Source organism: Micropterus salmoides, unplaced genomic scaffold (genome assembly GCF_014851395.1).
Source record: "Micropterus salmoides isolate LMB-PRFRI ecotype aquatic unplaced genomic scaffold, ASM1485139v1 Ms_hic_scaffold_12, whole genome shotgun sequence".
Taxonomy (NCBI): domain Eukaryota; kingdom Metazoa; phylum Chordata; class Actinopteri; order Centrarchiformes; family Centrarchidae; genus Micropterus; species Micropterus salmoides.
The window spans coordinates 8,083,798-8,227,976 of NW_024040263.1; the positions used below are offsets into that span (position 1 = coordinate 8,083,798).

Below are 144,179 nucleotides of genomic sequence, written 5' to 3' on the forward strand. Positions count from 1 at the left end.
AATGTGAAGTCTTACCTGCAACCTGAGCCTCAGTAGTCACATTACTGGTCTAAAACCAGACTAATTTATACTGGATGCAGTTCAGATTAACTCAGGTCAAATTTGAGGTTGTGGGGTTTGTGAGAACAAAATGCCACTTTGAAATATAAGGTCAGATTTGAATGACCGTCAAAGTGCAATAGACCAGTTGAAAGTATCAGCAGTTGTCCTTAATAAGTGAAGTACCTAAAGAGTAAAAAGAGCAATAACAGAAACAGCTAATTATGTATTTACTGAGACAAATATGTAGATAAATCCAATGATGAGCCCTTCTTTTCCTGCTGTCACATCACCCTCAGGGACTATGGCTTTTTTGCAGCCACTTAATGGTTAAGCGTAAATCACATCAAGAGATTTGGAGTAGGATTTTGTCATTTATCCTTTCCCTCAAACAGATGTTTCTCAATAGAGGCCAAAGGGCAAGGCAAAGGCCACATAAACTTAGTCAAAGCAGAAGTTACAAGTGGAAAAAGCAGGTGATTGCAGAACACGTGGGACAGTGGGACAGGATACATTGTGTTCATTGTTCTCTGCCTTTTTTCTCTCTCTCTCTCTTTCAGATTGAGGAAAGGCTCATAAACTCAAGTGACCGCAGTGGAAAATGACACTTCTGTGTGAGAAATCTAGTTGGCTGCGGCATCCTTGTTGGAAACAAAAAAAAACAAGCAGTTTTTTCAAAGTTAAACATCAGCTCAGCTTTTTGTGTGTGTGTGTGCTTTACAAACAGTCACAACTTTCTGGATTTGTAGACTAAATGTTAATATTTTTTAGTAACACTAACGTTTTATTTTAAGACCTTCCCCAATTTAGCATTTATATAACATAGTATGTAAGCAGATTTCACTGTTTATTAATATATTTGTCAACAACAAGTCTTCCTGTGGACACCCATTAGTGAGGGCTGCATATAAACAGATAATGAGAGACAATATTGTAGTTGTAACAGTTGGAGAAGTTATAATTACTGACAAACATTATACATTATAGTCTAGATTCATAATCAGTTTTATTTGCCAGGTAGGCGTGCACATTCAAGGAATTTGACTGTGGATTATACATTGCTCATACAGTATACAGTACACACTCCATAAACCAAAGCAGCACCATTGTAGACAGATTGAGATTGCAATGAAATTAATAAATGAATGAATGAGTGTCTTAAAAATCATTTATTGAATGTGTGTATACTGCTTATGAATACTAAATAGGGGGACTTAAAGTAGAGCGTTAGTGGTAAAACTTTACAATAATGTATAACAGGGAATGTTAGTTGTTAAAATAAATAATGTAAATGGAAAGATGTTGTTGAAGTGTAAGTGTAAATATGAGTATTGATGCTTTTTTTAAATCTATTTTTTATATACAGGGAGAATGCACATTGATTGGCATCACTGTAAATGTGCCTAAAGGCTCATTTTCAATTGCTGTCCCTTAACCTAATGTTAAATTAGCCATTAGCAACTCCCCAGCCAAAGATATCCTGGGATAGGCTCACAAGCTGGTAACCTAAAACTGCTTATTACACGTTATGAGATTTTTTACCCCTGTTTTTTGTCACATAACAGTATTTCTGGTAAGCTTTTACAAAAGAGAATAACAATAATATATAAATAAACAAGTCAATATAGGATTGTCAGATTTGAATCAGTGTTTCTATTCAATTTAGGATGCAATATTTCTGTAGATGCTGCATTTTGCTTTTTGCTGTTCCACTTTCCGTTATGCTGAAAAATTGCTATGATGTGAATGTCATTTGAATGTATTAAAAAAAATATTCTAACATTGTCCCATGTTGTGTTGGTATTATTTGCTAATAGAAGGCAGATATTTACAGTTTGTATTGTATGTAGTAGTATTCATTCATTTTGGACGCAGAACAAAATCAAAATTTAACCAGCCACGATAATGACAAGAGTGACACCAAAAGCTATGGCTGTTAGGAGTGATACAAGATGGACAGAATGAAAGTGAAGACAGAAGAAACTAAATATTCCATCATTTTTTGCTTAGAAACCAAAATAACCTCATAAACATCCTATAACACCACTTAACCTTAAAACAATATATAAAGAACTTGATCTTCAACCTTTATTTACTGTCACTCACTAAAATATTCAGATAACTCACAGGTTTCATGTTCTCCTTTGACATGAGAAAAATATTATTAGGTCAGTTAGCATTTGTTAAGTCCCCCATACTGTACCTCTGCTGCTCCCCTAGTCTTTTACCGGCTGTTCTTTTACACCCCCCCCCCCCCGACTCGCTTTACTGTAAGTGCAAACATGAGCTCCAGGTGCAAACACATTTAGTTCAAAGTGACAGTGTTAAAAGATCTGAGCGCTGCCCACATTCCAGGGTCAGTAGCTGGCTCTCAAAATTTTGGAATCGGTGTTGTCTTGTAACAGATGTGTTGTAAGCTCATTATTGGTGCTAACTCAACCATAAACAGAGACTTTGATGGAGGATTAATCATATTTTTATGATGCTATTTGTTAAACATTCCCATCCATTTCATCCACTGCGGTTAAAGATAATACAGTTATCTGCTATTTAACACACAATAAAGTAGAATTAAATGCTGTGTGTGGTTTGAGCTCATCACTGAAGGACTCATATGGATCAGTCCTGTTTAATTTCACGAGCCATATAATATTTTTATAATTTCCTTCTACAGTGATGTGCTGCCCAGTGTTTGGGTCTGATCCAGCTGCTATATCTAGCTTGTTTCCATGGGCTTTCGCTCTTCGTTAAAGACAAGTGATAGCACCAGCCTATATCAATCTGCCCGCAGGATGCTTTAATCCACCATTAAGCAGATGAAATGTTGCACTGTGCCTGCAGTGCAGTAGTGACGGCAGGAGCGGATCTAAAATTTGTGCGGTCACCCCCCAAACCTGACCGCAGTCATGGACACCCTACACCAAATCATCCAGTGCAGCAGAACACAAACCTCTTCCTCCTCGGAACTGGATCCAAATGTCTCAGGTCTCAGTGCCCTCTATTTATACACTGTGTATATTTACAACAGTCCGGATGATTAGGATGCTAGTGCATAGTGAAGAAAATGTAGCGGCAATCTTCTTCAGCTATTCTAAGGAGACAAGTAGTTTATCAGGGGTGAACCACCTCTCTGATGTCATAGCTTGTTTTCAAAGAATCTGACAGGGCTACTTTTGTGATGTACTTCAAATAGCCTTCATTTCTCAGAGCAAGAATAGACTGATGAGTTTCAGAAGAAAGTTCTGTGTTTCTGTTCATTTTGAGCCTGTAATGGAACCCACAACTGCTGAAAGGGTTTTCGAATGATCAATTAGTCTTTTAAAGTGATAAACTTGGATTAGCAAACACAATATGCCATTGGAACACAGGGCTGAAGTTTGCTGAAAATTGGCCTCTGTACTCCTCTATAGATTTTCCATTACAAGTTAGCCAACAACAGTCATTTACAAGGAAGAAGGCACGGTTCACAATGAAGAGGACAAAATTAATCTCCTGTCATGAAACACAAAGCATAATGGTGAACTGCATCAAGAGTGGAATGAGCAAAATATGAGGTTATCTCCACAGTCAAGCACACATTGTGACATGATGGTCACACAAGTTTTCCTGTCCTCTAAAGAGAAACACGCTTTAACCCAATACAAGGAAATAATAAAACATAAATTGTTTGATGCAAGAAGATGAGATTTTGGTGTTTATTTACATAATGTGTCAAGACAGTGGGGGAGATCTGAACCCATGCAAATGTCCCTGATGTATCTGTGGTTGTGTTCATTCATTTGTAGTGTGTTTCAAATGTTATTTTCCAATGAGCACGCTGGGATTTATATAATCACTTATTGAACTGTATGTGGAAGTGGAACTCCACTAACAGTTATGCATCTGTTCGGTACAGTAGCTCTGATGCTGCACACCTTCACATGTAGATGACCTTCTGTATTGCCTCTAGGCACATAGACACGCACGCATGCACAGTGACAGATATACACATCTACAAGTTTCCTGCACAGCTGGACTGAGCTGTTCATCAGTTGAATGATTGGTTGAGATGTTCTTCAGTGAAATGTTATGGACATGCTCTGCATGTGAAGAATGATTACAAAATCTACTTTTGTTAAGGGAAAACCTCCATTAAAGCTTCCGTCAGTGTGCTAAATTGACCCTTCGCTAAGCCACGCCCAGAACACAAGTTGGCCAATCACAGCGCAGTATAGGACTCGCTCCAACTGAGGTCCGACACTTTTGTGGCTGCGCTCCATTGACTCCTATTCAAAAGGATCATTTTCAAGCCTCTTTTTTCTTCTTTTTGCTGTATTTTTCCAAGATATGGTGAAACGCTGTTCTTTGGGTCATGTGTAATAATTACACTCTACACAGAGAGGTTAAAAGGAGAAGTACGATTTATTCTCTTTTCAAAAAATAAAACAAATCCAGAAAAATGTAGGCTGTTTGTTGTTCCTAATGTAATATTAGTTAGCTAACGCTAGCTAACTTACTAATGAATGTAATGTTATAAAGCCCTACTGCTAATAGACAGTGGCAGCGCCATGATAAAAGTCAGACAGGTCCAACGGTTTGTCATTAACTAAGGGGGGCATGGCTTAGCGAAGGGTCAATTGTGGATTGTGGTATTGCCTATTCTTTTAAATAATTACATGAATATATTTAATTTTATTTTTATATGGTGTTTATTTTATTCTTGAGCTTTTAGTGTAATCTATATTATATCACATTTTCATATTAGATCATATTTACAACCTGTGATACACAAATGATGACAGATATGCAGTGTTTATACAAAATGTGTAGGATCTTAAGATTGCTGTGACTGTATAACTGAGTTTGTTTCCCCTTGGTTGGTTTGTTTTATATAATTTTTTTGTCATTTGAAGGCCGCATTAGCCTAGTCCGAGGGGACATGGCTTGGAACCGAGGGTCGGCGGTGTCGAGTCTAGCTATGACCACTCCCGAAAGTGCCCCTGAGCAAGGCCCTGAACCCCTAACTGCTTCACCCGGCGCTGCGAATAGCTGCTCACTGCTCCCAATTGAAATGGGTTAAATGTAGAGAACTAATACATCTCCCCTCTGGGATTGATAAATTATAAGAAAACAGAATCTAAGCCATGCTAGCAGGTCTGTGAGGTTGTACTTACTGCGGTGCTTTGAGCTAAAGTCTACCATCAGCATGCTAACGTGCGCGCAGTAATAATGCTAGTATGCTGATGTTTAGTATAGGTATAATGTAAACCAAGTTTTAGCTTTGTTTTTTGTCTCTACCAGCTCCTGAGGATATTTGGATGTAGCTCTTTATGCTGCACTATGTTCTCCAGCTAGTCGCTAATTTTGTCTATCTTCTGTTTGATCACCGAGGTTATCACAAATCATCCTGAGTGGCACATAAATGTCTGTACCAAATTGCACTGCAATCCATCCAAAAGTTCTATGTCTTTAGTCATGCTCTAGGGATGGCATTGTTGGTCAGTCTGGACCAAAGTGTAGGCCTGACTGACCAACAATGCCATCCCTAGAGCATGGCTAAAAGGACATACGGCCACATTATTGAGATGTTGACAACATTATAACAAATGTGTCATTAAAAAAAGAAAAAGAAAACACATCTTAACGTAAGTACTTTTTTTAAGGAAAACATCTTTCTAAACAGCAATACAAGAATAATGGCAGTCTGGATCTGAACGTGGCTTCATCTTGACAGACGTAACAACTGTACCGAGAGGAAAGTAAGCAAATCCTGTCTTCTTCCTGGGTGGTTGTTAGGGATACAGGGATGTGATCCACTTGGGCTTTGTTTTCCATCTATCATAAGGTCATTACTGCCTGCTGTCATCATTAGCTGTCCCCTGGATGAAGAGTTGATCCTGGGAAGCAGGGCCTGGCCTCGACCCAACACCTATCTCTGTTTACCTTAGACTCTCATTAAAGGCATGTCATGTATTTAATATCTAAATTGGACGATGGCAAACTAATGGCTTACGGAATGGCATGCTTCTGCTCAAGAACGGACGCATTTATAAGATGTTTTTCTTTCATTATCACTAATCTCCTAAAGCTGGAGAGGTAGTTCAATTTCTCATATGGCTCAGGAATTAATATTAGCAGTTTCTCTTGATAAAATACATTTGGATTCATGATCTAGATCTGATTTTTCAGTCCATGGGTCTTGACATTTTACAGTATACTTCTTCACCATGAGAAGAATGTGAGTAAAATCCAGGAGTAACAAAGTATAAAAAGCTTGGTGTGTTTGTTTCTATAGTTACACCCCATGGTGTGTGTCCCCTTTTTATTCTTGGCTTGTCAATTGAGGAGGGCGAGATTTATTTAGGGGAAGCAATGAAAAGGGTGATACAGAATGCCTGGATGCATATGGCATCTCTGCTATTTGGCCCACGCTTAAGGGAAGGTTGCAGAGTGGTTCACAGTGTTGTCCTAAAAGCATTATCATGTCCAATAAACAGAGAAACTTTTACAGAATAATATAATTTGATGAATTTACATGTGTATATCTATTAAAACAATTTAACTGGATATAAGATGCTGTCCTGTCATACTGGAAGATATTATCATTGCGCTTAAAATATTCAAAAAATGTCAACAGTTCCAATTAAAAGAACTGTGTGAAAATGTCCAAGCAATGCACACAGATCACTTCATCAAGTGTCAGGCCCAACTCAAAAGATGATCCATAAAAGGCTACTAGGTATTTTTATCTTAACATGACCTTGTGCACCATACTGAGTACACATTCTCACATTCTCACTGCATCCAGTATGACTGCTTGATTTCTCCGTGCTGTGCTTTGTCAGTACGACTTCAGAAAAAAGACATTTGATGTATTTTCTTTGTAAATTGGACTTATTGCTAAAAAAAAATGGCTTCTGTCACCAGAACCATGTTTCATATTTCACAAAATATAAGACCTGCCTTGCTAAAATATATTTAATTCAACCCTGTCAAAATAAAGGAGTGGATTTCCAAGACTGGATACTGCATGGCTGAAATCTTATATTAATTGATTGCCTTACTGCCAGTGACCAACATGGACTTCACACAGTATTAACAACTAAGACTAAGACTAAAGAACTCCCTTGACAAATATAGCTATATTTTGAGCTGTGTTGTGTTTCCTCTCCGTGTGTGAGGCCGTACACCTGTTTGCCAGCTGATGTCAAGTTATTGTCCCTCGGTGTGGGACTAATGGCCACTCCGGTGCCGAGGTGTCCCACTGACTCTCTGGCACTCTGCCTGAAGAGCAGAACACAAAAGCTTTTGGAGGATTGTTTCTCATAGGTCATGTACATTGTCTGACTATGTTGATGGTGATAATAAACATTGCATTTTTTTGTTTGTTTATTGAAGCCTGGGTATAAACTCAAATACATGCCAAATTTTTTTTGCATTTTTTGTATTTAAACCAGATTCTTGATTACATAGCCTAGAACAAACATGAAAAAAATTATCCACAATAATTCAGTTACATCACACGAGAGATGTAATAGGTTGAATTGTGTAGTGCAGAATGATTCCCCTCTACACAGGGCTAGTGCTGGGATGCCAGATTTGACCTTGACACGAAGACTTTGATGGTACAGTAATTAGTGATTGCTTACTTCATTCACATAGTTCCCACCCTTAAAGCCCTCCATCCCAATCCCACAGGTCAGTGATGATACATCAGAGCATTTAGTGACTTTTATACTACTTTTAGAAATACAAGAATCAACTTCATCACCAAATTGTTTATAATCCACAAGAAATAGTTTATTGCTTTATTTATTCAACTTAAATAAACAGCATTTACCTATTAGAGGGCACCAGTAACATGCACTCCGAAAATAATCCAAAAGTTTTTGTAGAATTACATTCTTATGTGCACATTCATTTTCAAAACTAAACCTAATTAGATTTATTCATGAATGAACGGTGGTGAATGAGAAAATACTATTAAAGTATAGCTATTTCTGAAATCTACTATACACAAATATGAATTGTCTGAATTAGGACTGATTGGTTTTGTACTGGATTTTATCCCCCACTTTTTTCAGTGAGAGGAGGGGAGAAGGGTGGGTGTTGGTTGGGGGAGCACTTTCGCAGTCTTGTCCAATGATCTATCTTAAATTAGCCATGGGGGCAGGAGGCTCCCTCCCTGTGCTGACAGAAGGAGGAGCTTGCGCCTGTCACTGTCTACTGTTTCATTATTACCTGCACAGCCCTCCAGCATTCACCACACTTGTGTCTCTGTGTGGCCACATTGAAACAGAGAGAGACACAGAGGACACACGCCAAGGCCCAAACCATCACAGAGAGTTTTCTTTTTTTAAATGCTTTTTAACCACTTTGGAGAGGAATCTGCCTGCTACTATTGACTTGTAAAATACATTGCAAGGCAACTAGCAGTGGATATGGCTGGTTGTCTGCAAAGTTCCCCACTTTCTCTAAAGTGGAAACTTTTGAGATGCCTGTTTGTAATGTTTTCTCTCAGCTTCTGTTTTGCCTCAGTAGATGCAGAACCATTTGACCCAGCTCACCTTTATCACCACAGATCTGGACCTAATGAAGACAACATCATCATTGCCAACAATGGGATCAGGGTCCCTTTTGGGAGGTCTGTGTTTCTGGACCCTGTGAATGATCTGGTAACAGAAGTGGAGCATGGTGACCGCTGCCACATCACAGTTTTAGACAATGACCCACTAGCCCAGAAACCTGGGATTCTGACCCCTAAAAAGTTCCCGTGTTCATTTGGACCAGATGAAGTGAAATACACTCATTTTGGATCTCGGAGCCCCAGCAAGGATCGTGTGAAGCTGCAGCTTCGTTATGACTCCCAGACGGACACATTAGTCATCCCTTTCATGCTGGAAGTGGAGGTGGTTTTCCAGCAGCTTGAGATCCTCACCAGGAATATGCCCCTTAATGTTGAAAAGCTTAGTGGTGACAGCAACCCTATTGACAGAAAGGGTCTGGAGTTTTCCTTTGAGGAAGGTGTCACGCATTGTAAGATAACCACTCTGGTCGGTGCTGGAGGTCTTCCCAGGTATGGCACTCTTTTAAATAACCCCTCAAATGGCCAAATGGTTGACTGTGATGAGTTTGTGAAACAGGGTATTCGCTACAAGCACACAGCTAAAACCAATTCACCAAACAGAGACTATATTCCAATGATGGTAGAGCTGCAGGATAATGAAGGCAACACCATAATGCAAGAGCATTTCCAAATGATGGTTAGAATCAGAGAGGGTGCAGAGAATACAGCTCCTAAACCTAGTTTTGTAGCCATGATGATGATGGAGGTTGATCAGTTTGTGTTGACAGCTATTACAAGTGACATGCTGGCTGCTGAAGATGTTGAATCTGACCCAGATGATTTAATCTTCAACATTACTACACCGCTGAACCCTCAGCAGGGTTACATCATCAGCACAGATGATCAGAACCTGCCAATCACCTCTTTCTATCAGAGGGACATCAAAGATCTTAAAATAGCTTATAAGCCACCCTCAGAGGACTCAGAAGTAGAGAGGATTTTCCAGCTAGAGCTTGAAATTGTAGACACTGATGGTGCTGTGTCTGATACATTTGCTTTTATGATTGTGGTGAAGCCTATGAATACCTTGGCTCCTGTAGCGACCAAAAATACAGGGCAACTATTGTTTGAAGGGCAGTCCCGAGCTCTCTCCAGCTCCCAGAATTTAGAGATTAGTGATGAGGATAACCTGGAAGATGTGAGAATAACTGTTGTTGATGGTCTAAAGCACGGAGACCTGACCGTGCTCGGCACGCACAGGAAATTCTTTACACCTGCCGATCTTGACGCCGGTATTGTGGTGTACCAGCATGACGGCAGCGATACCTATAGTGACAACATTATTTTTAGAATGACTGATGGCAGTAATGAAGTGGAGTTTTTGTTCCCCATCACTATTGCCCCTACTGATGATGAGCCGCCTATTATCAATGCTAACACCGGCCTTGTGCTATTTAAGAATGAAGTCATGCAAATTTCTCCCTTCATCCTGAGCGCCACAGATATTGATTCAGAAGATTCCACCATTAAGTTTTTCTTGGAAGCGCCCAATTCCACCGTAGGGGAGCTCCTGCTGAGGCAAGTGGAACCTCCAAATGACCCGTCTCTCTGGAAGTTCAGCGAGACAGATGAGATGTTTGAGCAGGTGGTGACTGAATGGTTTCAGCAGGATATTCTTGATGGAAAGTTGTTCTATCGTCACATCGGACCCCATAGCACCACAACTGTGATTGATCAGTTTGTGTTCCGGGTCCAAGATGATAATGACCCTCCTAATCAATCAGGTGAACACATGTTCACTATGAAAATCCATCCAGTCGATGACCTTGCCCCAGAGCTTTTTCCGGGCACCACCCTTCACATGACAGTCAAGGAGTATGAGCTGACACACTTCAAGAAGAAATTCTTGTGTTATAGTGATCTAGATTCAGATGACAGGGACCTGAAGTACACCATCATTAAGACCCCAACTGACACAGATGAGAACAATCCAGCCCCCTTAGGTGAAATCGTACTGACTGACAGCCCTGACACTGTAATTACAGAGTTCACACAGGCCCAGGTTAATCACCACAAAGTAGCTTACAAGCCTCCAGACCAGGAGCTGGGCATCACTCCAAAAGTGGCTCAATTCACATTCATTGTAGAAGACACTGCTGGTAACACAGCAGATGGACTATTCACCATTTTCCTACAGCCAGTTGATAATAAACCCCCAGTTATCACAAACACAGGGTTTACTGTTATGGAGAGAAGTGCATATATCATCACTACAAAAGAGCTGCATGCCACAGACACAGATACAGATGATGAAAATATTGTCTTCACCGTGACCCAGATTCCTGCACACGGGCAGCTGCAGTACTTGGGGATTGACATGTCAAATGGCGAAACATTCATACTTGAAGACATTGCAAATAGTCACCTAACGTACATCCACAGTGGAGACGAGTCCCTCAGTGATGTCATTAAGCTTGATGTAAGTGACAGTTTTCATGAGGTACCTATCACCATTAAGATCACCATTGAGCCAGTTGATGACGAGACACCAACGATCATGCTCCCAGCCGGTCTGCTCGGAGCATCTATCGATGTGCTGGAGAGCGGCGCTACAGAGATTACAACTAGTGTCATTCAGGGCCGTGATGAAGACACAGATGACCTTGTGCTCACTTTCATTGTTGAACAGCCTCCCAGGCTGGGTGAAATCCTGGTTAATGGTGCTCCCGCTGAAAGATTCACCCAGAGAGACATCATTAATGGAGCAGTGGTATATGCCCACACATCCGGTGAAATTGGACCGGTCAGAGAACATGACTCCTTCAACCTTACTCTGTCTGATATGTCAGATCAGTGGGTTGTTGGTGGCAACAAGGTCCAAGGTGTTACAGTTCACGTCACCATCCTTCCTGTTGATAGCATTCCCCCTATTGTCAGCGTTGGAGGGCAGTTTGTTGCAGTGGAAGGCGATAAGAATGTCATCACTCTGGAACACATCCAAGCCGAGGATATGGATACTGACAATGACGATATCCTGTGCACCATCATTGTCCAACCAACATCTGGTTATGTGGAGAATATCTCACCAGCTGCAGGCTCTGAGAAATCCAGAGCCGGGACAGCCATCACTGCCTTTAGCATTAAAGACATTGCCCTTGCCCATATATACTATGTCCAAAGCATCCACAAAGGGGTTGAACCAGTGGAAGATCGTTTCACCTTCCGTTGCTCAGATGGCATTAACTTCTCCGAACGCCACTTCTTCCCCATAGTCATCCTTCCAGCCAATGACGAGAAGCCTGAGATTTTCATCCGAGAGTTTGTGGTAATGGAGGGCATGAGTCTGGTAATTGACACACCAATTCTGAATGCTGCTGATGCTGATATCCCTGGGGATGAGCTGCACTTTGAGATCATCAAAAATCCTAAACATGGCACAATAGTTCAGCAGCTCAGCACTGGCACCATCCCTGTGGAAACCTTCAACTTGGAACAGATCAAAGAGGCATCCAACATTGTCTATGAACACGATGACTCAGAGACGAAGGAGGACAGCTTTGTAATCAGGCTCTCAGATGGGAAACATAAAGTGGAAAAAACTGTTCTTATCATGGTTATTCCTGTTGACGATGAGACACCAAGGATGGCTATAAATGATGGCCTTGATGTTGAGATTGGAGAGACAAAAGTCATCAGCAACAGGGTTTTAAAGGCCACAGATCTTGACTCTGAAGACAAAGAGTTAACATATGTTGTGCGTTACAGCCCAGGCCAGGGCTACCTTCAGCGAATCAGCAAGTTTGGTGACGTTTTAGGTAATATTACCCTCGGGATGAATTTCACACAGGACGAAATCGACAAACAGCTCATCCAGTATGTACACACAGGCCAGGAGGGAATCCGTGACCTGCTGAAATTTGATGTCACAGATGGCATCAATCCCCTTATTGACCGTTATTTTTACATCAATATTGGAAGCATTGACATGGTCTTTCCAGATGTTATCAACAAAGGTGTGACTCTAAAAGAAGGTGGGAAAGTAACTCTCACTACTGACCTCCTCAGCACCACTGACATTAACAGTCCTGATGAATACCTGAGCTTTAGCATCACAAGAGCACCTAGTAGAGGTCACTTAGAGAGCACTGACCACCCAGGTGTTCCCATTTCCACCTTCACCCAACTGCAGCTAGCGGGCAACAAGATCTACTACATCCACACCTCTGATGATGAAATGAAAATGGACAGCTTTGAGTTTGAGGTGACAGATGGTTACAATCCTGTCTTCCGTACCTTCAGAGTGTCCATTACTGATGTAGATAATAAGAAACCTGTCTTGACTATAAACAAATTGGTTTTGGAGGAGGGAGAAACCAAGCTCATCACACCATTTGAGTTGACAGCTGAGGATCGGGACACCCCAGACAAACTGTTGCGATTCATAGTCACCCAGGTACCAGTGCATGGGCAGCTGCTTTTCAACAACACAAAACCAATCACGACTTTTTCCAAGCAGGACCTAAACGAGAACCTTGTCAGCTATAAGCACGATGGCACTGAAACCAATGAAGACAGCTTCTCCTTCACTGTCACAGATGGCACTCATACTGACTTTTTTGTCTTTCCTGACACTGTGTATGAGACACGCAAGCCCCAGATGATGACCATCCACATCAACACTGTGGACAATGGTGTGCCCCAGATTGTGGTTAACAAAGCTGCCGCCTCACTCAAGGTCCTCCAAACAGGCCACCTGGGCTTCCTGATCACCAATAAGGCTCTTCGATCAGAGGACCGCGACAGTGAGCAGAGAGTGCTGAAATACACTGTGTCTGAGGCTCCTCTGCATGGCTTCATCATTAACACTGCCCAAGGCAATGACAGCATCAAGACATTCACACAAGGTAATGTTTCATCTCTTAATTTTCTTAGTTTTGAAAATTTAGGATGTACTAATAAATATTATTATATCATATCATATAATATAATAGATAATAATAATAATAACTGTAGATAATCTTTCTGTAATAGATATTTCTAACTGATACAATATTTTGTATAAAACAATCCTGAATGCTTCAAAAAATATGTCTGCTGTGGCCCATATCACTTTAATTGCAGCCTAAGGGCTGTAACAAAAACCTTGTAAAAGTGGCTTAGTCGTCACAGTTATCTCACGCTGTATCTCTATATTTACCAACAGCTGATATCGATGACATGAAGATCTGTTACGTCCTGTTGGATGGGAGCAACGCCACAAGTGATATCTTCTACTTCACAATTGAAGACAACGGTAGGAATCCTTTAACATTTCATACTTGTGTGCAATGACACCAAACTAGAGCCCATTACTGATGAATCATTTGGCCGAAGGCTGTCCTCAGACTTCATCTGTCTTTTAATGGCTTCTAAAAATTGAATTTTCCTGCTCTCTGTCAATCTCCTGAGTGTTTGCATCACAAAGACTTAAGGCAGTTGGCCATGACTGACACCCAGTATAGAGCAGCCATCTCTTTTCGCCCCACTGGAAAGAGCAGCAGGTTTAAAGGACAGGGGTCAAAGGGGACTTAAGCCAAACACTGACTGTGGGTTAAGTGAAAGAGGTGGGACTACCCCATGCTCCAAACTTTATTGTTAAAGAACAATAGCATAATTTTTTCCAGGGCACTTTTCAAATGTCCCCTTTCATCATGTGCTTGAAGTGACACTGTGAAATCTGTATAGATATGCATGATGAGCTATTCAGTTTATACTTTCTTTCTGGAATCAGTCGCACAAAAAACATGTTTCAGTTTGAACATTTCCCATCATTTCCTGCGTGATTGATGTAAACAACTTGTAAAAAGGAACAATATTTTGTGAATGTTATGATTGTAGGAATACTGGGCATTTCTCCATAAACCATTTAATGCTTGAAATGGCATTCAAATGAACAGATTCTGTTTTCTAGTGTCTATTTTATGCTTTACAGGCTAGCAACATCGAGGAGCCTCACTTTTAGAATGTTATTAATATCTACAGGTATAACGTGACAATCTGGTGATCTTCTCATCTTAAAATATCTTTGAACTTGTCCTGTTTATCTTAAAGAATTCTCTTAAATGAACCAGATATGCATGGTATAGACATAACGATACTGTATAAGCTCTGTGTCCTGTCACTCCTTACTCTTAGGTAGATTCACTTGAATGGCATTATAAATATAGCAAATTCAGAGCAATAAAATGCAACAGGTGGCCTTTGCTATTTTAGTATCAGCTATAAAATACAATGCAGCGGGGAAAGTTTAGTCTATAATTATGCTGGATTGAGGGCCGTGTTGGTGATAATATCACCATCACCATCAGGGCCATAGAGAAGGCAAGACTGGGATGATGTGTCATTTTGTCAAATTACTGCCTTTTTGTCAGCAAAGTGAAGCCTCTCATCAGCCCCGTCTGGATCCCAGTAATTAAGTTTTCCCCAGACTGTAAGTGAAGTAGGTATTCATTTATTTTTAATGAGGGTCAGTAGCGCTGACATTGATTGCAATAGATTAACACAGCCATTATTATTCTTTAATATATACTGTTCACCAGCATTGTTATTACTATGTCTTTATCGTACATTTGTGATCTATTAATCTTCCTGAAGTAAAGCTGGTTGGCACTTTTGTCTTTAAGTGGAGGTTTAACCACAGGAAGGAAACGCAAGGGCTTCAATTAGCTCAACAGCCCTTTTTCTGTTTGCTTTCATACATTGTTTAAGCTTCAGGCCAAGTCAGCTGAACCAGGTGCAATGGTGCAGGCAGGGACATAAAACAAAAACCATGTTTCTGCATGACCACGGTTCATATGTAAAGGCCAAAGACAGTGCCGCCTTGAGCTCACACCACAAAATACATGTAATATTCCACATAATAGAGAAACTAGTTAACATGTGCTCACCTATACACTCACCACCACACATATACACAGGCACAGACACAAACAAACACGCAGACACATCCAGAAAAAGATCAAATAACAGACAAAGGCAATTTAAGCCTACCGGTGAGTCACTAATGTGAAGTGTTGAAGAGGTGACTCCTGGGGGAGATGGCATTACCCTGGACATGTAGGGACATGCAGGTGAAGAGCATGCTGATGGTCAGCCCATCTGCTTTATAAATCTAATCAGGTGAACTGTTTGTGTGACAAGCAAAACTCTGGGTCATTAGAGATTTGCACCCAGGATTGTGCCCTGAAAGTTGTCTCTGCCAGAACACTTTGTTTTAATCATAAAATGAGAATTAATTGAACTGAATGGAAATTAATTACTTATTTTTCAAATTTAAGTTTGCTTCAACAACATAAAAGCTGATTACAATTTATACATTTGAAGTTTGGAATTAATCCAAATAATGTTTAATTCTTTGGTGATTTCTCTGTTGTTCTCTGATGTTTTTTGGAAATACACTAAGACATTAGTCTCACAAAGAAAGACAGAGACCGAAATGTAAACTAGTACTGGATCCAAACAAAGACTATCCTTATGAAATGACAATGGTTCACAGTGATCTTATGGGCTGTAAACCTCCCTCATAGACAGTAACGATTCTTTACCATGAGTTCAGCTTGATCATTCTGTTTCCTAGGCGAAGCTCTTTCAAAACTATTTACTTTAGCCAAGTAAGTTCTTATGTTTAACACAGCTTGAGTGTGACCCCACTATAGGAAATACCCCTCAGATGCACTGATGTCAGCAGCTGCTTAAGGGTCTTTGCAGCCTGAAAAAAGGTACCTGCCACTACATGCACTGCACTGATGCTTCTTCACAAGTGAAAAAAACACAGCAGTAGTACTAGCAGTTTGGCAAAGCCTCAAATGTTGCATGCTACATGTATGTTTCTGCAACTTTGTATATGTATTTGCAGATACATTAAGATACTAAGCAGAGGCTTGAAAGTGCTGTGTCTGAAGCAGCAATAGCATGTGTGGCCAGGCACAGCTGAAGTCGTGGCTGTCGTGGCTGTCGTAACTGTCTCAGTAAGAGGTCAGGAGTAGACATTCAGTTTCACACCAAGAGTCTCAGTGTGAACCTGCTGGTCAGTGGTTAAATTCCAGACTCTGAAAAGAAAGTTAGTGTAGCTCTATCAAGTCAGGACATATCAAGCAGACATTTTGGCTTATGACCTCTTTGCAGAAATGTGTTGGATGTGCACAAATCATTCATGTGAAACAGAAAAACAGTAAGTGAACCAGAAGAAGTTGTAATGAGAAATATGTTTGTTCACAGATTTGTAGGTTGAATACAAATAAATAAATCAATTTACTCAAATATTGTGCATTTGCAGTATTTGAGTCTACTTAAATAGAAAAAAAAATCTTGAAATCAACAGATCATATCTACATTTCTGTATACACTATAACAAGTTTGGTATGTCACTTTTAATGCTGGCTCCTAAATAAAGGCAATCATTTAGACTTTCTTAAGATGCTTATGCATGTGGCCCTTAATCATCTGCTGACCCACAAAGGCCCTCATCTCAGGAATCAAACTGCTTTGATTGATGATGGGACATTGATTAATGAGCTGAACAGGAGATTTAGCTTTTCTTCATTTTAACTAAATCATTTTATCTGACATTCTAACTGTGGTCATCCATTGTATTATTTAGAATAGCTGATGAATTTTCTAAAAACAGTAAGAAAAGCAAACACAAAGTGTCTTGTCATAGTGTGGCAGTGACCTCAAACACAAAATGTTTTGTTGGAAGGGCAATGACCTGCATACAAATGACTAGGTCAGAAACTCCCTACAGCTATTCAGTGTGGGATACTGAGGCAATAAATACTTGTTTGTACAAGTGGATACACAGCTTGCATATATCCTTGTCAATCAGGCATGGGCCCATTGTGCCACAGGTGGTCAAACGTGTTGAGACGTCTGCAGATTTCTTAGTCGTATGACTAGGGTAATATATTTATATCAAATATTTAAACTTTGGAGTACTGGTCTTCAGGAATGCTAGAATTTTAGTTGCAAGATAACTTCTGATTTCACAGTAGTACTTGTCAAACTCTTCCGATGACCAGATGAGAAGAAAAAAAAAACTCTACAGAGAGTCTCTACATTTAGATAAGTTGCCTCAGCCTCTGTGCTTTTTCCCAATAGCAACAATATAGTCTTCCAGCTCTGGAGGATCATAGACCCCAGTGGGTTGAGTGTTATGTGATCATTCAGAGCCGGGAGAGGAATGCATTTCTTTGGAGACTCCAGACTCCAGGGCCACAGACAGAGCAGGGCCTGGAAGTGAAGTGGTATCCCGAACAGACAGGTGTGTACGTGAGAGGGAAGGCTCCAGGGGGATCCCCTTTCAAAGCCCTCCGTCACCCCACTCCCAGCTCCACAGAAATACAACCCAAACTCAGATAGCCCGATAACCTGCAGACCTTCCCTGCGGAGGTGCCTGCTCTGGAGGGGTACTTCCACAGAGTGTGCAATAATACCATGAAAGGTAAACTTGACAAAAAAAGAGCAAGAACATGTGTATATGTTTGAATGTAATTTAATTAGTATATTTTCTGTTATACAGTAGGACTGGGTATTGATGGTCATGTTACACCCCGACTTCCTAACTGTGTTTTGGGATCTTACATGACACCCGTGTCAACAGTCAGCAGGAGATTTACTGGCTAAAGGTGCCACAGTCAGGGCCCCCTGTGACTAGAAGAAGCTGGGGCCTCTTAGTCCCCCCTCCACAACACCCCAGCCTGTTCTCACTCTCCTTCCTTCCTACTCCAAGATCCTTTCATGACCTTACTATTCTTTGTCCATCTTTTTTCCACTCAGGGTTCCCCCTATTCCTTTAAAATGACCCATTGTATCACCTTGTTCTCTGTCTTTCTTACTCTTTTTGACTATTTTCTTAAGCCTTGATTTATGGTGGTTAGATGGCTGCAGGGGTGGGGAGTTATGATGTATGGCTACAGCAGTTATTCTTATCTGTTCTCATATGGCAAAGCTGTTGCCGCCCCTAGCCAAGCTGTCATTGAGTTACCCGCACTCCTTTCCTGTGGCTCGAGGGATGGCAATGATTGTCTGTCGCTCCACCACCTTAGTCCAGACTGAAATATCTTGACATCGATGGTGACCAGAGGGTCTATTCTACTGATTTTGCCGATATCATGACTTTCTATCTTGCGCCACTATGAGGCTGACATTTGTGGTTCTGACTGAAATGCCTCCACAACTTTGTGTTAGGTGCTAATTTGCAGATGTAAGCACGCTAACACAATAAACTGATGACTAAAGATGTGATAATGTAATTATACATCTAACATCTGCACGTTAGTATTGTCAATGGGAGCATGTTAGCATGCTGGTGTTTACCTCAAAGCACTACTGTGCATAACTACAGCCTTGTCATGTTTTGTTTCTACGTAACTAAAACTTTCAAGCAGGCTACATAAGTTGACATCTGCGTGTGCTGCTATGGTACAAGATTGGACAATGTTTGTGCCTTATTATTGTCTTGTTTTCTTGCATCCTTATTCATTGTTCAAATAGTTACATAAATAATGACTATTGCCATTACCACGTTTGTCATGTTATTGGATTTCTCCAAAGTGTTGCAAGCATCTGTACCGTGCCAAGTGTGGTGACCAAGGGTCACATGGGATGTTGCACTCAGGCAATGTCAAATTATGATTTGCAACATCCTGCAGAGATCACGCCACTGTCCTGAACTGAAGTAGCATTCTGGCCGAAGTGATGTGTCAATTTACAGCATGTTACCGCTATCCGGAAGGAATGATAAGAGCTATTATTACATTTAAACTTGAGGCATTCGTAACATGAATTCTTAGGAACGCAGAGAGGAAGCTTTAGTTTTAACCATTTGTAAAAGCTCTTGCTACACTTATGAAGACGTTAAAGCATCAACATAAAGAAGAAAATTTGACATTCTGCATAAACTTTTCACATACTTTTAATATACACACATATGAGTTTATAAACAATACTTAAAAAGAGCGGTATTTAAATACAGAGCATAGCTTACTGGAACCTCCCCAGTATTTATATCAACAGGATGATTAATGAGGAAATGCAATAATGGTGGTGCTTGTCACTTGATGAGCATATTCTTAGAAGGTTGCTCTACCTTGCATCATGCTGGTGAACGTCAAAGCCTCATATTGACCTTCCTCTCCAATGATATCTCCGGCCTGACCCACTATCCCACTGCAACTATGTATGGTACAGCCAGCGCTGCTGTGTAAATATGAGATGATGAAGAATGTGCTGTCAGAGGATGCTGGTGCAGAGAAAATCTCAGGCTCTAATGTCCTATGCATTTTGACGTCATTTTGCTGAGGCAGGATATTGGATACTTTTTGAAGAGTACTCATTCACTGAGTCATTCTCGTATGTTGTACCTACTGTACATCCAAAATATTTTACAGTTTTACAGCTTTGTGCTCGCTGACTCTATTTTAGTTAAATACTGCACCAAAATACCCACATGTGCCACATTGTAAAAAGCCACTATGTGATTTATGCACTGAAATAAGCTTTTAATGAGGATCTGGAAGGCATCCAGTGGGTCTCACTCAGGTCCTAAATCAGCAAAACATTAACATACTTAATATTTATTCCCTGCCCTTGTCAGTGATTAGCATCAATCACACTGAAGCAAATTTATTAAATAGCTGCTAACAGGGACATTTAGAAACACGTGCTACGACTATAAAACTTTTCATCCCAGCAGAAATTATGATGATTGTCAGTTTGAAAAGCTAAGGGAAATGTGAGCTGAACCAGGCAGCTACTATATGTATTGGATTTGATAGCCTGTCTAATATAGTATGTGTGTAATAAAAATTGTAATAAATTAGACCATTAATCATGTCTTGTCAGAGCAGCTACTTTGACTTCTGTGCTTGAATAATTTTTTCTCACAAGTCTTCAATTTGTCATTTTCTATTTTGAGCAATGTTTTTAAAAAAGACATTTCTCTCTGAAGCACTCTGAACTGTTTCTCTGGGAAGCCTGGCATCTTGATCATTTCTTGATTTGTTGCGACTCATGCCTGTTCCAGCCTCAGTGTCTGACAACATGTACAATAGAAGTCAGACAAAGTGAGATTTCCCTCTCTTACACTGGTGTGAACAACGTGGAGGCAAGCAGGGAGGCATGCTGGCTGGCCCACCCAGACTGTGGCCCGCTGTCCCTCTCAGTTGTCCATCCCTCAGCGAACAAAGCCGACACAGGGAGGAAGGGGAACAAGGGGGGGGGGGGTCCAGGGTTGTGGAGTACAGCTGTCACTCTGCTCCACATAATCTGGGATTCTGGCGGGAGGGAAGGTTTCATGGGACAGAGAGAGAGACAGACAGACAGACAAAGACAGAGAGACGGAGTGAGATCTTTGCTTTGAAGCTCTTGAGCACAACCAAAAAAATATTCCACTTCTTAGAAAGGCTGAGGAGGCGCTAGGAAAAAGAGACACATATGAAAGTGACAATTTTAACAACACTGACAGTAGTTATTCTTGACAAAAGTAACCACCTGTACCGCTTAACAGCACCTGTTGACCACGCAGTGTAATAAACCTACTGAGTGAATGGGTCATGGAAAATGGCAGATTTTAGTTATTCACTGGTTCTTTGATAAAATGTGCAGCGGGCATTCATTTAATTCTGAAGGTTATTTGCCTGTCAACAAAAAAAGGAAACATAATTTGACATTGAAGGGTTATTACTGACCATGAAAATTGCAGTTTCAGTAACACAAAATGAGCAAACTATCAGCTGATGAAGCTTTGGAAGATTTCCAGTAAGAGACCTTGTGCTCATAACTGTCTCAAACAAAAAGGAAATTTAACTGTTAAAAAACAATAAAAAAATGTGCCTAAAAGTGTTGCCGTTAACGGTAATGTTGAATTTCATAAAATCAATGTTTGTTCACGCACCACAGGTGTTTGTTATTCAGCACAATATAGTTTATAGTCTGTGAAATACCTGTGCAAAGGCTGTGTTCTTGTCTCATTCATAAAAAACCCATTGTTTTACTCCTTGTAGCGATGCAGAAACCTAAAGCTGCCCGACTGCTCGATGCCAAAACAGAGGCAGCTTTTTGTCTCTGCCATGTTCATTTGATAATCCTCGATGATAGCCACTGACTAAGCTTCTCCTCATAGCAGTTCTAAATAGGGCCGGCTGCCAGGACACACTTTCTCCAGCACAGAAACAATCTGATTATTGAAGTTTGTCAACTTGGAACTTGGAACTTTACATCAGGCCTCAAGAAGGAGTTTTCTAGTTGAGATGAGGTTTGATTCCTTCTTGCTTTAGGAGTTTATACATATCCACCAGAATACAGTTACTGTGTATAGTTGTTTCTGCACAGAATACAACACAGTCACAGTGTATGTTTTCTAGATTTATGATTTTATGCATGTACTTTAGAAACACACAAAGAATTTGAGGCGAGCAAAAACAAACATGATACATGTTTCCTGTATTTTTAGCCATGACTGTTGGAAACCTGAGCATGGAGCATGGTCAAGGGTGGCTGTGCCCACTGCGCTCTGCTGCTCCATGTCGCCTGTTTTTAACAAAGCATGGGCTTGCATAGGTGTGGAGAACTTGCAATAATGTGTCTGTCTGTGTGTGGCACAGGTACTGCGATTATGTGATTATTAGTCTATATTGGGGAGCAGACAGAAAAGGGCCCTTATGTTTAGTGTCCCGTCTTTACATTTTCTGGGTAATTAATGCCAGTGGCGATGTTTTGAAGTACTATCATTGTCTTGTTGCATCCAGTTACATCAGAACACACGTCTGCGTTGTGGTCAGTGTGGTTCTCCACTGTTGTGACTCGGCCTGGTTTTGGCTTTAGTGTTGACATGTGGGTGTAAGGAAGCGGCCCCTTTCCCATCCTGAATACCCACACTCAATCCCCCAGTGTTTTCATTCTCCCCAGTCACACAGCATGAAGACTGCAGCCTCTTTCTTTCTCACTGAGGCAAAACTGAGCTCAATGCTGGTTTATTGTGTGGACAGGCAGAAGCTCCTTGCCATTGTTCTCTGTACACTTTTCTTTCACACTACTTTGACAGGTATAATGTTCTGTTCACCGTTGTGTGTTATCATTTCTGAGGTGTGTATCACATGTCAAACATTTTCCTATTTTTAAAAATAGAAATACTGTCCAACCAAACTGCTGATCCAAACCACTTTCCTCTGACCCCATGAAGTTCCCTCATTCCTCTAAGCGTCTTTAGCAGAGATAGGTCGACATGGGCGCCATCAGTGTGACCAACCGTGCAAGACTAAAGAGAGAAAGACCTCTCAAACTTCCCTGATCCAATGAACCCACTGAGCTTGACCCCTTTCACATCAAAAGTCACAGGTCACCTGCCTCGTCTCACTGAAAGATAAGACATTAGGACCTTTCTGCTGTTAAAAAAACCATTCAGATTATGTAGCAGAACCCATAATCTTAAATATCTCTGAAGCAGCCAGTATCAAGTCAATGACCAAAACTGAGCTGACAGTTTGAGGGATTACATAAATCATGAGATAGTATGGATTAAGGACAGGATTGGGTCTAAAGTTGTGGATCAGTGGCAGGTGACTGTGCTTTTGATGATTTGTGTAGAGCGTTTTGTTCAGATCTGCCTCTTTTATGATGATAAAGATGTACTACATCAAGGTCATAAATACTGCTTATGTGGCAAAACCAGACGTATGTCTTTGAGGTCACTAATGGGACAAAAAGAAACCTCACTGCTCTCTCTGCCCTAAAAATCCCCCTGCTCACACTTAAACTTGACAGAGCGTGGCCACGAAGGCAGAATAACAGGAGGCCAGTTCATTAAAGAAGTTATACTATGACAGAATTTTTCCATTAGCAGATCATGTAAATGTATGTTTGTACGTGCCCTATTGACGGTTGAGAATTTGAAAGGGCATTAGGTAGAGGTGGATAAGAATCAGAGGAAATAAGAAGTCAACTCTTCAAGTGAAGTGAGATTTAGGGAAGCCCTGGTATTAAGTTATCATGTTTCCCTTCCAAAATTAAAATGCCCCTTGGATTCCTTGTCTCCATGAGCCCAGAGCTGATTGCACTTTATATGCCTCAGTGGCTCCTAACATGAACAAAATAGGTTATTTCTTTATTGTATTGTGCAGCGGAGAAGGTCTTGCAAGTAAAGTACTGGTGCAATGAGCTTGTTTCTGTCTTTTAGGTGGAAACAAACTAAAGCCGCAGCCATTCCGGCTCAACTGGTCCTGGATCTCTTTGGAGAGGGAATACTATTTAGTGGATGAGGACGCCAAATTCCTGGAGGTGACGCTTAAACGCAGAGGCTACCTGGGGGAAACCTCCTTCGTCAGTAAGTGTGGACAGCCATTTGTGTCATAGGTATCATCAGAATTTCTGTAGCATTTCTGTTACCTGTCAGCAATTGATATGAAGGATGTTGACACTGAACAACATGACCTTATTACACTGACAATTTAACAAAGAATTATTTCCCCTTTAACTGTTTCCTTAGAACGTATTATGTTATTTATGTGCCATTTCAAAGGCCAGCCCTGCTATAAAAAAATCAGCATAACCTTCTCATTTAGGAATTATACGGATTCATCCAAAGCTGTCCCCACAGTTAAACTGAAGAAAACTTAAGGTGCAAATCTTTTGTGTTCTTGTTTGACCGGTGCTCCATTTCCTCTCTTGTCTAATTGAGAGCACATATAACCTTTCCCAGCAAAGGTCACAAGGAAATGTCAACATGCTGGTCTGGTTTAGCAGTTACACGTGCAGGCAACAGATTTTTAACAACACATTATAGCTAGCACTTCTGTCTTTGAAGATGCAAGAGGATTGTAAACGAACAAGCATGCCTATAAAAAAAACAGTACAGATTTTATCCAAGTATAAACCCAGGAAAAAATGTATGTTGACTTCTGTGGTTTTTAAGGTAGAAAACGTTCACCTTCCCTACAGCATGTGAATCATGATGTGCATTGTTTGAATACTGGGATTTGAAAACTGAAACACTGGCCTAAAATAGTGCTCTCACAACTTAGAGCTCAAACCATGTACAACCTTCGCCCTCAGGTATTGCCACCAAGGATGGAACAGCTGAGAAGGACAAAGACTTCCGTGGCAAAGCCCAGAAGCAGGTCCAGTTCAACCCCGGCCAGACTACAGCAACCTGGAAGGTGAAGATTTTCACAGACCAGGAGTTTGAGACCTCGGAGACCTTTCAGATACAGCTGTCAGACCCAGTCATGGCTGTGCTGGAGTTTCCTGACACCGCAACAGTGGAGATTGTTGATCCTGGAGATGGTAGGGATCTAATAATCACGTTATGTGAACAGCACCGTACCACCATAAATGCAATCGTTTTAATTAATATACTTAAATAGATGAGAGCATTTCTTACATGATTACTCATCAGCTGTGTTTCTCTTCCAAAACAGAATCGACTGTCTTCATTCCTCAGGCAGAGTACAAGATTGAGGAGGATGTTGGAGAGCTGTTAGTGCCGGTGCGGCGCTCTGGAGACGCCAGCCAGGAACTCATGGTTGTTTGTTACACTCAGCAAGGTGAGATGAACCTGTTTGTAATTATTATTGTCTTTTAAAAGAAAGGGTGGCAACTTGAGTATGAATAAGTATGAATTAAGTATGGAATTTCAAAAGTTTGGAGATTACATATGAATAATAAAACTTTAGGCCGAATAGTCGAATAATCTACTTTTATTTTTCCGATTTATTTTTACTGTTCTATTTATTGCAACTGAAACAACAAATCCTTCATGCTGCTAGCATCCCTACCACAGGGATATTGAGGTTTCACGACAACGTTTAATCTCCTGTCCTCTCTCTGTTCCAATAATTCCTCAGCCACGGCCACTGGCACCATACCCAGCACCGTGCTGTCCTACTCTGATTACATCACCCGACCTGAGGACCACACCAGTGTGCTGCGTTTTGACAAGGATGAACGAGAGAAAGTCTGTCGCATCATTATTATTGATGACTCCCTGTATGAGGAGGAAGAGAGCTTCAACGTGAGCCTCAGCATGCCCATGGGCGGCCAGGTGGGCGCCAATTTCCCGGACCGCCAAGGTCACTATATTGGCAGACAGCGATGATGGTGAGTGGAGTCGTTTTTTATCTGTAAAACTTATAAAGCAATAGTGTTAACTGAGCTTGTTCTGTTGAAGTAACACTTTTCTCACTCCTGCAAACTTGTGTGTGTCTGGTGAGTTTAGCAGACAGATAGAAGGATGTACTGCATATATACTGTTTATTGATAGAAGCAGTGCTGTTTAGACTACACACTGCCAACAAACCTACACATAATTTAAAACTGTACACCACTAATCCACCAAAGGTGCACAGGCGCCACAGTCAGGACAGTCGCCAAAATCATAGCCCTTGATACTGAACTTGCCTTAATAGCTTTACAGTACAATTGAGGTCCATTGCCCTTCCTGTGCCTGGTGTAACTGCTTTATTTACATATTCTGTCTGTCCGTGTCTGTCTGTCTGAGTGTTACAAAAACGGTGACAATAGACAGGTGTTGAGAGGGAGAATGGCGGCCTCAGTGAATGTTATGCTACACTGTAGCCTGTCTGAGAGATGAAAGGGCTTTAAACCTCAATGTGCTCCTCGAGAAACCCCCTGTCCTCATTGGCATTCAGGGGAGCTCAGGGGAAACAAAGGGCACCCCTTTGTCTGCAGGGAGCAAAAGGCAGGTGGTGGAGAGAGAGGGACTATTGTGCAGGGAGTCCAAATGACTGGCATGTTTTTACTCTTTCAGTTTGATGGTATTCGGGTCCACGTTGCCTGTTTCTGTTAAAGATATTAGGCTTTTCACCTTGAGAAGGAATATAAATAACAAAGTGGTAGCCCTCAAATTCTTAAAATCCTTGTCTTTCTTTTGCAAACAATAATATTAGACTCATTTGTCTTCCTTAGTGACAGACCTGCTCACAGAGCAAGCATCCCTCCCAACCAATTTGAAACAGGAGTACAATTGATCTTTATGTATAAATAATCTGCGTGCATTCCCAGACATGTGAAGAGACAAGAGAAGACTCCTCACTGCAAACCTCTATTGTGGTTCTACTTCTTGGTGGGTCCTGAAGTAACATCCCACCATAAATCTGGATCATTGTGTTTGTGTGTGTGTGTGTGTGTGTGTGTGTGTATATGTATGCTTGTGGGTGTAAAACCATCTGCCTGCCTGAGTAAACTTGTGGTTTGGACTCTCGCCAATATCGGGCCTCCATTGTTACTGTATTTGTCTGGCTCTTCCTCCCACTGATCTTTAAGGTTGCCATGTTGGCACCCCCCCCCCCCCCCCCCCCATCCTCCCTGGTACTAAATAGCTGGTTTGGAGGCCGAAAGGCATTGAAAGCATGCCAGAAATCCTTCCTTTAGCATCAGTTGTCTGTTGCAGCATCTGTCAACTTCTAAATAAACCCAAGATCTGCCAAATCGGCTCGAGCACCAGAAACTGAGAGCAACTTGATTGTGAAAACGGACTTGTTTTAGCCAATGGTCTTCATCATGTTCATCATCACCCAACACTTTCACAGAATGAAAATAATACATAAAAGACATCTGATCATTCTAAAGTCACATGATTGTATACCAAACTCTTATTGCCACAATGGTTTGATGACCCTAATGATGGCAAGGAACCAAAATGCTTCAGTTTTAAAATAAGGGTATGTATTATAGATTATAATACAAATGAATATCTTCTAATACACCTGGAATACAATTATTACTATAACTGTAAATTTGATGAAAAGAAACTGATATACAACACAATTTTTTAAAAATATACCGGGCGAATGTCCATGTTTTGGCCATATTTACAGTTTATATGTTCACTTTTATTGGTAGCTATCTTTAAAACATTATTTCTCTCCATACAACCACGTTCCAAATAACATAAAGCTTCCAAAACATTGAAATATTGATAAAAACAGTCAATATTCCTGTGACCTAAAGCACTCCCATGCTTAACAGGCCACAGAACATCCTATAGGGCTGAAAATCGATCACCTGCCCGATTTCAGGCAGATCCGGTACTACTTGGTTATACTAATTACTATTTACAAACCCTTTGTAAAGGGGACCCTATTTGAAAATAGTACTGTAAGTTACACTGCAAATGGCTCTGCTTGAACATTTTCTCTCTTTTTTGTCTTTTAGTTTATAGTCCAAAAAGAACTTAAGGCCCAAATTGGCACCTCTATCAGTTGATTTGTAAGAGCACTGGCTGGACAGAGTGTGATGAAAATATTCTTAATACATAAGTGAGGAGAGATGAATTGATAATGTGTTCAACAGGTTTGAATTCTTGCCCTCTGCCTTTGCAAAGTGTATGGTTGCCTCTCTGTCTCTGCCAAACCGTCGCCATACATCTTATCAGCTGCTCTGTCATCAGAAACTGCAAACATCCCTTCACTCGTCCACACACAAGCACACGCCTTATTCTTCAGGTGTAGCCTCGGCCCTTTGGCATTGAGTTCAGACAGAGCTGTCTGGATTTAGATAAGTGGGGGAGGAAGGTTGAAGGAGAACAGGATAAGAGGGATGACAGCTCTCTTCCTGTGCTGCGTCAAAAATGAGGTACTCAGCTATTTATGTCAATTTGTCCCTGAATCTGATCGCAAAGCTGCAAAATATGTTGTCTAAATATATTCAGAAATTAACCGCAAACATCCAAATGCCCATGCTTGATTGAAACCTTATGTTCGTCTGTCCTTCTAACAAGAGACCTTTGTTTCAACAAACAGCAAAACTGATTACTGAATACAATATCCAGATAATGGCAAAATGTCATGTTATTTCATGTTGCTGCTGGGAATTTAAACCATGTCTGAATCATTTCCTAATTGAACTCTGATTATTCCCAAATCCCACAGAGCCCTCGCTGTATTTTGGGGAACCTGAATATGTTGTGGATGAGAGTTCAGGCTACGTTGAGGTAAAGGTCTGGAGGACAGGGACTGACCTGTCCAAGACGGCCACTGTCACCGTCCGCTCCAGGAAGAGCGATCCTGTCTCTGCAGAAGGTAAAATCAGCACTTCAACAGAATCAACAGCATTTTTGATCTTGCATTACAGTGTTAGTTCATGGTTTCCTTTGTATCTGGCAGCTGGACTAGACTACGTCGGCATAAGCCGCAACCTAGACTTTGCTCCTGGAGTGACAATGCAGACATTTAGAGTGACCATTCTGGATGATCTGGGTCAGCCAGAACTGGAGGGGCCTGAGACCTTTGACCTTGTATTGCGGATGCCCATGAATGCTGTGCTGGGAGAACCAAGCAAGACCACGATCACAATCAATGATACATTCACTGACTGTGAGTGTCATGAACACATTCCAAAGCACATTATGAGTAGTATGTTCAAGCCTATTGTAACTTTACAGTATATATATATATATACACATTAGGGGTGGAGGAAAAAATCGATACAGCATAGTATCGTGATATTTGCCATGGCAATACTGTATCGTTACACGGATGCCAAGTATCGATATTTTATTATATAAATTGCAGATGGGAGTTTTAACTTATTGGTACTAGAATAATAAAATCTATTGCTTTTTTAGTCCACTAGAAAACTTGACAGGACCATATAGAGGACTGAAAAAGTGATATGAACAAAATGTACAAAATGTATCTTTTTAGATAAACAGATGTTGACAAAGTTTGACTTTAGGGACCTAATTGGAAATTGGAAAAAGGTAATAAATTGTATTTTATCTCAATATATTTAAAATTGCAATAAAATCAAATCGCAACATAAATATCGTGATAATATCGTATCATGGGGCCTCTGGTGATTCCCACCCCTAATATAAATATATATATATATATATCACATTTTTATCCCTCTATATAGCAGAAAACACACTATAATATAGTTGTTAGAGGAAATAAGTCCTTTGTAGGTAGGTTTAAAATATCCTGGTTGATGCCCTGGTATGGGTCTAAAGTGGTTTTTGTACATTTATAAATAACTCATTACATTGACTGTTTATAGACTTGCCTCTGATAAATACAGTACATTATTAAACATACACCCTTATATGTGTTTATGATATTACAGTGTGTTATAAGCCATTTGTTAAATGTTTATACCGTATACTAAAAAGGGGAGAACAGTTGACATAAATTAAACTCAAACACATTGAGACTTTTATAACAAATTAATTACTGTCTTCACAGTGCCGAAGGTTCAGTTTAAGGAAAGAAGCTACAAGGTGGATGAGTCTGATGGGGAGGTAACAGCCATAGTGTACCGCAGTGGAGACATTAACCTCATGTCCACAGTGCGCTGTTACACTCGCCAAGGCTCTGCTCAGGTCATGATGGACTACAGTGAAAGACCCAATACTGACGCGTCAGTCATCACTTTCTTACCAGGTGAGCCCTCCCCCTCCCCCTTAATCTCTCCTTTTCTCTGTATCCTGCAGCACCTATCTGAGTATATTAAACCTGTTTCTCCAGGTGAAACTGAGAAGACGTGTGTGGTAAGCCTGATGGATGACTCCGACCACGAAGAGGATGAAGAGTTCCGCCTCATCCTGGGAACTCCCAAGAGCAAGTCTCCATACGGAGCTTCTATCGGGGAACAGAAGGAAGCGCTGGTCACAGTCACAGATGTGAAAGACAGTACGTACTTTAATATTTTTTAATTACATAAAAAGCCAATATATTCAAAATAACCTAAAGAATTGCAGTAGCCTATAGATAAAATCAATGGGATTGAAAAATGTGTGTGGGTGAAAGAAATTGCTCTCGTCTTGCTTAAGAACTACTGCTGAGATGCCCTTGAGTTGCATCATAGAAACTATAAAGATAGATCTGACAAAGCTAAGTATTTTACTGCATCTCAAAAGATGGAATTGCCAACAACCGACTACAGCCAGGAGCATTTTTTGTTTTGTGTTCTTGTGAACTGTAAGTTTGAGAAAATGTCTTTGGTGTTTCGGCTCATGCGTAATTGTAATTTTCTTCCTGTTGTAGAGCCCATTATCCGTTTCTCTGAGATCAAGTACAGCATACGTGAACCTCAGGTCAAAGGTAACGTGGCTATAGTGAAGATTCCTATCCTGCGTGTCGGAGACACCTCTAAGGTGTCAGTGGTGAGAGTCCACACCAAGGACGGCTCTGCAACCTCCGGAGAAGACTACAACCCGCTGTCAGAGGGTAAGAACCTGGTTTAGTGGCTGCACAGTGACACAGTTGCTTGCAAAGTGCCTGTTGATATAAACTCATGTTGGAGATATGAATGATTTTGGTCATTGCTCACTTCACTGTCTCTGTGTCTAAGATGTTGAGTTCAAGGAGGGTGATAAGGAACACTTTGTGGAGATTGAGATCCTGTATGACGGTCAGCGAGAGATGAGAGAGGCCTTCACTGTACACATGAAGCCCGATGACAACATGGTGGCTGAAATACAGGTGATACAAAGGCCACACGGCATACGCACAAACAAATATAAACCAGTAGCAAGTCCTATATGTGCACACGTACAGTGCTGCATATCTACACACGTGAGCATGCGCCCTGTCATGTCAGCCTGTGTTAAAATAGCCAGGCAGCTGGCATTGCTGTCAGCACGCCTGAACCACAGGGTCTTATAAAAAGCCTTTCCCTCTGGAATGAGATGCTGAATGTCCCAGCAGAGCCAAACAGTAGACAAATCTATAAACAGAACTGCGACATTCAACCCATATGCTCTACATCAGGCATGTGCCGCTCACAAGACAAATTCAAATATGTTAGGTATCAATATTTAAGGAGGATAGAATGAAATCTGTTAAAGGTGAAGTATGTTGACAGTCAGCTAATGTTGCCTTTCCTCTTCTTGCCAGATGAACAAGGCCATCGTGTACATTGAAGAGATGGACAGCGTGGCAGATGTAACCTTCCCTGCCGTACCCCAGGTGGTTTCCCTGCTCATGTATGATGACACAGCTAAAACCAAAGAAAAGCCCCACCCGCCCAATGGATACCCCGTCGTGTGTGTGACGGTAAGTGTAATGCTTCTGCTGCTTTTGACAGCCACACACACCTCCAGATTTCTTAAAAATTTCAGTTGCCATCTGTCTTGTCATCTCTTGCAGGCTTGCAACCCTAAGTACCACGACTTTGACAAAACCGGTTCCATCTGCTCTGCGGAGAACATCAACGATACTCTCACACAATATCGCTGGCTGGTCAGCGCCCCCACGGGGTCAGATGGAGTGACTAGCCCCATGAGGGAGGTGGACACTAATACTTTCTTCACCAACACCAAGTCCATCACTTTGGATTCCATCTACTTCCAGGCCGGCTCAAGGGTTCAATGTGCCGCAAGAGCCTTCAATGCCAATGGAGATGCTGGCTTGGAGCTGTCCAGCCCCATTGTTGCGATTAGCAGAGAGGAGGGTGAGCGAAGAATTGATGGCACATGGGGGGCGGCCTAAAATGTATGCTCAGTATAAAGTTCATTGGTTTAACTGACATTTAACTCTTTGCAGGTTTGTGTCAGCCTCGTATCCCAGGTACCGTTGGAGCTGAACCTTTCTCTGCTAAGATCCGCTACACCGGTCCAGATGACCCAGACTTCCCCAACCTCATTAAACTGACTGTCAACATGCCTCACATGGATGGTGAGCAGTAAACATTTGTCGCAACCTTCGATATAGTCATTGTTTTTAGTATTCTAGACAAAGACTCAGAAAATTACCAAGCTTTTCACTTTCAATAGGCATGTTACCAGTGATCTCCACAAGACCTCTGTCCAACTTTGAGCTCACCCTGAGCCCAGATGGCACACGTGTGGGCAACCATCGCTGCTCCAACTTGCTGGACTTCAATGAGATCCAAACCGGCCACGGCTTCATCACCGATGCAACGAAGAACCCTGAAATCATTGGCGAGACCTCTCCCTACCAGTACAGTGCGATCATGCGCTCAGCCAACTCTCTGCGCTTCTACAGAAACCTTAACTTGGAGGCCTGCCTCTGGGAGTTCACCAGCTACTACGACATGTCAGAGCTGCTGAATGACTGTGGAGGCTCCATAGGCACTGATGGACAGGTGTGACAAACATAAAAGCAAAAAATACAGAGAATCAAACTTTCTTATGGCTCAGTCACACCAGCCTGTATTGATCAGTGGATTCACCCCCTAGCAACTCAGCTTACTAGATTACCAGTTAGTTAGCACGGATAGCTTTTACCCCCTGTTCAAAATCTCTTTATGAAATGAAATGACAGACAATCCAAATTTTAAAAAATGGGTGGATTAAACAAACCAGTACAGAGAAAATAAAAAGAAGCTCTGTGAGCTATTGTGATGGACAGCGCTAGCGTGTTCTTGGCCGGCTAGTTTGTATGTTAGCTTGCCAGCTGCAGTAGTTTTTCTAGCGCTGTGTAATCGACAAACCTGTAGAATCACACATTTTGCAACAGTGTGCAGATTAATTTTACTATGCCACTTTGATGTGACCAGGCCTTTAATCCTACAGGTAAACTTCCTACATTATGAATGACAATGTCTGATTTATCTCTTGTTTAGGTGCTGAACCTGGTCCAGTCCTACGTCACACTGCGTGCACCTCTGTTTGTGTCCTACGTCTTCCACTCTCCCGTGGCTGTGGGAGGCTGGCAGCACTTTGACCTGCAGTCAGAGCTTAAACTCACCTTTGTCTATGATACAGCTATTCTGTGGCAGGACGGCATTGGCAGCCCACCTGAAGCTGAGCTACAAGGTGTGTTCTCAGACCAGTGCTGTTCTCTGCTGGTACAGAAGGGGGAAAAAAATCTAATTCATTTGCAAAGTGCAGTAAAACTTTGTTTTCTCTTCTAACAGGAGCCATGTACCCAACCAGTATGCGTATAAATGAGGAGGGGCGTCTCGTGGTCAACTTCAAGACAGAGGCTCGCTTCAGGGGACAGTTTGTTATGTCTCATCCAGGTAAGAGAGTGGCGCCCACAAACTCACATGAATCCCATAAACCCAATCCAATGTGGTTGTTCTATAGAGCGGCCTCCTATTGGATTACCCCACGGTCCACATAATCTCTTCATCTATTTCTGGAGTTCCACATTAGGGGTCTTTCCTGTGTGAAAGTGGCAGAGATGATTTCAGCAAATGTCAAAATGACCCTGCAGAGTTTAGGGTTAGGAAGCAAGTGACACAAACAATGTAGTAGGTCACTATAAATAAAAAGGAAGACACATTTGCTAGGTCTAGTTTGGACAAAATGCAGCTTTAAACATTTATGACTGTACACATGTTTTTTAGGAACCAGCGTGTCATCCATGGTGATGTGTGCTGACCACCCAGGGCTGACCTTTACTCTCACCCTGGTCAGGACTGAGCCTACTTACAACCAGCCCATGCAGCAGTGGAGTTTTGTCTCAGACTTTGCTGTAAGGGGATTTGCAATCAAAGTTTGCCAGCTGTGGTGAAATGATTATAGATTTCATAGACAGTCTTGGCATTGTTTCCATGTTTCTGTGTGACATCTAGGTGCGAGACTACTCTGGGACCTATACAGTAAAGTTGATCGCCTGCAGTGCAGCACCCAATGGGGAGTTCAGTATCCCGCCTGTCTGCCACCCAAGAGAGCCACTTACGTTTGACATGGACATTCGCTTCCAGCAGGTTAGCTTGGATATCCTGACACAAATCCTCTGGCATTATTTAGTTCTGGAACATTATAGTCAGGTCTAAAGCCAAAACACATGTTTTTATTTAAGATTACACTGCAAAAGGAAAGTTTGAACAATCATTAACACTTTAATATAAGATTAATGAGGTTTACTTATTTCCAGGGCAGTTACATTTGTTAGGACAAGCTTAACATTTTAACCGGTTCAGGATCATTTTTCATGAAACATGCTGATGATGCCAAGGAGCCAGGTTCTATTAGCTCACCCTAATGGCAGCTTCTCAATACATTTCCAACAGAATAATTACATGTTAAGATGGGTGCTTTTTGCCATATCTGCCCAGAATCTGTTGCGTGCATGGTAACCCTTGTTTTGCATTCCAGGTGAGTGACCCAGTTGCAGCCGAGTTTAGCCTCAACACGCAGATGTTCCTGCTGTCCAAGAAGGAGTTGTGGTTGTCTGACGGCTCCATGGGCTTTGGAGAAGGGACTGATGCTGCTTTTTCAGAGGGTACTACAACACTGCCACCTAACGGGTTTTAGTAAACATTACAGCTGATGACAATTAACCATCTGAGAATCCCTTGTTGAAGTCCCACTTAGCATTTCATCTGTTCTTTGCTTCAGGCTCCACGATCTATGGTCGTGTGATGGTGGACCCAGTCCAAAACCTGGGTGACTCCTTCTACTGCAGCATTGAGAAAGTCTTCCTCTGCACTGGAGCGGATGGCTACGTTCCCAAGTACAACCCAACTAACAAGGAGTATGGCTGCCTGGCAGATGCTCCCTCTCTGCTTTACCGATTCAAGATCCTGGTAAGATACAATGAATCCACAAGAACAACACTTGGGTGGGTCTACAAAAGAAAGAGGCCATTTCTAATTTCTGCGTGTGTTGTTCTGCAGGACAAGGCACAGCCAGAGACTCAAGCTTCAGCATTTGGTGATATTGACTTTAAGGCCACACTTGCTCAAGACACACCTGGAGGTTTGCCTTTGGTCAGACAACCAGGATCAGATGGCTTCACACTCTCCTCATCTCCACTTTTCCAGGTCTGTATCATTCTCAAAATACAGTACATTTATGAATTGTGATAATTAGACTCAAACATGTTGTGTTTTTTCTGCAGGTGGCTGCTGGTCGGGAATGGTTCATCCACACTATTTACACGGTCCGCTCCAGAGAAAATGCCAATCGCAACATTGGCAAGCGCAGTGTGGAGTACCTGCATCACAGTGTGTCCTCTGTTGAGAAGCCCGAGACCTCCAACATGGCCAACCAACGCCAGCGCCGTGCTGCCCCTACTTTCTCTGACTCTGCTCTGACCCAGGACATCGGTGTTGAAAAGAACCGGGGAACCAACATCCAACACATCGCTCTGGACCGAACAGACCGCATGGTTGTGAGCCAGCGCCAGCCTTGGTCCCCTAACCGTGACCCCCTCCTGGAGCGCCCCCTGCTGGAGAGTTCTGGCAGAGAACCGGCTGACACCTCCACCGTGCCCATGTTAGTGGGCCTCGCAGGTCTGATCCTCCTTGTGTGCCTCATCGCCACCATTGTTCTTCTGCTGCTGCGGCGCAAGAAGAGGGAAAAGAAGACCCAGTTCCCTCCTTACACCACCTCCTCTTCTTCTGCCTACAATGGCTACAGCCAAAGCCCAGCGAGCATGTGGAGCAGCCCAGATAGCTCTGAGGTCTAGATTTAGACCACCCTCCACCATTGTGCCTTAAAAGCCCAACTCTTCTAGCACTGAGTCGCCCAGTACAACCTGTGGACAGCACAATATGTCAGTGTTGAGGCCTACACGTAGATAATGCACCAGAGTTTTCAGAGGCTTACTGATCTCTGATCATGGTTAGTTCTTGCTGTAATGTACTGTAGGTTTCTGCCTTTTTTGAATCATGGATGTACGTAGAAGCCTCTCAATGATTCACCTGCTTCATTGGTTGCAAAGTTGTAAAATATCCCGCTTTATCCAATGTTTGCAAATGCATGAAAATCCAAGTTTAGTAAATGTAATTATTTAACGTGAGTAAACGGCAACCGCTTTTAAAGTTTAATGACAGAAAATGTGTTATGTTCCTCCCTCAAAAATAACTAGTTTAAGTTTTTTTTATAACTGTAATTCACTGTGTTCCTTATTTTGTTCTGTGGAGAATAGAGCAAGATGGACTGAATGATAGTTGAAGCTGACCTTAATGAATGATTATGTGAGAAGTGATTTTTAGTATTGGTATTTCACTGTTGTGCTTTAAAAAGCCTGCAGTAACACCACCAATATAGTGTAATTACAGAAATTTACTTTTTTCCCCAGGTCAATGTGGCTGAAATCAGATGCAAAACTTCTGTGTACATAACAATGTAGGACTATGAAAAAAAAAAAAAGGTAGTATTACACCCTGGTGAAACTTGAACTATACGTCTTTCTGGTTTGTTGATCAAGTCCTGAGAAAAAACAAACAACTGCAGTATAATAGGAAAAAAAAAATAAAAAAAGTTATTTTACAGGTGACAGTATATTTTAATGTGCCAACTGTTAGTAGACTTTTATGGCTTATTAATTGTTTGTCAATTTCAAGAGTTTGGTTATATGTACACTTCAACTGCCAAATATAAATGTTCTTTTTTGAATCAGTGTTTTATTAACCAGAGTACACACATTTTTTAAAAAAAAGGGGGGGGGGGGCGTTTATTTGTGATGTTCAAAAGACATTTTCTACTTCACATAGGAACAAACGTATTCTTAAAAAAAAGGGTACATATTGTTTCGAGCAATGGAATGTGGTACAACCAACAGGCATAAATACATTTATTTCAATTTAGTACTAGTAAAAAATTAACTAGCAAACAAAAAACTAAACCAGCACAGCTGCAGTGTTTAGCTATGTGACAACAAGGCAGGCTTGTAAAAGATCCCTTCCTTAAAACTAATACCAAGAGATCAGTCCATCAGAGGGTTTCACACAGTACATTATCACAGCCTGCAAAACAGACAGACACTAGGACTAATGACACCAGAGCTGGCTGCCGCTTTCAAATTCTGACACTGTACGAAGTAGATTCACACTGCGATCAGCTTCACAACTTGAGCTTTTTCCTGCGTCCACGACCATCAGGGGTTCCCTCTGACTTTCGTTTCTGGGCCTACGTAAGAGGAGAAAACTATTATTAGGAAAGTTCACAAGTAGCAGCACAAAAGTCAATGTCTACCAGACAAAGACAGGGCTGAGTAGCAAAACCAAAACTTACACTGAATGCCTGGCCAGATTTGTAGTCTTTAATTTAGTATTTTATTTTGGCAAAATTGAAAAAGTTATTGTGAGTTTAGAAAAATGTAACACTTTTAGGAATGAAAACATATTTTCCCACAAATTTTCAATGTAATTATTGTTGTGAAACCACGTAAATCATATCAGCACTGGCATCAAAAAAATTAAAACAATACCCAGCCCTAGACAAATATTATTTTGAATTTGAACAACTCAGTTAGCATCAATAACAAAAGCGGTTTCTTTCTGTAACATGGGATGGATTTTTAACTTACTGAGCCACTCTTTGGGCCCCGTTTCTTTTTCTCAGCCTTCTCCCTCTCCTCCAGCTCCATGTTCTCTCTCTCTATCAGTGTAATCAAGGTGTTACATCGCCTCTGGAGCTCCTACACACACAACCAAAGTTTAACTTTCAGGAAACATTTGCACAAAAAAAAAACACAGGAGAAATAGTACACAGAAGCCAAAATGTACCATGGCAGTCCTGGATTTGAGGAACCAGTCGAAGCGGAACTGGGGTGAGTTGCGGATGCACTGACGCAGCTCGTCGTACACACTCTCCTTGTCGAAGCCCAGCTTGTGAAGCATACAGATAAGGAAGCGGTCCTCCTCCTCTGTGTAGTTTTTGCCTTTGTTGGTGCCATAGGAGATACGAAGCTGATGGAAGGGAGCCTTGTAGCGACCAATCTGGGCAAGGAGATGAGAAACATATTGAGGGACCATTAATTAAATCAGGAAGAGAAGACGATGTGATGAAGAGATAATTAAGCGATCAGATTTAGAGTGTAAACGTTTAACACACAGCTTAATGAGACAAAGCTAATTAGGTGATTTAAATGGGAAACGAATAGCCAAATGGTTGACAGCTACCTTTGAATCCAGTGCTTTCTTAATGCTAATTCTTCTCTGGATCCTGGCCTCTCCTCTCTCTATCTGGGCCATGATCTTCTCGATATCCTGCAGCTCATTACAGCGCTCCCAGAATACAGCTGGAGGGACAAACACAGACATAAATTCACCAAATATACAGAGAAGTGAAAAGTTTGTGTTGCCTGTGAAATAGAGGATAAATTACCAGAATATTCCATGACTTCTTCTGGAGTTTTTCCCTCAACCTCTCTGGCAATGTTTTCAATATCATCTCTTCCCCACTTCTCGTTGGCTTTGATGAACTGATTAAAGTCACGTTTGTTCCAAATAGTAAATCCCTGCAATGAAGGTACAGTTGATCAAAATATGCACAATCTATATCCAGACGCACGACATTTCATTTTGACATGCAGCTGTAAATTTGATTGCATTTTGTGAGAATAATCAGTACCTGCTGTAGCAGGTTCTCCTTCTCCTCCAGTTCCTCCTCTGTGAGAGCCTCAGCCTCATCAATCTTAGCCTGCTCTTCTTTCTGGAGCTGGGCCGAATTTGGCATGTCTGGATTACGGGGAACCTAAAGACACACATTCACAGACCAACTTAGAGGCGTTTCAAAAGACATTCCTACTTCAAGAAGATTTGGACAAATAATGTCAGGGCGAAATGTAGGCACAAAAGTCACTTTTCCGGGAAAGAATTCAGAAGATTCAGTATATCACAGGCAATCCAGATAAGCCACTCGGTGACCTGCTTTCGCAATTTCATTTATAGGTAGGTATATAACAGACCTGTATTTGAAGCCATATGCCTAGTGGAGTTTTTTTTATTTGAGCCATTTTGTAGTTCTAGAGCTGCCTGATGCTGAGAGCTAACCTACGTATGTAATGACAACTAAACACATCACATGAGGTGAGACAGGGAAAGACAGTAAGGTATGATGTGTAGTGAGCTGATGCTGCAAGAAATTACAAAACCTCAGAGGATCAAGGTGAAACGTAATAGCAAATAGAGGCCTATGGGCCAAATCTGGGGAAAGCAAATGTTTTCTCTTTCATTGTTTAAAACATTTGTACGATTTCCCATTAATCTACCATAGATAATAATGTAAATACAAGCCTTGTATAAATAATATAATAAAAAAAATATGGCCTATGGTGGCTTTGACGAGAGCGATATAGTGACCATTTCTGGTTAAACAAAAAGGATCTTACTAAAAAACGTCTATTTCATTATGTCATTAGATTCTTGTAGTAACAATCTGAGGCTGTTAGTGGCCATAAAAAAAGCCCTTTGGTGGATATACTTTGACGGGGCGCAACTGCCCCGGGGCGCAACTGCCCGCAAGGATTACGCAGCAGCCCTGTTTCACAACTGCTGACTGCAACTTGCTCACTCAATACTGAATCTATTTCTCATCTGAAAACATAATTGTACCTTGTAGCCAATGGTCTTTCTGTAGAACAGAATTTCCTTTTCTAGAAGCTCGAATAGACGTGGAGGGAAGAACTGGAAGTCCTGGACATTTGGCTGCTTGGGAGGACGGGGAGCCTGGGAAATGGAGTCAAACAAACAAATGTTATGCCATAAGCAGGATAACATGCCATCAATTATCAAGAACACTGTAATTACACATTCTGCTGCCTTATATGCTAAGGGTGTTTGTAGAGTGAGCAGTCCCTACCTTGGGTGCTTTGGGCTCACTGACTCGCAGAGCTTCTCTGAAATAGGCATCCACGGCATAATTGGCTTTCCTTTCTCTCTTGGGTGGCTCGATCCAGTTGGTAATGACCTGAATGAAGAAGCAAAAAGGCGAAACAGGGTAAAGACTCAAAAGGTTCATGTTGTTCATGTTAACGACTGAACACTGAAGTCTTTTTACCTTCTTCTTCTCTCTATAATCTTCTCCTTCAAATGTGTACACGCTGCTGTTCTCTGTGTCCATGGTGAAGTTTCTCAGAGTGCTCTCACCCAGTGAAGACAGCTTCTCCTTCATCTCCATAGTCTAGTAAATGACAAGATCAGACTGTTAATGTTAAGGCAAATATGACAACTAAATGCCAACAAAAGCATTGCGCGTGGATTTTCTCTGATGCACCCACACTCACCTTCCTTTCACCTCTCTCCAGGATCGCATCAATGTCATCGTCTGTGATTTCGCTCTCTTTGGAGGCAAACACATGTGTGGCACCGTGGCGGATGATGGACAGCATCTCATCCTTACCCAGCTTGTTTGCGCTCGGATCCACGAGTCTTCCTGTTAAAACAAACACAAGACGATTGAGTGGCTTACTCAAATCTCTAATTACATTTCTCTGAGATCCATTCTGTAAGTAAGACAGGGAAGATGAGTTACCTTGCTGGATGACAATGGAATCCAGGCGTAGTTTCATCTCGGCCCTCTCCACAATCCTCTCCTCCACTGTGTTTTCAGTGATGAAGCGAAAGACACGTACCTGCTTCTGCTGACCAATTCTGTGAGCTCGGTCCTGAAATTAAATGACAAAGCTAATAAAGCCCCCTGCATCTGAAATCAAAGTTATACGTTACCCTTACAACTGAATAAGGAACGCAAGCAGTTCAGTACTTTGGAGTACAAACCATGGCCTGAAGGTCGACTTGAGGGTTCCAGTCAGAGTCGTACAGGATGACTACATCCGCTGTAGCCAGGTTGATACCCAGTCCTCCAGCTCTGGTGCTCAACATGAAGATGAACTTGGAGCTGTTGGGCTCATTGTATGCGTTGATCGAGATCTGAAGAAAAGAAAAAGATACATGAAAATGAGATGTATTTTTTGACAAACTCATCTTATGGCTTCCTCCATGGTATTCAATTGACCTAAATTGCTCATTTGACATCTTCTTATTCAAGATGTGAGAACCACACCTGTCTCTCCTCGTGCGGAGTCTGGCCATCCAGGCGACAGTAGCCATAGTTCCTCCACATGCAGTAGTCCTCCAAGATGTCCAGCATCCTGGTCATCTGACTGAAGATGAGCACACGAGAACCTGGAAAGAATTCAGAAGTACTTTAACTGTTTGAAATAATCTATTAAATGAATACATAATGTTTAAACTAAACTAAGGCCTTATAATTGCGTATTTTAAGATTGTTGCGTTGGTACTTTTACTTAAGAATACTAGTAAAGAGAACTTCTTCCACCACTTATTAATGAGAAATACAGGTTGATATCTCAATATCCTACATTGTAACAATTCTGTAATTGAAATACTATATATAAAAAGATCATAACAATACATTCTCCTGAAATGAGAGCACAGACATCTACATACCTTGCTCCTTCATCTTGGGTAGCAGCTTGTCCAGCACCACCATCTTGCCGCTGTTCACCACCAGGTGGAGGTCAGTTGTGTAGGGGGGGCCAGGTTCGGCCCCGTCGAACAGGTACGGGTGGTTGCAGCATTTCCTCAGCTGCATGAGGACGTTCAGCAGACGCATCTTGTCCATCTTCCCCGCCGAGTTCAGAATGTCAATGTCCTTCATCAGAATCTTTGTGTACCTGATGGGTTGTGACACGAGTTGACATGTCAGTATCCAGGTCATTTCAAGCGGTGTGGAACAAAGTAGAAAAGCTTAGCCAAGGATGCTTACCACTCTCGCTGCATCTTACTCAGGCCCACGTACATCTTGATCTCTTTTTTCGGGAGCAGAGTCTTCTCTACGTCAGCTTTTATACGACGGAGCAAGAAAGGACGCAGAACCTACACAAAAAAAAAGAGGCAGGTCAAGCGTGCTTCAACCCAAATAATGAATATATATTTATATTACATATATTAAAAATCAAAGAGGATGAAAACGCATTACTGCCAGAAGGCTTATTTAAGTAAGACACCTTAAAGAGAACTTGAAATTTGACACGAGGGACATTTAATACATACGGTGTGAAGACGTTCGACCAACTTCTGATCACCCAAGCAGTTGTTTGTGTCAAACCAGGAATCAAAGTCCTTTGGGGAAAAAAATGTAATTAGTACCAGAATACAGAACACTAAATAACCTAACTACAAACACATCTTTACAACTAAGGACTCCAGCTTGTAGGTGGGTTTATCTCCTAGTGAAATTCCCTGTTGATCTTGTGCATTTCAAGGGGATTCTTACGTCTGCTGAGTTAAAGACGTCTGGCAGCAGGAAGTTCAGCAGAGCCCACAGCTCATGAAGGTTGTTTTGCAGGGGTGTTCCAGTCAGCAACAAACGATTGGTGGTCTTAAATTCTCGCACAATTTCTGACAGCTATGGGAAACAAAAAGGCATTTTCCCTCATTAGGCAACCTTGTAAAACAGTGGTTTTAAACGTATGTACATTTCCATTTTACTTCAGAAGCTGTCTGACCTTTGATTTCTCATTCTTGATCCTGTGGGCTTCGTCAATAACCAGGTATCTCCAGTTGAACTTCTTGAACACTGCCTTTTCAATGATGAGCATCTCGTAGGATGTGACACACACATCCCATTCTCCAGGCAGCAGCACATCTCTGATCAGGGCAGTCTGAGATTGAAGCAAGAACATTTACTTTAGTTTTTTTTCAACCAGCAATGCTTTGCTTAATTTCGGTCCAAAGGGTACAGCATGTTTGTCCCTGAAAGAATAAGTGCAGTTTTGGATAGACTAGACAGTATCTACCTCAAAAGTAATCTTGTACATGATGCTGCTGACAACTATAGTGTCCCCCCCACCACCCTCTCTTGCCTTCATACATACAGTACAGTCAGTGAAATCCATTTTAAATGCACAGTTTTGATGAGATATATACGATACATACATCCAATACTGACTATAGCCCAGAAGGAAAACAAATGAAATGATCTAAATATTGCTGAAAATCAAACTGGTGTAACTTAGAATAAATGGAATTTATCTAACTCTTGCATCAGTTATTCTGGCCTGTGTCCATATCATTAAACCCAAACCAGAAGTAATTTCATCGCTTCGAAATATTAAATCCTTGCCAGTATAGTATACTTTGAAAGAGCAAAGTGTACTATTACAGTCATCAGCCAAATTGGCAGTCAACGTACTGCACTGATGTGATAAAAAATGCTGATTCTGCACAAAAAACCTGACTTGCAAAGTGAAAACTAGGGCTACTATGCTAAGACGCTTGGCCAAACTAAATTTCCATTGTAAAACAAGCACATTAAAATCAAGCATATGGCAAGTGTTACCGAGTAAAATATCATTGAGTATTTACAGTTACATTTGGCTTGTCGCAATATTCTGACACAGCCTACCCTCTGATCTCTGTCTCCGATCAGGCAGACTGCACGGAGTGAAGGCACCCATCTCTTGAACTCATTCATCCAGTTGTAGAGGGTGGACTTGGGCACCAGCACCATGTGGGGACCAGGGATGTTTCTGTAGTGCTTCATGTAACCCAGCAGGGAAATCGTCTGTAAAGTCTTCCCCAAACCCTGAGAGGCAGCAGAGTGCGTGTGAGATGGAGCAGTACATGTGAATACAACACTACTGTAACACAAAAACATTTCCCACTCCTCTTAAAATGCAGAGGGAACAGTTTTGACTCTGAGAAAGTACTGACCATTTCATCAGCGAGTATGCCGTTGATGCCGTTCTCATATAAGGAGATGAGCCAGTTCAGACCGCGGACCTGATAGTCTCTCATTTTTCCCGTTTTGACGTCTAGATGAGAGACCAATAAAAAACCCTTAATCATCACTTCTGCTCATCAGATATAGTTGCCACGTGCCTTCCTCTCAAGCCTACTTAAAAACAGGTAATTGCTTACAGGAAGGAGAATCATCGAAGCGAGTGCAGACATTGGTAGTCTTCGTGCTCTCGCTCAGAAGCTCTTCATCCTCCTCTTGCTCTGTGCGCCGATGGCGATTGCTGTCAAACACAGAAAGGAAACAATATGTCATAATCACAATGGAAGTAAACTTTACTAAAATGAAATAAATCTGCTTTGTGTGGACATGGACTCACTCTCCCGCAGAAAGCAGGTTCTGTTTCTCATCTTTCTTAATGCGAGGGCGTCCTGGCTTCATCTTCAGGGGCGAGGTGGGGGTCTTCTGTGCGGCTGGTTGGATGAAATGAGCAAACAACTCTGTTTGCTTCAACAGGTATTCAAATCTGTTGGTCCGGTCTGTTTGCTACATACACAGGAAGACAGTCTTGTTAACTTATTTATTCAAGAACAGAGCAGCGAGCCGATAATTTAAGCTATAGAAAAAGTGTCCTTACCACTTTCTCTTCATACCCCGGATTAGAATCTTTATTTCTGGATGAGGAGGGGGATGCATCTTGTCCATCAGGCCCGGCATCTGAAGATGACTCTTTTCCAGCATCTGAAGAATCAGACTTCTCCTGAGGAGAAAACAAAGGCAAACAGAAATCAGTCTTGTTTAGTGGCTATCCTTTGATTTTTCCCCACAGCAGCAGATAGAAACAGACTAACAGTCCACCAGCTCTGTTCTGGGATGCTCTCTGGACAATACAGAGGAAATGGGAGAGGGTTCACATGATGGAATAACTATTGGCTATCATGGACGCCATCTCCCAACCTCCGCTACATCAAACTTTAGACACGCTGGCTAGCTCGTTCACCTTGCTGAGTGTTAAGGAACACTACTGAAAGTCTTTTGTCTCTGTTGCTGAAAGCCAAAACACTGTCAATCACAGTACTCATTTCACTCTGTTTTTGCTGCATTTCACGCGGCTAACACTGCTTTTGGCAGAGACCACACACACTTCACCCATCACCCAATTTGATTCCCTCAAATGCAATTTTTATTTTAAATGCATTCTTTGTTTATTTGTTGTTAATCACTACTTTCTACTACTGTCGCAATCCATGTTATGTTACTATTATCATGTACAGTATTTAGTAGCCTATTTGTTATTTTAATACTTTTTCTATGTAAAGTATGTGATCATAAAGCAGTACTGTAGCTTTTTAAGGTTACTTATTTAAACTAGGCATCCGTTTTTGTACTTCTGCTGCTGTTTTACCTAGGTGGGATCAATAACGTTTATTTCATTTGATGTTATTGTAACTGTTGGGCTGCACACATGAAAACCCCCTTTCATTTTTTAGGATTTTAAATCAAAAATCGAAACAGCGAGCAGGCGAATCGATGTTGCAGGCAGGCAGCGCTACAGCAGCATCCATCGTCGCATACAAAAGCCGCTGTCCCACTGAAAACAAAGACGCGGACGGGACAGCTGAGCGGGGTGCTGTTCTTTACCAGTTTCCACGAGGTTTATCAAAAACCGGTCACAGTTACAAGTAACTCACCGAGCGAATCTGGCCTGGGAGTAAACAAAAAGCACGCTGGGACTTGGTGGTTGGCTAGCGGGGCTAAGCTAGTCGTATGAGCGCTTATGAGCCCGGCTGGCCTTGTTGCTGCTCTGTGCTGTAACGCTAGCTTCAGTCCCGAGTGAATGGGACCGAGCTGCTGTTGTCGTGAGCTAATGATAGCGCCGCCGCGGCTAGCTAACTAGCTCAAACAGCCCGCATTAACATTGACAAAGTGAAAGTTTAACGTGAATATGAGGGACATGTAGGTAAAAGGTGGTGGTTTTCAGAGCCTGACACTTGTGTGGCAGGTTTGTGAAAGATGTATGTGGTGCTGAGAGGAGACAAAACCCATTTAAACCCATCTTAACATTAACATTACCTCCGCTCCTCCGGCTTCTTCAAGTTCAGTCTGCTCTTCCCGCTGTTCCTCGCAGTTTGCGCTTTCGGACATTTTTGTCGAATTTCTTCCTCAATCCGGATATATCGTCCGTTGTTTTGGTGCCTTGTGTGATCCCGTACAAGAGCCGTTTAAGATTTTCCGAACTTTCTCTCGTGAAATGACAACTATCCTGTTGTTTATAATGAAAGACACACCGGTTGGTCACAAGCAGCACGTTCGCGCTAGGAAGATTTTTCTCGAGCACCCGCGTTCACTGCGCTCTATCGCGAGACTTTGTCATGCTGGATTCACTGACAGTTTCGTAATTAGGTTAAAATAGCGGGGTTTTGTTTTTGTTTTTTTCTTCAGTTTGTTCAGTTGATTGTGATTAGCGTTGGCTTTTTGCTACCAGTATGTGTAGTTAGTCAATTTGTCTGAATGAAACCATTTTTATAGCGCAACCTACAGCAAGTAAATAATAACATCAGTGGAAAATGCAGCAATAACACAAATTGTCAAGTATGTCAAAACCAGTTCCAAATCCTTGGTGGGATGCTTGCTGGACCACATTAAACCATACCACATAATCAGTCTAAAAGTAAAAAATATCAGTGCATAAATCCTAAAATTACTTAATTATTTCACTGTGGAGATCATTTTATTGCATGCAAGAACCAAATTCTTTCTCCTATTCTTGCACAATAAATGTGCTCTATTGATTGAGTTTGTTACATTTGCCAGGAAGATAATTATTTCACTAGTTTAAAGTCTGAATTTGGGCTTTGTTTAAAAAGTGACATTGTTAGTATTTACATATTATACTTTACTGTATAGTTAATTTGGGTAAAATGTATGTATGTAAACATTTTAAAGTTGTGTTTCCTGTGCATCCAAAATAAACTGCTGCGATATGTATATTAATTATTTTCCACAGGGAGTGATTCCCTATTTGTACCCCAGTGATTACAAGAGTTTAGTCCACAATAACGTTTTTAGTTTTTATAGTTTTTAGAAATTTAAATAGTAATAATCCTTTCTACCTATTCTGTAAAAGCCTTTTGGGGGGCGTTGTCCCTAAAGTGATTATGATGGCAAGTCCAAATCTGTGACCGAGAGGCTGATTTAAATCATCTTTGCAGTTAATAAAATGAAATAAACTTGGAAAAAGAATCTCCTTTTTTGGTTATTTGTCCTGCTGTACAACATACCATGTCCACACTGCACACTTTCATCCATTCTTTCTTTCACATGCTGAATGTGTTATACACAATAAAGATGTATACCACATCATATTATTGTAGTTGTTTAATTTATTTGAATAATATTTCATACTAAACACGTGGGCCTACTTTATACTTTACTGTGTCTCTGCACCATTGGCTTTGCAATTTAAAAAGAAAAGAAAATACACAATTGTCATTAATGCGTTTAAGGAAAAGATAGAATCTCTTTTACCAGGACATTAATTTTCAGCCAAAAACCAACTTCATCCGAGGCCTCCAGATGATATGGACGAGGAGTATTTGAATGCAGCACACAAAATGGACAGAAACGGCTCAGGAGTGCCCACATTTCTTAATTAGAATTCGACTACATTTGAAAATTGTCGTCTAAAACGTTCAAAAAGATCGTTCACGGAGAACAGCTGCTTTCATTACTCAAAATTCAACAGCTGCGCAACAGGCAATTTATAGACGACAATTGCTTCACACAAGGGTCCTACCAACATCTCTGTCCATAGGAATGACGTCGGTGAAGTGTTAATCAGCTGATTCTGAGCGATCAAATGAACCAAAATAACACGGTTTTACCTGTTAAAAGACGTTCAACATCTACAGACAATTGACGATTTTCTGGTCGGACACGGTTGACATGCTTTATTTGGGTAAGCACAGACCGTAAAGCATATTATCGCACTGTTACAGGGGCGGTATTTATGCTAAGTCAGTGGAACCTAACGTTACTCAGCTAACGTCAGGCCTGTTTGGTTGCTTTGTTCGTTTTTTCGTTGTTTATGAATGTTAGTTACAACTGTTGCTATGGAGCTGGAGATGTGGCTCAAGCGGTTTAGCTGTATTTAGCACAAGAGATATGTTGTAAATGTCGGACGTGTACATTTATCCGTTAAAGTTAACGTTAGAGCTAGCGTTAGCAAGCTAGCCAGGTATCCACAGAACAAGCACTGCAGCGGCTGGTCGCTGTTCTCGTGATGTGGTGAGATAAGAGGGGAGAAAATCCCATGTAGTGCTATTAAATACGTGTAACATAGTCATGCTTTGCTGTTGTTACGGCAGATGACAAATGGACGAATCAGTATGTTGCACTGAGGAAATAATAATAAACGGATTGCCAAAAGTGAGACAACAATTCTGTGACAGATGCACTGAAATCACCTTTACTCTGGTTTAGACCTGTTCACATCTCTAATATTTAGGGAAATATTTTCTCTAAAGTTATTTCTGTGTCATAAACAGCATATCCTGCTTTACAGTTTTCCATTAATGCATTTAAATTAATACTGAAAACATTAGTCGATTTATCAACAGAAAATGAATCTACAACAATTTATAAAATAATTTAGTTAATTGTGTTTCAAGAAAAAAAATGTTCAGGATTTGCTGCTCTTCTGTATTGTCTTTTATTTGGGTTGTGGACTGCTAGTTAGATTGAATCAACAATTTGAAGACATTACTTTAAGCTTGTTGTGTATTTTCCACTATTTTCTGACATTTTTTGGTCACATTGATTTATCAATAAAATAATAAACAAAAATAAGTAGTTCTAATTAGTTCCCAGTTTAAATTCAGTAGTCAAAGCATTTTATCCTGTCTGCTTTACTGCATAGCTGTAAAAAAAAAAATATTATATTATATATATAATATTTGTGTAATGTCAAATGGTGTAAAGCACATTTTTTGCCTCAATAGTTAAAATTAAGTGTACATTCTAGTTTACATTCCAGTTGCAGCACATTAAAGGATAACATCAGTACGTTTAAACCTGGGCCCTATTTTCGCATATTTTGGTGTTGAATGACTAGTTAGTATTTACTAGTCCAAAAAGTTTTGGAATTGGTGCAGTAGATCCGTGAGCTGTAAACAGGCTGCAGTGGCTGCAACGTATTCCTTCGGTGACAATTGTGCCTGTCAAAAATACGTCCACAAAAACTTCTTCTTTTTGACTCTGACAGGCTCATACTGGAAAGGATCCCTACGAGTGTCTCTCCGTGACACCCTTTGTTTTTAACAGGAAACAGAAATCTCGCTCAAGGACAATTCTTGCGCTGAAATATGCATGTACACAACAAACTCCTCTCTCTTGTTTCCACTGGCGTGTCCTGCAACAACTCGCCTCTCAGAGCAAGAATTGTCCTTAAGTGAGACTGTAGTTTCTTGTTAAAAACAAAGGGTGTCACTGGGAGTCACTTTAATGTGTTGACTCCGATGGTTGGGGTAGAAAAGACTTTATGCACCACTGGGCTTACAACAACCAGAGTAGGAAAAGCACAGGTGTTTAAAATAACATTAATTATAGCTCTATTGTGTTCAAGTATCCCAATGTGACAGTGAACCAGCTTATACAATACTAGGACCCTGCAACAAAATGAATTATTATTATTATTGTTATTTATTTTTGCAATTTATTATTTTGCTTTTCTTCTTTTAATTAAGTAAAACAAAAATACAAACATTATTTTACCATTTAGTATGATTGCAGATGTAGGTGTGACCTTCCTTTTTTTCTTTTCTTTTAACCATCTACAGACCGTCATCATGGACAAGATTTTGGAGGGCCTCGTGAGCTCCGATCACTCAATTCCAGTGAAGAGGGCCATTGTGAAGAAGGTAGTAGAAGCCGCGGAGAAGGAAGTGACTGAAGAGCAGTGTCAATCGCTGTTTACTCTTACCACCCGCCTCATCTTGCTCGGCGAAGATGCCTTTCAGAAGCAGATCGGCTTCCAGGTTTTGGATGCCTACGCACGTTACCACCGCCCAGAGTTTGAGCACTTCTTCAGTAAAGACTTTGTCCTCAGTCTTCTCCAGCAGGGCTATTTCCATCTGGACCGCAAAGACCCAGCCATTATAGACTACATTCACTGCTGCCTGCGGCTGCTCATCAGCTGCCCATCTGTGCTGGAGATCTTCAGCGTGATCCAGGTGGAGGTTTTAAGGATGGTGTGTGAACGTCCAGAGCCGGCTCTCTGTGCCCGCCTGAACACTTTGCTGTCAGACTTTGTGCAGTGCATCCCGAGGGATAAGTCGGGCGTCTTGTTCTGCCAGCAGCTGGTGAGGACCATCAGTTACTTCCACTGCTTTGCCAGCCAAGAGCGGGAGCTGAGAGAGTATGTAGGTCAGGTGACCAAGGTTAGCACACTACTGCAAAACATCTGGAAGGCGGACCCGGCCACACTGCTTCCCTCACTACAGGAAGTCTTTGCCATTATCTCTTCCACAGGTGAGACTTGTGCCTTGCTTCTAAAATAGTTATAATACATGGGACTGCAGTTTAGAGGAATAAGAATAAGCATCTTACTTCATTCTTGGGCAAAAACTACTTTTGTTTTTCTATAGGGTGAGTTTTTGGACACTTGGATTTGTAATAGATGTCCTAAAGAAGCTTAAAATACTGCCAGTAATGATAACAGTATATTTGAATTTGGAATATAATTTGAATTTGGTATTTAAATCTCTGGCATTAATACCAGTTTTTTTTTTAGCGCATTATTGAGCATGGGAGAACTGTTACCTTGTTTCATTTTGGTTTTTCACTTTGATCCCTTGGCTTACTGCTCTCATTTGTATGGCTGTTCATCCAACTATATTCTGTGTTATTGGCACAGTGATCATTTTCATGTTGGAGGTAGTGGCATCATTTTACACAGTTGTCAGTATTTGGAGCAGTTCCCTTCAAATCCAATGATTCACAGAGTGCATTTTCCTCAAGGGCAAATACTGAAAAAAAAATTTTGTGAAGATGTAGTTGAGAGCAGAACATTTCTGCTGAAGTCAAAGCTTCAGTCCTTTTGTTGATGGTAAATTTTAGGGATGTCCTGAGCCTACTGTGTAGTGTTGCGAGTGACTGAATTGTGGAGCTGCACAAAATAAACAAACAGCACACAGCAGTTTCAATTGAATAAACACAGTGACAGCATGCGTCAGTGAGCGATGCGAGCAGAGGCACTTTGGTTTAAAAGGTCAAACTGACTTTTTCAGGTAAACTGTGCTTGTAAAGTGCTGCTGTTTTAACTTTTTCCTAAATGTTCATGCTTGAGAAGATGCTTTCAAAATCCACAGATCCACACACACTCCTCTTAATAGATATTACCCAAACACTAGGACAATATACACAATATAAAAGGAAACCATCAAAGGAAAGCTGTTATTCATGATATATTTAGCTAATAAAGCAATGTAGTTATGATATAAATGGATAAAGAAATAAATGTTGTACTCATGTATTTACTCAAATTCAGCAGATACTCAATATTACAGAATATATTGAGTATCAAAACTGGTTCGGGAGCTATAAACTTGATTTGCACATACCGCACATGCAAAGTGCCTTTGCCATAAGATGGACAAAACAACAGGACAAACAGAATGTAACCGAACAGCTTGCAATAAATACAGGCTTTTGTGAAGCTTTTAAATTGACAGTGTTGTCTAATTTGGGAGGCCTTTGTTTGTGATGGTCATGTTGCACTGCATTATATGGTGCTCCAAATGTTGACAAAAATTTACAACACAAGGATGTAGAATGAGTCCCTTCATGTTACACAAACAGAACTTAACAGATTAAATACATGCACTTCTAACCCAGGCCTGGGGTTAATGTAAACAGCTGCAACAGGATGCTCATGATAATATGTTTTTTATCTTCTTCTGTGTATTTACTCTGATTTAATTTTGCAGACCCCTCATTTGACCCATCCATTGCTCTGGCCAGCCTGGTGCAGCACATCCCCGTCCAGATGATCACGGTGCTTATCAAGAGTCTCACCACAGACCACAATGTCAAAGACGCAAACATGACTAAAGCGCTCTGCAGGTAACCTCACACATCTAGTCATCCGAGTTGATTGGCTTTCGCAATGTGTTATTTTAAATGATTTGTTATGTATACAATTTATGATACACATGTTGTACGTGAATTGCGCAGTTTTTCTCGACACTTTTTGATATATTGTGGAGCAGTCTGTGTGTTATCATAATGTTACTGCATTTATACGCATTATTTTAACCCCACATACTCTTCTTCTCTCTATCTAGGATGATTGATTGGCTTTCTTGGCCTCTGGCCCAACATGTCGATACCTGGGTCATTGCTTTACTGAAAGGACTTGCTGCAGTTCAGAAGTTCACTATCCTCATAGACGTCACTCTGCTTAAAATTGAACTGGTTTGTAGTGAGAACTTTATTATGGATGTCAGGAAGACTTGTATGTATGTTTTAATGCTATACAGATGTTAAGCTGCAGTGATAATTAAGCTATTCCCCATTTTACATAAATGTATATATGGCTTAAAGATGTATTTTTTTTTTTTAACCTATAGGTATTCAGTCGTCTGTGGTACCCCATTGTGCGGCAGGGGGCGCTAGCTGTGCTTTCCCATATGCTGCTGAGTTTCCAGCACTCTCCTGAGGCCTTCCATTTGGTAAGGAATCTCCTGTCTCCTCACAGCCCATTTCCCTCTCATATGGCCACTTTGTTGTTTTTCTCATTTTCTTCTTTTTTGGCTAAAACTACTTCAAAGCTGCGCAGACTTTTTTTTCCCAGAACCCCAGGCTTGGCATTGCTCTCCCACTAATGATGTGTGAAACCCTTAAATGCTGAGAAATGGCACTTAAGTTAGCCAATTTCATTTGTATCTAAAAACGTGAATAGTCTCAAAAATACCCTCTGCAGGGTTCCTCATATGCAGCTATGCTCTAGCTTGACTGTGCTGCAAATTTGTATGATTAATATTAGCAGTACCTTCCAGGATTTCCAGCACATCTGTGTCCTCAACATTATTCTCGTGTCTGTGTTCCTCACTGTTCCAGGTTGTTCCACATGTGGTGCATCTAGTCCAGTCTTTGAGGACAGATGGTCTCCCCACCAGTAAAGCTTTTTTGCTGCAGTTCACTGAGCTCATACACTGCATGATGTACCAATACTCTGGCTTCCCTGACCTCTATGACCACATACTAGAGGCCATCAAGGTAAAAGAGTGGACAACACCTTATACTGGTTTTATATAAATATAGGTATTTAAGAAACCGTTTATCACCTCTTACACCAGAAGTAAGTTGTTTTTACATTACATAAGAAATCGCTTGAAGAGCTTTTATTCTGCATGTAAACTTCTTAGATGGGTTCTGTATCTAATCATTTCAAGATGTCTTCTCAGGATCTCCCAAAACCTGGAGAAGAGAAGATCAAGTTGGTGTTGAATCAAAGTGCCTGGACATCCCAGTCCAACTCATTTGCCTCAGGTCTTCAGAGGCAAGTTGGGAAGTCTGAAACGGGCAAGACTGGCCTGGTCAACCTGGGGAACACGTGCTACATGAACAGCATCATTCAGACCCTCTTTATGGCCACAGAGTGAGTTGTGTATGCAAACACATACACACTTTTAAAAAATATCTTTATATTTTTTAAAATATATTTGTATACTGAAACTTAAGGAATAAACATGGACGGTCTGAGTGTAGTTAACTTTGCTGTTTGTTTTTCAGTTTCAGACGGCATGTTTTATCATTACATCTAAATGGTTCCAACACATTAATGAAAAAGCTCCAGCTGCTCTTTGCTTTCCTTGCACACACTCAGGTTAGTGTTGTCCTGTGTAATAGACTATTGAATATTATTAGTATACTGATGACAACAGCACTTGATTGCTATCTGTGTGTGGTGCATGTCTGTTTCCTGCAGAGGGCAGCATATGCTCCCAGAAACTTCTTGGACGCGTCTCGGCCGCCCTGGTTCAATGCCGGCTCTCAGCAGGACTGCTCTGAGTACCTCAGATTCCTTCTAGACAGGTAAAGTCGCACTCCAAGCAGATTGGATGAATCAACAGTAATAATAGGATTGTGTCAGGTTAGTGTGACTGTTGCGGAGCCTCAGTGATTACAGGCTGGCTGCTCTCAGACATCCAATAGTCTGCAGCTTGGCTACAACACACAAGCTACCAAACTAACATGAAACTGACAGTGTCCTAGATCCAGTGGGCTCTTGTAACCTAGGCCTCATTGGCAACATTATACACATAAATTACAGACGGTAAGTACTGTATGAGCATAAAATAAATGGACTGATCTGGGCCGGAGGTATGGCCCCATTAGATTCTGTGATCTAATTGGGAGGTCAAGCCTTCAGAGTTAACGTTGTGAAATGCACTCTTACATAGATGACGCATTTTTACTACTATTCATTTACTGTAATTACAGAATCATTAACAGTGCAGTAGAAATGTGACTCAGGTAAATGTCATGTATTTTCCCAGTGTGGGATCAAATCAATCATAAGGAAACATCATAACTTACCTTTCTCTGGACGAACACATGCACATGCAAGCGGTGGATCAACTGTGAATGGAGTAGCAATATAGACCTAAGCATACAAACTAGGCTGAATTTAGACTAAATCAGGTCTGTCTCTCAAACAAATTAACCAAAGGACGCCTCTTGGTATCGCAAATGTTCAGCATCGACTGCAAGTCAGACACAGACATCGAAGCTTTGCATCGAAGGGTACAGCAAATAAACATAGTGAGGACCTAACTGGGAGAATAGCTCCTAGTTTCAGTGATATTTCAGGCTCACTGTAGCCAGATTGGCCAACGCAGCATGATGTTGTGTTGCATTTCTCCAAAAGTTGATTCTATTTCAACTTTTCCACTGCAAGGTCGCTGCCTTTTTTCTGTTTTTTATTTATTTATTTATTTTTAATATCCCCTCTGGCCCCCACTGCCGCAGCCTAAGCCAACTAAAATGATTGGGAGCCCCTGCGTTTTCACCGCAGCACCTGATTTGGTCTGGATTCTAAATCATCATCATGCCCCATCTACTTCTTACCCCTAAATTAGGAAAGACTACTTGGCTGAGTCCGAGCCCCTTAATGGCTAGGGCCCCAAACAGCCTGTCTTGCTATATAATCTAACAGTGTTAAATTGAAATACGGAATTGCTTTCCTTTATTATCCCCCGACGACCAATAACAAATAATAAAAATCAGGCATCAAATAATACAACGTTACTGTGTTATTTGTATGTCACTGAATGCAAAATGGAATAAATGTTAATAAAGTGTCATAAATAAAATAAAGCTAGAAAGAACACAATACATATAAAGCATTGTGAGTATTGAGTATAGCATGACTGGGGCAGATGGTACAGTAAACTGTACTTTCTTTAGAACTAAATTATGTGAATGTTGTTTAGAAAGAATAGACATGAGACACACACAGCAGTGGCACAAATTCAAAGCTATTAAAATCTATTTCTCCTCTAATGTTGACTGTCTCCGTCTGCTGATCTCAAGGTTACATGAAGAAGAGAAAACACTTCAGGTCCTGGAATCAGCTAAGCCAAAGGTTGCCTCCCCCATTGATACAAGCAGCAAAGACCCAAAAGGTCAGATTTGTCCAGAGGAGGGAGAAGAGTCATCTTTGACTCCAGCAGAAACCAAACCTGGGGCTGACGGAAGGACGTTGATAGAAACGATGTTTGGTGGGAAGCTGATCACAGGTATTCGCTGTATGCAGTGTAACTGCATCTCTGAGAAAGAGGAGCGTTTTACAGACCTCTCTTTGGCCTTCTGTCCTTCTGTCAGCCAACCTGAGGGGCCCTCAGAGGAGCCCAAGGTCCTCTGTCAGGGATCGGTCAACGGCGGCAGTGAAACTCCTGAGCCAAGCTTGGCCAAAGCCCCGGCTAGCAATGTTCATTTTGTGCCAGTGACAAATGAGCCTCCTCTCTCTGTGCCTGACCTGGTGAACTATTTCCTGGCTCCAGAGATCCTGGACGAAGAGAATGCCTATTACTGTGAGAAGTGTAGCTCCCTCCAGCGGGCAGAGAGGACCATGAAAGTGGTCTCAGCACCTGAATACTTAATCCTCACCCTGCTGAGATTCTCCTATGATGCCAAATGCCATGTTCGGAGGAAGATTCTGGACAATGTCACTATCCCGCCACTCATGAGACTTCCTGTGCATGTCGCTTCAATGCCTGCACAATGTTCCTCTTCTACCTCTTCCCCTCTGCAAGTGGATTCTCCTGAGAGCAGTGAGAATTTGGCCAAGAAGCTCAAACCGTCTCAGAAAGACGAGGAGGACGAGGAGAGGCTAAATGGAGCAGAGCAGATCAACAGAGGAGGAGAGATGTCAGTACAGTCGGTGCCCTATGTCCTCAGCTCAGTGGTGATGCATTCTGGTATATCGTCTGAGAGTGGCCACTACTATTCCTATGGTCGTAACATTAATGGAGCAGATGGAACACAGCATCCAGCCAATCACTATGCCCTCAAGGAGGATTTGGGGAATGGCCATGCTGAGTGTAGCCTCTCCACCTGCTCAGCTCTCTCAATTTCACCTGAACGAGGAGACACACTACCTAATAGTGGCCAGGAGGCAAGGGATTGGCTGCTGTTCAACGACAGCAGAGTGACATTCTCGTCCTTCCAATCAGTGCAAAACATTACTAATCGATTCCCCAAGGACACTGCATATGTGCTCATGTACAGGAAACAGGAGCTACCAGGGCAGAGTGTAAATGGGGGACTAATGGCAAATGGAATGAGACTGAGTGCTGAGCCTCCTCTGCAGAAAGAACTACTGGATGCTATTATCAAGGACAACAAGCTGTATTTACAGGTATGTGGGGGTGAAAAAAAAAAACATACTTCTGCACATTCAGACATTATGTGACCAATTTAAACCATCAGGGCCTATAAATTATTCCAATAAATTCACACCAAATGCGAAGTGATTAAGCATTAGAGCGAGTGTTTAATCTGCTGCTAAGAGGTTCATTAGATATTTGACTGACATACTGCTTATTGTTAATGCTTTACATGCATTTGACGCATAACACCATTACCACTAACCCCGCTAAGTGTGAGGTTATTATGAAAGCTGAGAACTGTACAAGATTCTCTCAGGTGGAAAGAAGCTGAGGGAAAACAGACCGTACTTTTACAGATACCCAAGAGCCTGCAGAATATAGGATTTTTATTTTTTATTTTTTTGACTGAACTTGAAGCCAAATCTGAACTGTCCTGTTATAAGACGGGAGGTGTAATTTCACGAGTCATTGAACTGTGCTGTGTTTGATGTTCCAGCGCACTTGTTTAAGTGACTAAAGTAAATCACCTCTAGAGGGTGCTGTAATAATGTTAAGTGAAAACACTGATACGCTGTCAGTCACATGGGACTACAGCAATGCTAAATTAACTCTTTGGCATAGCATAGCTTAGTTATATGTTTAGGTTCTGTTTTAAAATGAAAAATTATCTAACATGGAAAAAATTCTCTTTCCTCTATGCTGTCAATAGGAACAGGAGCTCAATGCTCGGACCCAGGCTCTCCAGGCCCCTTCATCCTCCTGCTCATTCAGGCCTAACGGTTCAGATGACAATAACCCACCAGGGAGCTGCGGCCCATCTGGCGGAGGAGGAGGAGGAGGGGGAGGAGGCTTCAATACCATTAGTAGACTGGTCTTCTGAAACCCAGATGAACTGGCGCTAGGGGAGTTCTGAACTGATCATACGGGAGTCTGAACTGTCACACCATAGATGTGCATATAACCTAATAAAAAGAGCACTGAAATGATACACACACACACACACACACACACACACACACACACACACACACACACACACACACAGAGCATCTGCACTGATTCTGATCTTAGATGTGATTTAGTTAAAAGTCTTGAAGTTTTGACTAAAATAGTTTTTATACCACTGTTTCAGTCATTATTTAATCATTTTTATTTATTTTGATTATTTTTTGTGATATCAAGCGTTGTAATCTTTTATTAATCCTCCAAATTTCAGAACTTGAGGTAGATAATACACATTGGTGCAAAATGTACTTTCTCCCTTTAATTGAAATGGCTAAATAAAATTTGACATTATAGAAGTAACTTCATTAAGCATTAGTCTCCTAATAAATGATAAATATGTCAAACTGGTTCCGTTTAGAACATGTTCATATTATCTGGCTAGTCGGAGTGTTTATAATGTTACCTCACACGCAAACATATCCAAATACATGCATGTGCAATGCACAATACAGAAGAAAACATTCAAGTGAAAAGTAAACTCTTTTTTGATTTGACATAGTTCTGAACACAGCTCGACCTTTGTTTACTCTTCTGATTTGCATGCAGCTTTTCTTCACGAGCTGTGGCGTTTGATTTTCAAGATATTTGAACCCTTTTTGGTGTGTGCTTTGGTGGTTTTATAGGTTTCATATCTCATGCAATAAATGTACATATGATTTAAACTATCATTCTGAACAACCATGGAATACAAAACTATATGTGGAAAATGTAAAACTATTTGTGGGAAATTTCCAAGGTAAAGGCATTTTCAGTATGAGTATTTAATGCTGTTCTCCCATTACTAGGTAGTGTGATCTAAAAAGAGCTAAACTGCAGACTGCTTGTTTAAACACATTTGACAGCAGTTAACTGTTTGATGGCATATTTTAATGTATTCCTCAGATTCGGTCATTCAGGGAGACCTTTGTGTTCATGCTGATTTTATGTGCCTTTTGATATTTAATGCAGATTCTTGAAGAGGAATTTGTCAGGACATACAACTTCATCTGTAGTGTGGTAATGTCCATAAAGGCTTCACCTTTCCCTACAGTAAGAACAAATCAGTATTTGGCTGTATTGTCTTCCTTAACTAGGCAAGTTGTGTATGGTAAAGTTATTTAAAGTGGTATGTTGGCAAAGAGGTGGCTAGATGTTGGGGGCTAAACTCTAAATGCAATGGTTAATACATGATGATATAATTTTTTTTTTTTTAAATAAAAGCTAAGATGAACTCAATTCATGATGGCAGGATGAAGCAAATGGTTTCTGGAAACTTTAAATCAGTTTCTGTGGAAATGAGCCAAACACCAAAGTTATGAGTGTTGTTGTTATGCTCAAGCATACCTCAATGTCTGCATCACCTTTCCACTGCAGAGAATGCATTCACCACTTGCAGCCATCTCCAGTACTATATCTTCATATATCTTGACTTGAATAGATCACCTACCTTACATCATTTATATTCTGTCTTGCAGTATATACAGTGTGGTAATCTGGATTTTGAGCTGCAAATTATAATTTCTTTTATTTCAATTAAAGGCTTGGAAAGAAAAATGCTTAATGTTATTGATACTGCAAACCTTAAGCATCCTTCTCAAAAAGTCTTTAGTACCCAAGTGACTTTGTTGATTAAAAAAAAATACAGAACTGGACATTGTTGCATAATTCATCAAAACAAGCACATGTATCATGCCATTTTTTGCTTTGATTGCAAAATATTTTTGCAAAAATACCACTCTGTATAGACACAGCAGTCATCCAATAAGGAACTGGGAAATCACATTTAGTCACATACTCCCACAGTCATGGGACACATGGCATAAAATGTAATAGCATTATTTCCAAAGTTGCCATTTATTGCTAATTAGCAATTTGTAAGGTAAAAACACTGCAGTAGTAAAAAGCTTTCAGAGGGCATTTAGAAAGAAAACTCAATGATTCTCAATTATTAATCAACCAAACCATTACACTTTTCTCCTCACTTTTGTTGAAATGTCAACTCTTGGGAATGGCATGCTATTATCTCTTCTCTGTAAATTTCATAGTGGGTGTTCATAATATTTGATAATAAATAATCTTTATATATGTTTTAGGTTTTTACAGTTGCATACAGTATATACATGTATTCATTTGGCATGCAGTGACAGTAAATTAGATCTGGTCTGTTCATCTAGTGTGGGTACAAATGAGTTATCCACTGTGGTATGTTTAGTTGAACACGTGGATGCTGTGGGGCCCACATAAACTACAGATGCATGCACCTGTAAAGCACAGCAACAAAAGACAACATTAAAGACACTGCTTCACAGACACGCTATGCCACTAAGACATACCAATTAAATGAACCCTGATGCGTCACGGCAACAACATGGCACACAAGGTGTTTGATGTTGTAACACTCAGACTGTAGTGCTAAATATATAGCATCAAAAGAATTCATTAACAGGAATTGGCGTGTTGTGTCTACAGCCTTTAATTGCTCACTATTTCTCCATCAATACGGAGGCTGTTGAAAGAGGTAATGTGCCTGTAAAATGGCAAAGTCATTAATCATAGACCAACAGGGAACATCCTTTGGGGGAAATGTTTACCATTACAATAGCATTCCATTAAGATTCCTCAAATACCATGTTAAGTCCATGGGAAACACATCCTTGCCAGTGGATTAGACCTGTTTAGATGCTCTGTTGAGTCCAGTATATTGATCAGATATGGTAAACCACCGATCTATCTTAGTATGCACTTCAAATAAATAATTATTTGGTGACTTTGGTATATATAGCCTTATCTTGATATAGGTTTTTTGTTTCAAGGCCATGTTAACAAGTGAAGAGGCACAAAATATTTGAAACTGTAATAAATGAATAAAAATGAATTTCTAATGATGCCAGAGATAAATGCCAAAATAGTACACCTTATAGGTCAATGAGTTCACTGTCCTTTTTCTGTCCTACTAACATTACATGGTTTTTATGGCGAGTTTTCTTTAGGGAATAAACACGCATTATGGACAGTGTTGTTTAGACGTGAAACGATATATTGGGACCTTTCGGTTCACACTGAGGTGGTGGGTCGTTTCATTGTCTTTTCCTCAATTGTCTGGGGGCACTTTTTGTATCCATCCAGGGGTGCATATAGCTCTATTACATCATGTTTAATCAATCAGCCTCCCTGCAGTCATTTGTTGTTTTTTGGGACGGAACACAAACGATTGTTGAACTACATGTCCCATGGTTGAAGCTCTACAATTTTCCCTGCACGCCGCCGCCTCCCCATTTCGTCCTCCAAAACTAGTTTTAAAGCGAGCAGAGCTACACGAATGGAACACCCGGTTGTAACCTTCAAAATAAATTTCGCAACCTGTAAAAGGCACGTGTTGTGTGTCGTAAACGTGAATATTACTTTGAGGGAAGATGGTACAATCCACACATAAAATACTCTATATATTCTTTTAAAAATATTCAACAACAAAATCTGAAATTGCAAGTGTACACACAACTTAATTTAGCATGTCCGTTTCAGCCATTAACATTGGCACGGGAGATAAACTATACGAAAGCCCAAATGTAACGTTCCGCACAAACCGAACATTTATTTTGAAAGCACAATCTCTAAACATCCGGTCTGTGTCCGTTACGTCTGTTAGCTTGACGCCGCGATGTTCCAGAGGAGGGTGAGTTGAGGGAAAGACGGAGCCACCCTGTCAATCATAATTAAGAAACCATGGGAGTAAACTGGTAGGGAAGATCGGCGGAAACACTGTGTTTACGGTGAAGATTGTTTTAATTTGCGCAGAAACGACAACAATGCACCGGTACACTGTGGGATATTTACATCTGGTCTCGCCAACTGGGAATCGCTCCACTTTGACGGGAATTAGCATGAAGCGTTACATATAACAACATAAACTTAGCGACTTTCAGTTGCCTGCGCCTGTTTTTTGTGCTCACGGCGTTCCAGTTTGAACAAAACACACAAGTCACCGTTGATATTTGTACAAAAGGCGGTGCCGCGGAGGTTTATATGAACTCCAAGCTCAGGATATACCCGTTTATTTGACTACAACTCGTGGAAAATCTGGTCTGGGCATTTCAGAGAACTGCCTTGTCGGTCGGTGAGTCGACTTTCGAAGAAGGAGTGACTGTATTTATCGCTCTCAATAATACAACATTTTAACTTTTAATATTCCATCTTCACCATTTGGGCTTTGTGTCAACGTTTTTTGTTCTTTCCAGGTACAAGAAGACACTCCCCAAAACAAACGAAGGCGAACAGAAATCTCCGCTCAAACTCCAGGGAGAGCTAGAAAGGAGCAGATATGAGTGGGGGAGATGTGGTGTGCTCAGGGTGGCTAAGAAAGTCTCCTCCTGAAAAAAAGTTGAGACGTTACGTAAGTGCACTTTATATCCTATTTGTTACACCGTAATAAAGTAACCCGTTGACACAAAAAGTGCCAGCTTTTTCCCTGGACGCTATTTCATGTGCACAGTCGGGCGCAGTGACAGCCATGTGTAGGCCTCATCTCCTGTGCACTTCAACAAACAAGTTTTCTGAACCTGAAACGGCGTGTGACTTCTCTTAGCTCACTTAACTCGCAGTCCTTTACAGTAAGAGTAACATTACCATGAGTTAGCAGATAGGAGGCTTTTGTTTGGTTTGGCAAGAATACCTCAGAGTATGATCCCATTCTTGCAGATTTTCACAAGTGTTCACAGAGGGTTGTCAAATGTGCATAATGAAGCGTTAGAGTGGTTATTTGAAGGAACTAACTGTGAATGTTTACCACCCTACACTGGCTGATCACTCATACACTTTCCCGGTCATGCTACTTGCACACCTCTTGAGGACAACATGTCTCTTGCTTCTCCATTCATTTCTCACACTGGCATTGAATTGTCACAGTTTCGTGTGTGTTTCTCTCTGCTTATTTGTTGTGCGCCTGGAAAAACTTGTAGCCCACAACAGTGCTGATGCAAAAGCAAATAACCTCCCTAGCACACTTTGCCATTATGTATCAAGCTTTCCTTGTGGATATCTCTGTTATTGATGTTTGAATTACAGTACCCGCAACTTGAGAGGAGGGATGTTTTCGCACAAACCACAGGTCCAATGAAGGGTGTTTTTTCTGAAAGCAATAAAACTAGGATCTGGCCACAAAGGCAGGATTTGTTTCAGGGCGTTCTCACATTCATAACAGAATAGTGTCCAATTTGATGAGGAGGAAGTAAAAATCTTAGTTCACTGCCTAATTGTGAGCATTTTTCTTGTGTTAGTGTATGCCTTTGTGAGTGTTCATCACTCACAGCTTCATAACACTGACCAGAGATGACGTCTTATTTACCAGCTGTAGAAAGAATTTGTGTAGAACCATTTGTGGTGTCAGAGGTCACCCTGATGTTTTTAGGACATTGTCACACTTTCAAGTTGATTGAGAAAGAAAATGTGTTTTTTCTCAATCCACTTTTAAAAATTAATTGTTCTTAAAGGGGATATGGCAACTATCTGCTCCAGTTTTATAACTGTTTTCTGGACACAGTAGCATAGAATAGCCAGGAAGCCATCTCACAGCATGCAATAAGGAGCATGGGAACTGCTCTTATGATGTTTTTTTTTAAAGACGATTTTGAGTGGTATACCGCTGGCAATATGTTAAACAAAAGTATCATGGGAAACAACTTTCCTACTTTTTGGGGGTTTTAGGGCACCATCACCACCCCATTTCCCTTTTTTGACTAGATTTTTTGTTAGGTTTATCATTGTTATCAGGTCACAATTATTTATAAAGAAGAACCATATCAAAATGTTTTATTTATGTTATGGGCTGTGTATAGAATCTTAAGATAAGCCGATATATCATCAGATATACTCTCAAATGTCAATATTGGTATTGCCCTCAGAAATCCTGTATCAGTTGGGCTATACTCTATGTAATGCAATGCAGCCTAGGATATTTTGTGATTTGCATAATGGGCCCAACTTACATTTTCTTACTGTAGCTTTCTGTGTTGTTATTATTGTTCTTTCCTCTTCCATTTTAAGGCCTTGCAGTATATAAAAGCAGTATATAAAATCACAACATTTTTATTCAAATTTAAAAATGTTTTTTCCCCCAAATGCCTAGCATTTAATGAAATTTAAAAACACTGATTACCAGAAAAGTGGGTGGTTACAGCAAGGTTCCCCTCCCTGTGAAAGGTCTAGTAGTGCTTGGTCACATGAGGCTGTGTAATCCATGGAAATGCTGACTATCCTTTTTTTGGCAGAAGCCAAATTGTTCAACTGTTGTTCAACCTATCTGGGAACTCAACACGAACTGTTAAATGGCCAAAATAAAATAGAGATCATGCGGCAGTTAATGAAGCATTGTGTGTTTAGGCTAGCTAGGATTATTGTGATCATTTTAGGGCTTTATCAGGAATTGTTTTGGTATTTGAATAATCAGGTGACTTTTTTTCACTTGATGGATATATTTTCTTTTTTGCATTTGAAAAACATTTGTCAAAACATTGACTAGAACAAGCCGTCAGTTAACTACTTTTAAATTACCGTCCTTGGATTACACAACATAAATGTGTGTCATGATGGGTGGCAATCACGTTGGCAAAGTTAGGATGGCTTGTGATTATTATCGCTCTGAATGTCAACCATAGTAAAATCTTGTGGCTTTGTTAGATGATGCTGTCACTGGTACAGAGACTGAATCTGTGGCTCTCAATAATGTCTCTTGAGACCAAGAGCACTATAGTCTCCTAGCCTACCAGTTCATTAACTGCATTCACCTGGGATCACATGCATTTTAGATTACCAGTGAGCCTTATCAGAAAATTAATACAACCCTTTAGCCATGTCTGTCTTAGGGAGGAGAAGGCAGACACAAGTTAAAACTATATAATAATTTCACTGTCACCCGTCATTAGCTTTAGAGTACTGTCTCATCTACCTGGAAGATAAGCAACAGCAATTCTTGCCACATTTTTGATAGCTTTTTCTCCACCTCAGCTTTCAATTAAAACCATAGAATTTGCTTGTTTCATGAACATTGAGGGTCTGCTCAGAAAGTGGTGACCAAGCTGGTTTAAATGTATTATCAATTACTGCAGAAAGAATTAGAAAACCATTAACATTGCCAGATAATATATGTTAATCATTGGTGCTAACCAGCTGCCTCAACTAAATAAATGCAGTAAACCATTTATGCATTTGTTTCCCACCAAATACTTTTATCAACCCTAACCTGATTGGGGTTTCAACCAATTTGAATCCAGGCTTCCATGTTAATTGTTAAACAGTTGTTTATGTTATTCAAACAGATAATATATAAAAATCATGTTACAAGAAACTTTCTCAGAACCACTGCATTTGTTTCTCAAACAAGTACTCTTGTTTGGTTAAAGTAAACTTTTGATGGTAGGTTAAATGACTGAATTGGAAAAAAAGCAACAAATTGAATAGAACACATTACAACATAACATTACAATAGTATGTGAACATGCCACCACCTTCAGCTCTTTTATTAGCTCAATCTCCAGACTGAGCAGTGGTAGAATAGAAGTTGGGGCCCCTGCTTACCTGATTAACCACTCAGGTCAAAGTTTGCCTCTGAGGCTCTGCTGCTGATTGGTGGAGCTCAAAGGTGAAAGCAGTTCAGCAGGCCTGCCTGCATCTGAGCAGCCCCAAGCATCATGGCCTTGACACCTGCTTGAATATGTTGCCAATGAAGTAAGTGTGAGGAGGCAGTACACAAAATCTCTAGATCACTTTAACCCAATGTTGAACAACCAGGTGACGTTTTATTGTTGGACCAATAGAATGACACCTCCTGCTGCTCCATTGATAGATGTCCATGAAACAAAACATACATTAACAGTTCATTATGGCTGTCTGATTTCTATACATTTTATAGCAACCTTGTGACATAACACAGCAGACAATGTAATTTAACATTATGCGTCAAAACAATATGGACATTTTCTTTATCTAATTTTCATTTCAATTTGGCAAAAACGTTTATTTTTTCTCTTTCCATCACTTATGAGCAATAGATTGAAATGTGTTATTCTTTTGTCTCTTAAACAACCCAAATCGACATTTAATGAACAGAACGTATACAGTATTTTACAATGCAGCCTTAGTAGTGGATTTATACATGCTTGCAATCTGAATTCGCTGAGAAAGAGTCAACACTTCCTGACCATTAATGTCTCACTCAGGGGTTGTATGAAGGTATCTGACCACAATTGCTTTTGTGGGACTTTTTTCAGCCAGAGTTTGTCATAACTGTATCCTCTGTGGTTTTCCATTTCATTGACACGGCATTTTCCATCTGGTTCTCCTTTTTCCTCTTTCATTTTCTCTTTCTCTTACCTTTTCAATCTGGGAATTTCTGTCGAGGTCTACTTCTCAAAAAAAATCTTCTTCAGAAGGAACAGCTTGAGGAATGGTATCTTCATGACATCTGCAGTGTGTTATCAGAGCGACCCATGGAGATGCAGGGATGAGGTTGCTAGGTTGTTTTCAGCACCATTCTGTTAAGAGACAGTCTGCATGTGACAGTGTTTTTGCCACATTATATAAAAAAAAGAGATTATGTGTAATTTAGAAGAGAACTGAAGTGGGATTAACAGTCAAGCAGATTCTGACTGGGAATCACGCAGATACTTACTTACAGATTTTAGCAAAATAGCGTTTGTTGCCCACCCCTAATGTTAGTATTGGTAAGTCTGTTCATATTCCTTTTAATTATGGCCATGAAGAAACAAAATTCTGCACAGTTTTTTTTTCTTTTTTTTTTTGATGAGAAACTCTGGGCTGCTTTTCTCTGTTTCTGGGCCTAAGCTTAATCATTCTTGTGTATTTGGTATCAGTGATTGTCTTTGACTGGCTCTATGACTTGGGAATGTTAGTATAATTGCACATATAATTTGTACTTTGGACAAAAACATATTTAATTAGTAGCCCCTCTACAAGTTGCCTGTATATCTGAATGTGAATATGACTGTGTCAGCCCTGTGACAGACTGTTCACCCCCCCCATTTGTCGCCCCGGGGACAGGCTCCAGCCATCCCTGCCACCTTCCACAGGATAAGTGGTATAGATACAGCACATGTGCAGGGACAGGTGGGACTGGGTTACCATAATGGATGGGTGGTACTAACATAATGTCTCATCCCAAGCATCAAATAAAACGTAACCAAACCATACAAACCAGTCATGGTCATTTTTCTAGCCGATATAGGCTGAACATATGGATGTTTCTTGTTATAATAACAAACCAACTTATCATGTTGCCCATATGTTGATTTTGTGAAATAAAGAGAGTTTTTGTGAGATAACAAGATTAATTGATATGTTATGATAATGAGAAAAGTTTCGTGTAAAAAAACCCTAATTTGGTTTCTAGTAATAACCAAAAAGTAGGTCATAATAATGTGCAAAATACCTTGTTGTAATGTGAAAAGGATCTTGTATAAACAAGAAAAGTGTCCTTGTTATAACAAGAAACTGAGTGAATACTTTTTTTTTTATCATGGTGGCAGCAATATGCCGTATACAATATCTGTATGTTTTCAAGTGTTCCCCAGCTGTTTTCAAGAATTGTTGCTTAAATATTGCAATACCCATTTGTCATAGGGAAATGCCTCTATTTCCCACATTTATTCTCTCTTAATTCATTACAAAGAAATGTGTTACACAATTACGCCTAGTGCTTATGTTTGAATAACTAGTATACATAATCTTTGAGTTAATCAGATAGGCCAGTGCATAGTTGTCGGGAAAAGTAAAAGTATTTTCAGTACATCACAAAGCTATATGGGTCATTATAATCTGTATAGTCCACTGGCATGTACCCACTCAACATAGATAAAGATTTTGTTATACACTTTGTCCAGCCCTTAATAGGGCCTCAGTGCTGAGCATAAGGTTGCTGGGTAGACCAGAAAAAGGAAAATATTGAACCCCTAGGTCCCACTCTGATGGCTGTAAAAGGAGACAGAGAAGATACTCCTATCTTCTCTGACAATTGAAATCAAATTGTCATTTGCAAAGAAAAGAGAAATATGTATGCAACAAACGAAAACAAAGGCATAACTCTATGATTAAGTAGAGGATTCATTAAATCTGCTTAGTAAGTGGAACCAAGAACAAACACTCAACTTTCTGTTAAACCCCCTTCCCACATGCTTGAAGAAACAAACAAACAAGCTACACGAAGGGCATGCAACAGAGGCATACTTGTGCAGCATTAGCCTCTTAGGCTAACAAAGAAAAATTACTGGACTGTGTCCTGGCTGCCACAACAATAGCTCTCCATTCGAAGCGAGCAGACTACTGTTGTGTGATCTGCCACGGCTAGAAAATGGATTGCATGTGCCATTAATTATTTAATGTCCATTACAAACAAATAACCATTAAATATTCATATCTGTGCTACTACAATAGTTATCCTTACCCGGCCGCTGTTGTCATTGTTATACATAGGCGTATCAGTTGCAACGTAGCCACATCAGTATGGTTTCAAAGTTAGGCTATAGGTATATGTAAAAGTCTGATCAGTTAAACCAAGATAAAATTATCATTTTATGCAGAGCTTTGATTGAACTCACTGAGGTTTTTTATTTTATTTTCCAGTTGACATTTATTCGAGAGCCGGTCTGGTGCTAAGGCCTTTGTTTCAAAACACAATAGAAGGGAAGATTGTCTCCATTTTCTTCTGGATATTTATAGAGTGTAGTAAGCCTGAAATCATGTTATTGCATCACAAAGTAAAATTCAGGCACAAAAACAAAACAGCAAAAGGCATCTGAAAGTTGGCAGTGCATAGCATAGCCAGACTTGAAATATCCTGTGAATTTCTCCATTTTCACCATTAAAACACAGTATAGCGTTGAAGATGATACACAAGCTTTAAAATTATGATTAAAACCAGAGTTTAATTTGAATTTGTAGACGGAATTCAAAAGATATAATAAAATAAAACCTTGTTAGTACTCACAACCTAATTGCATTCTTTACAATACATCACCCAAGGAAGAGCCATGTGAAGTAATTTGTCCAGTCATCATAGTGATCCAGTTGGTTGCGTCACTCTATTAGTTTGTTCACGGAGCTCTGTGAGGTTTTATGAAGTTTGGAAACGGAACAGAGGACATAAAATACCGCGATACACAGTTTTATGCATCTGGCCTCTGGTGTCTTTGTGTCCATGTGGTCGCCAGATCGCGGCCTTGCAGCATTTGTAAGTACCATCTGGCAGGATCTGGTTGTCTGCGTCAGAACAGCATAGATGGTATGGAAGGCACAATGAGTATAATCAACTAACCTTGAGTCCAGGTCCAGCTTCTGTCTCAACTTTCACTTATACTGTTCCTTTCACAGTAGAACGTCACTGGTTTGTCATGTAAACTAGATAACCTTCCATGCAAATTTGTCCAGTGCGGTAAACCACAGTTTCAAAATAAAGTTGAAACTGCCATCTTAATTGCTTCTCTATCAAGAGCTTTACCATGGTGTAAACTGTGGTCTGTGTTTTGAAACAGTGAAGTTAGCCCAATGATCACAATGTAATTTACTGTGTTGTTTGTGAATTTATTGTTAGCTAAAAGTTGATGGTGCAGGACATAATGGGGGAGGAATCATTAAGATACTGGCCACGGTGTGTAAATGTTCAACAAGCAATGATTATATTGTTGGTTGAAATATGTTTGCAGGCATACGTCTACATCATAATGAAGTCAGTAACATTTTCAGGAGGTAAGAAAAATGTATTTCAATAATGTGCTGTCATTTCTGAGTCCAAGTTGGGGGAGTGGCACTATGTGCAGGTTATTCACAATTCCCCCCCAAAATGTTTGAATTGTGTTATTGTGTCCTGCTTTGAACTTAATTTGTTGCCTTTGTGGAGCACTGACATTGTTGGATTGAATTGGTAGGTCAAGGCTGACACAGAGCATTTTGTAAACAGATGTGTCTCTTTTTGCCTGCTGCAGCTGTTTACTGGCTTATGTGCCAAGTCCACCAGCAGCTCACAGAGTGACTGTAGAGAACTGGTTCTCATTTAGGCTGGGTTTTGCTGTTTGAAACTTGTGAACAGATTCTGGGTTGTGTTTTCTGTTGGAATGTGATTCTGTTGAGTTGTAAAATGATCCTTTTGTGCTATTTGTCACTGTGCCAAGTCGAACAGTTTAAAGTGCAGCTATTATTAAAGGCAGATGGCATAAACCTCTCAACCGTTTGGCAAGGATGATTGTATGGTACACATCATTATCTAACTATTATGATTTAATCAGGACATACATTAATGTGACATAGATTCAAATGATTTATTTATTAAGTATTTTCTTAAATCAAACGTCTTGCATACTTGCATTACATTGTTTCTCATGTTTCAACTGTTCAGCTAATGACACCAGGCAGTAAAAATAGTATGTGTCATAGGACTGCTTTCTATTTCAAGAGCGTAGTTGTAGTCTGTTCTGGACATAGAACAGGGCTAGTAGGAGAACACAGATGGCCAAAGATGGTCTACACTAACCAGAGAAAAAGGCTGTGGGGTCTCTGTTCCCATCAGATTTGTGTGTGTGTGTGTGCGCGCGCGCCTTTTGAGGGGGAAAAAAAGGACAAACAGAAGTTGGGCCAAATTTATGATAATACGCATTCCCTGAATTCTTGCAAAGCTAGGGGGAAACATCTTCAGGACTAATGGTGTAGGACTATAAATATGTATGCAGTGATGTGCAGGCTGGGATATACCACAATGGCAATCAATAACCTTGCCATCATTAGGAGAGTAAAGAGAAAGCAAACGGGATGAGAAAGACCGGAGTGCTTCTCAAAGCAACACCATTAGGCAGCCTCCAGTGAGAGCAGCTCTCTGTTCTCTCTCTCTTTCTTTCCGTTCCCAGTGCTTCTTGGCAGGCACAGGAAGCAGGAATGTGAGGTTGCTCTGTGCTCCTCTTTGCTGGGTCTGTAGGGGTGTGAGCGTCTGGTCCTGGGCTGCTGCTGGCTGTTCAGCTTAGGCAAGGATAGGCTGGACTGCGCTGCACTACACTACACTGCAATGCAATGCACTGGCCGATTGTTGTTTCTGCAGCACCGGGAGGGAAGAGGAGCCGCTCCCTGGCGCCCCAGCAAGGCATGGCCGCCTCTTCCTGTGTGAGGCGCTGATGGCTACCAGATGGCGGGTGAAGAGAGAGGAGGAGGGGTCCTATACTCTCTCCCTCTTTCGCTCCATCTTTCCTTTGTGCCGGCGTATTGTTATTCTTCTGCTTGTATCCTCTACTTTTCCCCTTCAAAATTCTCTTCTTCTTTTTCTGCCCCTTCTGCTCCAACAGTTAATTGTTCTCTTATGAATGAGGATGAAAAGGAGAGTGATGGTGAACCTGTTTTTGCTGGCATCCAGGCTATATACCATGCATTGTGTTTCTCAAGGTGTTACATACCCTGAGACACAAAGATGTCACTATGACTCATTTGTGATCAATGACTCACTGAAGAATCATATACTTTGAAAGCCTCTTCATGACGCACACGCTCTTTAAAAGTCCATAAGTAACATTTTTAACATTAAGCTTTATTGTCACTGTAGCTGCAATCACCACAGAAGTCTGGACACATCTGTTAAGCAGGAGCTGAGGTGTACACGTGGTGCTTGATGGGCTTCAGCAAGAACTCTGAGCTCTGAACAATGAGAACTGAGCTGGGTCACCAGTTGACTCACTCGGAAGGCGGCTCCTCACCAACAGGAGGCCCTCTAAACTCACTGCACATAAAGACCATAACTACCTCTTAAGTTGAGTCTCCAGGGCACGTACATGGTCAAAAAGGACTCAACACACCTGCTTAATGAAAATGGCTCTCATAGCCTTGTTTGGAGGTTGACCTATTTTTACATGCAGCCTATCAACCCATCAGATACAGTGCATTTCATTATTTATTATTAAATTGCATCTTTTTACCAGAAGACCAGCATGCTGAATTTTAGAGCTACAATGATTATTTGATAAGTTGTCACCTATTAAATTAATAGCTATATTGATAATCGATTTGAGTAAATGTTTAAGAAAATTCTCTCATTCCAGCTTCTTAAATGCGTATATTTTCCAGTTTTCTGTGACAGTAAACTGAATATCTTTGGGTTTTGGACAAAACAAGATATTTGAGGATGTCATCTTGGGCTTTCGGAAACATTAAAACACAATTTTCTGACGTTTTTATAGACATCGACACATGTCATATGACGTGACATTTTTATATAATATGTTACAAGACGTGGACACAGCTAATATTTTACAAGCATGGACCAAGTAAAGTGACAGTGAACACACCAGTGCAGATGTCATTCGTTAGCTACCACCTTGGTTTCGTTTTCATAGGCTTCATCATTAACAAGCCTCCTCCACATGCGGTGCACCTGCTACTGTAAACTGAATTGCGGGTGGTAAATTTGAGAAGAATTCTGTGTCTTTTTGGCAACTTTATAAAACGTGCTGCTGATGGAGTCAACAGCAGACACATGGAGAGAGAAACTGAAAGAGGCTGGGCAAGATGGTGTGTTTGCAGCAAGGGAAAGGGAGCCAATTAAATTAGTGAGTAAACACTAAAATAAGGTGGAGAATGAAGAATTAAAATGGCAAAATAAGAAATGAGCTACCAGAAACGGAAAATATATCCTCTCTCACTGACCAAGTTTTATTCAGTAAAGTTATGTCAAATATTTTCATTATTGACTGATATGATGATTATATTCTCAATTAATCCATTAATTGTTTGATAAATAAAATGTTAGAAAAGAGTTTGGCTGCCCCTGACTAAAGATTTTCTTAGTCGACTAGTAATTAGTTCAATTGTTAGTTTAAGCCATTGTTCAACTATTTGTCGCGTGTTTGTGATATCAATTTAATTATTATATTAGAATCAGAAAATGGTTTGAGTTCTGTGTTGCAACAACTCCCGAATGGAGTTTGAGGTTGTTTTTTTGTCTAACTGACCAATAAAAACTTCACTAAGACTCTTCTCATCAACGGTTTAGTCAACTATTAAGTGGCAGCTCTTGAAAATAGTCAAATGTCATTCAGTTTCCCAGTATCCAAGGTGACATCTTCAGCTATCCAGTCCAAAATCCAAACACATTTAGTTTGTTATTATAGATAAGAAAACCAGGAAATATTAAGATTTGGAACCAAAACAAAGCTGTAACCTGGAGCTATTGATTGATTTTCAAAATAGTTAATAGCGATTCTGTTGACTGACGACTTAATTAATTGACTATTGGCTTCAGCTCTAAAATAAACTGCTGTTGTTGTGTAGTGTTGTCTGGACCTGTCAATCAATATGAAAAGGATAGCTAGCTGTAATTCTGTGTTTTGCTGGTGGTGCTTCCTTTCTTATTTACACATGGATCACAGATTGCATCTTTTTTAAGTCAGCAGTGACACTTAACATCACAAGTTACATTTTGACTTGATGATATCAGTCTAACATTGCCTCAGGACTGTAAATAATATAATAATAATAATAATAATGATAATAATAATCATCATGTAATTTATGATCAAGTTAGTCTGACAAAGAGTGGCTGTTGCTGCCATATGTCTTGTGACCCTTTTAAAAAACTTCCTTTTTGTGGGGCAGTGTAATATTTAGATGGGAAATGTTTAGAAATGTTAGAGATTTTAACAAGACCTTTTACACTGTGTCAAAATGACTAGTTGTGCACCTAAAAATGAAATAGCAGCTGCAAGATGCCGGAAGGTCTTACAGATGATTCGACATGTGCTGCCTGCTTGCAGATTCTCCAGGCTAGTTTTTAAAACTAAAAACTTCAGCCTTTCTCATGGAGGTTTTGTTGTATTTCCCTGCCTAATTTGAGCTCTGTGGATGATTGGTGTGACCAGGTTTCAGGGCTGCTTTTGAAGGTAGAAATATGTGCGACTTTCTGTTCACATTTAACTCAAAGGTTCACCTGTCATTTCCCACACACACACATACACACAAACACACACACACACGCACAGATGCAGCTGGCACTCTAGTTATGTGGTGCTGTGTGATCTGACCCTAGCCGCTGTGTCTGCAGCCTCTTAATATAGCCCACTGCTGTCATGGTAGCTTTTGCCCCTCTTCCCTTGCTCTGTGCTGTGTGTGTAGCAGTACATGCGCCTGTTTATCCCGGTCTGGACAGGACAGGCTAAGTTAGACAGGGGGGGTGTTGAGGTCTCAGCTTGGAGACTAGATGCGAAATATCGCTACTGACCTGTGTATTTTCTCAAGTTACTGTGACTCGGACAGCCCCTCAATAAAACAGTTGCTGTCTGTATATAATCGGCCTTAATTTGTCTTTTTTATGTGGTTTTCAAACATCAGTGTCTTTGCATGTTTTAGAGAAGGAATCCTCAGTAACCGTAATGGATGAAGAAAGATGGATGGCTCTTTGCTCTTCACCACTGGTCCTGTTGTGGCCACTGTCCCTGATTGCATTAGAGTTACTATAGTGCTGCCTGATATCTTTGGCCTGGCTTCTAGCCAGAGGACGTGGTTAAACTCGCACACATGTACTCAAACACGCACACGCACACGCACAGTGAGAGAGACACAGAGATGCAGCAGAGACCCCTGCTCTCAGAGAGCATTCGTGTCCAGGCTGATTGGAAGCTGAGAGTCTGGAGGACCTCCTCCCCATGTACACCTACCGTCTTGGCATTTCTCTGAACTTTCCCTGGCAGTGCACTCTTCTTTTTACTTTTATGTGTCTTAGAAACCTGCGGAATACCTTGCTCAACCTTGTCTCAGCCCATGGCATTTGGATAACTTCTGTTTGAAATCCAAGCAGAGCTCAAGGTTGGTGATTGTATTACTTGACTTTAAACTATTACTGTTTTTTCCCCCGTTAGAATACAGACAACAAGTCATGTTTGTCAATACAAGAGGAAATATAAATAGTAAAATTCACAATTGTAGAAAACGTTATGGTCTGTATAATATTCTTCTGTGTGGACTGATGTCCTGGTGCAGTTCTAACTAACACTATGCAATGTTGCAAAGGGAATTTCAAACACAAGCCTTTTATGATCAGCAAGTTCTCTTACAGGTGATAGGTTTAACAGATACATTTGTAATTTAGCCACATGAATGATACCTCTCAACATCTGTGTTATATGTAATTATTTACTAATTTGTAATTCATACTGTTTGGTAGTGGTATTGAAATAGGAAGCTCTGCTTCTATCTTAAATCGTAAAGTCTAGACATCTTAAATCAAACCCTGTGTTCCATGGCAATGATCTACTGTGACTATTTATTTCTGAACTGTTATTATGTATACATTTGTCTGACCTGTTTGACTGTGTACAGGCCAATAGGAGCTGAAAGGAGAGTTGTTTAAGCCCCCCTTGTCAGCGGTCAACGAACAGCGTGATCATGTGAACCAAGTCTGCCATGCCAAAGGAATGTGTTGAATTCTAACGATGCAGCTTTGACAAGTGCATGTGACTCATGTGACTGCAAGAGCTTAGATTGGTGAGGGCAGGAGAGGCAAACGCAAATTGGATGAAACAGCAGAGGAGAGAGCGAGAGAGAGCAGGTAATCAAAAGAAAGAATGCAGTGGGTAAAAGTCTGAAGGTTGTGGAGGAGCGAAGCATGCAACATTTTGACCTCCTGCTTATCTAGGGAAAAAAATATTAAAACTGAAAGACCAAACAACAAGGAGATGCTGTGGGAAAGTTATAAAGTTGTGTTTTGGGTAGCAGCATATATCCTGAAGTCAGATGAGCCAGTTTTTATCTCTAGTACAGCTTTGGTTCTCATGGCTGAGAGTGGGCTGCCATCTGCTCTCGTAAACCTTCTTCAGAGTATGATGATTGAATAAGGGTAATTACATTACAACAAGTACATTTGAATCTGGGATCATTTTCAGCATATATTTACTTTTGTTATATTAAGGCATGTGGTGTTAATGTATAAGTCAGAGTAACACAGAGTTTCTGTCATTACTGAAGCATTTAAGCATAAAGGCAGCCAGGTACGTGTTCCTTCCATAAGTAGCTTGCGCCCTTTTACCTATAAATCAATAGGCGCATCAGAATGCTCTTTTGTCATTTTCATGCATCATTGTGACAGGAATTCCATTTGATCTTATTGTGAAGTGGGCAAGATAACTGTTTTTAAACAGCAAAAAATGAGACCCCCTTTACACTTTGTATTAAAATGCATTTTGGGTGATCAAATTACAATTGGATAGTGCTTGACCACATGAAAATACAGGTGTAAATGCACTCAAGACGCATTGAGAACAGATTGTGATCCAATCGGCTAAAACTCCTCCCGCTTTTGTCAGGGACACATTGTGACCATATTGAACACAAGTGTAAATACAATTGTGTTGTCAGTCCACATACAACAAGTGGGCAGAAATACATGCTTTACAATGGTGAATGGAACATATCCGTAATTGTTGAGTTAAACTCAATCAGACAGGTAGCGCAAGGAAACAATGCCAGACGCAACTGAAGTTTCACTTTCCGGCTGAGGAAAACATGGGTGTGTAATCCATGGAGGAAATCAGATCATGGTGGAATGAGATGGGTCAGAAAGTTATTATACTATGTATAGTACAGCAAACAAGAGGAGGACTTGACGTTCGGTTGTTGAGTTGAGAAAGAGCGATCGGAACTCATTGTGCACACTGGAGACACATTAAAACCAGGTGTAAATGTAATTAGGTAAAAATTATATCTAGATACAATCTGGATATGAGACACATTTTATTGCCAAGTGTAGAGGGGGTTAGAGAGGTCATTGGTGTGTTTACAAATTGTACAAAAACTGGACTGGAGGGTACTCTGTACGGTAATAGGTAATGATTGGCGACCTGGATTTTGCCCTTGCCATCACAAGCCAACGTGAGTGCATTTTCACTACGCTGGAGAAGTAATAACTGAGAATTACAAGAATGTGAAAAAGATACCTAAATTATAGAGAAAATGTTTACTGTTGACTGATTTATACTTTGGTGACCTTCCATATGCTCCATTTTTATTCCTGCCATGAAGACCCCTATGTTTGAACCTGGCCTGTGTTGTATTGCTGTGTAATGCAATCCTTATCATTAACAGGGTTTTTACAGAGTCCTTTATTCCCCTGATCAGATTAAAAGCCCAGTCAGATTACGTCATGTACAGATCTTGTTAGGAATGAAGGACCATTTGGAAACAAATATCATTTTGTGTTAAGGTGGTGAAGTTAACCCATAGTACTTTGTTCAGCAGATGAAAGTCTCTTGTTTCTGGGCACTGATAGTTTTTTTTATTTATTATTTCTTGGCTTTAATTGAACCCCTATATTAAGTTCAATAATGTAGTTCCAGATCTCTCTTGTCTAACTGTGTGTTTTGTTAAACAATTTAAACCAACATTAGCTGTTTTCTTTGTTATGTGCCATTCTCATAGGCACCAGCTTTGTTTGAGTGATGTGTTGAGTGGGTTGCTCTTGTTGGCTTTTTTGACCATTTAATCAACATTATCACCCAAAAATATATTGTGGAACTTCGGTTTGTGTGTGTTGTTTGAGATCTCATCATGATGAAGGAAGGCTAGTTCTTCAGTTGTTTTGAGTTTTCTGATGTATGAACAGAGGGATGCTGTGGTCAGGCCTTTGTGGGAGGTGTGAGCATTGTGGTTGATTAAAGAGGTTGGAAGAGTTTATTTTAAAGTAGATGGTCCCTTAAAAGCAGTTAATGGATAAATATGTGGGTCAAAACCTGCCTTTTGGTCTCTCTGCAGGCAACAGTGAAAGCATTAGATGGCCATAAAACTTAAAATGCATGGATGTATAAATGTGTCCACTGGGCACTACAGAATGGGTTGAATAACAGAATGGTTCCATAGACTGAAAAGGTTTGGAAATGAAACCTTGTGAGAGAAGCTGTGTGCACAGGAGATGGTGAGTTCAGGTGAGTTGAGTACGAATGAGCGGAAGCTGTTAGAACAAATCTCCAGGCATGCAAGCACACACCCACAAAAGCCAGCCCACAGCTAAGAGAGAGGACATAAAACGCTGACATTGTTTTGGGGCCATTTGCGTAATAGCAGAGTTGGGGAAATATTTTGCATTGTTACATTTGCTGCCTTATTGGTGGCTTAAAATGGATGTGTATGAGGGATTCCACACACTTCACTATAATGTGAATCACTGTTTGGGAATCGCATGAACACACACGCAGCACACAAACTCTGAGGTATGTGTTCACACCACGCGCATTCCCTTTCAACTGAAAGTGAACCAGTATCATCTGAATGTGACAGCAGAGTGTGGAGGTGTGTACCAGTTTCAGGTGACTGGCTGAAAAATGGAGGTGTGTCTTTAACTTAACAAGCCTAGGCATGCTCAACAGCTCAGCCCGTAGAACAGGACACCAAACATGGTAAATGCAAGTACTAAGAATAGGCATGTTGTATTTCTGATCTAAGAAAGACAGCTTATCAAAATAGAATTTGCAGCAGCACCTGAAGTCATGACAGCATTCACTAATTCCCTGTCTTTTGGGCTTCCTGTTATTTCATTTTATGGACGGGAATAACTGTGAACCTAAATTGTACTTGAATCTTATTTCATCAAATGTTTTGCTGTGTAACCAGGCACCATGTTTTTTGAATCCAACACATAAGTGCACAGCAGAGTCCATTTCCTTATCTCTGAGTATGGCATCGCAAGCCATTTCCTAGTGGATGGACTCCAGCAAGAGGGGCTAATTAGATCATGTCTAAGGCAACCTCTCACTGGCCACTAAATGTGATTTGGAACAATTTTCATCGGGCTGATTGGATTAGACTGGTGCTGCTCACTGCATGGATAAGGACTGGGTTAGAGACTCACACAGAGTGGACTAACACAGTATTAACAAGGTACATACCATACAGCTTTTAAAAAAATTTAATCAATCAAAAGCCTTTAAAATAGCCTTTAATATATAGAAACTACACTTTCTGTTGCTTTAGTGGTGTATACTGCATATAAAGAAAATGAATATGAATATGTTCTCATTTAACAAATAAGCCAAACACACATTCACAAACTGATGCTTTTCAAGCCTGACTATGGAGAAGTCATCCATCTCACTATGCAGTGGTCCCCCCCTACAGGAAGCAGTGGGACCATCATGAGTCGGCTGCCCAACCCACAACCCACTGTAGTATGAAAACCTCTGCTTCATTGAGAGCTGTGAGGCTGTGCCCCTGCAGGCTCTTATTGAAACATTACATTTAAAAATATCTCAGAAGGTCCACAATATTAATCCATAATATTATAGATGGAGCTTTTTCTACTGACTTGTGCATGTGCAGGAGCACATCAAATGCCACGAATAGAAGTCAAAGTGGGACACTTCACTTTTTGGCACGTGGGCACAGCTTGTTGAATAGTGGTTGGTATTTTTGGTTCTGCCCACCTATCTTGGGCCGGCGTATTGTAGGTGTACTGTAGTGTAGAAGCACTGTGCAATGGGGGTTGGGGTGGGCAATTGTTGCCAGGGGAGGTGGTGTGTTATTTTCAGTCCATTGTGTCTACTTCCTGTGGGTCAGGGGTTATTGGAGCAGGGTGTTGCAGACTTTATGGAGTAAAGAGGAGGGGAGGGAAGTCAGCAGTGTAGGCAGGAAAGTGGCCAGGCTCACTCGACAACAGTGACTGGTCAGCAGCTTGCTTACCTTATTTCTCTCGCAATGTTTCTAGTTTTTATCCGTGCAAAGCTTGGACTCTTCGGAACCAGGTAAGGAGACATTAATTCCATTTTAATAACCAGTGAGCTTGTCATTTAGCTTTTTGTTTAGACCATTTGAGTACTGTTGTTATCAGCGTTATACAAATATTGGTAGCTTGTAACGCTCAGCATAAGGTCAGAGACGGACTTGACTATGAAACGATTATTCTTCAGTATTCATCAGTATGGAGATGTTTGTTTGGATGACAGGAAGTGGATGGAAGCTTAAAGACTCATGCATAACCTGAATGCCACTGTAATGGTGGAGTTGTTTGGAGGATTGCTGTACTTTGATTCACTGTTACAGCACGATTAATCCTTAAATATCTGCAATCATAAAATAACAGCCTTAAACCGAATGGTTACAATGAAGTGTCTGAATGACTGTCACAAAAACAAGTGCTGCAAAGGATAATCAGACAGGCCCTCACAAAAAATGGCCATGATTGTGGCCACGTCCAACAAGTGCATGAGAAGAACTTGAACTTTGTTTGCAATATTGCTTTTCAGTCACAAATCTTGAAGCCACTGTTTCCTTAAAGAGCGAGCAAAGTTCATTTTCTAAGTATAATTACATTCTCTTTTCTCCGCGCCTTTGTTCTGCAATCAGGTGTCACTTTGTTTTGATGATTTACAGCAGGTTCAGTGCTGGGTTGTTCATATATTTTATTGACTATTGTAATTTTCCTGCACCTGACCGTGTGGAGACATTTATTACTACTTTTAAAGACAATCAAAGCCCCTTTACCAGCTTGTCTACAGCTCTTATATAGCCGTTGGAGTGCTACCTAATTAACTCCATTCCGTTGCACATATTATTATTTTTGTTTATTAGCCAAACTTATCATAACAGTAGACATTGATCCCTACAGTATTTTCCATGATACCTCCGGTTTCCCACAAATGATTATGACGAACACGTAGCACACAAGATACAATTTCTTTCAAATTATGGCCGGACCATACATCAAAAAACAGGTGAGGCAGTGCAAAACAGCTGTCTTATGTAGACTCTTGCAGTGGTATCTCTGGCTTGGTCATTTTTTCCGATGAACACAATTAGCAGTGTTTGCAGGCAGGAGGCCAGTGAGGGATTCTTTTTATACAGGGGGATAGCTGCAAACAAGGGCATGCTTGTTGTTTTAGTGGAGCTAGAATAATGCTGGTGCATGTATACAATATACTGTATGTATGCAGTAGGTTGTTTAGTATAATTTTATTTTTCCGTATTTCCGCATTTATTTGATAGATACAGTAGAGAGAGACAGGAAAGGCAGGGGGGTGATGGAGGGGAGGATGGGCCTAGGCCGGATTCGAACTTGCGCCGCTGCGGTAAGGATATGTTGTACGTGCTCTAACAGATGAGCTACCAGGGCGCCCCATGCTTAGTATCATTTCTGATAGAGTGCCAATCAATCTCTCCGTCACACATAAACATCAAATAGGGATTCTCAACCCCTTTCCCCAACACACGTCAAATAATTTGCAAAGACTTGTATATGAGCAAATGTATAATGTGAGCACATTCTCAACTTTGTTTATTGAATTTTCACAGTACAGATGTGATCCCCTCTTTACTTTGTCCACTCAAAGTATAGATTTTAACAGTATTTCAACCTAGCATGTGCATTATTCCCTTTAGTGAGTTCTGAGCCTCCAAAGGAAACGCTTTCACTTCACTAATCACTGTCTAGTGACCTTGTTTAGGGGGTCTGAATCCAATCCCCAGTTTTCTTACGAGACATTAGCCGTTGCAGCAAATGTTAATATAGAAGAGGTTCTAAAGTTAGCTCCTGACCGACCCCCAAACACAACCACAGTGACAAAAGGAGGCAAAACAGGATATCTTTTTGCCCAGAGTGTGTGTTGGGAACAGATGACCAGGAAGATAAAAAGCGCAAACAAAGTGGAAACTTCCACTAAGGGATGTTATTTTGCCTTGTGTGTGTTTTTTCTCTCCTTTTCTCTGTTTCACAAAGCCCTGTGTTTCCTGGAAAACACAGTAAGAGGTAGTAGGTTTAGTTTGGATGAACAAGCTAACACTGTGAGTGCTGAACAGTTTCCTACATTATATGCAACTACTGACGCTTCTGTGCTTCCTCAGTCATACATGATTTGAGATGGTGTTAATGTTTAAACCTGCTCCCAGTGAGTTAATGCTTTACCCTGTGAGCAAGGGTTTAAGTCAGAACACTACCTGTCTGAAAACTGTGTGGTGAGGCCAGGGGGAAGCTGCGGCGGCGGCGGCAGCTCATAGCTGTTGGAGGTGGCAGATGTCACCAAAAATGAACTTGAAAAAGCTGATTGAATCTTTCCTGTCTTCTGACAATAAAAACAAGACCCACCGCTGCACTTGGCCACAGTGCAGACCTACCCATCAGTCACGCTCATGTTCTCCTCTGCTACATCTTCCCCACCTTCTCCCTCTCACTCCGTCTCTCTCTTGGTCTTTCTCTCCCCCTGTCTGTGGATACTCTAATGAATGATATGGAATGATTACTTGACTGAGAGTTCCTGTCCCCGCCCTACGAGAAAGAGTTAGTACAGCAGCGACAGCAATTACACAGTTGACTATCCAAGACATTGGAGTATCACTGGTACCGGTACTGGTCCTGGGCTTTATGGAGTATCTAGGTACAAAAGACCACAGAATTGGTTGATACTTGCTGTTGAAAACCTTGGTAAGCATTGCTGCTTCTTCTGCATATATATTTTTGTCAAAGTTTGGTGGAAAAGGCTGAAGTTTGATAAATGTTCAAAGTTTAAACCTTGTTAAATTATTCCAGAATTTGCTGCTGTGCATTAGATTTCTGATCTCAGCCAGAATATTTGGTTTTTGATGTAAAACAGTTTGGAAAGTCATGACATTGTCTTGTTGTTATGTCACCTGTAAAAGCCCATAAATTAAGAACACCTGTTTGCCTTGCAGACGGTCTTTCATGAGAATATTGGTCTTTGTGTGCGCTGTTTGCAAAGATAGCAGTATGACTACCAAGGTCTGTGTTCTTTGGACAGTTACCGAAGATTGTTAGGGCTGAGGTCAGATTGCGCCTGCCTGGGTGAGAATTTCACAGCTGCACATGAAAGAGGAGCGACTGTGCAATGGTAGATTGAGGGAGAAAGGGAGGGATTGTGTACATGATGAAGGAAGAGAACTGGCTTGTTTTGATCGAAGGTGCTCCTTTTGGATCAATACACTGCTGATGAACATGCATATAGGATGTGATATATTCTAAACTCTTAGGATGAGCTCTATAGTGGCTGAAAGTTGTTGTTCATAAAAGTTGCTTTCACTTTCTGACTTTGAAGCATTTGGTAATATCAGATAGTGTTAACAGAACTGGGCATAAACCAGGCTATTTTTATCGCCCGCATGCATTACACAGCAGATGTCAGTTTGCCACTTTATTTCTAGCATAGTAGGAATGCACAGGTGTTACCTCCATAGTATATGCCCAGCTGCATAAAACAGCTGCTCTGTTTTTTGGTATGGAGCCTACTTGTTTGGCATTGTAGCCTGTACAGAGGCTGGTGCTGGCTCGCATTGCTACACCAGTGTCTGTACCAAACCCCATTAACTTGCTGTCTGGATGTGGAATAATTCAATATTATTTTTAATTGTTTCATGTAATCATATCTTAGGGACTCACATTCTTATTTTGTGGTTCACAGCTTTTGTTTAAATTAATAACAAGTTTAATGTTTCCACAGTTCATGTAATTACAAAACAGGCATTTTTTAAATGTAAGATTATAATCTTTTAAAACACTAAAAAGCCATTTTGACTCCATGGATGAACATGAGCAATACTCACCTCTTACATCTGTTATCTACATCAAGATAATGCTGATAATTATTGCTACATTAATTTTGTCCATGTTATCCACCCCTATTCTGCTCTGTTATTAAGTAGTTTGTTTTTCAGGACTAAAATTTCCCAGCCGCCATAGAATGATCAAAATTATTAGAAATGATTGCTGCTAACATTCTTCAAAATCGTTACATGTGTGTTACCTATAGTCTTCTTGTGATAATATATAATGTGCGAAACATAAACTAGAACATGAATAAATAAGAGCAGATGTAGTGTATATGGCCTCGGTGTATTAACGCTGTGGTAGTCATTCACGGTCTTATGAAAATGGATGTCTAGTTTCAGAGGAGTTCTGGATCTTGAGCTTTGGTTCTTCTGGAAGAATTGAGAATTGAGATTCTCACTGTTGTGTCTCTGACCTGTGTGGGAAGATGGGGCGCTTGCACACAAAGCAAGGATGTGATGTTTCAGTTTAACAAAGATTTGTTCTTGTTTTCTCTCCGAGAGGAGAGAAACAAAGAGGTTGACTCTCACGTGGGAGCAGCGCTATGCTGTAGACACGGATGGTAATTGATAAGTTCAGAACCAGTTGGGAGTTACAGTTTTTGCTGTGTTTGTTTCTAAGATGGACATGTAAGGGTTCAATAGGACACACACAAGAACACCTAAGTGAGTGTTGCTGTTACTTCAGTCTTGTTGCCTGGGTGGTCCTATCTTTAGCTTGTTCTCACTTTGTTCCTGGATTCAGTATGATTCTACAGGACTGCTTTTACAATAGTTCGCCGTTGCCCCAGGTGTGGTAAAGCATTATTTATTTTATAAGCAAATTTAATTCGAATTTATAATTTGTTGGAAAAGAAAATCTAATTATTTTGATTTTATAGAATAATTGCTCACCTACATCCTCTGTTGTTAAGAACTTAAGGCTGCCATGATTGGGGTTAGAAAGTAGTTAAGTTTGTTGTGGATAAATGTGCAGCTTGCAAAGCTCTCATGCCTGGCTGAGTCTCTAGAGCGCTGCCCGGCAACGTCACTGAAGAGTGAAGTGTGTGCACTTTGTTATTACAGAACATCATCATTGCCTCCTACATGCAGTTGATAAGTCACTGAAATGTTAAAATAACTACATCAAACCTGCATGCAAAGAAAGACTACAAAGCAGAGAGACTGGATTGCAAAGGAGTGTCTCATTATGATGTAAAAGCTTTGTTACATTTTTATGCGCTGTAAGCCCTTCTTATTCCTTGACTTAAAAGACCTCCAGTCCCTGACTAGCTATCTTTGCAGCATTAGCAGAAGTGTCTGGGGTAAGTGGGCTGCCAAGGGAGAGCCTTTGTGAAGCAGGCATGTAGAGGAAGCTGTCCGTGCTGTGGCATCTCTGACCTTTTTTTTTTTATAGAGAGTGCAGATGGGACACAGAATCATAAAGTCTTCACAGGAAGCAGAGGAAGGCTCCGATCCAGAGAAGAGGATGGAGCCCTCAGACGCAACAATAGATAGAGAAATGCAAGGAGAAAGGGATTTGTCAATGATTATGAGCTCTGCACAGACCTTCGATTAGTGATGGAAATAAAAAGGAATATTTCACTGCTATAATCTTGGGACTGCATTGCTAGAACCATTACGACAAGCAATGTTAGCGGTGAGAGGAGGTTTTAAATGAAATGATGTCTTTACTTTCTTAATGTGATGTATTTCCTCTAGAAACATAATATTGGTTAGGTCATAATGCAGTGAAAGATCATTCTTAATCAGTGACATTTAGGGAGAGAAAGGCAGTTGGACAGTCATAATAATTGAGGGTAAGGATAGGCCTTCATATGCTTTACAGATTGTAAAGCAGCCTTGAGGCACACTTGATTTGACCTTTTTTTTCACTTCTAAATGAGCTTTTTTATACTGTGTAATTTGGTTAAACTGGACCTGTGTACCGTGTGATCTCTCACGTTGCTTTGTGCCCTTCAATCTAAAAGCTGTTTCAGACAGGTTCACAGCATCTTTGTGGTTTTGCATAATAATTGATAGTAATGAAGGCCAAACTTCTATAAACAACACTCAGGCTGTAACAAAAGTGAAATAACTTTGTAAAAGAAGCTGTTCTTCTGATATGTGTTGGGGTTTACTCCCATTTCATTTTTTAAACTTAAACTTTTCCCCCTATCCCCAACCCCCACCACCCCACAACCTGATTTAGCAGTTGTAGTTTTAGAGGGTCTGGGACGACCTGATTACATAAAACAGGATATCAGAGGAGGGAGAGGTCACAAACTACAGTCCCTCACACACACTGCAGCACATGATAAAGTCAGAAGGCGCAAACAACAACAAAACGACACTCTTACGCTTACTCATTTTCAGTAACAGAAATACTACAAGACACAGAATTAAATCAGCTCCTGTGGATATACAGCTTGCAAGGTAGGCTCACTTGTTTTTCACACAGGATCTGAAATGATTCTGTCATGGATAACCTGCAGACATTTATGGGAATGTTGAATAGCCTTTTGTTTATTTGATCTCTGTCTTGGAGATCACGGTGAGTGTTTGTGTTAGATGGTTGGCCCTGCAAGATAGCTGGAAAACTTTCACCTGCAAATAACATGTGTGCTCGTGTCTCTCTGTGCAACATTTTTCCTACGTAAAGGAAAGAATAATCCTATCGCACCATGCCGTGGGATCACGGCAAAGTGCTCATTAGTTCACCAAAACTTTTAGGGCCTGTAATGTCAATTCTCATTTGATTCCAGTTACACAATAAGAACATTGTATCTTTAAAAAGCTGATGTTACCGGGATATGAAACTGAATGGCACTAGCGTCCAGTCACAGGTAAACATGAAGACACCTGGAATTAGTTCTAAGTTTATGTGCGTATGGATGGATCAACATGCTTGTTAAGGTGGTGTTAGCTAGACAGCGAGTAGAATATCGGGCTTCCCTCCTGCTATGGATGTACATGTCAGGTCGACCAATGCGTCAAGTTTATCTAAAAAGACAAATGAGGTCAGAAACTGCCGGTAGAATTGGCTGAGTATTAACCAGTGTCCAAGATCAGGCATGCACATTTTTCATGGAAGTCCCCTCTCCTTCCAGCAGGCGGAGGGCTGATGACGTTGGCCGAACAGCCCACTTAGCCAAAGGCCATGCACTCTTACTTGTACATTAACTGCCCTCTCTGGTGCTCAAGGATGTAAAAATAGCTGTTTAGCAAGAATCCCAGTCATGTCCCGCTAACAAAGACTGATTTATACAAGTTGCAGCACTAAGCATAGAGGAGCTTTTGTCCCTCCCCTCCTTCTCCTTCTGCAGACCTCGTCACCAAAGCCATGAGCGCCAAAACCTCTGACGCTCTTGACACTCCTCTCTTAGAACAGCCTTTGTTCATCATAGTCCTACGGTCCTGATAGTGAGGCTTAGGGAAGCACTGTGGTCTGCAAGATTGCGTATTTGTTTACAGCGTTTGTGTCAGATTGCAGTGTCATGGAAATATTTAGTTGTTTTGTTCCTTTTCTGCGTCAGCAAATGCATTTATTTAATATTCAAGTATTTGCTCCAAAAATTTTAAATGTCACATGCAGCCTCTGAAATTCATTCCCTGATTTTTGTCCATCCCAAACCCTTTACATGCCCAACCATAACACAACTGCCCGCATTTTATAGCACAGAAGGAATGATGGATTGACTTTGATTCTAGGCCTTGATTGTTGTGGAAACTGTTACTCGCTAAAAAAAAGTAAATCATGATTTGAAACAAAAAAATCAAGTGTTCATGTTTTGGTGTTTCTGTAGTGACTTTTTCACTGGCTCATCCTTACTAACATTTCTGTGTTCTTTATGCATATTAACACTTTAAAACTATTTGTTCAGGTGCGTGACCTTCTTCAAAGTTTACAGCTGGAGCCATTTTAACATTGTGGACTCTTGCAGCCTCTGGTAGTCTTGTATGGCACATACCAATTTGTTCTGTTATCACCAAATTTTGACCTTCTATCCCTCGCCTTCACCCTGTGCTCATCCAGCGCCCCGTCTCTCCCTCGCTCTATCCCTTGCACTGTGTTTTTCTGAGGAACAAACAGAGAAGCTGTCCTAGTCAGGATGAGTCAGTGCAGCTGGGGTGCAGGTCATTTACCCACAGCCCACTCAGACGGGACAGATGGCCCGGCCACTGTCATGCTGCTAAGTGCTAACTATGCACCCAGACTCTGTGAGCTAAGCTAATGCTAACACATGGGTGAAATGGAGAAAGCTTGGCTAATGCCATTGAACCGTGGATCCATTGTATGTAGAGATGTATAAGTTAAATCCGTTATGTCAACCAAGTTATTGGGATGCGTGGCCTCTTGAGTGCCTTGTGCTGCTGAGGTCTAATAAAGTCCAATAAAATAGAATAATTAAAAACAAATCTTGCAGTAATACTCAGCACAGGCTTTCACAGAGTGTTCGTCTAATGTACCGCCTATTTTCCTAGATAAGCATTTAACTTTGTAAAGCGTCTAATGTTCAGACAAAATGAATATTGTGGATACTGTGGATTTTACTAAATATGAGTATTGTATGGATTGTGTACAGACTAATGATATTAAGATTGTCTCTTTGTATTTCTCTTCTGGCAGCACTATTGGACAGCCATACACAGGTTCTCCACACAAAGTTTTAGTTTCGTATCATGGCGTACAGAGTTTTAAGTAATTTAACTGTATTATTTTAGATTCTGGGCTTTTAATGGAAGTAGTAACTTCTTATTGCCAAAAACAGGTAGATTGGAAGTAGGGTTGTGCGGTTTCACAAAAAATCATATCCCAATATAGGTCATTTCATATCCTAATAACAATATATATCCTGACATTAGAACATTTTTTGTATATTCAATGAAATATGGCATTTCCAACTGTAACTTGGGATATTTCTCTGCATTATAAAGGTGGGTTAAGCGATTCTGGAGAAATACAACACCATGACAAATACCATGATAGAGTGAACAACAACACAGCAATTAATGTAACTAATGTTAGGTTGTGGATTAGCAAACTGACGCTACTTGCTGCTACAAAGCTAACATGAGAGGACGAGATGGTCCCAGAGCTGCACAGCAGCTCCAGACAGTGACACTCACAACTCTCCTGCTACTACAGCTAGCATCACAACAACAGCATGTCTTGGTAACTATAAAGTAAGCTGAATGTCCGTGGCCAAGACATTTAAGGTTACCTGACTGACACGCACATCATGGTTGGCACTGCCGGATAGTGCTGTGTGCTGTTGATCAGCCTGCAAATCACCCACCAAAACAAGCAGTGGAGGGAGGCTTCGGCAGACTACGTTGGATGTAGCGTGTGGGAGAAGTAGATAAACAAAAGCAAGACAAGCGATCAAATGCCATAGTGAAGTGGATAGCTACACACTGCATGTATTGGGGAAGATGTTGGTCTTAGGAACGTTTTTAAAATCACAACGTGGTCGCTTGGCCCCACAGGGTTGCTTTTTGCTCCAGTGGTCAGACAGGGAGACAGCGCTCCATGAGTAAACAGCAGGCGCTCTATGGATAGTAACCAGGGCAACGGCTTCTGTGCGCTACACAGCTGTAGCCTATTTAACTAAGTTAAAATTATAGGCTACATAACTTTACTGAGAGTTGAGCGGGAAATTGCTTATGCAGTATATTTAAAACATTACACCTTTGCTGTTTCACAGTGAGAGTAAGTCTAAAGCTGATGATACGCGGGGCAACTTTTTGAGCAATGTTGCTGCGCAATCTTGCTGTTGGCAAGTCTGAATATGTTTTGAACGGATAGCGGTGGTGCAGGGAGGGTGGCGGAGTGGCTGGAGAAGGGGATTACGGTAGTAATCTTTACTCATTACCATTGACAGTAACATTGCCCAGCCCATTGCTCTAAAAGTTGCTCCGTGTATCATCAGCTTAAGACTACAAATCTCAATTGTTGGCAATTTAGTGTCCTTTTAACTTCCCTACAATTGGTCTTTGGTCCATTGCATTTAATGTGAAATGCACACATTTTGTTCCTGCATTAAAACCAACTTGCATACATGAGCCAGCTGAAACACAAATGACATCGCCACTGTTAAAGAAATAGCACACCTGTACATGTCTTGTGTAATGTCCCAAATGCTGCTGCTGCAGGAATACAGAAACCCACATGCCTGCCTCAGTATCCTTTACCATTAGAGATATGGAGGATGAGTTTAAGTATGCAGTCTAACAGCCTGTGATGACGGTACATTCGCATTGGCAATTAGTGCACTTAAAGGCTTTTTAGGGTACATTAAGTTATCTAAACCATGAAGCACAATTAGCCTTTTAAGCGCAGTAAAACTGGAGTTGGTGCAGCTTGAGTGGTGTTGGCAGGATGTTTCAGCAACTAGTTTAACATATTTAGACTAATATATTAGATCAAACTGTTGTAATGGGTGACTGATTTGGCCCCACACTTTTATTTTTAGCTGCTGCAGGCTAAAACATAGAGCTCATTTCCACTACTTTTTGTTCATATCTTACTGCATTTGGGAGTCTTGCCATGTCTTTCATTCATCAACACACAGCAGTGTCATGTTGTGTCATTCCTTTCCTTACTTCTCCTGGATTTTGTCATTGCATGGTCGCAAGCTTGAGATTCCCAAAAACTGATATGGGATTGCTATGGCTCATTTAATTCTTTATAACTGGCAACACGAATAAGATACTGAAATGTTGCTAAAGCTGTGGAGCTGTAATAGATGAGATTTGTCTAAGAATGGAAAGCACTGATGTCAGTCAGTGTCTATAATGAATAGTTCAACACTCATTCTCACTCACATGTTCATTATACTTATCTTTGATGCTAAGAGTTGGATAAGAGATTAATACCATGACAATTTGCAACAGTATTTAAGAGGCGTTTTGTACAGGACCATTTCCTGGCTGGCTGCTGGCTGTAGAGACATGAGTGATATCAACTTCTCATCAAACCTGTGTCAAGAAAGTAGATAAGCACATTTCCCTATTCCGTTTAGAGACATTTTGATGGTCCTTATTTCCTTTATTCGTGTTGTTTTGGAATAAGTGATGGGACAGCTGGGCCTTCTGGATTGTAAAAAATGTTTGTTTGTGCTCATCTATTCTCAAAGACTGACTGGCCAACCTTAAAAGGGAAAAGCTGTATAATATAAGATGTCCTCACAGTACACACTGTGTTGTGGTTCATTACTAGTGGGTGACTGGCTCCAGATTCTTCTCATGCTTACTTACTGCCAAAGTACCAGAAGCTTTAGAGTGATAACATGTCTAACAAAACCACTGTCCAGTAGAAAACTTGACAAACCCATGCTATATATTTATGGCAGGATATCTAGCAAATCAGGTCTGCATTCTCACGTGACATGAGAGCGACAGTTGTTGGTGGTAACGCACCTCTGTGCAGGTTTGCCAACCACCGCAGAAGAAGAGAGTGATTAGAAAACATGGAGGAGAGTGACATTGAAATACAGTTTGTTTGTGTGGAAGATCTAAATAAAGGAACAAAATAATCAAAAGTGATGAAGTGTATGGTACGGTATGGTTATTTTTAATTGAATTTACAAAACAATTACTGCATCATTTTGGCCATATTGCCCACCCCTAATGTCCTGTAGATGCAGAGGTGGGTGCTGGATGATGCAGCTAATCTCTTCTCTAACTTCTCCTTTCTCTATTATTTTCTCTCTGAAACCTCTGCATCTTTGTGCGTATTTTCTGCGTCGTTACATTCTTTACCTAGTTCTCTCCCTCACCTTTGCCACGCTCCAATGATATTGGGTCAGGAGGCCTCTGACGGCAGCGTGACTCCACTCAGTTGGCATCTCCTTCCAACCCTCCCACCCTCTCTTCCCATGTCATTGTCTTAGTCAGACCCTCAATGCCCTCTCTGTCTGGACCCCAGAGGCTATAGGACCTGGGTAGGCGAATAGAGGGTCTCTTCCTGTGTCTCACCCAATCAGAAGACACTAGGACACTCTGAGAAAAGTGGGAGGGGCATAGAGAGTGGCTGGCGGGGACAGCTGCCATGCTAGGGGAGCCATCCCCATCCCAGTCCAGTATCGTCCCATGCTGTCCCATTCCCAACCCGGGGGCATTGAACACTAGACTCCTACAAGATGAAGTGGGCTCTGTGATTGTTGAATGAGCTGAATGATTCAGAATCTGTTGATGTTTGAAGGAAGACTGGAATGGATGTGTATGACTATGTACCCTGCAGTCATTAAGGACTGCAATGTGGCTCAGACCATTTGGAATTTATCCATTAATTCAAGACAACACTGGCTACAATGGAATATACAAAACAAAAAGCAGGACTAGATGCCCCATCATGTTCTTCATGAGCCTTAACAGGAGGTAGGTAATGGTCGAACCACTCAGTGTTTGGCAAAGTTCATTTGGTCATACTGTTCCTGTGTGTGTTTGTGGCACTGGGTTCAAAGTACCCTGGTATGCTTTGGGTTCTGCCATTCATCGTGTTTACGCACACTTAATTCAGTTCAGTTTTATTTATATAGTGCGAAATCATAACAGAATTTATCTCACAGCACTTTTCACATAGAGCTGGTCTAGACCATACCCTTTGTAAAATTATTTACAGCAACCCAAAAATCCCACCTCAGCAAGCCCTTGGCGACAGTGGTAAGGAAAAACTCCCTTTTAACAGGCAGAAACCTCCAGGCAGATCCTGGCTCTCAGTGGGTGGCCATCTGCCTCACTGTATGTATGTACCGATGTATAGAATTCATATGATATATGTGGATTGATTCTGTTGGCATATGTTTTGGGTTGTAATAAAATAATACAGTTCTGGTGGAAATTGGTGCAGTTGATGTGTTTCTTTCAGCCCATTCATTCATAAGGCCATGTAAACAAGTTTACTTAATCTAGTCAAGAGAAACCTGGTTAACATGGTTACATTTCTGCTGAAGAAACCTGACGCCTTGGCAATGTAAGAAGGTTTCTAACAAGTCTGGCACAAGAGTATGCATGCATGTGAAAATTTCTCACAGGAAAAGCATTGCTGTGAGGGCAAACAAAGGGATTAAAGGCAAGAGGATTGTTAACTTGCACCAGTGTATTGTTGTATCCAACATTAAGTAAAGCTTAAGTCCAACTACAAGTGAAACACATACTAAAATAAATGTGTCTATCTAAGTCAGTTTCCTCAGCTGAACATTCTCACATTAGGAAAAATCTGTGTTGTCCCACTACAAGTGTTTTCCCACTGTTCTGTCAGTCCAAATGCTCTTGCAAAAAAAGAGAGAGAACACGTCAGGCTGCATATCACTAATACACTTTAAATCACCCCGTATGGTTCAAAAATATTGTGGGAGGTAGAGGAGAAATCGAATTACTGACCAGCTGCACATTCAAATGATTTATACAGTAACCAGGTTATTGCAATGCATGTAGATGTGTTCTCAGACTTAACCTGATTTCTCCCACTTTCCTGATGCCTTGTGTGCATATAAACGCAGTAAGTCTGTATGCATGTCACTGAAACACATCCACTTGCATCAGGCGAGAGTAGCTCTCTATGTCTATATAGCTGTGTTGGCCTGGCCATAAGGGAAGAAAAGCGTTGTTTTATGCCGTTTCTTACTCTGTGCAGAGGTCTGGTGTGGATGGTACAAGTCAGTGGTATAAAACGTGCAAGTGTGTATAATTATGCATGAGGAAAGCTGTGTGAAAATCCACAGATGGAGGAGAGATGCTAAAGCTATCCCACAGCTTGTCATCCCAGAACTACTACTGTCTGTAACCTTGTTCATGTAGCAGTGCAGGAACAGTTCTCTCCATGGCTGCTCCTCTTTGAATTGCAAACCACTGCTTTTAACTGTGACTGTAACATCCTATCACCCGGGGATTTCAATTTTGATTTTGATCTTCAACATTTTAGTTGTTAGTTTCCATAGTTTTAAAGATTTTGGATTAAGTTATAATATTAAAAATAATTTAACGTTGAATACATTTCACTAAATACACAGCTGTTGAAATATTCTGTTATTTCCCTGATGTACTAATTCTGGCCCATTACATATTTTGTTAATTTTATATATTTATTTGAACTTTTTTGTTTGCTACATTTGTCTTTTATTTGTAGTACTCCCCATGATAATTGCTCCCTTTTTAGGTAATTGTTGTGATTTTAAATACTTGAGGTAATTCATTTTTGGGATTTACTAGATTCAGAGTGTTTTTCATACAACCTTCTTTCTATTGTTTAGAGGCATGTTTTTATGATCTCTGGGTATCAGTGTAATCAAGGGCTGTTTATGGAGCAGTTTGATTTTTAATGGTACGGAAACTGGGAGATTTTATCTCTAGATAGAACTAGATTGACCTGTTGTTTTCTCATGAATTTTAAAGGGAACTCCTACCAAACTGAAGAAGTCTCTTTCAAGTCTCTGACAAAACATCTTCTAGTATCTTCAACCAATTCCAGTTGCCCTTGACATTAACCTTCTTTGGATACTCCTACTACTGAATGTTAAGCTGGTTTGTTAAACAGGTCTCACTTGCCTCTGTCTTGAGCATGTACAACTTAGTCAGTTGTCAACACTCTCACCCTGGGCGGGCCTGGCCTCACTGTAACCTAAGCTCTTGGTCCTTCTGTTCTCGGCAGGGTAACTTGACCTAAGATTGCTTTGTCATGTGCCAGAGAGAGAGGTTCCCACTCCACACCCACCATCTTTGTCTCCGACCAGCACAACGCCGACACATCAGTGTTGTTTTTGCACATTCACAACATTTAGCTTTTACGGTTAGATTTGGTATTTAAATGGGCCAGCCTCAAAGGATGGAGGTTTAATAGGTTTAAGCCTCATTTGGTCTATGTGGGTGTGCTGGTGATTATATAATGACGTCCTTTGAACTACAGTGTGTGAAACATGTGCTGCATGTGTGAGCACAATATGTCAGTGTGGGATATAAATAGTATTTTATTTTTGTATGTAAAAGTATCTGCTATTCCATGTTTTAAGGTTCTTGTCCATGAGATCCATGCATGTCCGTGTGCCTGTAGTTTAAAATTTAGGGGCTTTGAATGTCTGCTTGTTTCTTCATTCTGTTTGTGGAGGGAAAGGTCTGATGCTCTTCATGCTGTCTCAGTCCGGGACTTGGCCCACTAACAAAGGACACCCTGTAGATGGAAAAACAGCTAAGGGATGAAAAGACCCAAGGCCACAGCATTGTTAATACGGTCAAAGTCTTACCCAACAACAACAACAACAACAACAAAGCGTTAAGTTTGCATTCTTTACACTCTGTTGGTATGTTTCCTGATCCGTCTGATCTCAGTGGTGGTTGTTTGTCTACCGGGTTGTGTCTATAATTTCGAATTCACATTTCAGACAGCACTGGGAAAGTTCCTGGTATTTGGTACTACAGTATTCCCATGCATACTTGTCCTAGCTTAAGCAATAAAAGGAAGTGAATCTCTTTCAGAGAAAGTCCTTATGTTATGTTAAATCCAGCCATTGCTAAGACTGGTTTACATTTGCAAGTCTGTCTAGTATTTTTTGAAGAGCCTATTTTGAGCCCTAAAACAAAGCATTCAGTCTCACTGCCATGACTCTGCAAAATCAAGAGTTCATGACCTTCTTGAGTCTGCATTTAAATGAATCACTGCTGGATGTGTTCTCTAAATAAAACTACAAACACCATGAGGTGATAAAATACAATCTAGAAACAGCACAGTGTTAGTGCCAAAGTGATTCTGCTTCTGGCTTCCTTTGTATTTATTTTTAAGGCCTGAAGAGACTTTTCACTTGCACCGATGTCTGCTATGCATGATATGTAAACAAGTTCTGAAGTTGTATGTTTGGACAGTAAAATAGATTTGTTGAATTACAGTGGTACAGGGGATACAGTGGTGCAGGAGGGCATTTCTTCAACACAGCCTCAATAATCTATTATTTATATATTAAATTGTCCCAGATAAAAAGGGATGCAAGTGGTCTCTTATTGTCCATCTCATTAATGTACTTGATGTACAAAATTGTGCTTTTATATATGTACACTGAATCATAAGTCATAAATCTCATCTGCTCTCTTTTTTTTTTCTCTGCCTGAATTTAAACTCCTCTGTCTGCTTTGTGGTGCCTTTTTCTCACAGACAACAAATCCCATTTGAAAGAAAATACCTAATTGCCTGTTTCTTTTTGTAGATTTGACTATTCACCCCAATCAGGGTGCTAGACCAAACTATGTGGCTTTTGTCCTGGTTATCCCAGACACATATTTCTGGTTGCGGGCCTCTTCCCTCTGGCTCCAGAGTATTCTGCAGTGAGGGCAGTGCAGCTGGTGTAGAATGCACACAGAGACGCTATGCTAGGACACATTGGCTAAACTAGAAAAATAAAGCATTTGGCCAGCCTGTGGTCAGTTGAGAATGGAGCAAGTCATTGTGAGAACACACATATAACCTTTGGCCTCATTTCTGTTCTCACCCTGCAGGCATGGAAGAAGCGGTGGTTTGTTCTTCGCAGTGGCCGTCTGACAGGCGACCCAGACGTGTTGGAGTACTACAAGAATGACCATGCCAAGAAGCCCATCCGCGTGATTGATCTCAACTTGTGTGAGCAGGTATGGTTCCTCATTACTACCAGCCTGCATAAGAGAACCCAGTTCCATGATTCTACATGGTGATTACATAGGATTAATTCCTGAATAAGTCCGATTTTAACATATCACACTTTATGCCCCTCATGTAATCATGCTTTTACATTTGGGGTGTTTGCAGTGATAAATGATAACCATAGACTGTATATAAGAAGTGGAAAAAGTCATCGTGACGTCACCCATTGGTTTGCTTGATTGACAGGTTGCCATGGTAACGATTTCTATATCATAGATCATCCCGCCCTGAAGCATACTTTGCTTTATGGTCTATTTTTTATCTAAATGGGACCACAATTTAAATGAACATCATGTTGTATTGAAGAAGACATGAAACTAGCGATTGAGACCATAAACTCATTAGGAAAGTGTTTACTGAGATAATAAATCCGGTGAGAAGTAGGGTCATTTTACCATTATTTCTAATGGAACCAGACTTCTTTTTGCAACCGGAAGAGTCGCCCCCTGCTGGCCGTTCAATAGAAGGACTTCCGCATTGGATTCACGTCTCAGACCGGAAGCTTCCTGCTTGATAACACAACTTTTCATTAAAAGCTACTTAGTAGGGCTGCATCTAATGATTATTTCCTCTTTAATTGTTTGGTGAATAAAAAGTCAGAAAATAGTGAAAATGCTTTTCAGGCCAGCAGTCCAAAATGATATTCAGTTTGCTATCATATAATGCAAAGAGTTTAAGTAAATTCTTATAATTCAGGAACTGGAACTAAGGATTTTTTTTGCCCTTTTGCTTGAAAATTATCTAAATGATAATTCACTTATCAGAATAGTTGCAGGTTAATTTTCAGCTCTCCTACTTATCTACTCATGCCATTTTCCTTGTGGCTCACTGTAAATAAAAATAAGTAATCTATTTGTCCATGATGGAGGCCATATTAAACTAAGACTTGTTTGTTGGCCCTTCAGGTGGACGCTGGGCTGACTTTTAACAAGAAGGACTTGGAGCACAGCTTCATATTCGACATCAAGACCATTGACCGCGTCTTCTATCTGGTGGCTGACACCGAAGAGGAGATGAATAAGTGGGTTCGCTGCATCTGCGACATCTGTGGTTTTAACCCCACTGATGACGGTAAGGATTGGCGTTTATTAGTTTGATACGCATCACTCTAAGGCAGAGACCAGTTTTACCTGATCAGGTTGGGTTTACACAAAGGGAAAGGTTTTCACTCACATACACTGCATTTGACATTTTGCGCCATTTGTTCAGATATCTCAGGAAATCTGCTTTTAATTGCTTTGAGTTGAATGGATATTTCTCTATAGAACCTGAATCAAGCTGACTAGTAGTGGTAGAAGGGGTGGAATATATCTCAAAAGATAAACTGCTTGAAAAACCTTTACTCAGCTACCATTGTCTCAAAGGCTGAAGTCTGTGGCACTCTTGCTAGATTGGGACCAGAAATATCATTTTGTTGTTGACTAATGTATTGTTAAAATTTTAAATATTAGTAACATCAGTTGAAAGACAGTTTACAGCCACAACAAAGTCATTAAGATATTTGCACTTGGGAGGTGATCTGATTATAAGAGACATCTGTCCACTGATAATTCCCCCGATACACTCTTAGATATACTGTAAAAGTTGAAGTATTTTACATTTAGTCACTATCATAGTTACCAGCACTATGTAGTAGAAATTCCTATTCACAAACTATTGTGTGCATGCATCACGGTGTACCATGATGTAATTTCTAGGCACCTCATTACCATTATGATGCGTATTTTTCTCACTGTGTGACTACTTGGTACTTTTAAAGCAAAATATTTGTTACAATCCAGCTAAGTAGGTAGTAATGAAATGCAGATATTTAATGTTACTTCATATAAGCGTAGCTAACCTTACATAGCATTAATACATTATCACAGCATTATTACTGACCTCTGCTATTTTCATTTCTGATGCTGCTGTTTTTTTTAGTATAGAGTCAGATAGGGGGTGAACTACGCACTTTACAATGTTCCAGCTACACCATGTGCACGCTGCCTAAATATATCTGTTCCCTTTTTTGTCTCATCTAGGGTATTTACATGTGTGTGTAAAGTTTAGTAGCGACAGTCTTTCATTTAACAACTGCCTGTCTTTGCTGAACAGGGAGAACACGTCTCTGCTATGTGCACAGCGACAGTCCGGAGCTGCTTTTCCGAGTCTCGCCTTTTTTCGTTCAGTCAACATTACATTATCAATTAACCTCTAGATAATCGATTATTGACATTTGTCAATCAATTCAGAATCGTCCAAGTCTGCATTATTTTCCACACCCCTCGACCACATCTATCTATAATGTATTTACTCAATAAAGGAAAAGCTGAATTCCTGTGTAGCAGCTTTAAATCAGAGTGCACTCCATCACCTGCAGTGAGCAAATATATTGCCAGAATTGAAAAACACAACATTAGCTCACAAGCTAGTAACTGTATATTTGATTGGCCTCTCAGATATCTTCCTCGTTCTCTCTGAGGGAGTTAGGTGAACCAGCTGAATGTGCCAGAAGGCCTCTATTCAGCATAGTTCTCAGCTGAGGTCTAATGATCCATGTGTTGATCCATGTGTTGTGTTGAGGCTCATGTTACCCTTGTTCCCCAGTACTGGATAATCAAAGCATTGTGTGCCTATCTGTCTCACTGCCTCTCTTTCATTCTTTCCCTCTTATCTGGTTCTCATTCTCTCTCGTTTGCTCTCTTGTTTTCCTCCCTGCCTCTCCGTCTTTGAGCCCAATTTCAAGCTTTGCTATTTGCATCTCAGTCTTTCATAGTTTCTCCCCCTCCTTAACTAAATGTGTCAGCATTTTAGTGTGATGAGAATTGGCATTGAAGTTGCTTTAATTCACTGTCTGACGTATCGCGCCACTTCGTTTCTTTTAGAAGAATGTCCTTCTCAAACCTGGCAAGTGAGTCACTGATTATGCTGCTCCAAGGCCGTCCTCTCCACAGTATTGTGACTTTGCCTACACCTCTGTTACATAGCTAGCGTTGCAGGGCAACCCTGATAACAACATTCATGGCACCTCTTCTTCAGAATCATTGGAACTGGCTATTAAAACCGTGATGTGCAAACAAACCGTAAGCCCATTAAAGGAGAATCTGGGTCTAAAGACAAATATCATTGCAGATAGCCTTTCTCAGAGTTTGTATTGCAAAAGAAAGTCCCTGGCTCTCGTTTTTGCACTTGCTTGCACTTCTCTGCATGTGAGACCCAACTCCCACTCTCTTCTGTCGTGTGTGGCCACGCTAGAGTGCTTCATGACTGGGCAGATACTAGAGGAGGGGAACATTAGGAGGGCTGGGGAACGAAGGCTCTGAGAGACGGTGTAGGAGGTACAGATTGCAGAGAGTATGAGCAGAGGGGATTTTCCCTTTTCCTGTGTGTGAATCAGCACTTAAAGCTTCAACAAACAAATGAGGGGAAAAGGGAAGAAGATAGAAGAGGAGGAGAGCGGAGTAAATCAGGCACTATCATGAGAGAAATGTACTTTTAAAAGAAGAGAAAGAAGGGACCTTGTATGAGATAAAACCATGTCAGTTATAGAAGAGAGTGGGAGGAGAGCTGTGAAAAAGTAGAAAAAAAGTAGAAAGATGTGGAATGAAAACATAGATCCATTTCATCAGGCATACGCATTATCCATCTTGGCTCTTAGTGCAGTGTAACAATCAGCTCGAGCAGAAGGGTTTCAAAAGGACTCTAATATTTGAAAACTCAGTGTGACAAAGCAGAGACCTTGAGGAAATGCTGTCTGAGAAGGAGTGTGTGGGTTTCTGACGGCAAACACTTGTAAGCTTTTAAGTGGGTTTCACTTGTGTATGTGTTGGACATGAAAAGAAGGATGAAAATACTAATTCATGTGAATGGCTACAGGCTTCAACTTGATATTAGCTGTCAGTGCATGTGTTATTTTGGGAACTTGTCACACATATTCATCATGCCCTTCCCCACAAGGTGGGCAGTTTAAAGGAAGTGAAAAGGTTTTATTTCCCCCAGAAAATCCACCCAAGTAAGAAGTGAGGTTATAGTTTATTATGGCTCATTGGATCTGTTAAGAAGGGGCATCTGGTGTTTTAGCTGCAGGCTACCAGCTTTCATTTAGGGTTGAGTTTAATAAACAGCGAATGGTGAGCTAATACAAAGGGATGTCTGAGATCCATCCTCAAGTTGTTGTTTCTTCAGAGTGAGCCTACACACATCAGCTGCTCTTCGGACATTATAAAGACCTAAAGTTGATTGTCAGTCAGAGATGCTTGTTAGACTTTTACATTGGAATTGGGTTGCTAGGAAACAGCTTGGGTGCAGGTTTACTCTGCTAGGGTTGACATTAGCAGAAACAGCTTACTGTTTACTTTGTGCTGAATATCATTGGTCACCCACATCTCCTGCAATGTCTCAATGGGTTTTAAAAGTCCACATTAGGAGCAGTTCCTAACTTCCTTGGATGACTGGGGGTTCAGGAGGAGTCATATGTTAACAAAAAGTTGGTTAGAAATGTTATGCTAAAACAGTATGCTTATAGGAGCAGTAAAAATGTAGTAAATCAGTATACATCCAAAAAAAGGAAGAGGTTTTGTATAATAAGACCAAAATGTCCACTGGATTTAATGAAATACATCCAGAAGTCCAGCTGAATTGAATAAAGGAACTGATGCTTTCCCACAGCTGGTGAATGTCTATCTTCAAACCAACATCAACCTGATGCTTTATGTAAAGTGAATGTCTGGCTGGTGATAATCTAATGTGTGCTTTATGCTCCCCTGATTAATTACCCCAAATCCACTGTACAATATGTAAGCCTGACCAGGCATTCACTGATATCAGTTGAGCTGAGTCTGACAGATCTTGATGGCTCATCTTTTGTGGTCAATGTAGTCACTAGACTACATTATAAATAATAATCTAGCTAATGCATAATATTTTTACCTATGTTTTGAAAAATGGCACCCCTGCATGTTTTCCCTGAATATTAAGGCTTTATTCCATAAATAAAAGTGTATTTATTTCTTCTGTTGTTAGTGGAAAAAACCCTGCAATATATTTAGTGCTTTGAGGTACACATGGTTTGATAGAATACAGGAGGTAATGCATAACATAAACAGTCTTGAGAGGAGATAACCCTAGCCTTCTTGTTTCTCTCCTCCAGAGGCAGCAAAAGCTGCTCACCAGTCAGCCATCAGAGGCCTGGTGGTGGACACCCCCCCACACCCAGCACTGGGTAATATTGTTGGTCCAGCAGCAGTGCTGTCCAGTGTGCCCCCTCCATACCAGCCGGTCAATGTGCGACACCTGGAGTCTCAGTCCAGTTCAGAGGAGCCCCAGGATTACCTGTGGCTGGTCAACTGTGAGAGCAAAAAGCCTGAACCCAACAGGTGAGTTTGTTTGGGGCAAGATAAGCTTATACTGTGTGTTTGAGTCTATAGTCCCTGTGCATTATGAGTGTTATACTGTGATATAAGCTTCTCTCTGTGCGCATTTCTTTTTGTGCATTTCATCTGTACTGCCACTCTCGTCCTTGTCTCTGCTGTGTGGTGTGTAGCTCAGTGCAGCTTCACTCTCTATTGGAGGGAGACCAGGAGTATTTGCTCCTGGAGGAGTGTGAGAGCAGGACTCTTCCTCCTCAGGCTTGTCTGTGAGTGGCCAGCTATTCAGCTGGAACTGCCTGCTTGTGTGGAGTGCTACACATGAATTGAAAAAAACAGAGAAATGCCAACACTTTATACACTGTGTTGTATTTACATTGCTTCTAAAGATGGTTATTGGTCCTGATTTGAGTTTGAGTGCTTGAATCCTAAGCAACTATCTCGCAGACTAACTTGTAGATCACAACAGACTGAGTTGTACTTTACCTAACACTAAATTGATTTTGTCCTTGCCTGATCTATTGAGTACCTCAGTCCTTCACTTGACCCAAAAATGAATGCTAATGTAGCAAGAAGTGCCAAAGACTAGTGATACGAGATGTCTGCTTTAGGTTTAGGTTACTAACTATGCCTTGCAGACAATGCCGTGAATACTTACAATGACTGAGTTGATTTCTTAGTTTTCCTAAATCAGTAATCTGGTGTATATATGTATTGTCTTCGTAGAGCCCATGCTGAGTGTTCCAAGTCTATCTCTTCAGAGACAGACCTGAATGACAACCTCCCCTCTCACCGCACGCCCACATCCTCCACCTCCTCAGCTAAACACACCTCGCACAATGGCTTCTTCCCACAGCACCCGGCCCCTGCCTCCGCCTCTTCCATCTACGACTCGCCTCCATCACGTGGTGCCTCGCTCTCAACCGACGGCAGCCTTTACCACCTCCCTCGCAGCTACTCACAGGACACTGTTCTACTCCCAAAGTCGGCCTCCTCTCCTTTGGCCCATCCAGACAACGGGGATGGCTCTGAGCTCTATGTCTTTAACACGCCGTCACGAAAGCCCTCAATGGAGACACAGATGCGCAACCTTTCCATCAGTTACGATATCCCACCTACACCTGGCGCAAACTGTACATACCAGGTGCCCCGCACTTTGTCGTCGTCAACAGGGGTAGGAGGCTCAGAGGGGGGAGGAGATGTAGTCCCCCCTCCCAGACCACCCAAGCCTTCTGTCAGTTCCACCTCAGGACCGCCACCACCCCCTGCTGAGCGTTCACCTACGGACACTTATCATGTGCCTCGCTCAGCATCTGAGACAGACGGAAACTACTGTGTGCCTACCAGTGCTGGGAATAAGGCTTTACGCAGCAACACTATTGGCACTGTGGACTGTTCACGCCTCCGCAAAGGTTTGTGTCAGGAAGAGGGGGTTTTTTTCTTCTTCTTCTTCTTTTTTTGTTGGAGGAGAGATTTCCTATGCAATGGGAATGGTTATGGAAGTAGTATGCTTTATGATCTTGGAAGATCATTAGATCTAAAATCTAAATATAATGGTTAGTAGGACACACATTCACAAAGCCCCTTTCCTCTACACAATTTTGACCTTCATGTAAAGTGATATTTTTCACTAAACACCTTGTAAGGCTTTTGAACAGCTTTTATGCGGGCATTCGGGAACCCTTTTCACTTCTTTTGATGGATGATAAAAGACAAGCTGCAATCCCTATTTTCACCTTTACTCATCTGTTCAGTTCACAATCCATTCAGATTGTCAAAAGCTTATTAGACTTGAACACAGAGCACACAGTTTTCTGCAGACGTTTTTAAGGTCTTTACAATGATTTGTGCAGTATTTCCAAAAGCATGCAAGGTACATTAACATCATGGACAAATACATGCATTCTGTTGCATCACTGCTATATCTGACTAGTTATCGGCATAGCCTTCTTTAATGTACATATGGTGCTATCCTCTAAATCTGACAACACTAGACAAACGTGATGAAATATTGTATTGTCTATCCATCAATTTCGGTTCACCATCATTACTTCCACCGTGACAAATCAGAGCCTGATCTTGTGAATCGACAAGAGATGCGTTTTATAGTAACAGCTGAGTAAAATTAGAAAATAAAGCACATCTAATAATAAAGTGTTACCTTTTATAGAACAACATCCTTTGATGTGTTAGGGGAAACAAAATGAACAGCCCAGCTAATTATTGGCCAGTTACAGTATTTCAAAGAACTTCTCATGGTCTTCCCCACTTAATGTTCCTCAGCTGACACGCTCATTTGCCTTACAAGCTTTTCCTAGCACTGATGTGGTGCTTGTGGCCGTAAGTGAAATGCATTAGTGACTGCATCAGTGCCTAATGAGAATGCAAAAAACAAATTTGTGCTACACAGTAGAGCCCTTACATATACTGTAGCTGCTGAGCTCTGTCCTAGTGAATAAAATATTATTTACAGAATCATGAAAACGCATACAGTTTTTTAATAAGGCCTCTATTGTATGTATTGTTGGGATTGTGCTAAGGCAAAAATGGGCTTGAAATTCCACATATAGCTTTCATATGGGAAGTGTAGTTGGCTAATATTATATGTGGTGCTCTTCATTTACTGATAAACTCATTGAGTGTTAAATGTCTAACCCCCTAAAGTTGCAGTTTATGTATATTGCAATTAAGTGTATATTTGGTAATGTTATTTGTGTTTTGCAGATTTTGGATCCCAGGACTGCTATGATATTCCTAGATCATTCCCTTCTGAAAAGAGCTGCTCATTTGACTTCAATGAAAGCTTCAACAGCTACTTTGTAAGTGTCGCTCCCAAGGTTCACTGGTTTATAAGCTCACAAGAGGTGGATGACTTTCCTGTTTTGACAGTCTTGATTATTTGCAGTGGTAATAGAGACATAACATTTTAAAATGTTCAAAACACACACATTGGGAATATAAGAAAGCATTTTTTCTACTTTTCTCAGCTGCTCCTAGAATACTCAGTGCTCATTGAAAATGCTCCATTCCTTTCTCTGCCCTGTGACGTAGAGTAGTATCATGGAGTAGAGAGAAAAAATCCTAGAGAGGCAGGGAAAGCCATCTACGTACCGTATAGTATGGTATTCTGTTTTTCTTTATTTAAAAGTATACTACACTGCTACATAAACAAGCCAGCTACAAGTAGTGTTTCTTAGTCATTTCTAAATGTTCTTTTTTGTCCAGAATCATTTAAGGAAATGGTATACTTCCAAAGAAGAACATGCGCCCCATTTCCCTTTTCATAAAATATTACTACTACTACTACTTTTAGCATTTGTGCACAAGCACAATATTGCATGTACATAAAATGCACAGTCAAAACAGTGGCTACAGTCCCTTCTGAGACGGAACAATTAAATTATTCATTGGCTAAATTGGTTACTGTTAATCCCCAGGCTACTGCAGCAATGTTTATTGTAGGCATATAGCATAAGAGAGATACAAGGACATACTGTAGCACTGCCTTATTCCACTGCTAGAATTATACAAAGATGTTGAATTAAACATTGGTAGCAGTTGGCTACTGTTATCATGTTTTGTATTGACATTCGTTGATTATGTCTGTGTCTGTTAGCTTGATTAGCTTACAATTATTATCCCAATTATTGTCCCAAGGTATTGTAACATGTTACAATAACTTGGGACAAGTGTGATGCATATAGAGTCTGTAGCTAAAGCTCATTTGCGACCCCTGTCCCTGGTTAGGCTACGCACATCACCATTAACAATTCAGATTAGTCTTTATCATTCCCATTCCCATTATCATATCACATTACTGCAATTTCTTAATTTCTTGGCGGTGTAATGTATGCTGGCTAGTATCAAAAACCCACACAGAAAAGTGTATGTTGAGTTCATCCTAAATTGATTTGCTGTTGCCATAGCCTTTCACAATTTTCTCTGTGCTATTGTCAAAAAAAATCAAAAAAAAAAAAAACAATGTGTACACAAATGACTTCCCAGTGTTTTGTCTGCTAATGGAGTTTTATGCACCAATTATTTAGTAAAGTTATTGTTGAACATCACTACTGTTGAGTTTAGAGCCTCTGTCATTTGTTTGTGAACATACTGAACATACTGTATATGTATCCCTCATCACCCTCAGAAAAACAAAGGAATGATGCCAGTGGGTAGCCAGTCCACAGAAGAGGTAGACCAGAACTACGTGCCCATGAGTGCCAACTCCCCATCACACCATCACTCAGGCAGTTTGCCAGAGCCGATGCACGAACCGAACTATGTGCCCATGACCCCAAGCACCATGGAGTTCTCCTCCCTGGGAAAGCAGGTACCCCCGCCCGCACACATGGGCTTCCGCTTCAGTCCCAAGACCCCTCCTCGCAGGCCGATGCTCAGTGAATGCCAGCCCCCACCTGTGGACCGAAATCTTAAACCTGATCGCAAAGGTGAGAAGGCAGTGGGTTTGCATGCATGTGTAGCTGTGAGTTGGTTCATAAATATTCTGTCGGTTTGTCAAGTTCTTGCCGTGGGGTCTATATGTGTTGAAGTTTATTGTTGCACTTAACTTCCTTCAGTATGCTCAGTACTAATGCAACCACTTACCACACTTTGTCTCACATTCAGCTGCTGCTCTCACATTGCTGGCTCATGGTTGTTAAGCCATCTGTACTTAATTCCATCATTTCCAACAATTTCTAGAGCAGTGTGTTTCTTCTTCACACTTTAGTTGCTATTATAAATGTGGAAAAATGTTTTCTCTCAGTTTGTCTCCTTTGGTTTGTCTGGTGTCTTCCTCCGCACCTGTCCTTGACCAACTTATTTCACCTCTTTATGAATTAGTTTAGTGCCTGCTTCATCCTCTTACACGCAACACAGTAAGCTCCTTGTCAAAAGCACTTTTGTCCCGAGCTCAAGAGGCCCTGTAGGCCATTTTAGAGGGGGTTGGTCCCTGTGCCATGGAGTGACCGAAGCCCCGGAGTGGTCACCTCCATCCCCTTTGTTCCCTTCATCTGAATGGAGCTCTTTGATGAAAGACCTAATAGCAAGGGAATTACAATCTGGGCAAAGAGAGAAAGAGAATTGAAGGATGGCAGGGAGTCATCATGTAGGCAAACCAAAAGCCAGGGCTGTTATTGTCGCTGAAGAAAATAGGACATGTTATGGAGTTTTACATTTCCCAGTGGGGAATCCTCCCATGCACGACTTGTGGTCATTTTTTTGTTGACCTTTGAGCATCTCCAGATTTGGCATGCATCATCTCTGGATTACCGTGACTAAAAGTTATAAAAACATTTTTGTTACTCCAAATCATTAGGCTACACACACACACACACACACACACACTGTGTTGAAAACTCACAGGGGGCACATCAGCAGAGTACTCATATCTCCTAAATTATGTATGTATAAATAGTTCACAATTTACAATGGTATAGTAAATCAGCCTTTAAAATGTATAATTATTGTGTAAATAAGTATTAAGTAATGCCCCTTTGTAGTTTTCTCATTCTTTCAGAGGCATTCTTTCCCTTTTCTGTGTTAACTTTACTTCTAGCACTATTCATCACAGCATCTTATTGACTGTCTTTACCATTTTTTTTTTGTTTGTTTGTTTTATTGGAGAGCTAAGAGACACAACTGCATCATCTCTAGGATAGCTGTTTTGTGGATAGTGTTAAACCATCTGCAAAGGCTCATCTTGTTGATGCATTTTAATTTTATGTAAAGCACTCTGTAACTGATATTAAAGGTGCTCTACAAATAAAGATTTTTATCATAGAATCCCACTGCACCTAGCACAAAATTTTGTCTGGTTGGTTACTTGGATTTTGGATTTAAGCTGCTTGCAGTTGCATTTTGTAGTAGAAATATGATCAAAAGTCTTTTTAGCAGATGTTCTTGAATATTACATCTCATGTGTTATATTAAATATGATATTTAGACTGAAACTCAAGAAAAGTAAACAATAGTGAGTAACTGAGAAGCACTGATGTGAGATATTTATTTCTTTAAACCCTGTTTTAAGTAGAGAGTGTGGATTAAAAGTTAAACATCCCATGCTCCTTTTGATTTTCCCTTTTGATGTAATTCATTTCGTTATTCACCATGAGCCATGCAAAATTCCTCTGTACTGTGGACTAATTCAACTCACTACCAGCTATGTTCATCTTCTCTGTCTGCTTTGGTCGTCTCAGCCGTGTGCCATGAAGGCTTTGACATCTGTGGTCAAAGCCAGCAAATGGCTTTTACTTTATTAACAATGTGATATGTGATTCCGCTGAAATGAATTACCTTACTTTGAGATTGTGGCACGTTTAGATTTTTGCTCTTGTCAGCACTGTAGAAAAATGTTGCAATTAGTGTTAATGTAAAAGGAGCTACAGTATGTGCCTTGTCAGTAAGTTACTCTGCTCTGCAGACTTATAATGTGCTGTTCACAAAATGATTCCTCACTGTACTCTTAGTGCTTAAACACAGCTCATCGTGCATGCACAGCTGTGATGTCAGTCTTTGTGTGGGAAGCCGTGGTGCATGGAGTGAGGTGCATGTTGGGCAGTATGGGTCTGTTGTTGTCATGACAATCATCCTCTTGATAACTGTGCTGCACAAATAGGTGATTGGGTGTACGTGAGGGTGTAAAAGTCTCGTCCTTTTGCTTTGCATGGCAGGGCAGTTGTTACAGCAGGGCTTAAGTGTTGTGATCACCAAAAATTTCATAATGAGCAAAGTCTTCTTTCACCAATCAGGTCAGAGTCCTAAAATAATAAGAGCAAAAGGTGTCTGTTTAGAGCGAACCGACTCTCAAACCGTAGGTGAATTCCCGAGGGGACGACGCAAGGGTAGGTACTCCACACTGAACTGCCATTGTGTATCTGAAAAGTTTCCATTCTATGACCATTCTACTTCATCTTGACTCTTTGCATGTCCTAAGTAGACTACTGTGGGATTGCTCTTGTTTCCCTGACCTGTGTGTTCTTTAAGAGATTAACTGTGTGCAAAGCAGAATCAATTAAACTATACCTTAATGCATTCAGAGCTACCCAAATAGGTTTAAATATATACCATGGGTGTCGGAGCTGTTGCATTTAATTATTTTAAATCCCAGCAGGAGAGGGGTGAGTGTGCACTTCATACATGATGGATTGCACTTGATACAGTCACAACATGGGTTTTAAAATAAACTGTTAATACTACTTTACCTAAATATCCCCTCACTCTGAGGCAACTACTCACATGCAGTCAACCACATAACTTACTAACATTTCTCTTCCCAAACATCTCTCTTTATGTTTTTGTTTGCAGTTTCACATATTGTGCATCCAAAACACACAAGCAAATGTAGCAGCCACAGCACAGAGAGAAAAACACTCACATGGCACTGGAAAGTAGGAGATAGCTCTTCAGGAGGAAATTAAACAGTGATATCATCTAATGAAAGAGAAGCTCACATAAATGACCATATCCACTGCTTTTGTACATACAGTATGTACTGGCAGTGGCTGGCTACTTCATAAAATATGTAGTTTACGGCTTAAATATTTTAGTCCAACTGTCATGTTTTCATGAGGCTCTTATAACATGTTAGCCGTTACATTGCACACAACCTTTTATTGCTATTGACCTTTGTCAGCCTTACATACATGTAGCTGAAGTGTGTAACTGACTGGTATGTGTACCTTGCTTCAGGAAGACCCGCTCCACTGGAGATCAAACCGCTGCCAGAATGGGAGGAGCCCTGTACGCCTGTCCGCTCGCCTGTGACACGGTCATTCGCTCGGGAGTAAGTATCTGAAATGTTCTGCACAACTTGTCATAATTCAACATTTTGCTAATAGCTAAGGGTATGTTCACACTACTCCGCTTTCCTATTGACTCTGTTTTTAGTTTGAAGCCAAGTGGGGGAAGCTGTCTCAGGAGAGGCACTGTGCCCCACTTCTTATTTGGAAAAGTTTTTTTAGAGGAGCACAAGGCACGGGACAATAAAAATAAATTGCTGCACTTGATCCAGGTGATTAAAGCACCTGAAGTTTTTAAGGAAACTGCATGCATTGTCCTACATGCTAACAAAATATATTACCCACACAAAATACTTTTTTTGTAGGAAAAATGTTATTTAGTGTGAACATTCCCTTTTATAGTGCATACTATAACTAAAGAAATAGACACTAACACTTCATGCATTACTGTAGTCATTTTGTGACCAAAGTAGCACTGCTCATACAAACTGGTCTGGGATATGCCTCACAGCTACATTATACTGAATGTAGTTTGTTGGTTTATCTGGGATGAGGTCTATTTCTGTGCTTTGTGCTGCAGGGACTCTTCTGGCTGCAGTGGTTTATTGCTGTGGCTGTTATGTCTGTATGATATTTTGTGCTCAGCAGAGACTGTACTTGCCTGGAAGTCAGTGTGTAAACATTGTGAATGCTGCTCAGTCTCTCTAGGTTTCCAATGCCAGCGAGATCCCCGTCAGTGCATAGTACGGCCTCCAGCACTGACTCCGAGGACTGTGATGAGCATTATGTAGCCATGGACTCTAATATGTCCACAGATGAACCAGTATGTAACACACAACTGTCCTCTGATATAAGAAGTTGCATGATTACTACTTCTCAAATCACAGATAATCAAAGCTACAGAAGAAATGTGTTAAATGTTTGATTAGATTTTTATTGTGATATGTGGTTTTTTTTGTAGGGCTGGGACGATATGCTTATCTCCCAATTCATAACTATACTTGGGTGCTGATTCGATACGTATTGCAATTCTTAAGTATTGCGATTCTACAATACTGCAATTCGATTTTTCCATTTATTGCAATTTTTGTTTGCTTTTTTAACACTAGACCACGAATGAATCATACACTTCAGAGACTGTATATCAGTCAGTCAGTCAGTTTTATTTCAGCAGCATTATTGCTGTACTGTATGAAAGTGGTAAATGGAAAAAACAAGTACTTTTAACAAGACACTAACGTAAATGTAAAAAATGTCACAAAAAGAAAGAATCACAATACTTAAGTTAATCTAGTTTTTTATGGTTTGTTGAAACAATTTCACATCATTATTATATATGAAATCTACAGTTGCACAATGAATATGGGAGTGAGTTTGTGTGATGCATACAAAGTTTTCAGGGTACACCATGCAGCCTAGAATGTTAAGCTTCAATTGTTGTACAGAAAGAATTAGAAATACAATTTCAAGTTCTTGCTCCCCTCTCTAAGGCATATAGTGTATTAGTGTGGACAAATGACTGGTTACTGCAGAGGGACTCCTCGCCCCTTCAGCTCTTTTCTTTGCAGCTTCCTCTTGTCCTGCTGCTCTGCTTTCTTTATTCTCTTATTATTATCCTTTTTTCTGTTCTTTTGCATTTCAGGTATTGTCTTCTTCACAAAATTGTTAAGTCAGATCAATACCCTTACTGTAGTTCAAAAGATCCATTTCTTATTTGGGCAGTTGAAATGGAATCAAGTTCAGGTATATGTTAGTCATTCGGTAATGTCTGCAGGTATAGGCACAAATGCATACAAATACTAGTTAATATTTCTTCTTTGTCTTATAGTTTGGGTATCATTTTCCATTTTGCTATTTTTCTTGCTGTAACAATCTGTTTTGCTTTTGCTTTGATATTGTCAGCTGACTTCCTGTTCTTTCATTACTCATGTTCATTTCTTTCTCCCTAGTTCCTAATTTATCTGGCTTCGCTAGGCTCTGGCTTCGTCCATTTCCTTTTTTTCTTGCATTTTGTTCTTGACCATCTGCTCTTCTTTTTTTCCCCCCCTTTGTCACTACTTCCTTCTCACTCTGTGTAGAGAGGAGTCCTTCTACTGCACAGTTCCCATCACCCCTGTAAAGAGGGAGGTGGAGGAACATGACACCATAGAGGAGGTGAGCAGGGTTGCCAGGTTAGACATGCATGGCCTGCCCTGTCAGAACACCAGGTTACCAGTTTCAGATGTTATCATTAGATCAGAATTTCAGCAAGTGCATAGTGCATTATTTGCTGGGCTGTTATTACTCCCAACACCAGCTAGAAACTGTGGCTTGGATACACAGTTTGCAGTGATTTATATACCATCACCTTCCTTACAATTAGTATTTCCTAGTTTTGTCACCACCCTCGTTCTAATAACTTCACCTCACTTGTAGTTAGAAATTAACAATACCTATAGGTCCAACATGTACCTCAGTATTGTCACAATACCAGAATTTTCAGTTTTTCAAATGCAAATGCTCTTTATCCTTAATGTTAAGACAACAAAAAAGAAAGGAAAACACAAAGTAATGTCACTGAAGTGCTTCTTTATTCAATATAAAAATATGGAAAGAACCATAAATTAAACAATAACATAATATAAACTCTAGTTTTTCTGTATTTTAAAGTATTAAAGCCTTTTCAGAATTCAAATGAAAATATCTAAACATCAGAGTTGCTTTGCAAAGTTATTTGTTTTTCATTGGACAGCGTTGAAGCAACAGCAGTTTTGGCATGTTGGTTAGTGGTGCCCATCTCTGTTGGCTGTATCAGTCAAATGGTGCATCTATGCTTCAGCGAACAAACCTTTCCACTCGGGTGCCTGTCAGAAATGGCACAAGCTAGATTAAAAGATGTTCATTGATTTAAACAAATCTATTCTTAAAATGAAACTATGATCTACTTCATCTCAATAGTGCTAGAATTCACTACTTGCTCCATTTTTGACTACCAATTTACATACCAGTAAGTAAAATATCAGTCAAATCTCTTACAATCATAGCAAACATGTTGGTTATTGTGACAATGCTTAAATAAATAAATTGGAATAAAATATGAAATATATTTATAAAATGTTTGTTTTACTGTGACACCGCCTCAGTCTTCTGTCAATAAAAGCAACCTTTCCTGGCTTATGTAGAACATGAAGCTTGTTGCACCCTTGACTGCGGATGGTGGGAGCAGCCCTATGGTGAAGCCGAAGGGAGACAAACAGGTGGAGTACCTGGATTTGGATCTTGACCCCGGCAAGTCTACCCCACCTAGGAAGGTAGGAATCCTGAGGTGCATGTTCAAAATTGGAGGAAGTTAGTTTAAAGGAATTTCAAGACTGACCTTTCCTGTTTTACCGTTCTTTAGATGAAAAGCAATGGAACGGGCATGGCCGCATCAGATGAGCGTGTTGACTACGTGGTTGTGGACCAGCAACGGACACAGGCCCTTAAGAGCACCCGGGAGGCCTGGAACGATGGCCGTCAATCCACAGAGACAGACACCCCTTCTAAAGGACCCAAGTGACCCTGTTGTCCCTCCAAACCCCCAAACCACTGGGTCTTTAACACTAGTGTAGGCTCTGGTTTGTGTTTAGGGACGGTCCAGCTGTCACGTTCCACCTCCGCTAGATCCTTAGTGTGTAGGGGCAAGTGGAGCTCCCTAGCCACTCAACTGCCTTTAGTTTACACTGCTGTCAGGCCTAGGACAGCACAGTGTGTACAGTTGTCGGAAGCGGTGTAAGCCAGGAATAAGCTGTATGCAGTATGAAAGCAGGTGGAAAGACGGGACATGTCACCTGGGTTTGACTTAAACAGTCTCACAAACTTTGACCATTCACTGCCTCCTATATGATTAGATGTTTTTGTTCTGTCATTCACCTTTCAGTGGCTTGTGGGCTGACCCGGAGTTAACATTTCCTTAAATTACAATGCTGTTTGATGTTGTTTTGGAGTGAAATCACTTGATAACATGGTCACAGTACTTTGTCGGTGCAACGCTACTAGTTAGCATAGCTAGCCAACAGTGTTGATGTTTCAGTTTCTCCTGTTTGAGCGGGTTGAAGTTTCCATGGGCACTCTTCATAGGTCAGTTTTTACAATTTCATCGCTAAGTAATGGCTGAAACTGATCTGTGTCTAAGGCTAACTTCAAATCCGATTCCGAATATAACCCAGTACGACAGAATTTCATCATTTTATTACTTTTTTTCTTTCATTGCAAAGGCAGTTGAACTCGTTCATTTTACATGTAACAAAGTGCTCAAATTTAAGCTTTGGATTTACTCAAGGTTTAATCCACTGAACATGATTTGATTTCCATTAATGTGGAGATGCTTCAATCTGTTATAATGGAAGTGCAAAGACTGTACAAAAGTGTTATGTATATAAACAGGAAAAGTGTCATTTATATAAATGGAATATCCAGTGTGTTTGACTCGAAGGTATGTGGATTCTGCAGGGTAGAATCCTGTGCCTGTCTTTGGTGGTATCAGGACTTGTGATTAATGAATGAATTACTGTGAGTTTTTAAAAGAACATGACAGGTTTTCTATAAGTTATGCAAAGGTAACAAACTAAGGCTAGAGAGAGAGAAAATCAGGTACTCTTTATGAATGCATACTAAAACAACTATCCATTTTTTATTTATTTCTCAAGTTATTTCACCAGGTGGATATCGTGTCCACTTTTAGCTCAGTATTCTTGATTCGTATGGAGGAACATTTACTAATGTCTGTAAAAATGCTTAGTTTGACAAGCGCGGGTCAATTAGTTTCACAAGTTCATTTATGTTCCTTGTTTCTCTCTCGTCTTAGATTTAATTTATTTCAAATTGAACTGGCATACAGTTTTGGGAAATTGACTGCCTTGTGTAGTCAACTTGATACATCTTTTATAGAGTCTTTGTCTGCATACATCTGTGCTTTACTACCTTGTGAACTCTCACTCAGAAGTCCCAAGCATGTGCTACCACAAGATAAAATCATTGCTGTACATATTTTTTCCCCCATCAGTTAGATTAACATGTATCATTTTAAAAATGTGCCTACTAAGTCATCTTCATTCTTCTTCACTCTTTCCTTATTGCAGTCTTTCTGTGATATGGACTGCTAAGCTGATGACGCTTTCTTTTTTAACGAATCTCAACAGAAAATGTACATTTTAAAAGTGGACTAAATAAAATCCAAACTCGTAAGCATGTGTTGTCTGTCTTCAGTATCATTTCCATTATGATTGGGAAATCAATACAGAAAAGCAAAGATGAAAGAAGAGAATAAGAATTAAAAAGATAAATAAATCTTACTTAAATTAAAGTAAGACTGTCCTGTGCATGTTGACTGGCCTTTTGTTTTAGTTGTGTTTTTTCATTTCAGTCACATTCGAATTGGGAAAGTGATGCCATTCCACGCACTTAAGGATCAAGCTTGTCCTAGCATGTCCCAGAGTGATAAATTATTGTGTAATCAAGAACGTTTTGGTAAAGTATGACAAAAAAAGCACTTCCGGCCAGCATCTTTGTTTAATAGGCAATTAAGTCAGAACTTCAAGAGCAGAGTTAACATCTTCAAAGTTGGTTTACATAATGCTGCAAAAGGATTATTTTCTGTTCCACAAAATCTGGAAATGTCTTAAGAACTGTGGTAAGTGTTAGCAAATTTTGCCGTAACGTTATAGCATTGTCTCAATAGCTAGCTAACTGACATTAGTTTAACGTTAACTCTGTGACTCCAATGTAAGTTGACTAACATTTATGCTAAATCTCATCGTGCAATCCTGTTTCATAACCTTAGGTGTGGTTTTTATGGTCAAGGGTCAATATTTTCTAATTTGCATGAACTCTAATTAGCTAAATTAACGTTAACAAAAGGTGGCGTTAGTGAATTATTATTTTTTTTATCAAAGAGTGATTCATTTACAATGTTCTCCCATCTTCAAAGGCCTCCTCTGTGATTAAGTTAGCCACATGTGGTCGACCAGTAAGGACTATATATATATATAAAAATACAATGATGAACTGTAAAGTGTAAATATGTCTATTTATGTTATCCACAAGCAAACATGGATGATTTATTGTTTCCATAATGTCAACACAATTGTTTAAAAATACACCACCCTTTTGTGACTGCATATGTGAAACAGTTAAACCCGATCTGAACTTTCACACTGCTCTGTGTGTCAAGGGAGTGGGCGAGTGATGGTGTGACATATTGTCTTGTCAATCACCAGCTTAACAAAAAAGAAAAATGTCAACACAAGGTCCAGTGTTTATTGGAGAGAAGAAGAAGAAGCATAGGTCACATGGGAACAACTAAAACATATCCATGACACAACTAAGCAACTCCATCTACTGAGGAAGACCACAATATATAGTTAAAAGCTTGAGAAACACAAAGTAGGTTGGACCTTGTGTTGTGAAAGTTGTTCTACACTAGTATGTAGATGTAGCAGAGAGGGTAGTTTGTTCCTCCACTGCTCAATTATCAAAGGAACTACTGTGGTTTTCATCCAACTTTCACACACATTCACTAGTTTTTGCTACAGCTGTCACTGTAGGGTTTCGTGCAGCTCATTGTCTTGAGAGAGATGCCGCCAAACCAAAATCTCAGAATAGCAATTTATAGCATGAGTCACCTTGCACAGGAACCCAGACCTTTCAGTCATTCCATGTTCTTTGTTATAACTAGCCCACTAGATGGAGCTGTTGTTTGAAGAACTGTATGGTTCCGTTCTGCCCACACCCCTTTCAGTGCAGTCACTTCTCTTGACTTCCTCCTACCTGAGGCTCTGCAGTGCTGTGGCAGCCTAAATTATGTTTACAATATCTTCACCAAGAAGTTCACAGGCCCAGGTACTGTTCTCCAGGGTTGCAACGAGGCTCTGGATCCATGAGTTTGTGATTTAGATGCTTCAATAAATAATATCTCAGATGACCATATGTGGCTGTTTTCAATACAGTATGTATGGTGAGCAGATTCACTAGTGTTTGCCTCACATTAGCTAATGACATGGTCTGTCCACTGGAAGGATGCTTTACACTTTATATTTGCTAAACAAGGCTCAACATTCCCCTAATTGTGCATCCTAAAGCATTACATTTTAGCACACATTTATACAAATCTGAGCTGCAGTCCTTCAGATAAATAAAAAATATATTTTTTTGCTAAATACAGGATTGGTTATCCTTTTAAGGCCAAGTTTGTTACAGTGAGGTCCAGAGACCCTCCAAGAATTCTGAGTGGATTTTAGATATTTGCTGAGCGATAGATAGGGGTGAGCAAAAACTGCATTTAAAGTAGTTCAGATAAAACAGTACTTTATATCATGGCTCACCAAAAAAAAAAGAGCACAATCTGACTGGGGATCTGAAGCCCTTTTCTTCTCTTTGAAGGTTTATGGCATTAAAATGGTCAAGAACTTGAACCAGTCTGAATGAGTGTAGTTTGTGTAGTTGCATAGTTTCTGTTATCTACAAGGTCTGTCCCATTGTAACTTTGATATTGGTGACGTATATCTCCCTATTTCCTTGTACTTGACAAGATATGAAACAGCACTAATGTATAATTTCCTCCATTAACTAATTATTATAGATTTATGGATTCAGTAGGGGCTTGTTTACTCAAATGCAAAATGGGCTGACTGACTTCATAGTTACATTCAATCCCATAAATCTGTAGTTGTCCACATCATGACACAAACTTGGGATGGTATTATCATTGCTACTGTGGCAGCGGATTGTAAAACATCGCCATCGGTTTTGTTAAGATGGAATTGGTTTTTTTTTCATGTGACTCTGTCAGGTGTAGCTGATGGAATGACACATTAACTAACATATGGTAGATGACAGCTGTTGACTAAATTTTTAAATTACTATTTCTTCAGTGCTTAAATGATTGAGGGTATGCTTGAAGTGTAAGAAGTAGATTACTAAAAATGTCATCATCTAGGCCTGTACCAGAGTAATGTTTTTATCTTATACTTGATCATGGGGACCTGAAGAACATCTCCCCATCTGTGAACATGTTTTCAAGGCTGCTTATATAAAACACTTTATATATAATTAGACTGTGTCTTACAGTTATTTCAGCTATCATTTACCGCTTTTTTAGATCTCTGTTCTCCTTCTGATTATTATAACTGGCCACTTGTCCAAACCCATAGTGAGAGTGGTTGATGGGTGATTATAGCCCTATTCTCAAGAAACAATATGCTGCATATAAAAGGTGGCAATTTCAGCTTTTTAATTTAGATCTTGGTGAGCGATGGTGCGGATGCATTACAACGCATGGAAAAAGTGTTTTCCTTCATTTACATAAAAGCTTAAAAGCTGTTGTGAGAAAAGCATCTTAATCACTGTCTGTGTGTCATAACGAGGGAATGTTTGACATTATAATACAGCTTGAGCCTGCTCCGTTTGTTTACATGTATGCCTCTACCTACACAGGAGTAGCTGTCTGATGGTGCAGCCTGGGGAGCCTCGATGCAGTATCTTTGGCAGTGTGTGAGTAATGAAGCAGGGAGAGAGTCTCTGGCTTCTTACCAGGGCCAGCAGAATAATTATGAGGCGAGCTGAGAGGCTGTTACTGGGCAGCAGGGAGCCTGTCAGCTTTATTGGGCCTACCCTGTCCCCTTGGACCTCTGCTTGGACTGATGGGATCAGTCTGGAAGGTGGGCTCCGGGGCTATCTTGTGGGGCCAGTTACAGAGGTACACATGTCTAGGGACAGCTGATGCTTAAAGTACTACCTCATGCCTGGTTAATTAACACCATTAGTATGAGTGAAAAGTCAGCACTATAGACTTCAGTAAATTATGCAGATGCTTGTCATATTAATGGATAACACACTACAAGTGTTGAAAATGAGCATTGCTCAAGAGACATACTTGCCCTAGTAGGCATCTTTGGGCTGGCAGTGCAATTAATTGATGTGGTAGTGGCAGCTGCATGTGTCCTCTGTTGGATACAGTTGCAACTAGAACACAACCGATAGCAAGAGCGATATTTGAGAGCCAGAAAAATATGATGACGATACATTAAACTATGTAACAAACACACATTTGATAAAATGGTTATTAAAGAGCTGTTAAGTGAGTGAGACAGGTGTACCTAAATAAATAACTAGAAAGTGAGTGTGTACACTGATACCAGTGTATCTGTAATAAGCCATAGATCAGCCTCAGTTGCAGTGATACATCCAATGTGGATGATTGTTGGCTTTTGAAGAACTTATAGAGGCAAGGTGTTGCTGAAGCCTTAGTATGTTGTTTTTGCTTGAGACATGAAAGGGCAGTTTAGGGGCATGTTGTGTAGTATATAGGTCTGTTAGCACCTGGTTGTTTACAGATGTGTATTTTCATCACAGAATGACATAGCCTCAGGCCCAGAACTGTCATTATTAGCTGAACAATTTTGAAAAAATATCTAATTGTGATTATTTATTTTTTATTGATATTGCAATTGTGATATGATTTGCAATACTAGGATAAGTGATCATTTTTACATCGTTATTCTCATTTATATTGAAAAACATATTAAAATAAATTATGGTGGGATTTTTTGACAGTATCTGTACCAAACAGAGATGTTTTCTTAAGTCTGTAGAACTATTGTGGAAATCTTCCGTGTTTTAACCTTTTACTTTTGTTGGTATACTTTTTACTTACTTACCTGTCTCTCTAAATGAACACCCTGAATCTTGGATGTACTTTTGATCAAATGCATCTCATTACAGTACTTCCTGGCAGCCCCTGTATTGAGTCATCTATAGTTCTGTTTACCGCATCTGTCCCACTCCCTCATCTCCCAATCCTGGCAGCCAGTCTGTCATTCTCTTAACCCTCAACCCACCCAGTCAACCTCTCATCTCGTGCGCATGCCATGTTTCTGTCCACTTTTATTTCTCTCACTGCCTGTCCAGCTTTTCCTCTTTCTTCTTTGTTTCAAACCTCTAATCACATTAAGGCCAAGCCAATGCTGGACTGAATCTAAAACAACTCCCAACGTACCTTCAGTGGCCAGTGAGTCCAAATACACAATTCTTTTTTGTTCTGTCCAGACAAAATCAATTTCCCATCCTTGTCTTACTCCTAAGTCAGCTATACAGCAATATCCTCTTGACACATACCTTCCCAAAGCACCTTTGTAGATAGAGGTAGATAGACATAATGCAAAAACGCCTGTGGTTTAACAAAATAAAATGGAGAGAAAGATGGATGATTTTGTGCTTGATTTTATGCGAGGATTGTGTCCATCTGCTAACATATAGTCAATAATCAGTTGTCCACCATTGTCGGTGCAGTTAAGAATTGTAATGTGCATGCATAAAGAAAGAAGCACATTTTCTACCTATGTTTTCTGTATATTTGTAGATCAAAGAAACCCTTCTCTCCCCTGTTGAGTCCCTATCACTCAGCAATAACTTGGTCTCACCTGCCTGCCTTTGCCCTGTCTTTGACATTATACTGTGGATCCCACTTACTGGCAACGGTCCAGAGGAGAAAAAAGTGAGCAATTTTGAAACCCTCTCTTTCTCCCCAGCTCCACCAAAGCTGGCTCTAAAGCTGTCTCTAATCAGATTTAGCAAGGGCTGGAGGATTGAGTTTTTGTGTGCCACTGCAATGTCATCAGCAGAGATTTGGAGCAGTAAAACCATTACTGTATTGCAAAGAGTGGTAATTGTATTTAGAAAGCAGGATTCAATGGGGAATCTAAATTCAGCTTATGATTTGCGTCATTTTCCACTCCACAGTTTCACTGCATTTATTGCACATTTGCACAGGTCCATTAACTAAGCTGATGATTATTATATCACCGAGGATATAACTGTGCAATTCTATAGCTCCAGATACTAACTTTACACTGCATAACGAGGTACTATTAATTTTTAATAGCTTAAAGAATTTGCCTGAAGATAATACTAAATTCATTCCTCCTGATGATCCACTATTGTGCATAGGCTAACGTCAGTTATCCGATGCATAGTAGGACTAAATGTTGCCCATCAGTTCAGTGATTTATGAATAGGATTTTGCTAATAGTCAGCATTGTAGATTATCTGCTTCTTAGATGACTCAGAGACCCACCCCCCAGATGGGAAGTTAATGTTAGAGCAGTATTAATTGCTGGGGAGAAGGGGACCTCAGTTGCATGCTAAGATATCAATCTTTGATTATGCAGCTGCCTGAAGATGGCTCTGTATTTCCTGCACGCAGAGCGCTCACTGTAGGTGTCCCTTGACTCAAATACAGATTGGCACCTTGAGTCTGGTCTCGGATGTTTCTGGAAATGTTTCTGCCTCTATCTTCACTTTTTGTTTTGTGGTGTGTCAGCTGTTGATCTGTGGAGCTGGTTGTCTTACACAGCATCTTGGAGCTCGCCAGTCTGACAGAGAGTGTCAGCGGGTTTGGGTCATATTGTTGTCAGGAAACAAAAGGAAATATTTGTAAAATAAGTTATTGAAAAGCCGTGTCTGTAAGGCTTGTTGACTATAAGAACCTAAGAAACATACATTATAATCACTGCTCAGTCTTGAGGAAAATTCATTATATTATGATAATTTAGATGCTGTTTATACAGATAGTGAAAATATCAATTACTGTGAATAAGCTGTAAGGATGTAAAGCCCAGCCCCTTAAAACTCTACTGGCTTTTGTATGATGCTGTCTATAATATTCTCTGCTTCAATTTTGCTACTATTTATTCAGTATTACTGTTCACCAAAGCAAGTCTTTTAATTATGTAAATAGTGTACATATCCATATCCTCATTTATATTTTCTTTGTATTGATATTTTTTACTCTGATATTTATATACTTCTTTATATACCAACTTTCTATTATTATTTCTATTGCTTATGCCTTGAAGTGCAACTGTGACACAGAATTTCCCCTCGGGGATCGATAAAGTATTTCTGATTCTGATAATGAGTTGGAATCAATATTATGCAACATCCTACCACTTATAGTTATGCATTATAGATCATTAGTATTGTGAGGTAGCAGCACTTTGCTACATTTCTGTTGAAAAAGTAGACACCTCATCAGATCTGAGTTGCCTGAAGTGTTTTTAACAGGGCGAGGGACACTTGACAGGAAACACAGCTCAGTTCAGCTGGCCTGTGTTTTCCCAGTGAAAATGGCTATCCATCTATGTAATAGGCCTTGTCAAAAGTTTACTGAGAATCAGCAATTCACTTTGGGACTAGGCTGCGTTTGCCATCGAAAAGCACTCTTGATAAGCTGTAAGAGCCCATTGAAGCAGTGAGCAGGCTATGATGCATAGTGATATCCTGACAGTTGCTGTCCTTTTTCTCATTTGATTTCCATTGTCAAGACTAAACTATTCTATGTATGGTATCTGTGCACATTCTCCCTTCTCAATGCCATATTTGATATTTACAAATAAGATATAAATGCAATAATAACTCAATTATTAGCTTTCCTCTGCTCAGAATATTAATCTAAGTAACTTGCTGCTTCATAGCATCATGTATTAGCAGTTTGTAGTCATATTTTTGCCTCCTAAAGGAGTTTGAGATCATTATCCGCCTTTTTGAGCTCAAATATTGATCTTGTTCACAGCTGAGTAGCCAGGATGTTCAGACTATTTCAGCTTTCTGTTACATTGTAGTCATTCAGTTACATCAGTGACATTTAAAAGAACATACTTTTATAGGTTTTTGGTAAAAACAACTAAGAAGATTTTTGTAGTATTTTGAATAGCTTATTTTAGTCATATTAGACGTTGGCTATAACTCATACTACAATGTAAAGTATATGTGAGCTCTTGCACTTGTATTGTTTACTTAGTAGAGCAGCAGTTTAGGGAGATTTTGTTTTCACCTATTTATCCTATATGTTTTAAATGTAAAATAAATACTTCCTCAATCCTCAAAACCATATACCTTACTGTTGTTAATAAAATAAAACTGAAGTTTTATTTTAAAGCACTTCAATGTACTTAGAAGAACTTGAGTTTTTCAGAAACTGTATCTCTAGTCCTAAATTGCTTAAATGAAGACGAACATGTTTGCCCGGTTCTTTTCGAGAGCGCAGTTCTCACAAACAATTGATTGGTAAGGCCATAACATGGCCTTTTGTGTGATCAGTGCATCTGCTGTGTGTATTGCCGCACATTTAACAAGAAGAATAGCCCACACTAAAATATAAAGCACTATTTGTTCTCTTTGTCAGTGGACATACATGAAGTGGACAAAATGATCTAGCAATATTGATTTTTCAAGCCTTGAATAAAGGTAATAAAAATGAACAACTGTGTGCACATTGTATGTAAGCTATATAGAATTGATTATTTTATAATTTGGACTTCATCACTATATCAAATTGAGGAGGAAGAACAGGCTTCAGTTAAATACTTTTGACCTCCTGCTGTGCACTCTGTTAAATTCTTTGTCCAGAGTGGGAGAATGTAGGTCAGAACAGGGTGAAATTAAGAGTACATTATCACTAGATGTGGTAGCGGCTGATTAGTTTGCACGATGATAAACTAATCTTTGAACTGAGTAAAGATCTTGTTGGCATATTTTGCACATAATGAAGGGGCTGTGACCTTAAACCATATGTTAAGTCTCTGTGCTGATTGGGTATGCTGCAGTAGTATCTGATGGCCTTTTCACGGAAGACATTTTAACATGTCCCAGTCAGAAAGCACAGGTGTAATATTAAAATGAACAATAGCTGAATTTCATTTAGCATTTAACTGAATATATTTGGGTTTTAGACTGTTGGTTGGACAAAGCAAGCATATTATGATGGGCATTTTCAGTATTTCTCTCAGAATTAATGATTAATTAATGAAAGAAAACAATTGCCATATTAATTTATAATGGAAATAATCATTATTTGTGGACCTAATGTAGAGGAAAATTGGGATTGTGCATCCCTAGTACCATCAGTTACGATAAAATAATAAAAGTTAAAAGTGAATCTTGCATAATAACATGTTAGATTTAGTTCCGCTACTGGAAATAGAGCTCATCTTATGTCCTCTCCACCTGGACTAAACTGTTCCCGGATTCTGCTCTGGACCTGCTCGGATCAGACTCTCTCACTGTGGACTCTCAGCTACGGTTCCCCCTGCTCTGTACAGCAGAGATGTTAGCCAGTGTTGCTCCTGCTACTTTTTGATGCAGCCGCTGCTACTTTTTGATGCAGCCGCAAAAACACATGCTCAGAGGAAACTGATTTCCTTGTGCTGAAAGCGCACAAGTGAATATGAAATTTAAAATAAAGTTAGCGCTGAGTTTAGGATGAGATTACATTGCTCTTGTCCTTTTGGAGAACTGTTACCTAATGCACAAAATGATTCAATATTATATATAAAGAGCAGTTAACTTATACAGGTGTATCTCAGAAATGACAAACAGCTAACTAGTTCCTAGTGGTTTTGGCACTGGGGGCAGGTGCCAAGTCCTGCTGGAAAATGCAATCAGCATCTCCATAAAGTTTGTCAGCAGATGGAAGCATGAAGTGCTCTCAAATTTCCTGGTAGACTGCATTGATTCTGGACTTGATAAAACACAGTGGACCAACATCAGCGATGACATGGCACCCCAAATCATCACTAACTTTGGAAACTTCACAGTGGACTTCAAGCAGCTTTGATTCTGTGCCTCTCCACTCGTCCTCCAGACTCTGGGACCTTGATTTCCAAATGAAATGCAAAATTTACTTTCATCTGAAAAGAGGACTTTGAACCACTGAGCAACGGTCCAGTTCATTTTCTCCTTAGCCCAGGACACTTCTGACATTGTCTCTTGTTCAGGAGTGGCTATACGCTAGGAATGCGGCATTTCTTAGTCACATCTGTGCATGGTGGCTCTTGATGCACTCACTCTAGCCTCAGTTCAGTCCTTGGGATGCTCCCCCGAGATCTTGAATCGGCTTTGTTCGACAGTCCTCTCAAGGCTGCAGTCATCCCTGTTGCTTGTGCACCTTTTCCTACCACACTTTAACCTTCCAGTCAACTTTTCATGAATATTCTTTGATACAGCACACTGCGATCAGTCCGCTCTTTCAGCAATAAGCTTCTGTGGTTTACCCTCCTCGTGGAGGGTGTTAATAGCTGCTTTCATACAGAGATCCCGCAATAAACGCGAATATAATATCCTGGAAAATAAGGCAATGTGAAAGGGCATATTGATTGTCTTCTGGACAAGTCTTCCCCATTACTGTGGTTGTGTGTACTGAACCACACAGAGATTAAAGGCTCTCCTCAGGTCGACATTCTTTATTCTAATATTCTAATAATTTGAGATATGGATTTTTGATCATGAGCTGTAAACTGTAATCATCAAGATTGAAACAAAAAAAGACTTGAAATATTTCACTTTGTGTAATGAATGTAGAAAATGAAACTTTTCCACGATATCCTAATTTTCTGAGATGCGCAGTCTGTACATCCTTGAAAAAATAAACTTTCAAATGCACTCATTAACATGGGTTAAACTGTGACAATATTTACAAGCCTCTCACAAATCAATATGCTTTAATACACAGTGTAGAAAACTCAGGTGATGCCATTGTAAATTATGTTTTGAGGTGTTTCACAGACATACCCGACTTTAGCTGAACAATGTTGGCATATAGTTTGACACTTAACGTTGCCCATTTCTCTGTAAGTAACTGGGAAACCGTAATTCTCCCATGGATCTAAATGTCACAGTAGTATCCTCCAGCTCTGGTCTCTCATTTCTGTTTGACATTCGGAGGCCGCAACACTGGAAGCTGGACTAATCTGGCTAAGCCAACTGGCATGCTACAGCTGATAGACAGCAACTGGTGCACTGCCATAGCTTTCTGGGTAAAACTTGCACTCTAAAATTTATTTTCCATGCGTGTGAGTTGTATGTCCATAAGTAGACTGTTTTGACTGAGTAATTGTTTGAGTCACAAGGCGTACTGATTATTATATTACATATTCCTGCCGGCTGAATGCAGGAGAGTTTGTGGACTCAAATGCAGACACAGAGATGGTACTGGTGATTACTATGGTTTATTGCACAAAAACGCTGAAAATTCCCGTGCAGGTGAAAACAAAGATCCAAAAATCCAAACGAGAAAGTATTCCACAAGAAACAAGGAGACTTAACAGGAGACTAACTAGAGACTAAACTAGAAACACACAGAGGCCCAATCCCAATGTCCCCCCAAAACCCTAAGCCCTGAACCCTCACAGACTTCACTGACGTCACTTGGAAAGTGATTGAGTTTAAGAGGCTGCAAGGGCTCAAAATGTTGTAAACGGGAACGGGACAGCACTTTGCCACTTTATCACGTTATCTTGACGACACTGAAACACGTTGCACACTTTTTATTTTATGTTTTTGCCTTATTTTTAAGTCCTGCATGCTAACGCCCTAGAGAGTGGAGGAGTGGTAGCCTAAATCAATTACAATATATATTTGTAATTAATCAATACACTATTGTTGGTCAAATAGCATCATTAAGCAAAAACTAAAAAAAATAGTTGAATAAACTAAGTGTGTAATAAGGTGATTGCATTCCTCTGACATGTGTTCTATGCACCATCTTAAGTTAAGAAAACTTTCAACAATATTAACATCAGCGTAGGTGTCGATTCTTGTTTGTTTACTGTTTTCTTCTTCTCTTATAATGTGGATTTGTCGTGATACTTCTCTCGCTTCCGGGCTTCCCCTGGTAACCCCAGTGTTTCATGTCATACCGCTATGAACTGCGGGCAATTCCCTCAGCCAAAGTCTGCAGAAATGCGGACTTACGAAAAGGGTCTATAAAGGGCTCAAAATGTCCACGAGAGAGCCCTCGCGCACTTGACGATTTGACAGCAGGACAACCCCAAGCTCTCATGGACTTCCCGGGAACGCGCTTCAAAGTCTGTGAGTTTGAAGAATATAAACACTGATGAACTCATAACAAGACAACCTGACGAATAAGCAAATGAGCAAAGTAACACACACACAAACTACTGAGAAGAGCAAACACAAGGGCAGGGAATGAACACAGAAACAAATACAAAACACACCCAACCAACCCAAAGCTGTGACATGATACCTCATTTTACAGATCACTTGCTAATGTGAGTGTATCTGTGCATGTTTGTAGAGATTTGATCTAATCGCATATAAATAGTTATCTGTGTTTATAACAGCCTATGAATAACAATTAAAAAAGAAACGAAACGATGGAAGACGGACACTTCACTTGTCGTTGCATAGTTTGTCCATCAGAGAGCACTTTGCAGTTCCCCTTTCGGCAACAAATCACAGCAATCAGCTGACATAATCAGCTTTACTTCTGTTCAAAGTACTAACAATAAAAAAGTGTATTTTTAAACTGCACAATGTCATGTCATCTTGGTGAGATCTCATAACTACACATATCAAGGGATAACATAGGGATAATCTTTGTTTATATATATGTGTACGTGTTTCCAAATTTAAAATAAAAGAATATTGGCCGATATAGATTTAAAAATCCTCTAATATCATTACATGTATTAGTATTAACAATCCTATATCGGTGGCCAGGGCTCTAGAGTGCATGCTGCTCCATTTACATTAACATTTTATCCAGGCTTCTATCCAGTATCCAATCATTTCAGGTTATCAGAATAAGAGAGAGGGGACCGAAAGAAAGGGCTACATTAGTTTATAGTGTGCAGATAAATCACATCATACAGAATTGGGTACGTTCTGAAGTTATAGCCTCCCACAACAAAAGCAGTTTAACACTTGGCCAATATGAATAGCAGTGAAACACCAAGACAGGAATATGTTTAGGGATACATTTTATGTGTCCCTGGCTTGGCATGGTGAAATGCCTTTTTAAAATTGGAGTCTGTCCAGTTGTCAGTGACAATGATACTGATTTATTGGAGCAGAGGGAGAAGAAGCAGGACATAGGCTATGTTTCCCTCTAACGCTTTCCATTTCGTAAATGATGCTTAGGTGTTCACTTTTCTTTGACATGGGCCTGAAGCACAGCTGCATCTGCGCTAATGCTGCGTAGGTAACATGACACTTTTGCCCACATGCTGTACTAATAATGTCAGTCACAGTTCACAAACAGCTGAACTAATGGTGTTATATTTAATAGTATAGGACTGATTGTAAGGCAGAAGTTATGATCGGATTTGAGAGAGGTGAGTGATAAATATAAATATGGTATTATTGTCTATTATTGTCTGTTTCTTCTGTGGCCATCTATCATTGATCTAGTATTCTGAATGAGTATTCTGAATATTTCTCTTTGAAATGCTTCATTAAGGGGCAGCGCGGTGGTCCAGTGGTTAGCACTGTGGCCTCGCAGCAAGAAGGAAGAGGGTTCAAACCCTTTCTGTGTGGAGTTTGCATGTTCTCCCTATGTCTCCCTCCACGCATTCTGGTTTTTTGCTCCCACCATCCAAAGACATGCGGACTAGGTTGATTGGTGACCCTAAATTGTCCTTAGGTGTGAGTTTGAGTGTGACTGGTTGTTTGTCTATGTGTGGCCCTGCAATGGACTGGCGACCTGTCCAGGTTGTACCCCGCCTTTCGCCCGATGCCAGCTGGGATTGGCTCCAGTCCCCCGTGACCCTATACGCAGGATAAGTGGTTGACGATAGATGGATACTTCATTAATGAAGAAGTGAAACTCCTTTGTTGTATATTTCACACTAAATGTTTTAATGCCTGCTGCAATAGCACAAAAGACAAACATTAGACTGTGTAACTGCTTTTCTAGATGCACTTTATCTACAGGAAATACCACTGCTTATTATAAGCACATTAATGTATTTTATTTAGTGTAAATGGGAAAGTGAAAAGTCATACCATAAATTCTCAACTGGTGGCAGGGGACTTTATTTATTAAGGGGGACTTAACTATTCTGCACCAAATGGTGCCCAGCCAGTTTGATGATGGTGGTGGTAGTAGTAGTAGTAGTACAAATATTAACTTCCAAATAGTAGAAGAGGAAAATGAAAATGTTTAACCCATTCCCAAAGCATTGTCGTCCTAATAGAAGAAGGGATTTTCAAACGATCAAACTTCAAACAAACATCAAAAACAAAAACAGTAGTTAAGTGTCGCTGTACACAACAGGGCAATAAAAGATTGGCCTGTTATGTCCATCATTAAATATAAGTCAGTCCATAACATATAGCAGAAAATACAGGATGTATTTAGAGTACATGTCATACAGTGCAGTACAACAAGTAAAAATTAGTACAGCAGTGAAGTGTCATCATTATAATACAACATAATTATGTTGACAGCACTTGGTTTGTCTGCTGTGCTGCCAAACATCTGTAAGTCAGTGCAGCCTCACATTAGCGTCTCATCTCATCATCTCAACCTGTTTGATTTTGAAAGTCTATAAAAGTCAATGTGAAATCAGTACCATACATTAACGGCAGGCCTCAAATGCATAATTCTGGCAAACATTACGTTAAACAATGTGAAGTACATGCTCATATCAAATTTGTTGACAAGAATGTAAAACTAAAGTTTTGCTTGTGCATATTATTAAATGTAAAGCCAGAGTTTTCCCTCAGGAAATTGTGTAGCCGACGGGGTAAGCTATCCTCATCCTGGTGCATTTCTTCTCGTGATCATGTCAGTTTTTCCCACATGTAGGCTCAATCCCATTTCACCCCTTGGCCCTACCCCTCCGTTTTGCGCGTTCACGTCTAGGGGTAGGGTGTCCCGATTCTTGTTGCAATAGAGGGGTAGGGTGAAATGGGAGGTCTACATAGCCCTCCAAACAGAGATTTTTCAGAGGCACACTCCAAACGGAGAGCTACAAGAAAGTTCCCAGAATACAAGTATTTTCTTCGTGTAATTTATGATTACCATGGTTATTCTTAGTTTAATTTCATTTCAACATAATATTGTGATTGTCTCGTTAGCTAGTTTAGCTAGTAATGTTAGAAACTTGGTAATGAAGCTGTGCTTTTTATTTTTAACTGGTGACTTGTTAGATCGCTTCATGTGTGATATAACGTTACCATCGGACGACGGCATATTGGAGATGTTTTCATGGAGAAATCCTGTAAAAACTTGTCGCTTCTATTAACGTCACAGCTGTCGTCGACTACTGATGATGTATCGGGTTCCTGAAGGGTTGTTCCATTTCGTAGGGGAATATTTCAACCCCTGTTTTAAGGGCCAAGAGGTACACTGGAAAACAAGGGGTAGGGGCAAGGGGTGAAATGGGATTGAGCCATAGACTTTACATGGGCTTAGGTACATTAATAGCCTCCAAAGTATATTTGGTGACCCATTTTAGCATTTTGCAGAGAAGCACAGAGAGAGATGTGAGTCCTATACTGCGCTGATGTTATCTGGTATTACCTTACAAGATGGCGGATACTGTAGATATTTTACAAGCACGCACCAGGTAAAGCAACGTTGGTTTTGATAGGCTGTGTCATTAACAAGCCGTCTCCACATGCAGTTCACTGCAGCTGTAAAGACGGAATCACGGGTGTAAAAATCCAAACGATGAGTCCTGTGTCTTTTCGCCAACTTTAAAAAACTTACTGCTGATGGAGAAAGTCAGCAGAGCAGTGAGAGAGAAACAGAAAGAGGCGGGGCGAGCCTGTGTGTTTGCAGTAAGAGACCAGAGGTGTAGGTGTGTGTGTGACTGTGGGGAAAAGAGAACTGAAAGGAAAAGCAATGGGAGCAGATTCAAGTAGTGAGTAAACACTAAAACACTAAAATAAGGTGGAGAATGCTTGAGAATGAGCTGGCCACTGCTACCCACAGCTAAAAATATTTAACACATTGCCTTCACGGCTACCTCTTGCTGTCCAACTTTTTTCCCTGCCTTCACTGACCTTTTCTCAAGGCTTTTTCCCCTCAAGATGTCAAGCAGGGAGGATGGTTCAGGCCACCGTGCTGTGACTTCGGCAGCCGTTCTCAGAATCTCTTGATGAAGCTCCAGTAAACAAAACAGAGAGGCTGTACAGAAGCTTTTCCAGAGCCGTTATTGGCTGTGCTGTGGTGCTGCTGTCTCTTCATGTCTGTCCTCTTTTCGTCCTTATGTGTACAGACAAATACAGAGGATGGACAGGGATGCTGACAGAGGGGCTAAGGCTTCATGTGAAGGCTTTTATAACAGGTAAGACACTCTGCTGAGAAGTAGTAGCTTTAGTCCGTCCATATCATGGTTATCACTTGCAGAGATACATAAAAATGTATGTATGCAAACATGCATGCAAATGAATTAAAACAATTTGAGGGCATCTTTGAAAGGTGTTTTCATCATTTAGTAGTTGACTGCTACGGGTGAGAGTCAGCACTTTAATATGCACACATGTTAAAATACAGATTATGGTACTTGTGTATCCCTTCTTATATACAGTCTATGGTGTATTCACGTGGTGAAAATGTTTTCTATTAGAATTGGCATGGTGAATCTCTGCCTGGGTAATTTGGGATGTAGCTGAGAAAAAACACTGAGAACTGTAAGTTGAATAAGTTGAAACTGTATGTACAAGTAGTTTCATGCAGTTTGCATACTGTAACAGTGAATAGTTATGCACATGCACGAGTCCATCTGTGCATGTGTAGGTGTGTAATCCTTGTGTGTATTTACCAGATAAAAGATAAGTTTAAGAACAGTTTCTTGGCTAATCACAGACTTTGGTACATAAGCCAAGGCTACATATTTCAAGCATATTTGATGCAATCTGCTGTAGTTTCAAAGCCTCGCCTCTATAAACGGATGAGTGTAATTTGTTTTGTCATTCCAGCCAATATGTACTAACTGCCAACTTGCTTTCCACTGAACATCCAAAAGCACTCAAGAAGAGCCATAGTTATTATTTTAATCATTGTAACACCACAATACACATACATGCACGCTTGCATACTCTAATGCACACAAGTTCCACTCAGCCACCCACATATACTGTACATAATTTTACAACTTCTTTAAAACAGTCTGTTGAGGTCATTGGGGTCATGTGACCTTAAAGTTATGGTAGGTAATGTATTTCAAGGTAGTTTATTAGTCATCAAACAGCACGGCTGCAGTGTTTGTTGAAATATGTAGTTCTTTCATACTACACACTTGACATATAATCAAGTGTAGGCCTATTATAAAATAAGGTAACATTTAAAATAAAATAAAACAATATATACAGATATTTATAGACATATATACATGCACGTATACACCCCAAACATTCCACAGTGCATTTTTTGAATTTGCATCATGGGTAAATTTAAACAGCAGCGACCAGACAATAATATTAATGCATTACATTTATATAGCGCTTCATCATGGAAACTCAAAGTGCTTCACAGTGAAGTGGGGGGGCCTCACCTCTACCACAACCAATGTGTAGCACCCACCTGGGTCATGCACGGCAGCTATTTAGCACCAGAACGCTCACCACACATCAGCTTGAGGCAGAGAGGGAGTAAAACATTGAGCCAATTTCTATTGGGGATGATTAGATGGCCAGATGGTTAAAGCCAGGTTGGGAATTTTGCCATGACACCAGGGAACCCCTTACTCTTTGCAACAAGTGCCGTGGGATCTTTAATGACCACAGTGAATCAGGACCTCGGTTTAACATCTCATCCAAAGGACGGCATGTCTACAGCACAGTGTCCCATCACTACACTGGGGTCTTATAATTAGGACCAGAGGGAAGACTGCCCCACCAACACTTCTTCCAGCAGCAACTTAGTTTTCCCAGGAGGTAACCCATCCAGGTACTGGCCAAGCCTAAACCGGCTTAGCTTCAGTCATTCAGCAGAAGCAGGGTTTACATTTGTATGGCTGGCAGATGATAATATGAAAGTTTCATCCTCACATTAAACAGTCAGACACTTGGGGAAACAGAGTCCATCTTGACTGCGATGTAAAACACAGAGCCCACCTCCTCTCATCTTGCCGGAGTCTTGCCGAGGTCTGCTGCTCTTTAAACCAAAAACCCCGTCTTCATCTTCCAATGACTATTTATGTCAGAGGTAACGCATTTTTTTGGCAATAAAGCCGGAAAAAACTGATAAAAGACAAAAGTGTAGCGAAGTTTGAAGGAGCTACCGGATGCTGCTTCTACAAGTGCTGCCGGTACCATAGTAAATTCATAAATTTGCTGTACATCCTGACAGCAGACTGAAATAAGCCCATCCAATTGACCCTTTGCTAAGCCACGACCCGAATACACAAGCTGGCCTATCACAGCGCAGTATAGGACTCCCTCTAACTGAGATCGGACACTTTCATGGTTGATTGTCTCAATCGTCAGGTGATGCGGTGGTTGACTTTTACTCAGTGATCTTTAGGCTTTAGCTTCCATCAATATTTTTTTCACAGTCTGAATACAACCTTCAAATGCACAATGCAGCTGCAAAACTGTCTGTGTCTTTCTGAGATCGCTTTTTCCAAAAATTAGACAATATTTTTCCATGGAGTGCAATAATAGACAGTGACAGTGCCACGCTGACAGGTCCGATAGTTTGTCGGACAGTAACTAAGGGGGGCGTGGCTTAGCGAAGGGTCAGTTGGCTGGCCTACCTACCTGCCTACATAAGTGCACTCTGCCTGTGAGCTCATGTTTATGAAAATGTGTTTTGGGGTAGTGGCGTTGTAAGGGAGGCCTGAAGGTAGACGTTGGGATTGTTTTGATTGGATACTTTCAAACTTTAGCCATCTCTTGCTAGTTTTTCCAATGTTGCCTACCCTAGCTTTAAAGAGAGATTCTGATTCTGCAGAAGATTGTTGATATTTGAACTCAAATGCCAAACAAAGACACCCCTACCTTAGTGCTCCCTCAGAACCCCCCCCCCCCCTTTATGTTCTCCAGCGTTGAAATGCCTTCACCCTTGCCTTGTCATATAACTTTCTTCTTTGAAAGACCCTCACACCTTTTCCTCTTTTACTGTTTCTCTGCCATCTTCTTCACAGTGTCTTGGTTTATAGAACTCTCACACTGCCCCCTCCCCCAACTCCTGTGGACAAGCACTAACTGTAGCTTATTAAAGCTCAGGTTCAGGTCACCACTGACATACATGCTGTTAGCGCACAGGAGGCTATCTGAGGTGAGCAAACCTGAGCATTTGAACAGTTGCAGAATTGCTATCCAATTTAGAGACCCTGTTTTTTAAGTCTAGTGCGTCCAAACTCCTGTCTAGCTGAGATGAACTGCTCCTCCTAGATGAGATAAAGCACCCTCAGTGTTCTCCACTAAGATAGATGGGCACATTTGCATGCCAGGCTGTCAGTTTCATTGCTGCCAAGCCTCCTTCTTCCTTCATTTCTTTTTAGGCTGTCTTTCTTTCTGCAATTTTCAATGTCTGGCTCTCAAAAGGGGGGGAGGGGGTTCCATGATGTCCAATGTATTATTCACAGTTGACTTGACAGTGGTCCTTATTTTTTTCCGCTTTAAATGTGACTATAGTGGGTAAAGGGGACAAGTAGCCTATGCAAATAAAACAAATGATTGTGACTAATGAATAGGCCATGGTAGTAGGATTTCTGGGCAGTTAAGCCCAAGGTTCATTCAGACAGAAAATACATGGGCAGTATTTCAGAGCTGGCATCTACATTATGTATTGGCCTAATTAAATGAGATTTGTCATTATCAGTGGACAATTATAATCCAAAAGTTATTTTAATAATGTCTGAATGTAAAATACTTTATGTATTGTTTGCCTCCTGGAGAGATGTCCAACAGTTACTACTACTCTTATAGTATGCAAGTCTCAAGTCATTTTCTAACCCGTTTCTTTAATAGACTAATCAGTGTTTTTTGTTTAACCAGGAAAGCCTCACTGAGATCGCAAGGGGAACCTGATCAAGACAGGCAGCAACAACAGCGAGTTGCAGACAGACAACATAAGACAGATAACACAAGTTATGCCTCGAAATTAAACAGAAATGCCAAGGCAGAGTGATCAGATCATGTATTCACAAAAAAATAAATGAACTTTAAATGACCTAAGAGCTATCTAAAACTATAAAATAACTAAAGACCAGTCCAAAAACATAATGAGACTCACATCTATATTCTAAAATATCCCAATATATTCACTTTTATGCCTTTCTTGTGTTTTTATGGTGTTCTGTATTGTGATCTTATTTTCCTCTTAGTCAGGTCACACATTTCACAACATGTTCAAAAGGCTTTTTAACCTCACAGCTAAGCTGAACTCAGTATTACTGTACATCCACAAACATACAGCTGGTGGACAGTACTTCCTTAATCTGCAATTACTGTTCGTTTTTTGTTGAAACTGCCAGATGTGTTTTTTCCACTCGGGGAAATTTGAGGCTTTTAGGTTGTTTGTGGTAATTTTTCACTTAAGGTACTGTAAATCAGTGAATGCTGATAAGGGTTTGAGTTTGGCCAATTTCTCTCTCTGCTTCTGCAGTTTTGCTGTTTTTCAATCATCAACTTTTCAACATCGACTTTTTAGAATGACTAATGCACCAGCAGTGAAGGCAATGATTTCTGGCATCTTTCTACCTCTGTATAAGGCGTGTTATGTTGCTTTGAAATGTTGACCTTTGAATCTCTTTACTCTGATTTTGTTGTACTGTAGTTACGTGACTATCAAAATATGAAAAGAGAAAAGATCATTAATTAGCAGTTGCTGTTCAGTCGAATTTGACTACAAAGGATCAATGCTGACATTTACAATCTATTTCAATTGAAACGGTAGTTCTAAATGTCTCTTTTCTAGCTTTTCATGCATTCAGTTTCAGCAGTAAATGTCACACTATGTCACTGATAAGTTTGGGAGCCAGAGGGAAATATTTCTGATGGAATTAGATTATTCTTCCCTCCCTCAAACTTGAAAACTGAAGCTGCTGCACGAATTTGTCAGAGATGAAATGACAACTGACTTTCAACATCTGTGACAGCCATCTGTGGCATTCCAAAGGTAGCCTTTTCTGTTTGTTCTCCATATGCTTTGGCTCTTACGAGATGAGTTGATGGAGTCTGAATGCAAGTGTTGTGTTGTAATGGAAACCCAACATCGTCCCCTGAGCTCACTGCTCACATTGACAATGACTGACAGTTTCTGTTGATCACAGACTTAAGTCCCATTAGAGAGTGCTGCCTACTCCTGCTCATGAATACTCATAAGCCTTAATGCAGAGAACCACAAGAACTGGTTCTTTGGTTCATAAACCTCCAGGTGCATCTTGGAGAAATGGTTAAAAATATCACAGGAAGGAAGCAGAAATGTGCTTCAGGGTGTATTTAAAAATCCAATGTCAATTAATATTTGTTATAGTGGAAAAACTCTTTAGAGGCAGTAGGGTATGTTGGATGTGTCAAATGACTGTTGGTTTTTTCAGCCATTCAAACGATAAATGAATCCCGTATCTTCTTGCCATACAACAGCAAGTTAAAAGAATGTGAAGCACATTATGAGTCCTGATGGATGTAACTTTGATTTGAGTTTGCGGTATGGTGTGCAAGTAGCGCTACCCCTCCAGGGAGAGATGGGGCATGGGAAAATGTTGAGAGATTAGCTTAACATTGAAACAGCCGCAAAACCACTCATTATTCATTCTTCCTTCTGTCAATGTGAAGCATTACTGTCTCTTCCAGTCTTGACACGCTCTTACCAAATCCACAAGGGGCCTTTCATTTAACTGCTGTTCCCTTCACAGTGCAGTTAAATGGCTCATTAGTAAGGCTAAGGTGTCACATACTGAAGGACAAATGTATTGGCTCTGCAGCTTTACCTGTGCTGTCATATACATAAAGGATGGAGAGCAGAGATTAGTACTGTCTGTGTAGCTCCAAAAGACAGTTGGCTCTGAAACTATGCATTGAGGAGATTTTGATTTTCTTGTGACAGTAATTAAATAACTGTATTTGATGAAGATGTCTGTGGTATCTTGCTGGAGGCTGTTTTGAACTGGCAGTGCTTTGAGCCCTACGTAAACATTCATTGTCCATTCAGCGTGATTGTTTTTTCAAGGTCAGCCAGAGAGACAGCTTAGATAGTTATTCTACATATATTCAACTTTACGATGCATGTGTCTTCCTTATATTGTGTTATGCTACAGGGATATGGGGCTTAAAAGAATCTAAAATAGGAGATTCTACAGAATACATAATTTAACTATATGATGTTTCTGGGGTTTAGTTTACCTCTATATTGGGGTCAGTACAACAGGAATGTGAAGTGACCCGACTGTGGAATCACCTGATCGAAATAGCGGAGCTTAGAATAATGGTTTTCTGTGGGCTTAAGAGCTTTGCTCAATATTTGAGGTGGCTGATATGTTGTATATCTCCAGAAATAATATGTAAACTCAATTTTAAGTAAGCCTTTTTTTTTAAGTCTGAAAAAAAGGGTTTAGAAATGCCTTGTCAAAACAAAATGATGTATGCCCTGAATCATATGTTACATCTTGCTTCTATAGAAGCCGAAGATCTTAAGCTGCACAGTTGGTTATTGAGATTGACAGATTCAAATACTTGTGAGGAAATGATGATTGTGCAGGCAAGCTGCGTGATTTAGAAAAGTGGAAAGACCCATTTCCTCTTTGTATTGTACTTACAAAAGAGTGATATTAAGTGTGTCAATTTTTCATGAAATGGCTCGCCAAAACCCATGGAAAAATGTTCTCTGTCAAAAACTGGAGCGTTTTTCATTTTGATGTTTTTTTGTTTGCCCAAAAACCTCGAAAAAAAGCCAAAGACAGACTATTAAATTAGTATGTATTCTTATTTCTCCAGTTTTGTAATTGTACATTACATTTGTAGTGTTTCTGATTTTTGTTGATGAATGGTCTAAAAATCTATTTCCGGGTCAGTATGCATAACACAATAATAAAATCTTACATTCATTCATTTGGTATTAAATATGGATTAATATTCACACTTATGACAAGTGACTCTCACTGTGCCAAGTCACTAATAGTAAGAATAAGAGCAAATTAGTTTTTAAAAAAGACTTTACCTTTAATAAACTCAGTGCATTCAATTTGTTTTTGGGTGCCAGCAGTTCCATAAACAGAAAAGTGTGGGAATGTATTTATGATTGAAATTCTGTCAGGTACAGCACTATCACTGAATGGATCTGCAATGCAAAACACTTTCATTGGCATGTTTGTCTTTGAAAATGGGAAGTTGTTGCAAAACTCCTTTTATCCGATCCCATTATTTCTCCCCCCTCCCCCTGCGCTCTCTCTCTCTCTCTCTCTCTCTCTCTCTCTCTGTCTGTGTACATCCAACCTTTCTCATCCCGTCGGTCTTTGCTATCAGTTTAGAGGAAGAAATGGATTGTCTCCTCGCTCCCTTAATCAATTTGTGTCAGCACACCAGGCTTCTCTCTGGAAGTGCCAATGCCGGGAGAACAGTTGGTATTCACAAAATGAAATAATGGGCCACCATAAATTCTGTAGAGAGGCGCTGTCTGTTTCACTTATGTTTAGGGAGATCTCCACTAGATAACTCTTGATAGCATCTTCTATAGTGCCACCAGTGCTCCTGTGTGACTTCCCTCTTCTCACACCTCGGTTTCAAACCCTTATGTTTCTGGTGGTCTGTCAGCAGTAAACAACTGGCAGCGAGAAATGTCTGTAACTATCACTTGAGTTGTATAGTTGCACTTTCTAATACTGGGGCTATTTAAAGCATCTTCTTTTCCATATATTGCTTCATCAATAGTTGAGGTTCTAACTTCACAACAGCCTCAACGCCCCATGATATTTCCTCTCATTTTTAACAAACTACCACATGCTGTGATATTTCTGAGCACTCTAAATATAGCAGTTTTTCATTTTTTAACCCAAGGCAGAAAACAGCATCTAGGTAGACACATAGACGTACATTCACTTAGTCATTGAAATTCATGAGGAGGGGTGTGAAAAACAAGGCAAATGTTTCGAGAGCAGGTTCACAAGCACTGGGCCATTTGTAAAACCTGTTCAGATGAATGCACATAAAATAAATGTTAAATCTGCTGACAGGCTATTAATAAAAGACCTTACTGTTTGATTTAGAGGCAAGGCGAGGGTATGTGCCAAGGGAGGTGGGAACGTTGTAAGTGGGGACAAGGCGGAGAAGCCTTATCTCGGGCTAACTGATTTCTTTTGGGCTCCTTCAGTCCCTCAGGTTGATTTGGACCTCTCTTTATCACAAGCGGTACACACCAGACGGATTAGCTGGCCAATCCTGGATCAGTGAAACAACGCTATACTGGTGACATTCGGATCGATAATATCCGCAACTGACTTATTTAGATGATACCAGATCTGGCTGGTTTGGAACTAAATTAGATTAGCTGTGAGAGTTAAACCAAGAGGCCAGATGAGGTGAGGATTTTACTTGCCATCATACATCATACGTCTTACATTTCTTATGGTGCATTTGAACTCATGGATGGTTATGATGGTTAGGTAGGGCTTATATTATATATTTACTACTATATTGTAAAAACATTGACTTTTTGACTTTTAATAGTAGTGAGTACAGGTGTTAATATGGCTCCATTTTATTCAAGTGTCCCAGTAAGCAACTGTGACAGTGAGCCAGTATGCATTATATCGGCACTGAAGCAGCTAAATCCATCATTAGCAAATTAGCTGCCATCATTCATTTTATTATTTACTGGGATGTGTCACAATGTCTTCTGTGAAAATGGCCTATTAATGGGAATCTGAGTTTGCTGATCTCATGGTTTCGCATTCAAATAACTTTGCTAGTTTGCTAAGATAGTTATGTCCAATTTATTCTGACTGGAGAGAGTCGGTCCACTGCCGTCACTCTATTGATTCAACCCTATCTTCAACTAATTACCTTATTTAACTAATTTGCAAATACCCTTTACTGGCTACAACTAGTCCAGATGCAGGTTCATGTCCCATGTCAATGTTTTCGGAAAGAAATTATTAGGTTTAAAGCTGCATTAACAAGTTTGTTTACTTATTTATTTATTGCCACTTGATGGTAGCAGAAACAAGCAGTAAACGCAACATTAGCAATTGCAGTATCTTATAAAGTTGACATAGCAAACTTGTTAGCAACAAGATGCCTTTTTTTTTTACACATCCAACAAATATGTATAAACATTACCACTCATTTGAAGTGCTGTTTTTTATCACCCTGATGAATGTACATTCAATATTCATACTCCCTTTGTTTCTGTTTTGGTCCCACCAGCTCTAATGAGAGTGATGACTGGGAACTAAAACAGTAAAACTGCTGTTTTTGTAAAACCAAAACAATGAGCTGGAAGATATTGTAACCCATTGTTAATATAAAAATCCTTTAGAGCATCTTTTAATATTAGCGTGAACATTAGCACGTCAATGTGTCAATTACAAAATGGAATTCAGCATTGCTTTTTTTCCACAAATACTATTTCGCTAATTCCAAGTAGTTGTAATAATATGGATAATTGTTAGGGTAACTTGTTACTTGCCTTTACATTTTTTTCACAGTAATGATACTTACTAGACACACTCTTTTTAAGTTTCTATTTACAGTGTGTGATGCTTAAAAACTTGGGAAGGCTGAAAGCAAAAATAATCAGGAAGGAAAAATATGATCCATTGAACAGAGCCTGTGGTGGTGCCTGCAATCAGCAGGTCTCAAACATAGGTTATTGATGCAGTGTTGATGCTTGGAGCTGTTAGTTTACTAAGTAGGGAAAAGGCTGATGTTTACCTCTTGCTGCCCCCAAACACTGCTCTGTGTAACCTGCTGTGTCTACTGTTTCCCCACCGACCTGAAAAACCAACTGTGCAGAATTGCCCATCTGCTGGTCTGCTGGCTTGTAGTGCAGCCCAGTATGTGAGATTAGGAGATCAAGGGAGCACATGGCTTTCCTCACTCCGCCTGCAAGCTAAGGTTGTGTGTGTATCCTGAGTGTGATAATTTTCCATAATGTCCATGAGAGCAAATGTCAAACATAATGAGTGAAACACAACAGATTTTTTGAGTTCAAATGAAAAATACTTAGTGAGACTTATGCTACAATTTATTCTATAATGATCCCTCTTTTACCTTGTTATTTCAGGGTAAACATCATGTAAATAGCATACCATGAAATTAATCTTTAACATTAATGTACATACCCCGAAGCAAAAAGCAATGGGGGTGAAAAAATGTGACGTACCACATTTCCATACAGAGAGAGGTGGGAGGCAACTATGAGTTTAGTTGGGGGGGAAAATGAAGATAAGTTCAAAGCCATGTGGAATGTGCATAGCAATCCATTACACTGTCATGGTGGGGAAAGATTGCAGGCCCATTCTCACCAGGGGAATGTGCCAATTATTAGATAATGTTCAGAACAAGCAGTCATGGATTAAAGCTTTGCAAGAGTCAGGATGCTCTTCAAATGAAGATGGTTTGATTAGCATACACACAGCTTTTCCAACTAGCACATGAAGTTTGAGGTTGAATAGAGGATTTCAGGCATCTATTAAGCTTTGTTTGCAAATCCTCTACAAGAAAAGCATTGTCAAAATCAGAATTGCTGTATCTCCTTGAAGTTTGGTACTTCAAGAATTTTGTCCTTCAGATACCTATCACAGTGGGCACAGAGAGCAAATCATCTACCAGTAATTTTGTTGGGTCGGTTTGTTTGTTTACTAATGCACAATGATAAGCACTGAAAAAACAATGTTCACACTAATTTGAGTGCCAAATCAAATAGCCATGCAGTACTGTACTGTAATGTTTGATTTATGTATGTTAGGGTGCAACTCAGTGTAATGGAAAAAAGGTTTTTAAACATTTTCCATTTGCCACCCCTCATTCTGTTCCTTTTATGATGCATACTACCTGTGAAAAGTTTCATTCAGATATAATTATATTTACTGGTAGCTCAATGGGCTCAATGTTTTCATATGTACTATAATCAAGATAAAATGTTATTTAATTCAAAATTTCTCTACCAAAGTAAATTAATCCTTGAGTAAGTATTGTTATCATTTAACTGTTCTTTTTCATTTTCTAATTTGTGTTATTATTTGGTTTAAATACTATGTAATCAGAATAATAATTTTGGGTTCGCACTATAGCAGCCGTGGTCAGTAGTATAGTTAACTGTGTGCAGGGTCGGTAGGGGGCTGGACCCAATCCCAGCTGTCATTGTGTGATCCCTGGACAAATCGCTAGCTCATCACAGGGCTAACTCATAGAGACAAACAATTCACACATACGTTCACACCTAAGGGCCATTTAGAGTCACCAATTAACAAATGCATGTCCTTGGGGTGGGAGGAAGCAGGAGAACATGAAGAGAACCCACACAGACACAGGAACAATATGCAAACGCCGCAAAGAAAGGCCTGGGCCTCAATCCAAGGACCTTCTTGCTGTGAGGCGACAGTGCTAACCACTGCACCACCATGCTGCATCTGTGTGTCATCCATCCATCCATTCATCGTCAACTGCTTATCCTGCGTACAGGGTCGCAGGGAGCTGGAGCCAATCCCAGCTGACATCGGGCGAAAGGCAGGGTAAACCCTGGACAGGTCGCCAGTCCATCGCAGGGCTCTGTGTGTCATTTTATACTTAATTATTCATATTTTTAGCACCACCTACCAGTCATTTTCTGGTACAGTAAAGAAGGTCACTTTAAGAGAGGTCACTTAACGAGATAGCCTCTTGTGCAGCTGTCGCTTTTATTTCTTGGAGCACAGCGTTCAGGCTCCCAGAGCTTTCCACCAGCTTGGTGATCAACAGTCTGAACATTTTCCTGTTTCGCCCCCAAATCCTGAAACTGTCATATATGGTGTAGCATGTCTAAACTGGCTATGAATTTTTAATACATTTATGAGAATACCCAATTATGAATTTTAATATTCAGACAATATTAATCTCTCGTTTCGCAGGGCACCACCGGAGTTGTTATTAACCTAGAGTCTCCGGACCCCTAGGTAGCTTTTAATAATTATACAATTATTCACCAGTGATCAGTTAGTTAATAATCGCTCAATTATCTTAAATCAATCAGTCAGTCTCATATCTAAAGGGTCAATTCTCTTGGCAGGGATGTAGAAATAGGCAACACACACACAATTCCTTGGTTACAGTGAATTTATTAACTAACTAAGGTGATATAAAAAGGTGGTTAAATACATCAGGGAAATAAGTAATGGCTAAACAATGAGAATGGAGGTTCGATTGTGGGAAGCATTTGACTCATACGGCAGAGGAGAACTAATGAACGTAAGCTATGAGTTTAGGAGTTAAAAAGACAATATTAACACTATGGGACATCCCTGACTACAGAATGTTTGTTAGGTCTTACGGCTTGTCGACGGCCTGCTTTGGCCTGTTGCACGGGTCCCACACTAGCTGCCCGATCCTGGCTTTTGCTAGGGATTCTCCGGGGTTCTCCGTGTCTGAAGAAAAACCTCAAGGGTTGGCCGTCCTCCGTCTGGCAATTCGGCTGTTTGCAGGTTTCCTTCGTTGCCACTGGCGAGACCACGTGGCTGGGTCTGACCTCGGTGAAGTTGGCTCGACGAAAAAGCTTAAAAAGGGGACTTGGTCATTCCTTAATTAGACCAGTGTAACTTAACGGACTGATAACTTTAACAAAACAAAAGAAAGAAAGAAAATAAAACAACTAAAGTTGCTGGAACTGAGGGGCAAACCGATGTTGCGGCACTTTGCGTGTGTAGCTTCAAGCGAAACAAACACTTCGTTGTGCTGGTCGAATTCTTAGGGCGTTGCCGTGAGAGGCACGCCGGATGCGTGCCGAAGCGTCCAGAGCGGAGAGCGGAAGCGAAGAGAAGAGGAGAAGAGGGAGAACGACGTTGTCGCTCTTTTTGTTGTCTGGGGCGTGGTTCCCCCAGGGGGCAGTCCTTCTTTTCCGCAGGGAACGTTTCTGGTTTCCCGAGGGACTGTCTTTCTAAACTTTTAATGTCTATAAAAAAAAAGAACATCTATTTGCGCATATTATAATTAATATTTTCCACAATCAAACCTCAATGGTCAAACAGTTGTACCGTTCTAAGTTAAGCATTTAGTAACAGGAAAACACTTGTCAAATTATTGGTCATGATAAATGAGTGACATTTATACATTAACGGCATTTCCGACGATGGTATGTAATACTTTTTTCATCCACTTGGGGGAGCTCCGGTTACACGAGGAAAGCTTAGATTAATCCAAAACAATCTTTCCTTAGGAACTGGGGAATTTAGTTATTTAGCCTTAAATTCAAGCTGGCAATTAATAGAGTATAGTATGACATTTCTTTATCATAATTTCTAAAGGAATTGTGTGAGAAAGTATTGTGAACAAGTATTGGTTACACATAAGATGAAGGTGTGTCCTTAATCTTGCTGAAAATAAAAACACTGCAAAAGTAACTTATTTAGATTCTTTTAGATTCTAGAACAGATAGCAACAACATGGTAACATAACTACTCAAATAAAGGCAAATGTAATCAAGTAACTAAAAGATTATTTAATTAAACAGTAAATGCTTTGAGTCTTTGGAGACTGCAGTCTTTGTTTACACAAAGTTCAGGGCTGTCCGTGGTGCTCTGGATTTTGTCACATGCGTGACGGAGTATCCCTTTGATGAGGTCATGAAACACAGAGCAAGTCAAGTTGCCACAGTTACATGTGTGTGTGTGGGGGGGCAGTTTAGGGTTTCCTGCCCCCTTTAAAGGAAAGTTGATAGGCTGTTCAGGGAAATGCTAATCGCTGGTTAATGTCCCTTTTGTCAGTTTAACAGTCAGGCACCACGTTATCAGGCTTCGGAATCAAAGGTGCCAGTTTTATGATCAGGCTGCTCAGGAATAACACTTAGAGAAAGTGACCTCTCCACCCCCTTTCTTTTGTTGGGGTCTCTTCAGCCGTCTGTGGAGGGTTGATAATTAACCCCCCTGCTCCTCTCTGGGAGAGGAAAAGAGGAATTTGGAGTAGCTCCAAATTTATTTAATATAAAATGCGCAAATCCACACTGTTGTCCACTACAATGGTAAATGGTTTGTATTTGTATAGTGCTTTACACTACATCATATTCACCCACTTATGAGCAGAGACCCAACTGCTCATCAGAAAAATTAACTCATTCCCACACT

The 144,179-nt window shown here is 40.4% G+C and overlaps 5 protein-coding genes and 1 long non-coding RNA gene across 12 annotated transcripts in view; 5 read left to right on the forward strand and 1 right to left on the reverse strand.

The window, feature by feature from the left end:
• The window catches only part of si:dkey-27h10.2, a 24,575-nt gene extending 22,751 nt beyond the window's left edge, over window positions 1–1,824 (forward strand). For both annotated transcript variants that reach the window (XM_038713145.1, XM_038713146.1), the window contains exon 11: window positions 600–1,824. The gene's annotated coding sequence lies outside the window, so the exon portion shown is untranslated. The remainder of the gene's footprint in view (window positions 1–599) is intronic.
• Window positions 1,825–8,305: 6,481 nt separating this feature from the next.
• On the forward strand, window positions 8,306–36,893 carry frem3 (Fras1 related extracellular matrix 3). The gene is given in 25 exon segments (XM_038713147.1): window positions 8,306–13,488; window positions 13,788–13,877; window positions 23,796–23,942; window positions 24,671–24,901; window positions 25,036–25,161; window positions 25,462–25,679; window positions 25,681–25,714; window positions 28,507–28,656; window positions 28,741–28,950; window positions 29,821–30,018; window positions 30,103–30,267; window positions 30,622–30,804; window positions 30,929–31,059; window positions 31,474–31,632; window positions 31,726–32,029; window positions 32,122–32,253; window positions 32,352–32,683; window positions 33,164–33,356; window positions 33,458–33,562; window positions 33,893–34,020; window positions 34,121–34,255; window positions 34,647–34,773; window positions 34,890–35,077; window positions 35,168–35,314; window positions 35,392–36,893. Coding segments are annotated over 25 exon segments (9,432 nt in total). The 5' UTR covers window positions 8,306–8,459; the 3' UTR covers window positions 35,962–36,893.
• Window positions 36,894–37,013: 120 nt separating this feature from the next.
• On the reverse strand, window positions 37,014–46,322 carry smarca5 (SWI/SNF related, matrix associated, actin dependent regulator of chromatin, subfamily a, member 5). 2 transcript variants are annotated; one of them, XM_038713149.1, is made up of 24 exons: window positions 46,059–46,321; window positions 44,623–44,745; window positions 44,365–44,531; window positions 44,168–44,268; window positions 43,961–44,061; window positions 43,653–43,832; window positions 42,754–42,909; window positions 42,522–42,653; window positions 42,299–42,367; window positions 42,012–42,121; window positions 41,693–41,919; window positions 41,286–41,407; window positions 41,000–41,152; window positions 40,755–40,887; window positions 40,507–40,655; window positions 40,281–40,403; window positions 40,083–40,190; window positions 39,836–39,949; window positions 38,853–38,975; window positions 38,607–38,739; window positions 38,402–38,520; window positions 38,006–38,218; window positions 37,807–37,917; window positions 37,014–37,406 (listed from the first exon to the last, which is right to left on the reverse strand). In XM_038713149.1, exons 1-24 carry the CDS (start codon window positions 46,128–46,130, stop codon window positions 37,341–37,343), a joined length of 3,105 nt encoding a protein of 1,034 aa, XP_038569077.1. In that variant the 5' UTR covers window positions 46,131–46,321; the 3' UTR covers window positions 37,014–37,340. The 2 variants fall into 2 exon arrangements, with proteins under 2 accessions (XP_038569077.1, XP_038569076.1); XM_038713148.1 differs by having other exon boundaries at window positions 40,083–40,403; window positions 46,059–46,322.
• Window positions 46,323–47,743: 1,421 nt separating this feature from the next.
• Window positions 47,744–59,514, forward strand: usp38 (ubiquitin specific peptidase 38). Its single transcript, XM_038713150.1, has 11 exons — window positions 47,744–47,943; window positions 49,823–50,513; window positions 51,971–52,106; window positions 52,328–52,457; window positions 52,613–52,714; window positions 53,103–53,261; window positions 53,450–53,643; window positions 53,778–53,871; window positions 53,974–54,080; window positions 55,581–56,907; window positions 57,588–59,514. The coding sequence occupies exons 2-11, from the start codon at window positions 49,832–49,834 to the stop codon at window positions 57,756–57,758; spliced, it is 3,102 nt and encodes a 1,033-aa protein (XP_038569078.1). The 5' UTR covers window positions 47,744–47,943; window positions 49,823–49,831; the 3' UTR covers window positions 57,759–59,514.
• A 2,020-nt stretch (window positions 59,515–61,534) lies between these two features.
• Window positions 61,535–114,366, forward strand: gab1 (GRB2-associated binding protein 1). Of its 5 annotated transcripts, XM_038713151.1 has the most exons (13): window positions 61,536–61,976; window positions 62,098–62,252; window positions 95,894–96,022; window positions 96,980–97,145; window positions 101,203–101,428; window positions 102,146–102,831; window positions 104,144–104,238; window positions 105,567–105,867; window positions 108,169–108,261; window positions 109,109–109,202; window positions 109,858–109,981; window positions 112,320–112,448; window positions 112,538–114,366. In XM_038713151.1, exons 2-13 carry the CDS (start codon window positions 62,181–62,183, stop codon window positions 112,694–112,696), a joined length of 2,274 nt encoding a protein of 757 aa, XP_038569079.1. In that variant the 5' UTR covers window positions 61,536–61,976; window positions 62,098–62,180; the 3' UTR covers window positions 112,697–114,366. The 5 variants fall into 5 exon arrangements, with proteins under 5 accessions (XP_038569080.1, XP_038569079.1, XP_038569083.1 ...); XM_038713152.1 differs by lacking the exon at window positions 108,169–108,261 and having other exon boundaries at window positions 61,535–61,976; XM_038713155.1 differs by lacking the exons at window positions 61,536–61,976; window positions 62,098–62,252 and adding an exon at window positions 74,557–74,698.
• Window positions 114,367–133,071: 18,705 nt separating this feature from the next.
• On the forward strand, window positions 133,072–134,050 carry LOC119900002. Its single transcript, XR_005443981.1, has 2 exons — window positions 133,072–133,201; window positions 133,924–134,050. It is a non-coding gene; the product is annotated as an uncharacterized LOC119900002 (long non-coding RNA).
• The last annotated feature ends 10,129 nt before the right edge of the window (window positions 134,051–144,179 follow it).

Excerpts from the sequence above, each read along its gene's own strand:
- smarca5 (XM_038713148.1), bottom strand. The coding sequence starts at position 46,130 with ATGTCCGAAAGCGCAAACTGCGAGGAACAGCGGGAAGAGCAGACTGAA. Across the intron at positions 44,269-44,364 it reads AACCTGCTTTCTGCGGGAGA|CAATCGCCATCGGCGCACAG; the intron begins GTGAGTCCATGT and ends TGTGTTTGACAG. Across the intron at positions 39,950-40,082 it reads GTGAGCCCAAAGCACCCAAG|GCTCCCCGTCCTCCCAAGCA; the intron begins GTAGGGACTGCT and ends TCCATTTCCCAG.
- usp38 (XM_038713150.1), top strand. The coding sequence starts at position 49,832 with ATGGACAAGATTTTGGAGGGCCTCGTGAGCTCCGATCACTCAATTCCA. Across the intron at positions 50,514-51,970 it reads TGCCATTATCTCTTCCACAG|ACCCCTCATTTGACCCATCC; the intron begins GTGAGACTTGTG and ends TTAATTTTGCAG. Across the intron at positions 52,458-52,612 it reads CTCTGCTTAAAATTGAACTG|GTATTCAGTCGTCTGTGGTA; the intron begins GTTTGTAGTGAG and ends TTTAACCTATAG.
- gab1 (XM_038713151.1), top strand. The coding sequence starts at position 62,181 with ATGAGTGGGGGAGATGTGGTGTGCTCAGGGTGGCTAAGAAAGTCTCCT. Across the intron at positions 62,253-95,893 it reads AAAAAAAGTTGAGACGTTAC|GCATGGAAGAAGCGGTGGTT; the intron begins GTAAGTGCACTT and ends CTCACCCTGCAG. Across the intron at positions 112,449-112,537 it reads AGTCTACCCCACCTAGGAAG|ATGAAAAGCAATGGAACGGG; the intron begins GTAGGAATCCTG and ends ACCGTTCTTTAG.